The 144,179-nt window shown below is 40.2% G+C and overlaps 2 protein-coding genes across 14 annotated transcripts; one reads left to right on the plus strand and one right to left on the minus strand.

The window, feature by feature from the left end:
- Window positions 1–41,246: 41,246 nt before the first annotated feature.
- Window positions 41,247–88,019, minus strand: CYLD (CYLD lysine 63 deubiquitinase). 12 transcript variants are annotated; one of them, XM_043525971.1, is made up of 18 exons: window positions 87,663–87,831; window positions 81,695–81,925; window positions 78,748–79,407; window positions 77,986–78,288; window positions 76,570–76,675; window positions 73,335–73,433; window positions 72,105–72,221; window positions 67,992–68,371; window positions 65,806–65,971; window positions 64,383–64,524; window positions 63,741–63,863; window positions 62,074–62,165; window positions 61,300–61,366; window positions 57,219–57,351; window positions 56,413–56,521; window positions 49,146–49,264; window positions 47,679–47,895; window positions 41,247–46,516 (listed from the first exon to the last, which is right to left on the minus strand). In XM_043525971.1, the coding sequence occupies exons 3-18, from the start codon at window positions 79,252–79,254 to the stop codon at window positions 46,332–46,334; spliced, it is 2,865 nt and encodes a 954-aa protein (XP_043381906.1). In that variant the 5' UTR covers window positions 79,255–79,407; window positions 81,695–81,925; window positions 87,663–87,831; the 3' UTR covers window positions 41,247–46,331. The 12 variants fall into 12 exon arrangements, with proteins under 12 accessions (XP_043381906.1, XP_043381909.1, XP_037733240.1 ...); XM_043525974.1 differs by lacking the exon at window positions 81,695–81,925 and adding an exon at window positions 87,157–87,298 and having other exon boundaries at window positions 78,121–78,288; XM_037877312.2 differs by lacking the exon at window positions 81,695–81,925 and adding an exon at window positions 87,157–87,298.
- A 7,892-nt stretch (window positions 88,020–95,911) lies between these two features.
- Window positions 95,912–107,970, plus strand: SNX20 (sorting nexin 20). Of its 2 annotated transcripts, none has more exons than XM_043525977.1 (4): window positions 95,912–96,047; window positions 100,584–100,762; window positions 102,620–102,771; window positions 106,893–107,970. In XM_043525977.1, the coding sequence occupies exons 2-4, from the start codon at window positions 100,597–100,599 to the stop codon at window positions 107,559–107,561; spliced, it is 987 nt and encodes a 328-aa protein (XP_043381912.1). In that variant the 5' UTR covers window positions 95,912–96,047; window positions 100,584–100,596; the 3' UTR covers window positions 107,562–107,970. The 2 variants fall into 2 exon arrangements, with proteins under 2 accessions (XP_043381912.1, XP_007059721.1); XM_007059659.4 differs by having other exon boundaries at window positions 100,590–100,762.
- The last annotated feature ends 36,209 nt before the right edge of the window (window positions 107,971–144,179 follow it).

Genomic DNA, 144,179 nt, shown 5'->3' on the forward strand with positions numbered 1-144,179 from the left:
AATCAGATTACAGGACTAAGGTCTTTGGAACTATCAAAGATAAGGACAGATCCACACCATCAATCAGATACAATATATATTTACAGCAGAAGTGGAAACAAAAACAAGCACCATGGGAAATTTTAATAGAACCCTTTTCTCTGGTTTATAAGAATATTCTTTCACATTAATTTCTCCCCTCCCCCTTAATTTTTTGTAAAAGCTAATTTTCTCAGTTTGAAGCTTTTTTTTAGTTTTTGCTCGCTGGGAGGCACAGAATAATTGGCAAGACTTGGCAGAATTAGTGATATTATTGAACCTGTAATTGTCTAGTGTCTCATCTTACAAGATAGAAAGTCAATACAATATGATGTCCCCCAAGCCAAATTAATATAATGTAAAATGTGCTGGATTTTTTTCCAGAGCTATTTGAAATCCTGCATTGTCTATACTTAGTGATTCAGAAACTATTAGTTTAGCATAGTTAGCCAAGCAAAAATTGCTGCCTTTTCTCTCCTGGGATAAAGTTACCTCCTCCTGTCTAGTTTGACTTTACTCTGTTGGGTCTAAACGGCAAAAACATTTTCCCACCAGGTTCTGGTCTGATGGATTTCCTTACATTGGCCCAGATCATCCCCCGGGGCTCTGAAGGAGGCACACAACCATAACTTAACTCTGCACAAGCAACCTTTACTTTGCATTCCCTGACATTTAAGTGTTTCACTTTGCAACTGTAATATTCTTTTAATGTAGCATTTTGTACGGAATTCTTTATTGAACTGGACTCTTAGTGACTTATATTTTCACATTTTATTGTTGAATGTATCATTACTCCCTCCTTTCATAAATTCTCTAGGACAGTGACAATATCTACCTCTGTTTTTGTACAGCTCCCAGCACAACCAGACTCCAACCCTGCATTAAGATTTTTGGACACTATTGTAAGTCATTATGAATAAGTTATTAAGCATGCGGTATTTAAATAACAAAAGTGCATACAGTGGTTTCTTTTTTCAAGGCTTCCTTTAAAATATAGAGTGGGATTTTCAAAGCACTGGCCTATTTCTGCTCCCATTGAAATCAATGAAAATTTTACTATTGTTTCAATTGGAATCTGAGTTAGACCAGTGCGCTAAGCACTTCTGAAAGGCAGAGTATAGATTTTTCACGAAGAATAGAACGATTACCAATTTTCTACTTTTAACTATTTTTTTAATACCATCAGAGAGAACTGGCTTCTTGTAAACCCATCAGTTACATGAAAAATGGCATCAGGAGTTTACTGTTTTTTTCTTCATGTGGTAATTTCGTGGTAGCCACAATGCAATATGTTATTTTATATGATGTGTTGTCATCTTGCAATAATCAGGACAATTAATTTTGTAGCTAATTATGGTCACCCAAATAACTTTTGACATGGCCTAATGGTGTTATGTATGATCTGTGTCAACAGTTGCTCTGATAAGCCAATCATAAGCCATACTTTTTAAAAGGCATAATCAATCGTTCTGACATAAGGAAGTCCAGTCCGTCAATCTGACATTAAAATGTCATAATCCATTGATCTCACATTAGATTAATGGATTTTGATTACTTTTGAAAAGGCATTCAGATGAACCAGTTACATGAGCAGTCCTGAAATTATCGTTTCAATAAGGTCATTAAAACACTGACTCAGTGACTAAGTCCCTTCACTCTTCTCTTGAAATTTATTAATAACTTCCATCATTTCTAACATAATTGTTTTGAAACTTCAAACAATCTTAGATCCAGGTATTATCTAGTAAAATAAAAAAATAAACCAAGACACCTGTGGACAAGAATAAGCTGAATGGATTGAATTCCCTATTGGGGGTCATTCTACCTCTGCTCTCATAATTTGTGATGTCAACACAGCCTTTCAAAGAAGTTACTTCCTGCTGCCCATCTGTTGTTTTCTGTATCTCCCAATGACATATCACCATTGGTAGCGACAATTTCTTATCCAGGGCTGTCAGAAAAAGAATAGTTTAGGAGCTTAGAAACAAAGTTCAAGCTATAAGTTTCTTTGAAGTTTGATCTGCTATTCAGTAAAGCACAATGTAGAAGAAATGGTAAACATGTTGACAAAAGGGGGAAGAGAGGATGGAGAATTACTCATGACAGGCAGAGATTGGATTTACATACATATCCAATATGTCATTTAGGCCCTGATCCTGCAAAGTGTTACGTACAGACTTAACCGTAAGTGCGTGAGTAGTACCATTGAATTCAATGGAAATAGCCATATGATTTTAGTTAAGCAAGTTGCATCAGTATTTGCAGGACCTGAGCATTAGGGTTTAGTGGGATATACATTGTCCAGCTGGGTTAACTGTTTAAGACAGAATCAAACTCTTATTGCGTGATTTTTTGTAAAATGTGTTACTGTTGTAGTGTAAAAAACACCTGTCAGGAATGGTCTAGTTACTACATGGTCCTGCCTTGAGTGCAGGGAACTGGACTAGATGAGCTATTGAGGTCCCTTCCAAGCCTACACTTTTATGGTTCTATATGAGCTGAGAGCTGATTGATTGGAGTATTCTAAATATCCACATTAATATAAAAAAATACACATTAATAACATTTAATAAAATCTTTGGCTCAAGTCCAAAGGGATGGCCAAGCTGCACATGGGGTGGGGGGCAGAGGTGGCTCTTATATCACTTCTCCCCCCTCCAAGAGCATGAGGCTGGCAGGAGCTGATTTGGCTCTGGCATAATTTAGCTGATGAGGTGGTTCATTATCCCCAAATCACCAGAGCAGTGTGTATGCTGGCTACACCCCCTACTCCTCCTGGGCTGCCCTGATATACTCATGTTCCAGTGCAGGGGCTGCAAATGGGTGGTGTAGAACTGGCTATTCCAGCTTTATGCCACCAGGGCATTCCTTATACAAGGGATCCTCCCTTTGCCCACGCTGCTTTGCACTGTGCAGCTGGATGGGGAGCTGAGGCTCAGGCCCGCTGAAATCATGTGATGAGTCATTCATGATTAAATGTGTTACCGTCTAGTTAAAAAGCAGGTTATACACAGAGAGCTGTGCTTTATCGCAAATTATACATTCCATAACTGATATGTACAACACAGATATAACAACTCTGGTAAATTAGGGAAACAACTGTTGCATTACCTGACTGGAATTCAGGCTTTTGCATTTTGGCTGTTGTTTCAAAGCATGTTTTACCACTGTGATCTCAATATCATCACTTGAAACAGGGTTTGAGCGAGAGTCCACTGAATCCTCTGGAAGTCATTCCTTTGACTTCGGTGGGCTTTGGGTTGGGCCTAAAGAGAGCTACATATAGGCCAACCCACCAATGAGTTCCCAGTTTTTCTGGATGTAGATCACCAGAAATACCTGTCCCCCTCCTACAATCTGAGAATGCTGCCCGCCCACAGGGCTTGCAGCCCTCTCAACACAGGGCCACATTATTTGCTGGCTATTTCTAGAATTTTTAATTGCTCTGTACTATAAACTCTTCCGTGCTGGGAGTGTCTCTTTGTTATACTTGTGTACAGTGTCAGCACAATGGGCCCCAGTCTCAGTACAAATAATAGTTATATCACCCTGTACTGTACCATGAGTAGCTCGAGTTCTTGAACAAACAGAAAACAAAAGTCCTTTATAAATATTACTCTTTGTATTAAAATAGCACCTAGAGATCCAACTGAGACCAGAGCCCTAGAGTGTTAGTCACTGTACAAACACTTAGGAAGAGTGAGTCCCAAAGAGCTTTCAGTCTAAATAAGAGAAATGAAGACAGAGGGAAGAAGTGTTTTATCCCACGTCACATAGAAAGTCAGGGCACAGCTGGTAATGGAACCCAGCGTTCCTGACTCCTTATCCAGTGCCCAGCCACTGGCCTTTGCTGCCTCGCAAATACCAGAAGACAACATGCAGGGGAGACATCACAAATATAAAGATCCAAAGCCTTAAAAATGATAAAGTACCAGTTTGTTAGTTTTGTTTTTAAATGTACAATGCCATCCATTTAATTCAGCCACTAATTCAGTTGATCCTCCATAGAATCAGTGTGAGAACTGAAATTTCTGGTCTGTGAAAAATGTCCAAGATTTTAACATTTGTTTTCATTCCTAATAAGAACAAAAATCTTCAACATTTCTGTGAAACAGAATTTTCAAAAAATGTTTCAGATGGATTGTAATGTTCCATTTCGATAAAATCAAAGCATGTTGTTCCAATTAAGATTTTCAGAAACTAAAATTAATTTGAAAAATAACATAAAGTAAATTTGAAACGAAAATTCCCAAAAGTCAAAACATTTGATTCTGAATGTCGAAACAGACCATTTCAACAACAAAGTGCTTCATTCTGAGGGGGGTGTTAATGAAATTAGTCAAAACCAACACATTCAGCATTTTCTGATGGGAAACATGTTCTGTGGGAAAATTTCCAAACAGATTTAATAATCGGATCAAAACGTTGGGAGGCAAACAGCTATTTACATGCTATGAGCCTGATTCTGCGGCATGAAGAATTCTCGTTGACTCCAGGGGGCGTGCAGGATCGGGGCCTTCACTTTGATCAATGCTGATCCCTTCAGGCAGAGTTTATTGGCTAATTCAATCAGGCTGGCTATTTAATTAATAAAGAAAGTCAAAATTCCTCTTGAGATGGAAGGATAGAGAGTCCAGAATTGACCTGTAGTGGTGATGCAGATAAAAGATAACTGTAATGAAGAATTTCATTATTCCACTTTGCTATTGACATTAGAAGCACTGCCATATGCCATGCAAGCTGTGACATGCACCCTGGTGATCTCAGGCATCACGAGATACCCATTTCTTTCTGTATTTCAGTCAAAATGGACTTGATCAGACAAAGGAGTAGGCACTGTATATTATTTTATATTTTAAGATGTCACCCAACAATGGCAATAGTGAAAGAGTTTTATTCACGAATCTGCAGAATGACATTTCTGGATAGGACTGTTCAGTTAGAAAGCGTGGGAGATGCGCCTTTCCATGGATATTGCACAAAGGGCTCTGGAGAAACACTGCATGTGCAGAACTGTCCGAGCTTCTGGGGTCCCCGAAAAATGAGGAAAAGCGGGGTCCAAAGCTCAGCGTTGGGTAGTTTTAGCAAGGGATCATCAGTAGGAGAGATCTTTAAGGAAAGTCATAATGAAAACCTTTTAACGCTAATGATCAGTTTGTACTCACCAAGTTCTCTTCGCCAGGAGAAAAGCCTGAAATGAACCTTTATATGGTTCCAGTATCCAAGGGGAGAGGCTGGCCTTACAGAGCCCCAGCAGTAGCATAGGTCGGTATGTGAAAGGCAAGCTGCTGGGAAAGCAGGTTGAAAATTGTCTGTCAAAACATTTTTTCCTATGGACAAAATGGAAGTTTTTTGTGAAAATTTTAAATGTTTTTGTCCAGAACATGGAAACAAGAAATGTCTGGGTTTTAACTCCAAAAATTTCAAAAAACATTTATAGAAAAATGAAAAAAATCATTTTTCTTGATTTTTTTTTTCTTTAAACAGGAAGGAAAAGCTTCACTATCAGCTCTACATGCTGGGGCCAAATTAATTCATTAAGAAATGTTATTATTTCTTTACGCGTCTTGCAGTCGTGCTTAGGAACCCCAGTCACAGGCCTTATTGTGCTAGGTGAGAAGAGCTGAAGAGAAGTCATCATCACTGATGGAGTGCAAGTCACGCAAAGGCAGGGTGAGACATAGGGGGCAGATGGTTGATGCTGAAAGAGACCAGGAGATAGTTAGAGAGGGGTAACGCTGCAACAGAGAGATCAGGGAGAGCAGTGCTTGGTGAAGACCAAGTCATATGAGTGGCCTTGGAAGCCTGAATGGCATTTTTTTAATCTCCGCTTCTGTAGCACTAGAAATGATTTGATGAGTATTTCACATTCTGGGGTGCCATCCAGACCAGTGAGGGGGCTGTGTCACCACCTGCCCTGTAATTCTGGGTGTCTCACCATGCTTTGCTGTTGTCTCACAAACAGCCAAACAGCATGCCAGTCACACCCTGAGTGTCTGTGGGTAGCTACCGTAGAGTTGCCAATTTTGGTTGGATGTATTCCTGGAGGTTTCATCACATGACATAATCTTTAATTAAAGAGTAATCTTTAATTCCTGGGGACTCCCGGCCAATCCTGGAAGGTTGGCAATCCAAGTTACAGCCCTGATTCAGCAGCCTGTCAGCAGCACTCTAGTCACACACTGGCTTCCACCAGCCATGGTTACTACTTGCAGGTTAACCCCAACACAGTCCCAGTCCTGAATTTTCCCCCAAAAGTGTGTTCTGCACCATCCAGCGCTCTCCTGGGCAGTTCAGATACTACAGCTCTGTTGCCCATGGCAGGGGTCAAATCGTACTTTAACTGGAGTTACCCAAACAGTTCAGTCTAAACGCAATATTGGATTAGCACTGATTAAAACAAGAAACACGTTTATTTAACTACAAAGAGAGTCGTACTTTTAAGTGAGTACAAATATAAGGTTTTAAAGTCAGAATTTGTTACAAGAGAAATAAAGATAAAGCACTTTCTAGTAGCTAAAACTTAACACGCTAGACATGGTTCAAGGCAAAAGCCTTAAACATGTTCCCAACAACATTGCTGACCAGATTCTGAAGTTTGGAACTCCCGCAAAGTCAAGGGCTGGTTCATTTGTCATCTTAGGTGAAAGAGAGAGAGAAAGAGAAAGAACCTGGGATGGTTTTGCCCTTACTTTTACAGTTTAGTCATCCTATGAAATGCATTTTCCTGAGGGTTCCCCCTAGATAAAGTTTCTTCCAGCTGTGAGGACTGAGACATGGAGTCTCCTGGTAAAAGACGTTCCATGTTGTTGCTTGTTAAAATGCAGATTGATTTGTTCCTACTCCCTCCCCCTCGCCCCCCAGTCATTGCCAAAGAATGCCCACTTGACTGGTGATTGCAAATCAACTTTGACGACATCTGGCTGGAGGCATCAACTTGTCCTATGCCTTTGAGGAACCCGTTTACCCCCACTTGCTGTCCCAAAATCCCCGTTTACTACTTATATGTAAATTGAGGTAAACACACATTTCTTTGTTTCAGATAGAGCTGTTTAACACCTTGTGCCAAGGCTATCTGGGTTTGAATATTTGCGAACATCATCATATGGGGGAATTCATAACTTTACATATAATGTTGCTACATACATGGTGCCATGATAATATTGACCAGTGAATTGTTAGTTTTCAAATGATACCTCACAAGACATATGTTATACAAAGGGTGTGAATACAAGGGTGCATTGGGTCACAATGGGGTTGAAGGTTTTATGCTTTTCTCTCTATCCTGACAACTGACAAAAAAAAGTGAGCCACCAAACAACCACAAACCAACACTTTTGTGAAAATCTGGCAACTTTTTAAAAAGCAAAATTTATTTTCTTTTGCACCATCTCTACATGCAAATATCCAAGGGTCTTTCCAACATATCTCTATTGCCCTAACAGCTGAGTCATTTAGAGGGATTGCTTATTGAGAACTTCAGCAGAAACTTGTACCCTGTCTGAAGTTGAGTCAAAAGGTAAACTTTAGAAAAATGCATGTTGCTTTTAGATGTGCAAGGCTAAATTTACATTTCTTGTATCAAACATACCCCTCTTTAACTCTTTAAGTGCTGCTGGTCTGTGTGTGCATCGGTTGGTTGGTTGGTTGGTTTGATCTTCTGATATTTATTCACTCATTTTTTGTATTTTCTCGTGCAAATAATATGAACTGAGATGTGCAATCCATAAGAGACAGTAAATGCTAAAGCCTATGAGGGCAAGAGTTGATGTTGGCTTGAGCAATGTCCTTTCTCATGGCATTTATGCAGATTTTCTTGAAACATAGAAATTAAACTATAAGATTCCTAGTTCTCCACCTCCCAGCTCATATAAGCATGGGACAGAATCTCCATCTCTCTACAGTGCCAATTAGGTGCCTGACTCTCATTCTTTCATATGGATCCTCTTGTCCCCTGCCTAGACAATCTCCAAAGAACAGGAATAAAATGTTCCATAGTTTGGCCTAGGAAACTGACTATTGAGAAGCAAGCTTTTCTGTGTCACTCTGCTATGAATCCAGAAGATGCAAGGAAGGGAAATTGGGCAGGAAGGAATAGTAAGAATAGATTATCTAGGAAAGAGGCTTTTTGTATAAAATTTGGTGTTAATATTGGGGGGGGGGTTAATTAAGGCACTGTACTGGGAGTCAAGACATCTGGCTTAAATTCCTGTCTCTGCCGCAATCTCCTTGTGTGACCTTGGGCAAGTCACTTAATCTCTGTGCCTCCATTCCCTGCCTGTAAAATAGGGATAATCACACTTCCTTTTTGCTATCCTTTGTCTTGTTTATTTAGATTGAAAGTTCCTGCGAGCTGGGATTGTGTCTTGATGTGTGTCTCTCTACAGTGTCTAGCACATGTCCCTGATCTCATCTGTGTTCTCTAGATTTTCCAGTAATAAAATAATAATAATTAATTTTATAAAATCTTCCTTGATTTGCTAAAGAGTTTCCAGAGTTATATTGATCATTAAAAGCCTGCATCTGAGAAGCCAATGTATTTGATTTGTAATGAATGTAACCCTTCAGTAAGATCACAGCTGTAATGTTACAACATCACTCATGAAAAGAATGGTCCCTGTAGGAAAACCTGCTGCTCTTTTTTCTCTTTAACCTCAATAGAGCGGTTCTTTTGTTAATTACAGTTACTGCACACTGTGATATTGAAGTGCTCTGTTCTCAAACATATTCTTATTTATTTTAGTCCTTTTTTTCCCAGGTAATGAAATGTCAGAACCCTACTTTTTCTGGTTTTGTAGTATGTTGATCAAAGTGACCTTTGCTTTGCAGCAGACACAAATCAATATAGCGCTCTGCAACATTTGACAGATAAAGGTGCAACATATAATAAATGACAATCACTGACGAGGAGAGCAAGAAAATACCTGCCAACTTCAGTTCATACTAGCAATTTTCAGACAATGCAGCATGTTATGTTCAAAGCAAAATTCATTTGTCCATCTAATAACAGAGATGGAGGATATTAAAGGACTCAGTTTTGTTAAAGAAATGTTTCATCTCACAGTAATAATTCAGAGTCTAGTCAGGGCCTACAGTGGTTGGTTGTGAGTAAAGTTATTATATTTTGAAGAGAGGTTAGAAGAGCAATTTTCCTCACCGGCGGTAGGGGGTGGGATTTATTCATGAAATGAAACAGTAATTTTATATCTATAATATAAACATGGAACATGGCAAATTTCCAAAGTGTTTCTTAATGCTCCAATATATGTTTCACACCAACGTGTGTATGCAAAAGCCCAATTTGCACAAGCAAAATGGTAAACGTGTGCAGATGTACCTGTTTTCCACTTGTAACGCCACTTTACTGCAGGGGCTTTGTAGGGTCTCTCACATCTGCTCCAAATAGGGTCAGATGGCATTCTCATCCTGTTCTGAATAAAGGCTTCACGAACTGTTTAAAATCAGACTTACCTCCTTCCAGGGGTTTGGCTTTTTCAGTAACTCAAATAACAACCAAACTTTGAAAGCTCAGGCTAAGCTTTCTAGCCAAGCCAGACTGTTCCTAAAGTTTCCTGCAGGACCTTGCTGTCCCTAATTCCCTCTGATCAGAAAACCATACCCTCCTTTGACATCCTGCCGCACCTAACTCCAGGAGTCAGCAAAATGAACTCCAGGGAAAGGCTGGTTGGAAGTTTTCCATTGGAAAATGCTGATTCATCAAAATCAAAATATTCCATGAGTTCCACCTGGTTTCCTGCCAGCTCACCTAACCACCAGTTGGGCTGCCTCAGGGTCAGGGCTTCCAGGGTCCGAGGCTTCTTGACTCAGCAGGCTACTGCAGCTCCAGTTGCCTCAGGAAGCCTCAGAAACATTTTTTTAAAGGGGTTGAAATGTTGAAATGAAATTTTTGGAATTCCATCCTGCAAGAAATTTCAAAATCTCATTTTTCATTTAGCTTTGGAGCATTCTTCCCCCCCTGAATTTCCCACGGAATGGGAACACCAGTTTCTGGTTAGCTCTGCTCGGCAGCTTTGTGCATGATCCTAACACCTATCTGCAGGATGGATTAACGGAAGGGCCCTGTAAGATGCAACCTACCTCTCTGTTCTAGAAACCATTTGAAAACTTGGCCCCAAGACTACTATTGTGTGTTTCCTTGATTAACATACCCATGTGCATGCAGTTATTAGCCCTAATCTAGAATACTTGGTATGATCCCTTATATAACAATATATCACTGCATTATTTGAATTATTACAATGATGACAAACAGAGCCGTAACATTCAGATAGCGAATGAATGCAGCAACGGGACGAAGCATGACTGAGGTGGGTCTGTGAGTACTTGTAGGATTCCTGAAGGATCTGGGTGATTAGCACTTAAATTCTATGTATATACCTGTAAACTCCTCTCTTAGATTCATTACCCACAGGTAGCCCCAGGTTACCTGAAGCTCCATAGAATTAAGCAAAGAGATAAATAAAGGAGGATGAGCCTACTTTGGGGGATTTTATGTTACACAAGATTCTTCCTAATGGACAGTAACTAGAACCACAATGAACTTGTTGCTAGTTTATTTATTTTACGTTCGCAGTATTTGTACGACCGCAGCATACATGGCTTTCTCTGGTTCTATGCAGAAGGCTAGAAACCTGATTGTTTGCATTTTCCTAGCTGCTAGTCTGTGTGACAGCTATACCTTGCTGACTGGCACGGAGTGTGAGACCCTTCCCTTTTGTGTTGCAGCAATATGTGTGCACTACTCTCTGTGGGTTTTGGTACACATGTCCAACCTCCAAATTGCACCGTGAGTTTTGTATTTGAACAGAGCCAAAATCCCAAAGCAAAGCTCTATAACTCCATCTTGATTTCAATGAGAAAGCTTCGACAAAGCCCAAATTGCCCATGATTTTGACACAAACTGTAACCTGGCCCATGTTGGCTCACAGTTGGTCCTAGATGGACTGAGATGATTTTTAGCAAGCCTGGTTCCAGTTTCCAGTTTTTTATTCAGACAGTACACAAATCCCGTGGGTTAGTTTTATTGTGAACTTTTGCACAGTTCTCATGGGAGATTCTCCAGCAAATGACTCCATGGACAATATAATATGATATTGTCAACGTTGTATGGGAGTTTTGGACACTTAATCCCCTTTAAATTAACTGGAAATTAAATGTGTGCAATGCTGTGTACGTTCTTGTAACTGGCTTGATATTACCTGACACCACAACTTTCAGCTGGTTTTCCTCTCTACAGCTGGGGCTGTTAAGGAGCGGTTAGTCCACCTTGTATTGACCAGCAGGATAAACGTGCTTAGTTTTCAAATGTATTGTAGGTGTTCAAATGTCGTGTGGGTTATATGTGTTCATAGATTTCTTTCTCCAAATTTTTCCATTGTATCCATCACTGTAGCATCTAGGCGCCTCAGATCCCTAAATTCAGATATTGCAATAGTGATAAATAACTTCCATGGAGATGAACAAATTAAATTATTGTCATTACAACCCAATCTGTCATTTGTCACTGAATGCTCTTCTCCACCTTACATATGTTCAGCCAAAGCTGCATGGTCATCTTGGTCTGAAGCTTGTTAAACTTAAAACTCATGCTCCAGGCCCTCCATCAGTCTGTATTAGAAATCAGGATGAGACTCTATGGAGAGGTCAGATTATCCCACATCTGGCTACTATGAAGTTTCACCTTCCTCTGAAATGCTACACTGGCCAGTGTCACAGACAGGACACTGGCCCAGATGGACCTGTCCAAAGAAGCTAGTACTATAGGAGAGGACCCTTTCTCAGAATGTTCTACCATGATAGAGCACCTTGGATACTTTCCTGTAGTCTGCTCTTTCCATATTAGCATGTGCTATTTTTACATATTCTTCATAAAAGGCCTTTATTCACCTGCTGTTTTTATTATAAACTCATAACTTGGTATTTATGAATTACGACCTGTTTCATAGCTATGTTAATTTAGGAATGTATTTATATACTTAAGGAATGATTCCAGTGTGTGTTTTGATGCAAATACTCTCATATTTCAAATTCACAATAGAACTTACCCAGTAATCGACATCTAAAGTAGATGAGTCTAAATTTAAGGGCACCTCAAATAAAAGTATGAGTCTGTAAAGCCTATTCCAGAGTCTTTTGACTTCAGTGGGCTTTGGATCAGACCGTTAGTCCTTTTCCTTTAATTTGCCTTCATATGGAAGCATCTGATTGCCTCTAATCATGTTTGTTGGACCTCTTCCATTTCTGTTCTGACCTGTTTGAGATATGGTGACCCAAACCGCACATGGCCTGATATTCAAGGAGAGAATTTATCACTAATTTCTATAATGTCATTATGTTTTCTATATTATTTTCTAACCCTTTCTTAATGCAAACATACTTTGTATTTGCAAAAAGAAAAGGAGTACTAGTGGCACCTTAGAGACTAATCAATTTGTATTTGCTTTTTTGATCACAGCAGAACATAGAGCAGATGTTTCCATTGAAGTATCCACAGTGATTTTTTTCCTGACCTGTTGAAGCCACTTTAAGACTGATCTGAGTGTATGAGTAGTTTAAATTGCTCCTTCCAAAGCTTTTACACCTGACCGGTCTGCATTACATTTTATCTGCCATCAAATAAAGTGTCCTGTTTCTCAGTTAGTATTAACCAGTTGTCAAATCATTCCTGAATTTCCCACAATCCTGTTTAGTTTTAATCAAAACAATAATTTTGCATCATAACATTTTGCAATTTCACAATTCACCTCCTCTTCCAGCTTATTTTGATCAATATTGGTCCTAGTTTCAGCCCTCTTAGGGTCAGCTAAGAGATGTGAAAGACCGAGTAGCTGCTGACCTTGCTTGTACAGGGAAGTGCTGTTGTGTTAGATCAGCAGATGCTATTTCTTTCAAGATAGTGTCTGGTTCCTTCAGAACTACTAAGTGTAGAAATTACTGGTAATACAAGCCTAAAACATCACAATTAGTCATGTCCTTCTGGTGATTACCAGTTATGAAAATACAACGCAGCTCCCAGGATCTATATTCTAAAATTGTATTATTAACTTTGCTATTGTATACTTTTGGGAGGGAGGAGGGTCTACATGCATCATAAATTTGCTATGGGGATTGTCACCCCAAATCGCAAATGGTTAACTGTGAACAACAGATTTATTACCTGGCATAATTAATTGCCTAGATAGTGACATTTCCCATATTATAGACAATTGTGAATTATGAGCCCAGCTGTTAGCCTTCTCATTCACTGAAATCGGTTGATAAATATGTTTATTCGAGGTCAGCTCAGCCTCATCCATTAGAAATATTGTTTTTCTAAACATTACATTGATTTAATTTAACTCTAATCAATTTAAAATGGTTCTGACAATTAACAAAAGCTTCAAATATGACCTTAAAGTAATAGGATTCATTAGCTATGTTTAGGATTAAACTTTTCCTAATAGGGCTATTTTTCTTCTGAGGGCCTTTGGTAAGCCTACTGGTGGTCAGTCAAAACCAAATCAATTATTATAAATTATACAGTTTAAGTTGATTATGTAGTGCCTGCTAATTTGTATAAATTAGGACCTCAAACAATAGAAGCAATTTATTAATAACTATCTGAATCCTGAACCTGTATCACACTTTGTTACAGCTGCAGGGTCATCTGTTAACCAAGAAGTATTATATTCTCGCAGCCAGACATGTATGCTAATTAAACCCATAATTAATTGTAACAGTTATAGTTAAAGTCAAAATGCTGACAGCCTTTTTGCCCTATTATTCATGGCAATCAACTGATTCAAAAGGCAATCTAATCAGCAATTCATACGTTAGCCAGAGGATCATAATACAACGACAGTACCAGTGACAGCTGGCACCCACAACAAGTCTTTGGATACAATAAGAAATATAAACCTCCTGAATTGCAATGCTTCAACATGAAGTGTCCCTGTTGTCTCCCAATACAAAAACAAGCATAAGTAATATTTAAGAATTGAAGCCTGAATCCAATAGCTAATGGGAATTCAGCAAGAGCCATGTCTCCATAGAATCTGTCCTGAGTCTTTACTATAATTGTACCGTAGCAATTATAAGAATTCATTACAGCTATTTAATATGCTCTGGGATACAGCTATAGATCTCAAGGAAAACTCTTGGTTACTTGTAGCATTAAATCCTATTGGCAATAGCCAGAGAACTCTAGAGAGGGTTTTCACAAAGCAAAAGCCTGAGTTTAGGTTGGGGTACTGTCACGGGAAGGCTTTCTGCTCAGAGGAGAAGAGCACCAAAAATGCATTTGCTCTAGCTGAGTGCATTTCTCAACAGAATGAGCTGCGCATAAGAATGTAAGGTAGAAGTCAAGCCCCTGCTCTATGTGACACTTGCATGTCAGTATATAATTACTTGGTTATGCAAGAAATAAGGCCAAACAAATGTTTAACAGATAATGTCACTCAGAATATAAAGTGCCTGAAAACAGCCCCAAATATTTCTGAGGAATCTTCAAATACTTGAATACTTGCAAGAAGATGAAATGTGGTCCCAGTGGTCTGAGCCCAGCACTGGGGACTACTGAATTCTGACACTGACTGTGACTGGGGACAAGCCACTTAATCTTTCTGCCTCCATTTTTCATCTGAGAAATTGTGATACAAAACATTTAGATAGTACAGTGATGGGCCTATAAATAGACCACTCTAGGCGCCACCCTGCCCTGCTTATGAGGGTTGTTATGAGGATTGTTTACTTAACGTGTATAAAGTGCTCTGAATATGAACGTACTGTGTACCCGGCACCTGAATTAAGCAGCAAGAGCTCCTGCTTTCTGAAGCAAAGCTGTACTAAATGCTGTGGTATTCTACAGAATTTTAATGTAAGCAACTGGTCAGTGGATTACAGCTCCCCATGCAGGGGAGCTGAGTCTGTTCCAGCCCTCTCTCGACTTTAGCTCAAGCGGTAGAGACTCATGCATTCAGCTCTGGCAGCTTCCAGTTCACCCTCCAAGGTGTCAGTCAATATGACAGCTATGACGTGTCATATAAATTGATTGCAAAGTAAGTCTTCTGATAAGTTGCCTGGTACCAGAGCAGGTGTCATGCAGAGTCATGAGGGCATCAAACACTGTCTTGGAGCAGTAGGATCAACCTTCTGTTTGAGGGTTTCTAAGCCACGCAGCATCAAAGAACCACAGCTACATGACTTAGGAGCTCTTTAGCCATGCAAAAGTGGAGCTTCACTGCTGCATGAGTTCTGGGATGGCAGCCATCTCTCTCTCTCCAAACCTCCTCCTCCTCTCACCAAGACAGTGCTTATGCTTTCATGCTGCTGCATCCCCTCTATTCGCACACTCTCCACTCAGCTACAGTGCCCTCCAGTGGACCACTAAAGACGTCAAGGAGCTGGAGGGTAGCCAGAAAAGGCCTTTAATAAAGGTGCATGCAGCACAGAGATTTATGTGGCACTTTGACAAACAGGTATATTAAAGAGCTGTTGCCCTGATCGCATAACTGCATTACACAGAGGACCCTGTCTGCTATGCTTAAAACACATACATACAGCCTCAAAGATGCATTTCTGGGGCTTCTGCAGTACAGATCAGATCAGGAGCAATTGGGCGAAAAAATGAAGAGTAGAGATTCTGATGCTACTTTGAAAACAAATGATCAGTGATTAATCTGCTTTGCAAGCACAGAAATCTGTCGGCGTAATTTTTTTTGTCGCCACCATTACCTTCCACTCCCCATCCCATCCCATCCCATGTAGTTCTTTGCCCAACATCCTAATTATTTAACTCTATGGGCCAGTTCCTCAACCCCACTTAACTCTACTTTGCTCTGTTCCAGCAAACTTGTGAAGTTGTGGTAGCTAAGGTTCCCCTGTGTAAGCCACCCCCACCTTTCAGTGCCCTGGCAGAGGAGACACGTAGACTGCCAAGCTCCACAGATTCCTGTCTGACTTGGAAGGGGAGTCATTGCAGTTAGGAACACATTAGAGCAGCCTAGAATTGTGCTAGGGGCTCCCAGCTGTCTTCCTCTCCAGAAGCAGAGGAGAGTGTGAAGTGGCAGTCCTGCGCCCAGCACGACTCAGTCATGAATGTAGGTGATTTTCTGACACTATTGCATCTGGTGGGTGTATATCTTTGTGCCTGTCCCTTTGTGCTTCAGCTGCGCATCATTTCAGATACAATCTCATAGTCAGCCAACCGGAATGGCCCCAGTTCTCAAGTCCATTTCCAAGTGTCTCCTTCCTGTCGTTAAGCATGGAAAAGGCATATAGCACTATTCAGTCAGCAAATCTTTACGTACACAGTTGCGCTCACATGTGCAGCTTCTTAAACTTGGCTAGCCGTTGGTTCATTAAGCAGACTTACATTGTCAGTGTCAGGTCTTTGACACAAACATATGTGCATCACGAGGAAGTTGCTATGTTAAATCTCATGTACAATGTGTGCCTTTAGTGACATTTTTTGCCACAAAATATATTGCACTTGTGATTGTTAATGCTTAAAATAAAACAGAATAATAATCAACCTTTAGCTGCAGTTTCCTCCTGGTTATTGAGCAGCAGTTAATGACTGGCTGAAAAGTATTTGTCAACACAACAGCTGGAGAGCAACACTTCCTTGTAGCTTTATGTCACAGCATATGCCAGCCACTCAGAACATGTGATAATTCACCGGGAGCTGATACTACAATAGCAGATGGGTTGAAGCATTGTTATTCTCACTCTAGCTCCCAGCCCTTGAGGGATCACTAAATAAAATCAAAGCAGATGGACCACTACAAGCTCATTTGTGTTCACTACAAGCACCTCAACCTCCAGTTGTGATATACTGCACCTTGGTATAAAATGACATGTATGGGAACATGACCTAATGAAAATAGCATCAGACTTGGCAAGTGAGGAATGAAGCAGGAAAATATGCGCAAATCTATTTATCACTGAGCTCTTACCTTGCAAAGAGGGTTTGTTTTCCCCCCATGTTATCATTTTGTTTCTATGCCCTTAACGGCAAGTTCCAAGAGAGGTGGACACTGGGTCCCCTCCATGGAACCTGTGGATGCTCAGGAGAGAAGTTAGTGCTCCCACTTCTCATTTCTAGAAGCAAAGGTTATTATATTTCATGTACATTTCCCAGCGTCCTGTCATTGCTTTCCCCTTCTCAAGTAGAGCAGCTCTGGGCCAGCTTGAGACCACACTTACACCTGTGTTGGGACCCCAACTCATTAAACCCCATGAATATGTGCATTTCTGCATCAGGGTCTATGTTGGAGTCATTCTCTGAATTCACGGATCAATGATTCCGCCCAACCTAATCATATGACCACCAGGCCTTAGAAAGAAATTCATTTTCGCTGTTAATAATCAGTCATCCAGGAAAGGATCCTGAAGGGTCTGCAGGCAAGTTACAGGAGTCAGCCAGAGGAAGAGAAGTGATGTGTAACAGGGTGTGGTTTCTTGATTTCCTTTATTACCACTTGGCCTCCACCCACCAATGAATAAAAAGTTCCAATTTAGGTAATTACATTTGCCAAAGTAAATTTCCCTGTAATTTCAACTGGAAACAGTAGGATCCTTTAATACCCATCCTTAACCCCTGCTAGTTTTGCTGCATGCTGTTAAACAGCTGCTATGTTCCACCCAGAAATGGCTGCATTTCAGTGATTAACAATGTGAGTCAGAGCTGTATCCTATAGTAATACAGTCACAGTGATCTGCTGTAGAGGGGTGTTTTTTTTTTGTTTAAGAGGTTTTAGCTCTAGCTCAATGAAAGCTCCTCTAGAAATATATATAGGGCACAGGTCCAGGAATGCCTGCAACAGGCCCACAGTGATTCAGCTGCTGCTGCTGGATTTTGAAGGCCAGCATGTGTGCAGCAATAAGTAGCCAAGAAAACTGTTTTTCTTTCTTTCCTAGGTGTGGATTTTTTCATCAAACCTATTCATTCATCTCAGTGTTATAAATGCATCCAAACTGCTCTGAATGGAAGGCGCAAGCTGAAAAAACCCTTGCCTGAAACTGCTGCCTATTGCCTGTTTGAAGTGTATAAAAAGCACCCATGAATCCACTAGTATTGCTCACTTCAGCGGAAAAACGCCAACAAAGTAGGGCAGCCTCCGAGAGAGACATCCGCAGTAGCACCTTAGAGTCCAAGTCCATGTTTTTCCTTGAAGTAGAAATGTCACCTAAAGAGGTCGGGCCGGATCCTCAGCTGCTTTAAATTGACATAAATCCGACTTCACTAATGTGTGCACTTCAGGCCTCCACAGTGCATGTTATTTACCAAGATTTCCCACCTATCAAACTAATTTGTTAAGAGAATTCTGTTTCTCGGCATCCATTTCACTAACTGAACGAATAAATAAATCACTGTTGCTCTGGTTGACGTCTATACCAGCTAATGATCTCGCCTTATTTCTGTTACTGTATAAAACACCCCAAACCTTTATTCAGCAGCTCATGAAAGTAAGAGGGTTTCAAACAAACCATTTGATGTTCTAGGCTAGCACTGTACCTCTCATACTATTGTGCCGGCAGTGCTTGAGTATGCTGAAACGTGCAAAGAAGTAAGTATTTCGTTCATTCCATTATAAAAATGGTCTCTGAAGGATTGGTTCTCAGTAGTGCTACGGAAATAGGAGAAAATATACAGTGATGAATGCATTAAGCAATCATTAAAGATATCGACACTCGAGAGAGTTTTCCACAAAGGGTGGACCAAAGATATGTGACTCGTGCCTGGGGATCCTTTGTGACAGCCCTTTAAAACAGGAGTTCAGGAAGAATAAGGATGGTCTCATGAACAAGTTTGACTAACTATACTTTATTGTACTCAGTAATAAAACTGCACCATTTTTTTTTCTGGTGGAACAGTTTTCCATCGGCAAATGCAGTTCTGGCGACATAAAAATATGTTGTGGGCACATGCTAATTTTGCTAGGGAAAAGTCAAATTAATTGTTTTATTTTTCTCATTTGGTTTTCATAATGTTGAAATGTTTTGTTTAGACATTTATATTACATTAAAATGTTAATTTCAACATTATATTTGTATGTAATATTTAATATAGATTATGTTTTGCCATTTAAACATTTCATTTTTGACAGTTCTGAATCAAAATTTTTCAGAATTTCTGTCCTGCCAGAAATCTCAAAAATTCAGCATGAAAACAAAATTTTAAAATGTAAGAATTTATCATTGAATGGAATTTCTGTTCTCCAACTAGCGCAACTGGATAGAAAACAGAAGTCCAGGGACAGTAGGTTGTGTTACCAACGTGATAAGACCTACAGACCCAAGGCATGATCACTGAATCAATCATTGGGCAAATGCTTGTTTAAAGATAATTACACATTCCTCACCTTTAAATATTCAAGGGAAAAGTCACAGAAGAGTTGATGATAGTAATGAGGTTGAAGAGGAGTATTATGGAATGAATCCATATATCTCCTGGTTTCATTTACATATTTAACAGATGCTTGTTTCTCTATCATACAACGACCAACACCTGGTCTGAAAGAAGAGTGGGAAGTCTGCTCACCTTTGGGCAAATATCTATCTCTGCATTCATTAATAGCTGTTGCCCATCTCATTATACATTTAAATGCTACATTATAACCTATTTATTCATTGATTTATTGCAATAGCTGGCTGCAAATAGAATTATCTTTGCAAATTGCTTTGATAGGTGAGAAACCTGGAGAGTAAATAACATGCAGTGTGGAGAATCTAAGTGCAATCTGTATAGCTCACAAGTTATCATCTACTACATGGCATCTTGTTTTATAGCATCAGCTTCAACATGTAAACTGCCAACTTGTGGACCACTAATGTTTGTGATGATCTAACTGAGGGGTATTTTATACTCACATTCCTCAATTTCTCATTGTGAAAATAGGGAGGAGGGCAGGAATGTTGAAAAGTAGTGATAGAACAGTAGAAGGAGTTGTGCATCAGAACCACACACATAGAAAGTTTGCAACGCATTTGGGTAAGTTAGGACTATCCTTCTGTTAGTGCATTTCCAGCCAGCTTTCACACTTACAAGGTCTGCATTTATATTCAGAATTTACTGGCCTTAACTACCTTGCAGATGTAACATTGGACAGGGATACTGCCTCACTCTTCACTGTGCTGCAAAGCAGACCAAACGATTCTGTAAAGCTGGGACTGAGTAGGTATGTGTATGCTGTAGCAGCCTGAGCCAAAGCCCCTTGAAGTCCATGTAAAGGCACCATTAACTTCAGTGCAGTGTAGATAAGGCCCTACAAGAGCTAAACATATAGGCTGCAGTAAGGTAGAAGGGCTGCCAGCTAGAGGACGTTTCTGTTTTTCTGCTGTCTCCCTTTCTTTCATACTGTTTCAGGGACTGATCTGGTCTCTAACTTTGCATTTACATCCTGCCTCATTGAAGTTAATGGCTAAACTCCTTTTGATTGCAATGGCACCAGCATTTCACCCATCACCTTTTAAAGGGTCAGAGTGATGCCATCAGTCTTTTCTCATAGACTTTAAGGCCAGAAGGGACCATGATGATCATCTAGTCTGACCTCCTGCACATTGCAGGCCACAGAACCTCACCCACCCACTCCCGTAATAAACCCCTAACCTTAGGCTGAGGTTACTGAAGTCCTCACATCATGGTTTAAAGACTTCAAGTTACAGAGAATCCACCATTTACACTAGTTTACACCTGCAAGTGAACTGTGCCCCATGTTGCAGAGGAAGGCAAAAAAACCCAGGGTCTCTGCCAATCTGACCCAGGGTGAAATTTCTTCATGATTCCAAATATGGTGATCAGTTGGATCCTGAGATGGTCAAACTGAACAGTCATTAGTAATCTGAATGAGTGCTCCTGAAAACTATTTCTGCACTAGTTGACCAGCTCTGTTTAGTGGCTATTAGGGCTGCCAAGAGATTAAAAAATTAATTGCATTGTTAAACAATAATAGAATACCAGGTATTTAAATATTTTTGGATGTTTTCTACATTTTCAAATATATTGATTTCAATTATAACACAGAAAGCATTGTGTACAGTGCTCAATTTATATTTATTTTTATTATAAATATTTGCACTATAAAAACAAAAGAGAGAGTATATTTCAATTCATCTAATACAAGTACTGTAGTGCAAACTCTTTATCATGAAAGTTGAACTTACAAATGTATTATTATGTATAAAAAATAACTGCATTCAAAAAGAGAACAATGTAAAACTTTAGAGCCTGTAAGTCTGCCCAGTCCTATTTCTTGTTCAGCCAATTGCTCAGACAAACAAGTTTGTTTACATTTTCAGGAGATAATGCTGCCTGCTTCTTGTTCACAATGTCACCTGAAAGTGAGAACAGGTGTTCTCATGGCACTGTTGTAGCCAGCGTCGCAAGATATTTACATGCCAGATGTGCTAAAGATTCATATGTCCCTTCATGCTTCAACCATCATTCCAGAGGACATGCGTCCATGCTGATGGTGGATTCTGCTCAATAACAAAGCAGTGCAGACCAACACATATTCATTTTCATCATCTGAGTCAGATGCCACCTGCAGAATTTCTTTCAGTTGATTTTCTTTTTTGGTGATTCAGGTTCTGTAGTTCCCGCATCGGAGTGTTGCTCTTTTAAGACTTCTGAAAGCCTGCTCCACACCTCATCCCTCTCAGATTCTTAAACCTTGGGTCGAGTGCTGTAGCTATCTTTAGAAATGTCACATTGGTACCTTCTTTGCGTTTTGTCAAATCTGCAGTGAAAGTGTTCTTAAAACAAACAACATGCTGGGTCATCATCTGAGACTGCTATAACATGAAATATATGGCAAAATGCTGGTAAAATAGAGCTGGAGACATATAATTCTCCCCCCAAGGAGTTCAGTCACAAATTTAATTAACGCATTATTTTTTTAATGAGTGTCATCAGCATGGAAGCATGTCCTCTGGAATGTTTAACATAAATGGCATGTAAATACCTTGCAATGCTGGCTACAAAAGTCCCAGGCGAACGCCTGTTCTCACTTTTTGGTGATATTGTAAGTAAGAAGTGGGCAGCATTACCTCCTGTAAATGTAAACAAACTTGTTTGTCTAAGTGATTGGTTGAATAAGAAGTAGGACAGAGTGGACTTGTTTTGTTTTTGAGTGTAGTTATGAAAAAAAAAGCTACATTTGTAATTTACACTTTCACGATAAAGAGATTGCAGTACAGTACTTGTATGAGGTGAATTGAAAACAAATGTTCCTTTTGTTTATTATTTTTACAGTACAAATATTTGTAAAAAAAATATTAAGTGAGCAGTGTACGCTTTGTATTCTGGGTTGGAATTGAACTCAACATATTTGAAAATATTAAAAAACATCCAAAAATATTTAATAAATTTCCATTAATATTCTATTGTTTAACAATGTGATTAAAACTGCAGTTAATTTTTTTGAGTTAATCGCATGAGTTAACTGCAATTAAGTGACAGCCCTAGTGGCTACTAAAAAATGAATCTGCATTTCCCTTTCATTTTAATTTTTATTTCTATGCTACCACCACTATACTAATGTGTGTGATTTATTGACTGAATTGCATTTGTGTATATCTGTGGGCATGGCAATGGAGAGCAGTTGTTGCTATGGCAAAAAGTTTTAGGAATGTGGAACATAAATAGTGTAGATCACCCTCATGCAAAAAGATATTTCTGATGAGTATTAAAGGGTGCCTATCACTTCAGATATTTTTCAGAAGCGAAACCACAGCAGACCTGGCAGAATATAGTAGTTTGAATGTGATACAGAGATAAGATCTAGGTATATATTTGGATCTGAAGGTTCCTGTCTATGTACACCTAACTTCTGTCTTTTCATCAGCCTATGCCCTCCATCCATCTCTTCTGGAGCATTGACTAACATCAGTGCTGGTCCTTTGGTCCCACTGAGTATTTCATCATACTTTCTTTCCAGTGTTAAGTGTCTTGAAGTCAGTTTCCTTTCTGAAGTAAGCTTACTCCTTGCTTGTCCTGTTAAAGGACTCAAAGTGTGGTCTAGGGCAGTGCTACTCAAAGTGGTGGTCCGCGGACCGGTGCCGGCCTGCGAGCCATCGGCTGCCGGTCTGCGCGCACATTGGGAAAAAAATTGCCGGTCCTGCACATTAGATAGCTTGAGAAGCACTGGTCTGGGATATCCTTCCTGACTGTATGTATAGCAACAGAGGAACTGAACACAATAAATTCACTAAAAAGGAAACAATAGCTGGTCCATAGCCAAAGGCACTACGGCAGCAGCAGGTAGTTCAGTGGAAGTAGTTCAGCCCCTCTAAACAACAGAAACAGGTGTTGAAGAATTTGCTTTCAAAATTCACACCTCACTCCAATGTCATGGGTAAATTTCAAACACAAATCATTATTGTCTGCATAGCACAGGTGTCCATTGACAGCCGTTGTTTTATTTGTACATTTATTAAGTACATTTCTCCTGAAAAACAACAGCTTAAATGAAGAAGGGAAAATGTTTTGGGACACAAGCATTTGCCAAAATTTTACCTTTAATGTGCTATAGATTTTGTGAAGCTTAAATGCCTGCTGGCTTCTCCCATCATGGATGATAATAATAGGCTCTGGTTTCTTCCTTGATCCAAAGTATGTTTAAATGCATTTGAAACTGGGGGGGTGCATATCTAGTGGGGTCCCAGAAGGCTCAGTCCTGGGGCTGGTACCATTCAATACTTTCATTAATGATTTGGATAATGGAGTGAAGAGTAGGAGTACTTGTGGCACCTTAGAGACTAACCAATTTATTTGAGAATAAGCTTTCGTGAGCTACAGCTCACTTCATCGGATGCATACTGTGGAAAGTACAGAAGATGTTTTTATACACACAAACCATGAAAAAATGGGTGATTATCACTACAAAAGGTTTTCTCTCCCCCCACCCCACTCTCTTGCTGGTAATAGCTTATGTAAAGCGATCACTCTCCTTACAATGTGTATGATAATCAAGGTGGGCCTTTGCACATGACCGAAGCTGGAAGGCGTTACAAGCACCTTGGAAGACCAGATTAGAATTCAAAATGACCTCGACAAATTGGAGAATTGGTCTGAAATCAGCCAGATGAGGCAATAACGATAACTACAAAGTACTTCACTCAGGAGGGAAAAATCAAAAGGCACAGCTACAAAATGGGGAATAACTGGCTAGAGAACAGTGCTGCTGAAAAGAAGCTGCGGGTTACAGTAGATCACAACTATAATATGAGTAGACAATGTGATGCGTTTGCTAAAAAGGTATATTAACAAGGGTGCTGCATGGAAGCACAGGAGGTAATTGTCCCAGTCTACTTGGCACTGTTGGAGTACTGTGTCCAATTCTGGGAAGACAAATGGAAGAAAGTCCAGAGGAGAGCAATAAATTGATTGATGTCATAGAAAACCTGACCAATGAGGAAAGATTAAAAAACTGGGGCAGTTTAGTTTTGAAAGAAGACAGAGGGAGGAACCTGATACCAGTCTTCAAATATGTTAAGTTATAAAAAGGACGGTGATCAATTGCTCACTGAGTGCCCTGAAGGTTGGGCTTAATCTGGGGCAAAGGAAGTTTAGTTCAGATATTAGGGAAAACTTTCCAACTGTAAGGATAGTTAAGTTCTGGACTAAGTTTCCAAGGAAGGTTGTGGAATCCCCTTCATTGGACATCGTTTGTAAGAATAGGTGTCACCTATCTGGGATGGTATCGGTTTACTTGATCCTGCACAGGGGACTGGACTTGATGACTTCTCGAGATCCCTTTCAGCCTTTATTTCTATGATGCTATGAAACCGCAGAGAGTGAAAATGCTGCACGTCATATCATTCCTTTGGCCTTAACAAGTCAAAAATTTGTTTCCCGCTCAGTGCCGATTGGAGCAGTATACTGGACCTGTGGATGCTGTTTTTTCCTGTATACCAAGTGCCTAATGCACCTGTCCTGCCTCAGAGAAGCTCCAAGGGGAAAGGAATGGTAAATTATAAACATGTAAGCAGAAAGATGGAGAGTGCAATCCTAAAGAGTCTGCTAACTTGTGTTTAATGATGAATTATAATGTAATGTCAGAGTGATGTCTACATGAAGAGCCTACCAAATGATTTCCCTGTGATCAATGCTATTACAATAAGCACAAAGTAGACTCATAATAAATGGACACAGTGTCCCTAGTGGAGCTTTGCTATGAATTTTTGTTTGTTTGTTTCATAATCAATTATGCATATTCAGGTTTTTCACTAACATTTCAATAAAATGATTTTCTTTTTGCTGTGAACTAATGTCCTCTCAACTTTAGAATAATTGGTTATGAATTTACATTATTTTGTACATTAAATGAGGATTTAATTAATGTGACTAACTGTACACTCAACATGCATTACACGCAGTCGTTCAGATCTGCTTGGGAAGAAAGCTGTTTTTACTTTGCAAATGAAAAAAGCCACACAGCTATATTAGTGGGGTGTGTGTGTTTCTTAGCTATGACTTCACGTATCTGAATGCCTTCAGCGACACTAAATAAGTCTGGATCATCAGCTCAGCTCTTAAAGGCTTCAAAGTTCCCTCTGAAAGGAGCTGAACACACTCAGAAATGAACTGGCAACCAATGGAGCACAAGTATGGTATGATGTCACCTAGCTAGCTATCCACTCAAAGGCAAGCAGCCATGTGCCGCATCCGCAGACGCTTCCAAGGTTAACTCCACACGTAGCAACACTCTTGCCTTGAGGGAACAAAAGCATGGCTGACGTGACGTGGGCTGCAGGCAAGAGGAACGATCCTAATCCTTTGCCCAGCTGGGGATGAAATCGCGGTCTGGGGCCAGATTCACAAATGTAGTTAGGTGCCTAAAGATGCGGATAGGTGCCCAGTGTGATAAGTCAATGGGAGTTGTTGGGGGACCGAATAGAATTGTAAAAAGCATGCATGCAAGTTAGGCTCCTATCTGCAACTTTATGGGCCTAAATCCCTTTGTAAAATGGACCTGTGGTCCTGGCCTCTGTGGCTATCAGAAAAAAATGAGGCCTCCAGTAATACCACCCCAGGGTAGTTCTCTTTGATTGTTAATTGGGAGACACCCTCAGCTGTGGAAGCAGACCTAGTTTTTGCCAAAGTGCTTTCCTTTGCTAATTAGCATGATTTCTGTCTTATGTGGATGGACTAGTGTGCTTTTATCCTAGTCCTTATCTCTACTGGGAAAGCAGAGGGCTGGTTTAATGAGGATAGCACACATGTAGCCTCCACTGGTTTTAACCAGCTAAGAGGACAAGGATTCATCCCACAAGGTAGCTTTATGGCTTTTGGCCATTTTCTTAGTCCAGGATGACAAAGTCCCTTCTTAAGCCAATATGAACTCATCTTTAAGTAATATTTTGGGTGAGACCATTTCAATTGCTTGACTACAAGCCAAGCGTATCACAAACAGGCACTGTCCCCTTGGCACTACCAGAATACAAATGATAGTATTCAGTCTATTCTTGTTACCAATCACATTTTGTGATTTTTTTTCCCCCCCATCATAAGTAATTGTGTTTGTCTGGCAAGTTTTATTTCACACAAACCCACACTACTTATTACTCATTTTCCATCACTCAGTAGCTGCCCAGTGATTTTCCCCAAATCTCATTTTCTACTGTTTTACTAAAGATACAAATGACAGTACCAGAATTGTTCTCACAGGTGCTGGCATTTGCTTTTGAAGAGGTGTGTATGTGTGAATTACAGTATATTAAAATCACTGCAATCACCTACAAGCTGTCTTAACCAACATGCCAGTTTAAAAACATTATGTCTCATGTAGCTGTCTGGATGAAGCTCTCAGCAACACTGTGGCTCATGGTTGCTCAGTACTGGGCTTACAATGGTGCCGGGACACCAGGCCCTCATGCAGAAGGGGCCCCTGTGCCCAGACCATGGCCCCAACCCCCCCACTCCACCCATGCTCCGCACCAAGACCCCACCCACATGCCACCCTGAGGCCCTGCCCCCCCCACTTGCCCTCTTTCCCCCAAGGTCCTGCCCACTACTTGCTCCTCTCTGCCCCCCCACACCTTCTGCGCTCACCTCTCCTCCCCCTCCCCGCCATACGAGCAGCAGGCAGAGCCTGGGGGTGGCGGAGAGGTCTGTCCTTGAGCGGAGCACAGCTGGAGCAGGGGGATGGGCCATGGTCCGGGCACTGGGGCCCATAAAAGATTAATCCGGCCCTGCGGGGACTAAGCACCCCCTATTTTTTTCGGTGGGTGCTTGATCCCCAGAGAGTCAGCGACTGAAAATCAGTACTCCATATGCTTGTCGGTACCACCCCATTCATCCATGATTTTTAACAAGTAATGATCAGGGATGCACTAAACTCATTCCCTAGGCTATCATGCCCAGATTCCATGTGTACGTTCCATTTACCAAACATTCGCTCATCTATTCTATGACAAATCATTATTTTAGTGTATTCAGCCTTTATTAATTGTTCAAATGTATTTTCTATATTTTCATTGTGGAGCGTTCTTAGAAAGATTTCAAAATTGGGGATCGGCCCTGCTTTGAGCAGGGGGTTGGACTAGCTGACCTCCTGAGGTCCCTTCCAACCCTGATATTCTATGATTCTATGAAAATCATGATTATTTTTGACTTAGTGTCATTCCCCTTCTTCATTTTACAATAGACCTATTTCCTCCATTAGTTTTTAGTGATATATTTTTCTTCCTGCTCCCCCCATCCCTCTTTTCAACTAGTATTAATTGATTCTGCTTTTGGCTGCCTTTATCCATGTGCTTAAGAAGAAGATACTTAGGGGGTACCTCCTCTTTTTTCTGTTTCAAGTCATTCATTTTTAAAATCTCCGAGGCATTCTTCATGAAGCCATATTGGCCAATCCTTATTCACTGCATTTTTCTTTTCCACAGGAGCTTTAATCTGTGCCCTACTTATACTGGGCCCGAGCAAGATACCTGTGTTCACACTGAATAGTACTTTACTTGGCACATGGTGTTATTAATTCTGTTGAAGTCAAACAACTACTCATTGTGAATTGGACTGGTAGAATCCGACCTATTGTATTTTAGGATTTATCACCTTTCTTCCATAAACTTCTTATTTCCAAGGTTTGCTTTCTTGCAGTGCATATCCTTGTGCTGATGTACTCTAAGATGCCCTAAGAGTCCATTTCTTGCTATGGTGTATTCAAGTCACTCATGGTCACTGGTTGCAAGATTCCCTTCCAGTAATAAGCAGATAGAAAGCAAATAGAGGACTGATTTCCAGACTTTTCTTCTGGATAAGAAACTTGTGGGTGGTAGGTAACGTACATTCAGTCGTAAGTTAGTCAATCAATTTCTAACAACTCACCCACATGCACAGTATCCTGTGTTTCAAAGGGCCCTGAGATTTAGTCCAGGGATTTGTCATTCTTGTTTTCCCGGTTAGCTACAGGAGTTACTACTTTGTTTTTCATTTCTTGGCGACACTCTCAACTTGCAAGTAAAGCTAGTTAAATTTTTTTGTTTTAACCATTTTCACTGAAAGTTTTCTCTTTTTCATCATGTTCCCATCTGCCGACTAAAAAAAGAAAATCTCCAACCCCATTTGGGTTGAGTTCAGTTCTAAAAGGTTTGGGGGAAGGGGTGGTGATAGGAGCCATTGTTTTATCCAAATTACATTTTCATCTGTCTAATTATAGGTCCATTTTACTTAAGTTCAGCCTACATTTAATTTTATAAAAAATAAATTTAATATCAGACACAGGCATTAAATGAGGGTTATAAACCTCAGTGATTTCTAACAGTGAAAACTACTATACAGGCTTACTTAAAATCTTACATCTGTAGCCATTTAAAACTGAGACAGAGCATAAGTGGTGTGTTTGTGTGTTTTTGTTAAAGCACAAGATTATTATGAGCACCTTGGATAACTAAACAGTACTTTTAACAGACATCAAAGCAACAAGGCATGCATTCCCCCATTGCTTCAGGACATTGGGACTTCAATCACAGGGGTAGGGGGCCAAAATATGTTCTGGTTTTGACCTCTTCAAATATCATTGTCTGGCTCAACTCCTGATGTTTGGTTGTATTTTCCAAGTCAAACTGTGCCTTCTCTTTGTGGTTATTTTTCCCACCCCCGCTCCCTCTTTTTAAATTCCCCAGCTGGATGTAGTGACCATTTAGAAAAAGCAGTTCCCTTTGCTTTTGAACAGTCTGATTGTTTAAATAGGCTTGTTTTAAAAATGCGTTTGATGTCTTGTGAGTCAGCCTTGAACCCTGAGTCCAGGATCATTCTTCGTGAATATCTTTTTAAACGTTTTGTATTTTTCACTAAGATGTGAAGAATTATAATATAACATTACTTTCCTGCTTTCAGGAAACTCTAGCATAGGTTGTATTAAGCATTCAAAGTGAGAGGTCCTTAAAAATTAAACAATTTGTCTAGGGTTTGGTTTTCAATAACTAATTTTTGGGAGTACTTTACTTCACATGCAGCCCTTGAAAAGACATCTCTCTACTCATCTCCTGCTGCTCACTTCTTAGGTAATTTCTGTGGCAGGAAGCCATCAAATGAGGACTCCATAATAGAGCTGGTCAGAAAGAAAAACCAAACAAAAACAAAACCCCTTTTTGACTTGTGAAAAAAAAAATCTTTTAAAAGATGTTTGGTTTTTCAGAGGAAATTTTGAAATAAAATAAATCAATAAATTTCACAGAGAATTAAAAAAGTTTGTTTTGATTAGGTTTTTCAATGAAGCCCCATTTTTCTGAGAGAAAATGTTTTGGCTGAAAAAATGTTGACTAGTTCTACTTCTAGACTTTTTCTAAAGCGAAGAACAGAGCATTTAGAACGGAAACTATTTGTAATCACCTTCCCAGGTTTCTCAAACCAACTCCGTCTGCTTCCTCCTTCAAAAAACCACCAAAATTCCCTTTCAACCAGACATTTCTCATCATTAATCTTAGAAAAAAGGAGAATCTCCATTGGAAAGTGTGAAGTTTTGAATGATGGGACTTTAACACATTAGAGGAGCACCTTTACTTTATTAGATGTCTATAACAAGCACTTTGACTAAGTAACCCTTCTGGGGCTGGATTCAGTATCTGGAGTTCAACTTAACAATACAAAACAGAACCAGGTTGAGCCCCCACCCACTAAACTGAGGAAAGTAAACACCACCCCTGGTCACCTCTAAGAGGCAGTACTTCCCCACCTGCTAGCACTGAATCTGTGTATAACAGAAGAAGACTTAAGAAAAGAGACCACAGCATTAATTTGGGAAAACACCACAACTATGATTGAAAAGCATGTGACCGTAAACCCACACCACAGTACGTGGGCAGTGACTTTTGCCTCAGTTTCCTACTTTGAAGTGTGAAAGTTCAACAAACAAATGTCCCTTTAACTTGCCACACCCCTTTCCTTCAGCTGCACCTCACTCACAGTTAGTTGTCCTTGGTCAGCAAAGACCCAGAGTTCAGAAGCACATTTACATGGGTTCACCACCCACCCTTAATAGGAGTGGGGGGTGCTTGAGCAGTGCCGTCCCTGCTGCCACTTACCGCTGTGCTCTGTTGCTGGCCACTCATTGCCACTTCTGTGATGCCCCCTCCGAGGTGTCACCTTAACCCAGCTGTTGGTGCCTCTTCATTTTCTTTCACTGCAACCCTGTCCTCAGACCAGGTCTAAGGGTTAGTCCCTAGACCTGTCCATCGGTGATTTCAGCTCTAGTAATCAGGGAACAGAAACAAAGACTCTCAATAGAATCCAGCCGACTGGTCTTTAAACACTGGAGATGGGAAGGATGAAATGGTGTCAGGCAGAGCCTACACCATCAGACTGGTACCCCCGTTTCCACCCTCTCCCATTTTCAGTGGGTGTTGGCCTCCCTACCCTCCAAGTGCTGTCCAGTTGAGGACCGCCCCCCACTCCCCCATCAGAGCAGCTACGTATAGTTCTGCTGCCGGTTACTCATGCAATCAGGATAACAGTGCTTCATTACCACTGCATTCAATTCTAAAATGAATTGTAACCCCAAACCAGGCAAACCTGATCACTTTGACAACACAGCTCTGCCAGCTGAATACGTAGGCAGAGTAAGTGTGTCCATGCAAATATGGCTGCTCCTGAAGTCTTTTCCCACAGTTCATCACTAGATGTCAGACCCTGCTCACATTACAACTATATAAAAAATGCAGTGTCTAAGTGATAATCACTTCTCCTGTTCATAGCCACCAGGCGCTAATTGATATTGGCACCGTAAAATGCAAATATGACAGTCTACACCATTGCCAAGGAGGGGGTTTTATAAACTACCACTGTTTAATTTTTTCTTCCTTTTAAAGCAAGCACAACAGAGAGTCACTACCCTGACCCTCAGACAAAGCTAAATGATGCTTGGTTTGAATTCACAAGAAAGTGCTGCGGTGACTGCCCAGTTAGCTGCGCGCCTCTGTCGGCCACTTTTTAAAGAGGTACATGTATCTGAAGTAATCAAAAAGTTAGAAACCTATTATAAAGGCCTACAAAGCTGCGCTTTGTTATTTTACATTCTTGACCAACTTGGTTCATCTTAATGGTGGCTTTGTTTTTGTTTTTAAACCCGACCTGTTTTCCTTATTCACGCTTAGATAGCATTTAACTTCATTTAAGCACGCACACAGCAGCTACAGCTCTAGAACGCAAAAATAGTACGTAAATGTACAGGCCACATCCACAAAAGATAGGGAAGGAGAAAAGATGTTTTAAAAAAAACAATAAAAAAACAGGGAGAGAGAGATTTTTTGCTCTTCTGTAGAGGGTCAGTTATGAGACTCTAGTAAATACGGGTTTAAAAAAAGGGGGGGGGCGTGTTTATTTTACAATAGCCATCAAACTTTCAGCTCTAGCATCTATTTCCCTGCCCGCCACCCCCCACCCCCAGCTTCCTCCCCACTGTCTCAGCGTTGCAACAACAACAACAACAAAGTCATGCTTGCATGAGGATTTAGCTGTGTGATGTAAATCTTCTAAACTGCTGGCTGAAATCTTTAGTATAATTTTTTTTTAAAAAAACTTATGCATACACACAGTAATTCTCCCACCCCTTTGCTTGCTTCTGTCCTCTCAAACTATTACTATTCAAACGTGAAAACTGGGGCTGGCAATTAATTGCAGTTAACTCATGCGATTAACACACAAAAAATCGTGATAAAAAATTAATTGCGATTAATTGCAGTTTTAATCACACTGTTAAACAATAATAGAGTAACAACTGAAATGTATGACCTTTTTTGGGGATGTTTTTCTACATTTTCAAATATATTGATTTCGGTTACAACACAGAATACAAAATGCACACTGCTAACAAATATAAAGCGAGCACTGTGCATTTTGTATTCTGTGTTGTAATTGAAATCAATATATTTGAAAATGTGGGAAACATCCAAAAATATTTAAATGAATGGTATTCTATTAGTATTAATCACATGATTAAGCACAATTAATTTTTTTAATCTCATGATTAATCGCAATTAATTTTTTTTGATCGCTTGACAGTCCTAGTGAAAACTAAAGCAGCCGCAGAAACTAGCTTCCCCTGCTTAGAATTAACAACTATTTTTAAAATCTCAGAAAAAAAAATCATTTCCACATGTATTTCAAAATAAAACAATCCAATGACAAATTTATATGTCTGAGGTTAAGGCCCTGCTGCTGAGTGTAAAGTATATGAATAACTGCTTTCTACATCAATACCTTGTGCTGAGATTCTGATATTATCAAAATCTATTTGAAGAGGGGGAAAAGATTAGCCAGGCTCTGGTGAATGCAGCAGTGCCCTTTTGCCACAAGATGGCACTTTATGCATTCAGTCACAGGAATGCTGACTTCCTCAAACTAATGATGAGCGACAGTTTGTTTTAATACAGCAAGAAGTGTAATTAAAATACAAATGTGTTTGGCCTTTCAGTGAGACGTGTGGAAGAGAGCAGTTGGGGATTGCTGTCTGCATCACAGGGAAATATTTAATCAAATTTTGCAGAGGTTTCCTTTCAAATTCTGTGAGTAAGACAGGCAAAAAGACACAGGGCCAGAAACTTATACCTGACTTTTATTTATGTAACTCACACATCTCCTGGGTGTGGTGCTCTGTCCCATCTACTGGCACCAAGACCACTTAGGGAGAGATTAATGACCCTTCGCTACAGCCTTAGCTAACAGCCATAAAAGGCTAAGGCTAAAAGGCAGTAAAGGAACATTAGCAATCGTAGAGCAGCCAGCTGAGGAAGGGCTCCCTGAAGGAGTGCTGGTTCTCAATGGGGTCATAACCCTACCTGCTGAAGCCCAGGAAAAGGTGAGTATACTGATTGCTAATGAAACAAGCCGTGATGTGGTTATGAAAGAAGGACAGAAGATAGAAGACCTCTTTGAGCCTGAAACCATCGTGAGACCCCCCAGTGTGAAGCTGAAGTTCCGGCGATAGATCCTGCAAATTTGACTTTGGAGACTCACCGCTGTCTGAGGAGTGGAAGGATCACCTGAGGAAGAAGCTTTGCAAAAGATCCAAGGCATTCTCACTGCATGAGTGGGACATGGAATGTGCAAAAGGAGTGGAACACCACATCCAGCTACAAGACTCCCGACCTTTCAGGGAGAGATCTAGGAAGATGGCTCTCTCTGAGATGGAAGACGTGTGGCATTGTCTTCAAGAGCTGATCGCAAATGGTATCATTACAGGGTCCCACAGCCCATATGCCTCTCCCATTGTGGTGGTCTGTAAGAAGAGCTGGAAAATCCAGATGCACCCTAAACAGCTGCACTGTAGTTGACCAATACACCATGCCTCAGGTACAAGATGCCTTGGACTGTTTGTTGAGGAGCCAGTGGTTCTCAGTGTTGGATCTTCAAAGTGGATACTACCAGATCCCTCTGGGAGAAAAAGATAAGGAGAAGACGGCCTTGATTTGTCCGTTAGGGTTTTATCAATTTGAGCACATGCCGCAAGGGATTTCTGGAACACCTGCTACATTTCAGTGTCTTATGGAGAAAGTTGTGGGAGACATGAATTTACCGCAAGTGTTAGTTTATTTGGATGACCAGATTGTGTTTGGAAGAAGCTTGGAGGAGCATGAAGAAAGACTTAAAGTTCGAGATCAGTTGGAAGCCTATGGGTTGAAGTTTTCAGTTGACAAATGCGAGTTCTGCAGAACCTCGGTGAAGTATGTGGATCACATTGTGTCTCAAGAGGGTGTGAGTACTGATCCTGACAAAATAGGTGCCCTCACTACATGGCCACGGCCAAGTAATTACAGAGCACTCAAGACCTTTAGTGGCTACTACCGCAGATTTGTAAAGAGCTATGCTACCATTGTAAAACTCCTGAAAGATCTTACCCGCGGCTACCAGTCCAGCAAAAACAAATCTAAGACCAAGAATAAGGGGAAGTCCCCAAACATCCCAAGCAGAGAAAATATGGCCCCTTAGAACCATTTGGACCACGGTGGAATGAGAGATGTGAAAGGGCTTTTTTGGGAAATCATTAATTGCCTATCTCATGCTCCAGTCCTAGTCTTTGCTGACCCAAGCAAGCCGTTTATCCTGCATACTGATGCCAGTTTGGGAGCAGTCCTGTACCAGGAAGTAGAAGGCAACTGTAAACCTGTAGCCTTTGCCAACCACGGGCTGTCTGATAGTGAAACTCACTATCCCAAACACAAGCTGGAGTTCTTGGCCTTGAAATTGGCCATCACTGAGAAATTTAGAGACTACTTGTATAGTGCTCAGTTTCAAGTGTGGACAGACAACAATCCACTGACTTTTGTGTTAACAAGTGCTAGGCTGGATGCTACAGGGCAGAGATGAGTGGCTGCCTTGACAAGCTATGAGTTCAGCATTCAGTACTGATCAGGGAGAAGCAATGTAGATGCGGATACATTGTCCCGGCATCTGTTGCTGTGATACCTATGGACAAAGTGAGAGTTATTTGCAGTGTGAGTTGTCGAGAGTCAGAGGCCCATGAGAGCCTTCATGGGTGTGTTGCAGAAGCTCTGGGTCTGCCCCCTGAAAGCATGCCATTTGCCTCAGTGCATTATATTGTGTACGACTAATCTCTGTGCCCATGCTCAATGTGTCTGTCTGGCAAGAAGTCCAGCTGCAAGATATTGAAATTTGTGATACACTACTTGCCAAAAGGGACGGGAAAAGCCCCACTGCGATTATCCCACCTAACCCACCTAATAGTAAACTATTGAGAGAATGGAACAAACTAAAACTGATTCAGAGAGTGCTGCACCGAATTACCACTGACCCTTCACAAAAGCAACGAATGCAACTAGTGCTACCAAAGGAGTACAGAACCCTGGCCGTGAGGGCCCTGCGTAATGACTTTGGACATTTAGGAATGGAGAGGACACCAGCGAGAATCTTGACTATTACAAAGCAGCTGTTTAGAGACCTAGACATATATTCAGATGGTCGTGCAAATAAGCGGTGGCCTTATTCTGGCCTTTTCCAGAATCGGTGAAACAGGCACACTGAACAGCTCCTTGTGTAAACACTGGACAACATTACTGCAGTGGAATAGTACATTACAAAGCAAAGGTTGTACTGGATGAGCCACTTCAAACAGTGCAATCTAAGCAGGTTAGAGTTGTGTGTGTGAACAAGAGCCAAATTCGTTTGAAAATCGTTTTATTTATTTTCTTTTCAGAGGGGAAGGAGGATGACTCTGGATGGTGGTGTTCATGCTGGGATCCCTTGCACATATCAACTCAGGGAAAGAAGTTTACAAACGCAGCCATGGAAAGAGCAAAAGCCTGGGACTGAGGAATACTAATGAGTTATTCAGGGTGAATTAACAATTTTTAGCTACATTTGAAAGAATTCAAGCAGAAATCTGACCTCCACCTCTGCATCCAAATAGGAGGGGAGGGGAGGAGAGAAATGGGTAGAAGGGCAGAATCCAAATCTACTTCTGAATTTCACAGGTGGTCCATATCCCATTTAGATGCACACACCTCTGAAGACTGAGAGAATTCAAAACCCAGATACTAAGGTGGAGACTCAAATATTAGTCTAGTTTTGGCTTGTAGGTAAGAGGACGGGCAGGTGCAGTTAAGGGTCTGGACTAAGACTTGCATGCAATTCCTGGTAGGCCTATCGATTAATCGCAGTTAACTCATGCGATTAACTCAAAAAAATTAATCATGATTAATCACAGTTTTAATCGCATTGTTAAACAATAGAATACCAATTGAAATTTATTAAATAATTGGGATGTTTTTCTACATTTTCAAATATATTGATTTCAATTACAACACAGAATGCAAAGTGTACAGTACTCACTTTATATTACTTTTGATTACAAATATTTGCACTGTAAAAATTATAAAGAAAGAGTATTTTTCAATTCACCTTGTACAAGTACTGTAGTGCAGCCACTTTATCGTGACAGTGCAACTTACAAATGTAGTTTTTTTTTGTTATATAACTGCACTCAATAACAAAACAAACTTTAGAGCCTACAAGTCCACTCAGTCCTAATTCTTGTTCAGCCAATTGCTGAGACTAACAAGTTTGTTTACATGTACAGGAGATAATGTTTCCCGCTTCCTATTTGCAATATCACCAGAGAGTGAGAACAGACAGTTGCATGGCACTTTTGTAGCCGGCATTGCAAGGTATTTACATGCCAGATATGCTAAACATTCATATGCCTCTATATGCTTCGACCACCATTCCAGAGGGCATGCTTCCATGCTGATGATGCTTGTTTAAAAAAAAAAAAATGTGTTAATTAAATTTATGACTGAACTCCTTAGAGGAGAATTGTATGTTTCCTGCTCCACGCTTTTACCTGCATTCTGCCATATATTTTGTGTTATGGTAGTCTAGGATGACAACCCAGCATATAGTGTTTGATTTAGGAACATTTTCACTGCAGATTTGACAAAACACTAAGAAGATTCCAATATCAGATTTCTCAAGATAGCTACAGCATTCTCCCAAGGTTTAAGAATCTGAAGTGCCTTCCAAAATCTGAGAGGGACGAAGTGTGGAGCATGCTTTCAGAAGTCCTAAAAGAGCAACACACTGATGGAAACTACAGAACCAGAACCACCAAAAAAGAAAATCAACCTTTCTGCTGGTGGCATCTGACTCAGGTGATGAAAATGAACATGCGCCTGTCCACTCTGCTTTGGATCATTATCAAGCAGAAACCGTCATCAGCATGGACGCACGTCCTCTGGAATGGTGGCTGAAGCATGAAGGGACATACGAATCTTTAGCCCACTGGCACATAAATATCTTCCAATGCTGGCTACAACAGTGTCATGCAAATGCCTGTTCTCACTTTCAGGTGATATTGTAAACAAGAAGCGGGCAGCATTATCTCCTGCAAATGTGGACAATCTTGTTTGTCCGAGCAATTGGCTGAACAAGAAGTTGGACTGAGTGGACTTGTAGGCTCTAAAGTTTTACATTGTTTTATTTTTGAATGCAGTTTTTTTTTTTTTACATAATTGTACATTTGTAAGTTCAACTTTCATGATAAAAAGATTGCACAACAGTACTTGAATTGAAAAATACTATTTTTTTTGTTTTTTACAGTGTAAATATGTGTAATCAAAAATAAATATAAAGGAAGCTCTGTACACTTTGTATTCTGTGTTGTTAGTGAAATCAATATATTTGAAAATGTAGAAAACATCCAAAAACATTTAAATAAATTGTATTCTATTATTAACAGCACAATTAATCACGATTAATTTTTATAATTGCTTGACAGCCCTAGTTCCTAGTTATGCCAATAGACTTCCTGTATGACTTTGAGCAAATTACCCAATTGCTTTGTGCCTCTCCTCCCACCCCCACCAGTGTGGTGGGAGGTAAACACCTAGAGAATCAATCCACTTAAAGAGAGTGCTGATTTCTATAAAGGGATGGATTGGGGAGGGACACTTCATCTACACTAGCAAGTTTTACAGCATAACTGTCAGCGAGGAGTGTGGGAGGAGAAGGGATCACACCTCTTGGCTGACATATCTATGCCTGCAAAACTATACTACCACAAGCGTGTTTTTTGGCAACCTAGCTAATGTTGTTCAGGAAGCTGGTTTCGCTATGCCAGCACAATTCCTTCCGTCAGCTTATGCTCTGCCAGCAGCTCTGTTGTGTAGACAAGCCATTAGAAAACTGTTGTTCCAAACACAGTTAGCGCTAGATAGGTATAGAATAGGGAATCTACCTTCTTTTTCTTGTTTACAAGTAGTTTACTGTAATTTTTATGCAGTAAGTTCTACCACTCATTTTTAGACAGTAACTTGCAATTAGTTTGGTTATAACTCAAAGTATGTTTATTGGTTGTGATTGGACCAGATTCTTGTGACATTGCACTCCATAATGCTTTATAGAAATATGCTTATGAGTGTAAATATGACATAACTGGAATATGTTTTATGCTAGATATGCCATGTAACCTATCTTTGCAAAGGTTATGTTCTACTGAATGTATTCATCCTATTTATATGCATGTATCATTTTTATATCTGAAGTTATAAGTGTTGGCTCTATGCTTGTATTTAAAGCGTTTGCAGTAGAAAGCACCCAAAGCAGATTCAATCAACATACGGGTTAGTCAAGTAAATGGAGTACTTGGCTAACAATAGACCTTGATAGACGCCAATCCACATCTGAGCATTCCTGGGAAGATTCCTGTAGAGAATTGAGTCATGCATGGACATGTGACTCCAAAACTCCAGCTTGTAGCTGTGATTCTACACAGGGGGAGAGAGGGGTTTCCACCCACAAGACAGAAACTATATACGCCCCTGGGAAACCCCTTCATTTTGTCTTCTGCTGGCTCAAGAAACAGCCTCTCCACCCCAAACAGATGCCTGAAACAAACTAGAACAAAGGACAGTAAGTACAGGGGTGTGAGTGATTGCTGGACCCAGACTAAGAGGAAGTAGAGTCTGTAAAAGAAGCTTATTGGAACATCTCTGAGGGTGAGATTTCCCTGCATTTAGTTTCTTATTGTATTCGGCTTAGACTTGTGTGTTTTATTTTATTTTGCTTGGTAATTCACTTTGTTTTGTCTGTTATTATTTGAAACCCCTTAAATCCTAATTTTTATATTTAATAAAATCACTTTTTACTTATTAACCCAGAGCAAGTATTAATTCCTGGGGGAGCAAACAGCTGTGCATATCTATCATCATTATAGAAAGTGAACAATTTATGAGTTTACCCTGTGTAAGCTTTATACAGAGTAAAAGGGATTTATTTGGGGTTTGGATCGCATTGGGAACTGGATAGCTAGGTGTTGGAGACAGGAACACCTAGCAGTTTTCAGTTAAGCCTGCAGCTTTTGGGGGTTGTGGTTCAGTTAGGTCTGTGGTTGTAGCAGGCCTGGCACAACCAGGCAAGGCCCTGAAGTCCCAAGCTGCCAGGAAAAACAGGCTCAGAGGTAGACCCAACACATCAGATGGCAGTTCCCAAGGGGGGTTCTGTGACCTAACCCATTACAATTCTCATCAGCAAGCCAGCCCTTTGTGCTTCTGGCATGGATGACTAGGGCACAGATGATGGAGAGGACGACAGGTTTCACGGGTTACTATCGGACAATTGGGGTTTTCTGTGGCAAGTCTTGATATCAGGTCTACAGCTAGAGATTAAACCGATACTATGAACAAGAGGTTAAGTGCTTAAACCAGGACACTGCTGTGAAGGTGACAGCAGCCCTAGCTTGACTATTAAGAGTCATAGGGGGATTTAAATCTTTCCTCCTCTCTGACAAGTGTGAATTTACTACTGCAAATTAAGCAAATTCAGTGTTTTCCTGCAGCAAATACTTGCAGACAGAACACCCTAGAGAACAAATTTTCGAGACTAAGAAAAATAAAGAAAGGCTTCTTAAATACAAGCGTTTTGTAAATGAATTAAAACTAGTAACCCTGCTCTCCTGCTGGTAATAGTTCACCTTTCCTGATCACTCTTGTTACAGTCTGTATGGTAACACCCATTGTGTCATGTTCTCTGTGTATATAAAATCTCCCCCCTGTATTTTCCACTGAATGCATCCGATGAAGCAAGCTGTAGCTCACAAAAGCTTATGCTCAAATAAATTTGTTAGTCTCTAAGGTACCACAAGTACTCCTTTTCTCTTTAAGTTAAAACTAGTAATCTTTCAGTAAACTGAAAATTATAAATCCAAGTGCAGTTTTAAACACCCAAAAGCACTTCAGAGTTAATCTCCTTTTGCCAAACACCACAGAGGACAATACTTCCAAATCAGGTTTTTCAGCTGTTACAAGTCAGTGTCCTCCTGTGATGAGATATCGGAAACATGCAGCCCAGTTTCCAGTAGTCAGTCATTTTTTATGTCTCAACTTTTGGCAAACTACTTGGTTCAATGTAGGCAGAGGCTTCCTGGTACTAGGGGTGGGGGTTGTTTTGAATACATTTTCAGTGGTGATTGCGAAGTCCTAGACTATAAATTTATTTTAAAGAAAAGTTACATTACGCAAATGAGAGTGGCTCTCTCAGCTAACAGACATTAAACAAAATTGACATTATAGCAATATTACACTTATATGGAGAGGTTACTCACCTTGTATTAACTATTGTTTTTTTGAGATGTGTTATCCCTAATGTGTCCCAATGTCAAGTTTCACATACACTCACCCACCTACTGCCAGATAATTTCTGCCTAGCCACATCCTTGTGCTCTGCCACCCCCTGCCCCCCGCCAGACATAAGGGGTAGTTTTGGAAGGGATATTAAACCTTGTGCTTAAGGACAAGCCAGCCAATCTGTAACTAATAGAAGTTAAGAAGTTTTCCCGAGGGGAACCTAATTCCACAATTGTCTACTGTAGGATTTCTTGCACTTTCTATTGTCACATCAGGTACTAGGCACTTCCCAAGATAGAACATAGTCCTAGATGGGACCCCGATGTGATCAGATATAGCAATTCCTCTGTTTCCTGTACAGAGAGATTGTAGAAAGTTCATAAAAAACACAAACTAGTTCACAGGGTGAAGTCAATATTTCTATTTCCAATACATGCAGATGACCTCTAAGCCCCTGAAGAAATGAGAGCCAGAAGAATGTTAAGTTTAATAACAAATATCAATACAGAAATAGTACAGGCCTTTCCAGTAGCAATTCATTCTTCTCTGAAGTTACCAAAAACTATAAAGGCTAAATCAGGGCAACCTCATTTTTAACTCTCTAACCACCCTAGGAAAGGGTCTTTTTAAATTTAAAGAACTATGTATGCACAAAAACTTGGTATGTTTATTTAACAAAATACCAAAAATAGAGCAGACAAATGCAAAACATGCTTCATTACAATGGCAGAACAATTAACTCAGACCTTAAAACAGGCAGCCTTAATAAAGGTAAAGCTTAATTTAACCTTCATGCCAACTCAATCTTTGAACTGTAGGAGTCAAACAGAAAACATTTTGTGGTTTAATACTACAAAGCAGACTATCAAGGACTGAGGTGACAAGCTCATCCATTCCAAAGGAGTGTAAAGTGCACAATAAAAAAATTTTTTTTTAAAAAAATGTATTGAACTGAAGTAACTGACTGCTTATGACCATGAGTAATAATTGTTACAGCTACAGTTCCTTAAAAGGAAAATTCTCACCCCATATAATAAAAACACAATTACATTTCTAAGAGCCGAATATCAGAACAAACATCAAATACATTAGAAATTCATTGCACAGAAAACGACAAGACAGTCACTGAAAAGACCTCAACTGAACATAGGTCTTCATACGTTTTTCTTCCATCACCTCCAAACCGAAAAACCAGAAGCAGCTGTGTGTAATGCACGAATCTATGCTGCTTGTGCATTGATGTATGTGCAAGGAATTGCTTTAGTAACCTTTCTCTGACCTCATAACCCCAGCCTAAGTATATGACCATTGGTGTGACCTGTTCATGTTTCCATTGATTCCAAGTTTGTTCATTGAACTAAAACTTAATACACGGGTGTGTTATGTGCTGTTCCTGGGGCCATCTATCCAATTTAAAAGGTATTTAGAAGTTAAAATTCATGATGGTGAACCATGTTATTTTCACATCAATTTTAGTGGTTTAAAGTTTTCCTTAAGCACACTTGCAGAAGGGAAATCTTAGTTTAAATAATAAAATCCTATCCTCTGAACATCATTACTTCAGGAGAAGACAGGCACTTCATTACGATAGTGTAAGAACTGAAAAGGGAGATTTTCAAAATAATAAAAAGGATGCTAAACATCCAATTCCCACTGAACATCAGGGACTTGGGCAACCAATTGCCCTTTGGTGATTTGGAAAAAAAAGTCTCCCCCAAATGCATGTTGGCATTGTATAAAACAGTGGTAACTGCTTAAAAAATGCTGACTTTCTGTAAGCTCCCTTTCCAGGAAATAATGGAGTGTAAAGAAAGCATCTTTTCTTCCCTACAGAATCTCAAATTCCTTTTCATTTTTTTGTTGCCTCATAAATAAGATGGGGTAACTGCCTTGGATTTACATCACTCTGGTAAATTTGTACATTATTCACAAGTTATTCTTCATAGTTTAAACTTCTCTTATTGAAGTCAGTTTTATATATTTGCATAATGCTTTCAGTAAAGAGAACCAGAATGGTCAACTTCCATACTCTTTAAAACACACTATACTGTGTCAGAGTATGTATCTGTTTCTCTAATCTGATGCAAAACTATGCCATAGAGTAATACGAAGATTGAGATTAGAAAAATAGTTCCTTTCTTCCTCAAAAGTGTTTCCAAACTACTACAAGCATCTCTCCCACCTATTTTAACTCCTCAAGACTAGATTACGAGCTATATAGCAAACCACCGTATTAACATACAATCCCCAAAGTGGTGAGTGGTTCATAATTAAACAAATGCATACTGCACAACCCGATTATTAAAACGATATTAGACAATCACCAAAAATGTACAAAGCAACACAGACATTCCCTCAATTCTTTATACAAATTTTCCAAGTATAACAGTGAAAAAAGTATTTATGTAAGAAATCACTCTCTTTGGAAAGAAGTCCAATGATTTGAGAGGGAGAAGCCAAGAGGCCATTTATATTGGCCCTTACTCACATTGGTCAGTAGTCATTTCTATTCTCTCTGAAACATTTGGGTCAGTGGAACTACTCAGCTCTGATTGATTTTTCTAAGCTCTCTCTCAGTTTATTTGAATACTTTCAGCTAAAATGACTGCACAAGCCTGCCACTGGTTTTTTGTTTGCTCCCCCCAACCCCAACAAAAATATTTCCTTTGAGTTAAATTTTGTTTTGAAAAAAAGTACTTTTCTTAAAAAGTCAATTTGAATAGAAAAAAAAAATCAAGTTTTGTTTTGAAAATCTTGAAACTGATTTTTTTCTGACTGACAATTCCACACATTCAACACATTTGCAAAATATTTTGGTCAATGCCAATCTGCATTTTTCCATTAAAAATTTTCCCCCAGCTCTTCCCACCACTGATGGTCATTTGAAGAGCTAGAGATAGCCTTTTCAGTGTCTTGCCTGTGGACATGGTAGGAACAGAAGTTTTTCCTACAATTTTTCATGGCAGCACATCGGTATATTTAAAAAAAAAAAAAACCCACAAATAGATATTTGGACCGGAAGAGTGAGAGGTGTCCAGTGAAAAGGAGATGCTGAAGGTTTCATTCTTCTCACCAAAACTGTGTGTGGAAACTATAGAAAATAACTCTGGCTGGATATGTACCACACACCCAACTGCCTCTTCCTTACAGAAGTAAAGTAACCTCAAAGCAGGATCATCATCCACCTCTTCACCCAAGTTCTCCCCCAAAAGAGAAACCTTCTTTTCATAGAAACTGATAAAGCCACCTAAAATCCCTAAGGGCTGTTTCTTGTTGGAAAGGAAAATCAAATGTGTGCATCACCATAATCTTAAAATTTGTGAGATGCACTCGGATACGAGGCTGATGAGGACCATAGAAATCAAGGACAATATTTAAAAAAACAAAAAAACCCCACACAACACCTTTACAGTTAGTGGACTTGGCTATTTCTAAGCAGAAGCTTCTTCCCTTTTTGTTCTTCAAATGTTCCTGCCTTTCCCCTATATGCACTTCAAATAAGTCTGAGATTCTCAGGTGTTAGGAGGCAGCTTGCTGCTCATGTTTTCCCTGGAGCTGGCTAAATATCAGACTTATTAACAGAACAAATGAAAGAAATGCATAGGAGTCGAGCACATGGCTCGAAAAATCCACTTATCACTGCTGAGCCAAAAGCCATTGCTAGCCTGAGGGCCTAAACAATTTCTGTTAAATTTAATTTGTTTAAAGTAAATTGTCACTAGCCTTTGTGCTTAAGATAACCTAGTAACAGAACTGAATGTGTTGACTTTTAGTCTGTAGAAAGACAACTTGTGTGCACGCTTTCTCCAGTAGTTGTGCGGCCCCCACAAATGAACAGTTTCATAGTTGTTACTCAGTTTCACTGCCACCCAGAGTTCTGGACCAGGAGGCAGGCCCTGGAGTTGCACAAAGAACCAACCACCTACCTGAGGAAGCAAAGGCTATGAAACACAGACGTGTTTCTTCCTCCTCACATCTCACAGAAGCCAGGAGGCTCTTTGAGTGTCAGTCTCTTCCCCTCCTCAACAATCAGGCAGCTCTAGAGAATGAGGAGATTAAGTTCTCTCCCTATGTTCCCATTAGCTATGATCTGGACTTAATACCAATTTTTCCCTGCATCTCACTAACTCCAACCATTTCCTTACCCATCCCCTAACTTTGGTACCAACCTTCAGCTGGCAGCTTTTAGTCCGCCAGCTACTCCAATGCAATTCTCAAGTCTTGCCCTAACATGTATCTAACAATCAGCAAACAGCCAGAGAGAAATATTCTACATTTTCTGGCACAAAAGTGCAAAACTAACCAAGTTTTTACAATATTCTGAAGGCAAAATCTTTTGGTATTTGGTTTATTTGTTTTGTTTTAAATGATAGTGTGTTTATCTGTTCTTCATTCTTTCTACAGAGTAGATCCCAGAGAGGCTCCTGTAAAACATGTAAAATAGCTCTTACAAATCTGAAAATATGTGCTACAACCCACAATAATGCAGTTTATGACCTATAATTATTTCTACAACATCCAAATTTTTCTGTATACACATGACATTTCCAAACATTTTTTAAAATAGTTTAGACAGAAGTAGCTGAAAGGCAATTAATATAATAGAATTCCATCGCAAATAAGAATCAACTTCCAAGTCACAAAATATCAATAATACTTTATACAGTGATTTTTTTTAAACTAGTGTAATTCATTTTTTGTTCATACGCATCAAGTACCAAGTAGAATGTTTAAAATGCTATTTTTTAAATTTGTAATTTTATCTTTCCTGATGTTCATATTTTTAACATTGATGATCCCAAACAATGAAAAATTTAGACCTATTACACATAGCAGCTCAGTACGTTGTAGGACAAAGTGTCAACTTCATTTTACTAAGGACTACAGATTCTACTTTATTAACACTCCCTGAGGCAATAAGCCACATTGTTTAGCTTGCCATCCAACATTTGTATATATTTAATTTTATGTTTCGCAAAAAAAAAAAAAAAAAAATATGAAAGACACTTCCATTTGTTAGTTCACGTATCTACGGTTACGCTTGGACAATATTGCCCCAGTCCCTGAAGAAAAAAGTATCACATACGAAAGGACAGTTTGTTTGACTCGCCCAAATAAAACAGGAATAAAACCCTCAGGAATAGAGCAGTTTTGAGATCATGGGTGTTGTGAAGACCTAGAATTCTATAGAAGTAGACATGCATGATATCAGTAGACAGCTAAGGGCTAACAAGACCACAGAAGTAAATTGTAATGATCTTAATAAAACCAAAATTATTCCTTCCTGACGGCAACTGTTTGCTACAGACCAAAAAAATAAAAAATCATCCTTGGTCCACAGAAATACACTGAGCAAGTACACAGCGTGTGTTTACATTTTCAATGGACTAAGGAGGATTTTCCTGTTACGTTTCAGCTTCTCATTTCAAAAACCAACATATTATCAATGCACTTAACTTAAAGCTTTAGTTTTTAGCAACTTCATTTAGACTTTGTTTATAAAACAAACACACGCGCACACTTCCTAGAGTGCAAAATGCTTATTAGATATTTCAACAACAGAACTCTACATGTAGTTTTTAAAACATTCATCTTTTTGTTCTAGCAGTCAGCTTTCCCCCTATAATAGCATCCATTGCCGGCAACGGTTGCATCAAAACTGACTATGGTGTATAGTGAATGCAACAGTAGAAATCTGCGTACAGTTTTTTCTCCTTTCCAGAGTATAATGTTCATTTGTACAAGCTCATGGTTGGGCTTTGATACATGCACATGTAAGCATCACAAAGCAGTCTTCGTGCACATCCTTGAATTTTTCTGGAGTCCAGTGAATGTAGTTCTTCTAGAGACATTTTTAGGTACTCTCCAACTTCTGGGCATGGTGTAACTTGTGGAATGTTAAAACCATTCTGGCCTCCTTTTGTGGGGGAAGCAAGGAGAGAAACAAGATTAGGCTAGCATCTTAAACATCCATAGTTCCTCTTTAATGCGTACATCTTGGAGATGTCTCAAATCCAAAGCTGTCACTGTGGGCTACTACATGGTGAACTTCTGTATTAAGTATTAACACTTCCAATGATCGCAACTGCCACAGTACGCTTTTCTAACCCCATGGGAACCATTTGTAAGCTTATGGAAACTTTGTGAACAAATATAAATTATTTTGGTCTTATCTGTTTATATGAAACAAGATTAGTGAATTAATTCCCATAGCTAGCATGAGGACTTGACAATGTTTCTGTCAAACAGCATTGCTGTACCACACAAAACCATCATCACCCCAATCTTCGCTACTTGCCTAACTAATGGGGTGCTATCAGGTGTGCTGACACATTCAATAGGAAAGTGCAGTTATAGTCAGAAAAATTACAACTTAATCATCAGATCTGCTGTGTGCATCCAGTCAGATTTGTGTATTTTACTGGACTTTTACTTTTGTAACTTTTTATTCCTGTTAGCAATACAGCTATAGGAGAGAGAGCTGGTGTCTACTGTGGCTTGCCTATCATCATTGGAGCTACTTATAAACATTCTGCAGTTGGCATTGTATTAAACTATTAATGTGCGAACCACAAAAATATACAACTGTTCTTAGTCGAACTCCTGTTGTATCTATTACTATCTGCTTTTTTAAGGCACTAGCCACAAGTACTGAATGTACTGTCCTCCTCAATTCACCAGTGTTAATTCAGAGAACGTCAATTAAAGAAAATGTTATCATAGGATAATGGTCTCCCACTGCTACCAAACCAGAGGACACTGATTTTGCAATAGAGAGAGATTTTATTTCTATTATGCCAAAGACAGCTACTGTTTGAATTGTTTAAGCCTGAGATTTTGTAGAAGTGAGAATGACAGTTACACACTGTAGAGTTATTAAATAGCTACATTCCAGTGGATTTAAACTAAACAAAAACAGATTTCTGTGTCTTGGCATTTAAAAAAAAATTACTTTTCAAGCCTCATGACATATAAAAAGGTATGTGTTCTGGTACTGGAAAACTTTTAAAGTCACAGTATTTAAGAGCTAACATTTTTTAATGTGACAGTCTAACAGAAAAAATTAAGTAAAGATATACCATCCCGATCTGCCATGCTGTCAAAGAAGAGCCAGGCGGAGTCATCCCTCCCATATTTAACAAAAGCTACATAATGGCTTGTTTCTATGCAGAGAACAGCAAATAACTCCATCTTCTGGCAAGGGATACATCCATGTCTCCAATCCCAGTCTGGTAGATCTTTAGGAAGTGACACTGGATTGAATTTATGACTCTGTCTCTTGGGATGTAGGTGAACCTAGAATTAGGTCAATATTTCAGAAAGAGAAAAAAAACAAACAAACCAAACAAAACCAAACCATCCCACCCAAAAAAATCCCAACCAAACCCACTTGAGGGCCAGACTCATGAAGACAATGTAGAAAATCGGTCTTGTTTTTGGCTTAAGAGTTGCTTGTTAGCTAGTTTTTGGCTTGTAGCTTTTTTTTTTTTTTTTTTTTTTTAAATCAGCTCCGGGCAAGCACGGGCTGATCAAAGTCAGGGGTGCACAGAGGGCCCACCACAGTCCCAGACTGCCTGCTGGGGGGGTTCTGGTCACAGTGTTGGGGTTCTTAGAGATTGGCTTGTTTGGCCTTGTTTTGAAATGGGATTAGCTTGATTTTTGGCTTATTGTGAGTGTTGGAGTGCTTATTTACCACGTGAAAGTTGGTAACTGTGTTGGGGGGGCGGCACTCTTTTTAAAGGCTGTGTGAATTTTAGTATTTATGAAAGGGCAGACTGACAGCACTAGACAATGAAGTCTGTCTTAACCAAAGAACAGGTCTGACATGGACAACAGCAGTGCAAGTTCCCCTATGCTGTCTCACCAAATGTAGCTCCAACCTGCCATGGAGAAGTCCACTCTAGAGATGAGAGGAGTTCAGTCTCCAAACCTATTCAAGTCTTTGCGCCGCTCCTCCCGCAGACTTACAAAAATAATCATCACTATTGACACCTTTAGTGGAAACAGACATCTATCTGTCCACTGGGAACCATATCAAGACCAGAATAATTTAACACGTCAAACAGTATGCCAAACCAGACAGCCAAACAGTAACAGTAACCAGACATGCCAAAACAGTAACCAGACAGTACTTGATCACTACTACCCGGAGCTGAATTTGAACGAGCAACACAGGAAATGAGTAAAATGCTTTTACTATTAGGTGCACTCCTGTTGACCAAAGTTAAAGGATACCAAGCTCCTGTAACCTGGAATTACTGCATTCTCCTCACTGGTTCACAAGGTTGGACTGTATAGTTACCAAAGGCTACAGTAAATGCTCAACTGATGTAGTCATCAAGGGTGTGTTAATGAATTAAATCAAGAGACTGATCTTGTTAATGAGGACTGCACCCTTCATGTTGTGCCCAATTGCCAATATCCCTGCTTCCACGTGTCAGTCTGTGCCTTCTGATACTACTATACTACACCAAGTTGCGAGTACACATTAGTTTAAAAGGACCATAGAATTTAAAAAAAAAAAAAAAAAAAAAAAGTACACTTACTTGTGTGTTGCAGGTTTTACAAAACTGCTTGATTTTTCCAGCAGAAATGTCAGTATCTTCATAACATTCTCTGCATTCATACATTGCAAGTCCTCCACATATACGGCACTGCCTAGGAGCTACATTGTGGTTTAAAAAAAAAAAAAAAAAAAAAATGCTGTGTCTCACATTTTTGTACAAAAGATCTATTTTGACGTAAAAATAGAACCTACATTAAGCCAGTTAACATCATTGCTGGCAATTAAAGAAAGAAAGACAAAAAATAAAAAAAAGTCCATCATTATTTTCTGTGGGCTTACTTTTGCTCTTCTACTAGTCTACAGCAGAGGGGCTGGGGGGAAAGAGGGAGACACACACACACACACACTTAAGTATTAGTCTTAAGCTCAAATACTGATGTAGAAAGTGTTTCCATACGAGTTTACTCGATGTAACCGCACACGTGCTTTTTTTTTTTTTTTTAAGCCTACTCCACAAGTTATTCCTGCTCTGTTAAAAACGTATTTTCTTAATCTAGTGAGTGTTACACTAGTTAAAATAGCTTTGCATTTAAGCAGAACTTAAGTAAAGAACCACAAACAAACCCTTAACTCAACTAATTGAAAATCCATGGTGGGTCATCTAAAAGCTACATTCCAGAAGATTAGGACTTAATAAAAAGTTGCTATTGTTAGATATTTGAAGTAATTTCAACCAATTTTAAACTAGAGATTTACCTACAGGTACAGTACTGAAACACAGATAAGTAGGTATTATATGTGTTTTTGTTCAAAAGTTGACTAGCAGTCCCAGAAATTAAGGTCATCCCAGCCTTTCCAATATAAACACTACATCACAAATTACAGCTAAAAATACTAAAATTCCCAGTTTTTTCCCTTTCCTCTTTTTTTTTTTTTTTTTTTTTTTAAATTGAAAAGGTAAAACTGAACTGATTTTTGGCCCAGTTTGGTGAACCGACAACGACAAGGCAAGCTACAGAAAGACAAGACAGAGGGCTAGTCTACGCTAGAAGCACTACATCAGTGCAGTTGCACGGATGCTGCTGTAGCACGTCTTGTGAAGACACTCCATGCTGATGGGAGAGAGCTCTCTGACTGGTAGAACGACTCCACCTCCACGAGAGGCGGAAGTGTGCCTGTTGCCGACAAAGCAACGGTGTGGACAGCACTTAGATCACTGTTACCTTGCATTGCTTAGGGGTGTGTGTCTTTTTCATATCCCTGAGTGATGTAAGTTAAATAGACTTAAGCGATAGCATAGAACTGCCCTAAGTGTGAAATGAACTTTAGGTGTTTTAGGTATTAATCTGGTGGAGCTGGAGCACCGGCAGGTGAAACTTGACTGTCACTGGCTGTTCAAAGTCTTAACTTAACTGATCTCAGAGCTACTGCTTGCCTCTAGATGACCACTATTCACCCACAATTCTGATACATATCATACTTGTGCTGTAACACCTCTTAAAGCTGCTAACATCTAATTATTCCTTAGAACTAGAAAAACAAAAGAATTCTAAAGAAACACTATTCACACAAGACCTGAAAATGACTTGAATTAAGATTTAATTCTATCCCCGAAGTATAAAAAGAGAGAGGAAAGGAGTATATCCAGACACAAATCTACATTCTACAACATCTTAAAGATGGAGCTTTGAATTATTGTGAAGAGGAGGAGCAATTACTCACCTTGTGCAGTAACTGGAGTTCTTTGAGATGTGTCCCCCGTCGGTGGTCCACTTCAGGTACGCCCGCATCCTGCACCCTTGAGCTGACATTTTTGGTAGTAGTGCCCCTTTTCCCGTGCTCGTGACCCACACATCCTTGTGCCCCACACTAAGGCTATATGGAGCTGTGCAGGCAAACTGCCCTCAGTTCCTTCTCCACTGGTAAGTCCCACCGAGGGCCACATCTGGGTATGTAAATTGTATGGCGGGCCATGAACGTTCATGAAATTGGGGGTTGGGGTGCGGGAGGGGGCGAGAGCTCTGGCTGGGGGTGCGAGCTCTGGGGTGGGGCCAGAGATGAGGGGTTTGGGGTGCAGGAGGGTGACTCCAGGCTGGGACCAAGAGGTTTGGAGGATGGGAGAGGGACTCAGGGCTGGGGAAGGGGGCTGGGGTATGGAAGGAGGTCAGGGGTGCAGGCTCCAGGTAGCACTAACCTCAAGCAGCTCCTGGAAGCAGCGGTATGCACCCCCTCCAGCTCCATACGTGCAGGTGCAGCAGAGGGCCAGGCAGCAATGTGTGCTGCCGCGTCTGCAGGCGCTGCTCCCTGTGGTTCCCGGCCAATGGGAGCTGCAGAGCCGGCGCTTGGGGCGGGGACAGCATGCAGAGCCCTCTGGCTGCCCCTACGAATAGGAGCATGCTGCTGCTTCTGGGAGCCCCGCTCAACAGAGGAAGCTTGAGGGCCGGATTAAAAGGTCTGATGGGCTGGAGGCAGCCCGTAGTTTGCCCACCCCTGCACGATACTAAATCTCCTCTTCTTCTTAACACGAGCATAAATTTCTCAAGGACTCAAGAGCCATTCTACAATCCTTGAACTGTGGAAAAATGCATCTGCCGAGTCTGCAAAGAGTGTGCGATCATCAAAGGGAAAGTCTTCAATGGTCATCTAGACCTCTCTTTTGGGAAGCCCAACAGCTGTAGCCAAGATGCTGTTCCATAACCACTGCAGTGGATAGAAACCATGCTAATGTATCAGCACTATCAAAAGGAGGCCTGGAGTGATGTCTTTGCCAGCAGTTGACCCTCTTGTACAATGGTCTTAAACTGCTCACGATGTTCCTCTGGCAAGCGCTCAATAAACTAATTAAATCTGTTATAATTCAAATAGTCGTATTTGGCCGGGAGTGCCTGATGGTTTGCTATTCTGAAATTTCGCTGAAGAATAAAAATTCGTGACAAAAGCTCTGGTTTCTTGTAGTTCTTATTGAACAGGGTGGACTCTGAGCTATGCTGTCTGCCCTGTTCATTAACAGCCTCCACTAGTAGGGAATTAGGAGCTGAGTGAGAAAACAGAAATGCTGATTTCTTTGCAGGAACCTAATATTTTTTATCTGGCCTTTTACAGGTGCAGAAGCTAGGATTTGCCAACAGTCTTAGTTGGCTCCATAACAGTTTAATTGACCAGAATGGTGATCCTTATAGATGTCAAAGTACTCAAAATATCTAGGAGTTTATGATGGAGCTCCTGCACCTCTAAGTGAATCTGAAGCGTGTCTGTGATTCATTTCAGCAATTCTTGGAACTGCCTGAAGTCATATGCCATAGAAGGTGGTGGAAACATCACGGCTGCATCCGGTGATGAGGCAGAAATTTTAGTGAGAGGAGTCAGCGCCTTATTCACCCTAGCTTCCTGCTCCTTAAAGGTCTCTTCCTGATATAGGTGGTTTTGGAAAATGGGCCCTTTTCTGCCCCTTCCTGTGGTGTGACAATTCATTGTAAATTTTGACAATAGAATGCACACAAGTCCCAGAAAGGCGACTGGGGGGGGGCCAAATGGCATAGGTGGAGGCATACATCTGTGTTCCAGTCACGTGGGTGTCACTTGAGGTCTATCCTTCTGTATTATGTCAGTGTAGGAGGGAGAGCAATATGTCCCACAATAGACAGGGGAACCCTGCATGGATATTTGAGAATCTGAAGAATCCTCTTTCATACACTTCAATGGTGAAGAGGGGGGAAGGGAAGAGAGATCGTTGTTCAGCTTGTTCAAGTATAGGAAGGTGAGTATGAAACTGTAAACAGAGGGGTCAGTGACCAAGTCTTGATGCTGACACCCCTCCAACCACCAACTTGTTAACAGAGGAGACTCTGGCTCCATAGATATTAGCAAGTCCTTAGGGTACCTAAATTCTTGCAATATCAATGTTATTAAAGAAGGGATCAAGCAAGAACTTGTAGAAGATGGCTTCAGTACCAATGCAGCTGGTACCAAACATTTGGCATAGGAGTGAGCTGACTTCAATTCCATTAGTACCATAGGTAGACAACAGTATTTGGTACTGTTGACTTTCATGCTACCAGTAGTCAGGGACAGGCTTAGAACTTTTACCAGTGTCTCTGCCATTCTGGGTATGAGTACCCGAACCCAGTATTGAGTCTGCCTTAGAAGGCTGACTCCTCTTCAGCTTTTCAGTACCAGCATCACTCAGCCTGCATGGAGCTCCCCTTGGGACTTGAGGTCTCTGTCAACTTCTGTGTCAGTGACTAAGGGCAGGTCTACACTACGACAGGGATCGACGCTCTGAGATCAATCCACCAGTGGTCAATTTAGCGGGTCTACTAAAGACCAACTAAATCAACTGCAGTTCGCTCTCCAGTCAATCCCTGTACTCTACCCCTGACGAGAAGAGTAAGTCAAGTCGATGGGAGATTCTCCCATCGCCCCGCCGCAGCGTAGACCCCGTGGTAATTTGACCTAAGGTACGTCGACTCTGAATTCTGTAGCTGGAGTTGCGTAGCGTAGGTCGACTTACCACGATAGTGCAGACATAGCCTGAGGTTTTCTTGGAGATTTACTCCCACCTCCTTTTGCTTACAGGCAGATGTTGAGGCTACCTCTATAGAGGACGTTGGTACCCTAGTTGTACTTGGTACCAAGGTACCGTTGACCTCTCTACTGGTCTCCTGTCTCCAATATCTTGATGTGGACAGGGCACTAGCAGTACTGGAAGATCTATGTACAGGGGACTCCTCAGCCCCTTGATCTGAAGCTGGGCATAAAGCTTTATCCATCATCAGAAGTTTGAACTGGATTTCCCTATTTTTTCCAGAATCTGCCCTTGAAGGATCTGTATCTCCCAAACAGCAGAGGCTCTGAGAATGTCAACCACAGAAGGGAAATTGCCTCACAGAGGAGGCACCTTTTGAATCCTGGAGAGTCTGGCACTCTTAATTGCCATCTGACTATATACAGTAATACATTTTTAAAACATTATTTTTACGAAGAGAAAAATGGGAACTGTTCCAACAACTATGCACATTATACGAGCCAGAAGAGTACCCAGAAGTTAGCTACTATGGGACAGGCCCAACAAAGAACACAGATCACCTTCAGCCCCCAACTAAAACCTCTCCAATGCATCATCAAGGATCTACAACCTATCCTGAAGGACGACCCATCACTCTCACAGATCTTGGGAGACAGGCCAGTCCTTGCTTACAGACAGTCCCCCAACCTGAAGCAAATACTCACCAGCAACCTGTGACACACACCTCACATAAGAACCACTAACCCAGGAACCTATCCTTGCAACAAAGCCCGTTGCCAACTGTGTCCACATATCTATTCAGGGGACACCATCATAGGGCCTAATCACATCAGCCACACTATCAGAGGCTCATTCACCTGCACATCTACCAATGTGATACATGCCATCATGTGCCAGCAATGCCCCTCTGCCATGTACATTGGCCAAACTGGACAGTCTCTACGTAAAAGAATAAATGGACACAAATCAGATGTCAAAAATTATAAATATTCAAAAACCAGTCAGAGAACGCTTCAATCTCTTTGGTCACTCGATTACAGACCTAAAAGTGGTAATTCTTCAATAAAAAGACTTCAAAAACAGACTTCAATGAGAGACTGCTGAATTGGAATTAATTTGCAAACTGGATACAATTAACTTAGGCTTGAATAGAGACTGGGAGTGGATGGGTCATTACACAAAGTAAAACTATTTCCCCATGTTTATTCCCCTTCCCCCCCCCCCCCCCCGCTGTTCCTCAGAAATTCTTGTCAACTGCTGGAAATGGCCCACCTTGATCATCACTACAAAAGGTCCCCCTTCCACCCCAACGCTCTCCTGCTGGTAATAGCTCACCTTAAGTGATCACTCTCGTTACAGTGTGTATGGTAACACCCATTGTTTCATGTTCTCTGTGTATATAAATCTCCCCACTGTATTTTCCACAGTATGCATCCGATGAAGTGAGCTGTAGCTCAGGAAAGCTTATGCTCAAATAAATTTGTTAGTCTCTAAGATGCCACAAGTCCTCCTTTTCTTTTTGCGGATACAGATTAACACAGCTGCTACTCTGAAACCGCACATTATAAGGTAACTAACTATATGCTAACTAAAGAATACTACAGCAAACAGGCACACAGTAGACTCCATCTCTGGCCAAAGATGGTGGAGAAGAAACTGAGGACATTTTCACCCACTCAGCTCTCTACAACTCCAGTGCAGGGCACGATAATTCATAGGGCACGAGTGTGTCAAATGGGCACTGCTACCAAAAATCTCCACTCAAAAAGGCACAGACACACCCCAAGTGGAGCACCCACAGGGATTGTCCAGCTATACCAAAAGGAGGACAGGAAAAACCGGATATGGTTTTAATCAGGCCGCAACTTTCTTATCAGATGTCTGGGAGTACCCGGCAGATAAAAGCATACAGTGCAGGTAACTATGTTCATTCAATAACTACCCCGGGGGCTTCAGCCAGCCCTCCCCATTCTTTTCCTAGCCAGGTCCCCCAGCCAACCCACTGTGGGGTCCTTACCATCCAACCCCCCTTCGTAAGGTGGGCTATAAGAAAGGAGGGGTTGGCTCCCAGCTGAGCCATTCATAGGAGCCCCAAACCCATCCCCCTAACCTGTTCCATTAATTAACACTTCCTTTTTAAATCCTTTACCAGGCCATTTATTCAGTCACTGTACACCTTCCCTATGGACTACCTGCACTGGACATCTGAGCCACACTTACATAAGTTGCAACATATAGCTTAACTCCTTTCAGTCCACACCATAACAAAGCCCTCCTTGAAACTGCTGTGGGGAAAGCGAACACCTTCCCCCCCAGCCCAGCCAATTTGGTGGTGAGGGAAAAATCCCTCGCCCCAAAATTCCCTAAAGGAGTGGCTAGCGTGTCACCCACAGCAGGTCCTGACCAAACCTGGTATTTTGCCACCTCAAGGGGAGAGAGTGTGGGTGCGGTCTCACCTCCTCTGCGGAAAAAGGGCTTACTTTCTTTCACCCCTCTCCACCTTTCTGGTCCCAGGGGTGGAGTCATCGCCACAACATTGATCCACACCTCCTTTTGCAGCGGCTTCTGACCTCTCCTCCCACACCCTACCCATAAATCACTGTTCCCTTTCCCTTGGCAAGCCAGACAACAGTTCCCCCACTTAAAGGTGGGGTGTGGTCACACTGATCAAAGGAAAAAGAAATTATTGGTTATGATCAAAAGTTCATTCCAAGCGCAGTCTAATATGCATATGGCTACCAGGCTACTTACTTTTACAATACCTAGCAATATTTATACTTACTGTCTTCAAGTAAGTCTGTTATATTTAATTCCAGAGATGGAAATATTTTGTTGAACATTTTGAAGTCTTTTCCAAATCGAGGCATCTGAATAATCAGACATGAGGGTGCCTACCAAAAATCCCAAAATAGAATGCAATTTAGATCTTCCAAATATACATTTTATAATTTTCACCTAGTATTATATTGGTTTATAGTTGCTAAATCATGTTTTTAAAGCTACATGTCTATATATTAACCAAAACAACAAATGAAACAAAAATAATTTAATGTTTACAACTATATCACTGTAATCTCATAAAAATCCTAAAAAAAATTAAGAAGAAAGGACTTCAACCTAATTCTTCATGTGCAGTAGGTACCGGCCATGTTTAAATGGTATATTAAAACATATACTAATTCCCCTCCCCTGAACAGACAGTATCTGCACAATTTTAACATAGGAAGAGATCACAAGTCTTACTCCTCTGTAAAATTAAATGATTAAAAAAGAAAATTAACCTATTTAAATGTCAAAAACTTTGTTTTTAAATATACCAGAACATTAATCTTATTTCCAATCAGTTTGGTCAAAAGACAGAGACACACTAAACCATCTCAATGAGATTTTATAAAAGGTAATGTCTAGCATCATGTCACACACTTTTTCCGACCAGTACTAGTAGACCACTCTTCTCATAAATATTGAATGTTCACCCAGTGATTAAGATACCACAAAATATACATTTCTCCTTTTTTAGGAAACAGAAGATTTTCCACTGTGTATAAAGGTCACATCTGTATAAACAAACTAACAACTGTGACCAACCTCTGCAAACTTCAAGCTGCTGTTGATAAAAGACCATTCTAGTAACTGCTGAATTGTCGGGACTCCAACTTTCTCATTTTTCTCCATAAAAATTTGATAGAAGTAACAGTCTTGTACCTTTTGACCTGCTGACCTAAGAATACAGATAAAAAATATCTTGAAAATAAATGGAATTTTTTAACAATGGTTAACATATACTTACATACAGCCAGTAGGCTAAAGGAAACACAAATAACTATTAAAAAAAGCTACAGTGAACACAAAGTAAGATTTAAGATTAAGCAAGGAATATGGAGGTTGTTCTGACTGCCCCTTGGCAGAGAGAAGGAACCGCGTGGCGGTTGGGGTTGCATGGGCTTTTATGCCCTTGGGAGAGGTAGTGCATGATGCATGCAAGACTCACAAATGACTCCTAATAGATACTGCTAGAAAAAACAACATTCTGAACTCCTACACATACAGTGCACGTGGACCATGAGTGGGATCCACATGTACAAATACTTGAATAAGAAAACCATTTCACACCATTCCCTTTACTTAAGGGAATTTTCATTTTTTATAACAACTTCATAATGCTAGGCACTTTTCAGGTTGCCACAAATAAAAGCTTAAAGGGACATGGTCAAGTAGTGGATAAGCACAGGTAGAGTTAAGGAAAAGGGTGTTTTATAAAAAAAAACATTTAAAGGAATAGAAATATTTTGATTAATGTTTTAAAAATGCAGGACTATGCACTGCTGGAAACACCAACAGAAACACTTTCAAATGCATGAGTATCAGAAAACGAGACACACCAAGGCAATTTTCACCCTGAAAGCTGAGTGAAGGTGCAAATAGTAAGATAGCAGAAAGACTGAAAATTACAATCATAAGTCATATCATACTCTCCTGCAGTAAGTCTGCAAAAGGACCGTAGTAAATTAAATGTTCATGTTGGAGAGATTGACTAACGCTCCCATCAGGGAAAAGGGGTATGAGAGAGTCCATCATTGGTCTCTAACCCCACAGATCACAGGGAAAGGACATTATAGAAGAGCTACCTCATCACACTGCTGGACTTTCTGCCTAGCCAGCATGGATTCCTGAGGACACACAGTCATTAAACTTCTTTGTCTGTGCAATAACTGCCACCTTAGAGCACAGATCAATGCTGTAATAAGCAGCATTAACTTCTTCCTGGATATAAGAAGGATTCTCAGAGCACAAAACTCAAAGTTGCTGCTATCTTGCCTTGCTCTACCCCTTACACAAACTGCCTCAGTGTTCCATCTTTATGAAACAGGGACAAAAGGCATCTGTCAGGTGCTGCAGAAAAGACAGGTAAGAGGCAGGCATACAGCAGAGGCACTCTTCCTCACTTTCTTTTAATTCTCCAGCCTATCCATCTGCTTGTGTGTGGAATACGGTGCTCCAGATTAGCATGTATTGCATTTTAATAAAGTCTGTCACTAGGAACTCTGATAAAGAGTACCTCTGTCATAAATATAAAGGGGAGGCTAACCACCTTTAAATCCCTCCTGGCCAGAGGAAAAAACCCTTTCACCTGTAAAGGGTTAAGAAGCTAAAGATAACCTCGCTGGCACCTGACCAAAATGACCAATGAGGAGACAAGATACTTTCAAAGCGGGGGGGGGGTGGAACCCAAAGGGTTCTGTCTCTGTTTTTTCTTTGCCCGGACCAGAGCAGGAATGCAGGTCAGAACTCCTCTAAAGGGCTAATAAGCAATCTAATTAGATAGGCGTTAGATTCTGTTTTGTTTAAATGGCTGAGAAAATAAGTTGTGCTGAATGGAATGTATATTCCTGTTTTTGTGTCTTTTTGTAACTTAAGGTTTTGCCTAGAGGCATTCTTTATGTTTTGAATCTGATTATCCTGTAAGGTATTTACCATCCTGATTTTACAGAGGTGATTCTTTTACTTCAATTAAAATTCTTCTTCTAAGAACCTGATTGCTTTTTCACTGTTCTTAAGATCCAAGCGTTTGGGTCTGTGTTCACCTATGCAAATTGGTGAGGATTTTTATCAAGCCTTCCCCAGGAAAGGAGGTGTAGGGTTTGGGAGGATTTTGGGGGGGGAAAGACATTTCCAAGCAGGCTCTTTCCCTGTTATATATTTGTTAGACGCTTGGTGGTGGCAGCAATAAAGTCCAGGGGCAAAAGGTAAAAAATAGTTTGTACCTTGGGGAAGTTTTAACCTAAGCTGGTAAAAATAAGCTTAGGGGGTTTTTCATGCAGGTCCCCACATCTGTACCCTAGAGTTCAGAGTGGGGAAGGAACCTTGACAACTTCCTTTGAAAATATGATTTTTGTCTCTTCAGTGTTCCTTTAAGAAAGCACAGCACGGGGTATCCTTGGGCTTAAAGCATTCTTAAAATTTTGTTCAACTATACTACATCTATTTTAATGTGAATATCCAAAATTCCCAAACTGTTAAATCTGGAACATCCACAATTTCTACAGATTGATTAGGCAAATCATCATAGTTTAACAGTGCTGAAATACTGCAGTATAGTGGGCCAGGATCTTGCATGTTATATTCTGAAAATATTCTCTATATGGACTCAGTTTTTCCTTATTTTTTGAGAGAGGAGGGGAGACAAAAGCCCATGAATCTGGGCTAGGGTAGAAATAGGAAGAAAGTAGAGTGTGCCAGCTCCACAACATGCTTCCTCTATCTTTTCCCACAACTTACAGAAGCTTCTCTGAAGAAGCTCCAAAGGAGAGGGCTAGGAGCTGACCACAATAGGTTTAATAATCTCAACTCAAATCTGCAGGGCAACTCAGGAAAGTTTATTGCAGAGCTTATGGGGAGCAAGGGATTCCCAGTGAAAGAAGCCCTTGAGAAATTCCGGGCAAGAATGCTGCTGCAAGAGATGTATTGTTAAGGGGCCACAGAAAGGCAACGGCTAGGCAACAGCATGGAAGCAATAGGCCCTCCATTGCATGCCCAAAGACATGCAGATTTAGGGGGCTAAATCTCTGCCAATTCTATGTGGGGGTGGGGGTGAATAAACCCCAACATCCTATTCCCAAAGAATGAATACAAAACGCCGTGAGTTAGATTAGTTCTCTCCTCCTGCCTCAGAAGTAATAACTTCCATAGGGGAGAATGAGGCCCTACAATTTTATAAAGAATTATTTTTAATAAGGACTGCATGTGTTTAACTTTGAAAGAAATAAGAAATCAAAATCTTTATGCCTCCTCCACAGCAAACTATTACATTTTTCCTGAAAAGCCACAATATTTTATGTCAGATTCTACTGCTTAAGATTGCTTCAAAAAGTTGTTCCAAAAGTAACTGGCTACACAGTAAGGGCTAGATTCAGAATTGCTCTATGGGCCCTGTGGGTTAGCTATGCTGGTACAAAGGGGCCATAAAAAGGTCAGGCACATAAGGCCAACATGTACAACAAACAGGTGCAGGAGACCTTTACACCATCCCCAGGGAACCAAAAACCTTGACACAAAGAGCTTTTAGGAGCAAGCCAGAGGCAGCAGTAGGCACAGCCAAAGCAGCAATATACTTTGCTGATACCCCCCGTCATGAGACGTAAGCTGGGCCCCTCTGGTTTCTGCCCCTGCTTCCCTCGCAAACCAGTCAGGAATGCCTCAGGTTGATGCAAACACCAGTGCTCTTTATTTACAGCTGTTTCCCACCACCACCTTACTACCTATGTACAGGTTTTTTACAGCCAAACTTTGCCAGCAGCAGACCAGAGGCCCGGGCCCGGGCCCCGCCCCACCCTTCCCCTCCCCTCGCTTTTATAGCCCCTAACTAATAAGGCTGGCAGCTGTTTCTCGTTGCCAGGCAGGCACAGGGCTCTTCAACCAGCCCCAATCCAACCCCCTTGATTGAGGCTGGAGTGGCAGGGGGATGATTAAGCCCTCCTTACTCAGCACCCTGTCACATCCCCAAATGAGGCTGAAGGCAGTGTTAGCAAGGAGCATAATTTAGACCAGCTTTAAGGGTGGAAGCCCTTTCTTCAGCTCCTGCACTGGCACTAGCATCACAGCCAGATTTATTCTGCCAGTAAGAGTTCAACATGTACATTTTTATTGTTTAGTCAAAAGAGCATTTTACCTTATTTTTAACAGTGGCTCTACTCTTAAAATATGATGAAATAAAATATTCAAGAATTCTTCTGGATCTGGACAAAAATAAAAGTAATAGTAGCATGTTAAAGCACATACAATCTCCAAGACTGTTTTCTGTAATAAAATTAAGCAGCTTTATTCTAATTGGAACAAAAAAAACAAACATTCAATTTTAGTAGCATCGTAGTTATGTCAACTTATCAACTGCCACATTTGGGAGCACACAATCCTCAACTTCATCATCTACTAAGCACCAATCAGAACCATAAACAGATGAAGGCTAAATTCTGGATAACAAGACTTACAGATTAACAAAAGATATCCTACTCCAAAGGGAATTATTTGACCCTGTGAAATTTTATCCTGAGAAGACGGAAAAAAGCTACCACCAGCAGAGGAAATAGAAAAGTAATTACAGTATCTGCTAATCGATGCAAGAAATATCTACAGTGGTAATCATTTTTACTTTGTTGGTGTGTCACAGCCTCCAAGGAAGGGCGGGGGGGAAATCAAAAGCTTCGATTCTGCAGAAATTGCTAGTTTAGGCCTCCTCATTCAGTAGTAGCTAGCAGGAGAGTAAATTCTTCAATCTCCATCCCTAAATCAAAGTTTTGATACTATAGTGATGGGTGCTACAGAAAAAAAAAATCTCTGTATATCTTAACATAGACTATGTAATTAATATTTTTTCAGTCAGCTTATAGCAACTACTAGATATCTAGAAGCAAAAAAAAAAAAAAAAAAACACCTCTACAATTACCTTTTTCCTCAGAAGTGAATCCTGATGCAGCTTCAACTTTTTCAAGTATTTTCCTCAATTTCATTATTTTCGTGGCACACACATATCCGTAACTACATTAAGAAATTGGTTTAATAAACTATTAGCTAAACCTTTTCATCAAGTCAGTAGAGAAGAGAGACTTAATAACCAGAAGCTAGAATACAGACTATTTGCTCAAAAAACTTTATTTCCTTTACTGACTTTTATAGTATCTGGCATTCCCCTCATAAATCTAAATGCCAGACCTCTTGTATTCTGCAGCACAATGGACCAAGTTCTTTATCATGGCCACAATTTTCTGTGACAGAGTGCTGCTGAATTCTGAGGTGCATGGACATTTCTGTGATAGCTTCATGTAAATTCAGAGTTTTATAAAACATGAAACAAATTAGTTTGTGTTATTTATCTGAATACTAAATGTTACACACATTTCAGTTTTGGAATAGTCGTCAAATTGACTTGCACTACCCCACCATATTCAGTATTCACCAAATTTTATAATGACAGTACACAACAGGATTGCAGAAATTGTTCCAGTTAAGAGTATTTCACTTTTTCCTGAATGCTAAAAACTGTGTTTGACACATGGAGGTGGTTGAAGTTTTGTGAATTAGAGAGGAGATGTGTCTCCTCTTTCTATATTGTGGGAAGGTGTAACGAAAAGCCTTGAAACACTGGGGGTAAGGGGAGACAAAAAACAAAAACAAAAAGCTTTTAATTTTCTGTCCTAGCAATCATCTGAGATTTCTTTGGCTGGAGATAGACTGTGCAATCCATTCTCTGGCCATGGAATCACAAAATACACCAGTGGTGTGCACATCTTCACTTCTAAGAATTCAAAATCCAGCATTTTTCTTCAAAGGAAGAAAGCTAAAACTTTTACAAAGAAGTTATTAATGGTAAAACCAAAGTATAGCTTCAGAACTATAACCATTACTAATTAATTATGTTTTCATAGACCCCAGTGATCTTTTTTTGAACTAAAGATGAATTTATAATCCCCACTGCATATTGCTATGTATGTCCTAATGTAACATTTCCTTTGTTCTATGAGCCTCAAACTTCTCACCTCTACTCATTACCTTTGAATTTCTCTTTTAATATAATTTGCTAAAATGATTTCAGTGTATGATATACCCACAAAGCAGAATTTTCTGAAACTTTTTAAAAGCAGTTGTGATTGTTACTAATGAGGAAGAGAAGAGTCCGTCTGAATCACACAATCCTAAACAGAAGAGAAACTGAGGCACAACAACTGTTTTTCATGCCATAGTTATCAAGATGTTGGGTAGTTAGAACAATCTGTCTGTCCAAGTCACCACTGGTGACTACTACCACTTATTTTGTGCCAACACATATGGTTTATCTAAAGCTAGAGACAAGTTTGTTTCCAGTTCCAGAAAATGGAAATGCCGATATAACTATGCCGTCTTACATTTTTTGTAAGATCATCTGCAGTTACACCAATTAGATTAAAAATCACCAGAGCAGTTTATCCTCACTGCCTTACAATAGCAGTCCTCAGGAAGGAACTTTTCATTCCCTTGACATAGTATTGCACAGTTGGCTAGGTATTTATGAAATTTATATTAGACTGGAGACTCATTGGCCACTTCTGGTACAATGTTTTCTATGCAACTACTTACATCCGCAGAGGGTTTACAATCTCTGTCCTTAGCAGCTCTTGAGTTTCACTGTAATATTCTACATCATTCTTTTCTTTTGGTCTAAGTAAAACAGTGTCCAAAACAGAGCTAAAAGAAAAAAGGCTGAAAGAGAAAAAAAACTATTTTCAGTCTGTAAAATGCTGAGGAACATAACTAAGTCTCAAGACAAACCAATGAAGGCCAGAGGAGAAAGTAAAGAACAAATCAAGCAAAAATAAATTACCCCACACCAAAGAAAATAAAGGAAGAAGATAAGAATAATGACTGGAAACCAGTCAAGAATTCAAATTAAACATTTCATGTTAGGAAGTTACTTAACCCGCTCAGTGAATATCACAATGTATAGTCAGGAGCCAATCCGGCCCTGGTGGGTTCCATTCAATTGAAAATAATGTTATGCCACTGTAGGGATTACATGTACAATAGTTATTCCACTATATTCATCTCCAGTATGTAATCATATATATGTACTGTTCGTTGCACAGCAATAATGCAAAACATTCAATACAAATTAGTACTCTGCTACTCTATTATGTTTGTAACATTTCTCCTCACCCACATCTTTGAATTCAGTTGCACAAATTAAAAGAAATTAAAAAAAAAAATTAAAAAAAACCTTACCAGAATAAGGTGGAGTCTAAGTAACAGGAATTGTAATGACCCTGGATACCTTTCTTCTTTCCAATCATGGTCTCTAAACCTTCTTTTTCTGTTTTTGGAGGAGTGTTTTCTTCTACTACTTCACTTAAGTATCCTCCAAAGGCTGAAAATATTTTTTTTAAGTTACTTAAAAGCTTCAAAATTTCACCTCCATCAAGATTTTTCTATAAGTGTTTTGTAGACAATATATTGCTTACTTTGAAACCATTCTTTCCCTATACTAGAAAGGGAGACAAGGTTGGTGATGTAACATTCTATTGGACCAATTTGTCTTGAAGGAATGTACAAACTTTCAAGCAACAGAGAGCTGCTCTTCAGGTCCTGGAAGGAAGCAGTGTGGCATTTATTGTACTATTTATTCTCAGTGAGTGAAACACATTCTGCAGCGATGGTGCACAAGTCCTTAAAGCCCCACTGATGTCCCACATTATCACACTTGGGTTGAGCCCACTACACTGGAATAGAGTTTCATCTAGTGTGCATAAATGAATTTCTTCCTAATTTTTACATGTTTTATTTAAACCATCTTAAAAGGTACGAATGTTTAGAAACTATTTCTCTTTGCCAAAACACATCTAGCATAAGATCATCAAGACAGTCTGAATATTTTGCATCCAAAGAATATGCCTCCACCATGTACACAAGCACTCTTTTCCATTTCATTAAGTTGTTAGTATTAACATGCTGATTTTTTCCCCTCTCAAAATGAGCTGTATTGAAGGAGAATGGAAGCGGACTTACAGGATCTGAACCAGATCATATATTGCTGGAGTTGCAAATGTAATTGGCTTAACCTGCATCAAGGGAGATTTAGGAAAAACGTTCTAGCTATAGAGATAGTTAAGCATCGAAACAGGCTTCCAATGAAAGTTATGGAATCCCCATAATTGAAGGTTTTTAAGAACAGGTTAGACAAACACTTGTCAGGGTGTCCTGCCTCAGCACAGAGGACTGGACTAGATAACCTCTCGACGTCCCTTCCAACTCTACATTTCTATAAAACTCTCAGCAAGATTGCTGCTGCCATCAGTAAAGTGAGAAATGCCAAGTGTAATTAAAAACTTCAATTTCCAATACATTTCACAATTTACACACTGATCTTTGTCACATGATATATAAGACTGCAATAAGAAAAAGCTTCAACTTTCTTAAAAGTAGTGGTAGAACATTTTTTTGCTTTAAAGTCATTGACAGAATAATTCACAGAAAAATGTTAAATTGTGTTCTGTGCATAGTACTCTCACCAACTACTAATCAGATTAAGTAGTGTTTGTACAGCCTTTTAAATGCTATGTATTTCTAGCTGACTACTGCATGAAGAACCAAAATCAGGAACAATGTTACATCCACATTAGTAAATAATTGAGAAGGACATGTTCAATACCTAGAGAGTTGCAGCGTTCAATCTGGTTGGGAACAGGCTGCAGTGACGCAAACCTAGAATCTGGCCTGCAGCTCTTGAGTTTAACAAAGAGAGCCTTTTTGGGGGCACAGGTGAAGTATCTAGTTCCTTTAAATGTTCCATCTGTACAGCTGGCGCATTCATCTTCCTGAAAATGAAACAGAGGGGGTTTACCACTTTTTTTTTTAAAAAATGGAAAAAACTGCATGCAGAACTACTGTCCTAGAACTCCAATTCCTAGGATTCTGGTGATTTAGGTGTTTGACAAGATATTTATGATAAAGACACCTCTATTCAAGTTTTCTACTCTGCGATGCAAGATTGATTTAGGGCTACAAGTTGTTATATATGGCTTCAGTTCAGGAGTGATTTATTTTTAGTTTAATGATAAGACCAGCAAAGCCACGTTTCTCTGCCCTTCAACCCCTCTGCAATCAGGTAAGTTTACGGTATTCTCTATGCAGTATTTTTCACCACCATAAATAATTATCGTTTGAATTTTTTTCATTGCGGGCTGGGGGGAAATATACCAGTGCAACCTCTGTAACTGTGAGCATGAAGGAAGTCTGAATGTCTGAAGTATAATTATAACAGGAAACAGAATAATTAAGACTGGAAGATAGCTATTTCAAGGATGCTGTCAAAGGTATTAATGACTATTAAACAGATGTTAGACCTATTGCAGAAGTGTACTATGTGCAAGTCCAAAGGCCAAGTTTAGCCCATGGAGTCACAAAACACAGCCTGCAGATCATTTGTGACTGCAAATATAGGATGAAGGACAAAGTTAATCAGCTACAGTGGTTTTTTTGGTGACAAATCAAAATGCACCCATGTCCTCATCTGCCTCCTCTTTAAGAGAGAAAACATGTTTACCATACGTATACTGCTACGATTTTAATACATACTTGTGTAAAATTCAATAGAAAATTATTCTTAAGAGGCATCATATTACGTGCACAGAAAATAATTTAGTTGCTGCACAGTCACAACCAGGTCTACGACTACCATAAAACTATCAAAATCATAAGACAAATCTGCATAATTCTGCTGCAGCTGTGGCTTTATTTGAAATTTGTGTAATTGGCCTTTTAAGTAGAACTGGTTGGGAATTTTCGGCAAAATGGTTTGTCAATGACAATGCTAATTCATCAAAACTGAAAACACTTTTCCCAGTAACTTTTGTCAGGAAAGATTTCTTGGGACACTCAAATGGGACATGAAAGACTCATGGACTGGAACCTGGGCTCACACATCCCAATGAATACTCTAATCACTTGGCTATAGAGTCTCTCTCTAGCCCAACAAATATTACTCATATGAAGTGAAGACACTCCAACAGGAGAGACCGAGAGAAACCCACCCCAAAATAACCAGTTGCCTTGTGGTTAGAGCACTCTTCATCTGGCAGTGCAAGGATTTGATCCTAGGTCTCCCATATCCCAGGTGAATGCTAGTATCTAGTGGTTAGGGCTATTCTGGGGTGGGTGTGTCTCTCTTTTCTCTCCCTTCCTCCCCCCAAAGAAAAATATGTGAAAAGTCCCAGTTTTGTTCCAAAGCAGAGCAGGACTTGGAAAACCATTTTCTGCTCTGCTCTACCTATTAAGTATGACTTAAATCCACTACTAAATTCAAGTCTCTGAATATAACTATTAGTTACCGTGGAACTATGGTGGCAATCATTATGCTAATATTCTACCGTCTGGTAACAGCCTTCACATTCTGAAGACTATTACAGACAATATTTTATGTAGGTTGTATTCCCTGTCTTTTTAAAGAGAAAATGATGGATGTCCAGTAATTCACAAATTCTGATGGAGCAGCCTATATAAACTAAGAAACAAATAAAAGGAATTTAAGGCTCTTCTACACTACAAAAATGTCTAACTACAACAGTTTTATCTGTCGTACAGAAAGACCCCAACCATCTCATAACTTGATGATGAAACAAGGCTTTAATGGAGTTATAAAATGATTAAGTCCTATTCAAAAATTTAAACTATGCTGCACTCAGATCATGTGACAACTATATTTCAGCCAAGCCAAATTACTGGTATTTTGTAGAGTACATGGGCTCTGGTCCTCAGTTACAAAACTATTACTTAAATTGCAAGACAGACAGAAAATAGAACTGTAAACAATACGACTGTGCAGTTTGTATTATTTACCAGTTCCAATCCAGCCAATACTTCATTTACTCCTGGGGGCTGACCGATCCAGCGGATTACTCCATAGAAAGGAGGATTCTCTTTAACTTCAGCCAGTGAACCTGCCTCAAGACCATGCAAGTTATTGACAGGCACTACTGTTGATGGACTTTCCTGGGTGGCAGCAGTGTTCAAATCCCCAATAACTGATTGAACAGACAGAGAGAGGGGGCTATGTCCAATAGTACCATTAGTATGAGACGTTTTTGTCAGGCTAAAAGGTAGAGAGTGAAATCTATTTTCGTTAGATAAACAGTTTGTTGGAGGCGGCTGTAGTGGCGGTGAAGAATGACCGAATCCAGAAGATGGGTCGGCAAGTGATTTTGCAGGGTCTTCAGCAACTGTTAACAAAGAAACAAGGGACATATTAAGTAGCTCACTCGCTTCCCAAAGAAAGGCTCTGTAGGTCAAAAACAACATCTTACTGTAGCTGTGGATAGAAAATGCTGAGCCCAGTTATGATTGGTCCCCGTGCAGGTGCACCAAAAGATTTTCCCTACCACTGCAAGCGGAAACTAGTCACAAATTGTAGAGATACCAGGAATCGCTGTGTAGTGAGGCGGTGTGGTTCCCTGCCATCCCGGAGAGGGACGAGCCCCTCCAGACACCACAGTGAGTGGAACCAGGGAGCTCTGAGCCCGCCCCCGAGAGTCAGGAGTTGCCCTGGAAGTATAAAGGCCCAACCTCAGGGCTCACTGGGGAAGCAGGCAGACACTGGGAAGGCCAGACGCCTCCAGCCTAGCTCACAATTGGGAAAGCCCAGCGGCCTGCGGAAAACCCGAGGACTGGCCCGACCTGCCCCGCGCCAGCTACCCAGAGGAGTTGCCGAGCCTGCCCCGTGCCAGCTATCCCAAGGAATCCATGGTGCTGGACCCCCATGAAGACACCACCCTAACCCAGGTACCTCAAGAGGGGGAGTCTGGGAATAACCTGGGGGGCAGCCAACTCTAGTCTGGCTGCAGCACTGCGAGAACCCATGTCAGTGTGTTGCGGCCAGGATCCCCACTGACTCAGTAGCGGGTCTTCTGCTGCTGCTAGGGCCCCGGGCTGGGATGCAGTGGAGTGGGAGGGTCTGCATCCCCCTGCCACCCAACTTGTGGGTGGCAGTCTCCCCCTCTCCCAGGCCCACTGGAACCTAGGGCTTGGGCCTGTTACTATATACTGTTACTGCTCAGCCCCTGCCTGAGGGCCTGACTCACCATTGCCCCACCCTGACCTAGGCTCACTGTGTTTATCTGTACCTTCACTAAGGCCACAGAGGAAGACTCCCACAGCCAGCCTAATTCCCCACAAGAGCCCAAAGGTAGTGAGGCAGTGTGGTTCCTGGGGGGGGGGGGGAAGAGAGAAAGAGAGAAAGAGAGAAAGAGAGAAAGAGAGAAAGAGAGAAAGAGAGAAAGAGAGAAAGAGAGAAAGAGAGAAAGAGAGAAAGAGAGAAAGAGAGAAAGAGAGAAAGAGAGAAAGAGAGAAAGAGAGAAAGAGAGAAAGAGAGAAAGAGAGAAAGAGAGAAAGAGAGAAAGAGAGAAAGAGAGAAAGAGAGAAAGAGAGAAAGAGAGAAAGAGAGAGAGAGAGAGAGAAAGAGAGAAAGAGAGAAAGAGAGAAAGAGAGAAAGAGAGAAAGAGAGAAAGAGAGAAAGAGAGAAAGACACACACACACACACACGCCCCAGCTAGCCTCTCTACACGCTGCCTCCAAACACTACTGGAAGTATGAGACACCCGGGTGAGTAGGTAGGGCTAGACCTGTGCTCACTTCCACAGCAGCCAACAGAACTGCTAGGCACAGAGAAGGGAATATGCAATGTTGTACTACTGTATATGGTGCTGTAAGCACATTTCCCCAGTATGCCAAAAAGCTCCAAGAATTGTGTGTCCCAGATGCATGTCTTCTGCTGGGGAAGAGTGTCTATCCCCCTTCCTCCTGCACAAGCTAGTATTCAAAATTACGTACCTTTGCTGAAGGCCTAAATCATTTCATTTCATTTAAAATGAAAAGGGCAGCTAATATGCTATTATGCTTGTGGAGCAACATTTCCTGACATCACAAAAACACTGTTCCTTTTGCCTCTGGATTTTTCCTGTATTTATAGTCAAGTTTGCCAAACTAAGTAAATAGTTTATAACCTCATATCTCTTCCTAATGGACAATAATCCCTTTCACAAAGTCATCACCCTAAATTAGGCATAATATTTGCAGTGTTTGGTGAGGAGACTCCACAGCATAATGCAGCAAAGAGCACAGATTTTCTAAGTCAGGGTAGGGTACATTAGTGGGCAACTATAGGAAGGCTTAGTCTGAAGATAAATATAGAACAGAATTTTCTTACACTGCCAATCTTTATAGTTGCGTCCAGGTGTCACAAATTTTAAGAAATATGCTATGTGGAATGGCCAAAGCCAAAAAAAAAAAAAAAACCAGTTGTTTTAATATACATGTCAACAGGAATCATGGAATGACTTGACAGCTGGCAGTTAGTAACTAGTGTAGTATGTTTCACATTTGCTTGTTATTAACTATAGGTTATAAATATCTGATTTAGGACATCATTTATCCCCTGGGCATATCGTAAGAGTACATTTTGGTTCACGCAGAGATAGGATCTGTCATCTAGTGCTCATGCAGGATAAAGTAACTGACTTGCTACCTGAAGAAACGTAAATAAATCATGAGTAATTCAGTGCTAGATAAATGAGGTCACAAGCAGATGTACTAGTTTGATACTATTTATAAGCGTCTTACGTCTTGTCTCAACTCCCTAGCTGGTCTATGATGCACAACTGGCATTTACAGAGCAAGTAGCAACTTATCCTTTTCTTGTCAGCCTTGTCATGTGACAGTATTTAAAAATTCCAAAAACACAAAATTAACTCCTTCACGCTTGTTAGTTTCCAGGAAATAAGTTCTTACTCACTTTAAATCAGAGAAATTCTCTCTCAAACCGATTTTACACTGAAATAATGCATTTATTATTTGCTAGGCAGCCAGGAATGATCTTAACTCAGTTTCATTTTTAAGTTTATTGGACTTCAGTGCCTGTTACTGCTGTATGTGCTTTCGTTGTAAACCCATGTTTTTAGCATTCCCCCTCCCCAGTTTCAGCCATAAGAACTCCTTGCCAGATGACACACACACCTGTTATGACCCTAGAAGCAATTTCTGGGGATAGTATAAACCTCTCTGTCTTTTGTTAGCTAAGAGCAGAAACTATCAAGATTTACTGATTCTACATGCTTTAGGTATTTTCTTAAAATCAAGTGTGCAGTTTCAAGAAACTTTAGAGACACTTGCATTTTTGTATCATTTTGTTTTATCAAACATAACTAGCTGATTTTGTTATAACTCTGAACAACTGGTGTACTGAATATGACAATATTATGATCCACTTAAAACTGGAGAGTTAAATAAACTTCAGAAGGATGAGTCAGATAAAACTCCTTTATGTACCAGGAGGAGGTTTGAAGGTATCATCCACATTCAGTGATGTGCCTCAACAATGTCATGTGTAACACGTGTAACTCGCCCCCATTTACATACAATGAGTTTGTTACAGACCTACTTACAACAGAGTTGAAAAGCTACAATTTTCCAGTTAAGATTAAGTGTATATAATACCTCGAAGGCAGTGGTGGGCAACCTGCAGCCTGTCAGTGTAATCTGCTGGAGGGCCGCCAGATAGTTTGTCTACATTTGCATGGCTGCCTGCAGCTCCCAGCGGCCCCGGTTCGCCATTCCCGGCAAATGGGAACTGCAGGAAGGGACGCGGACTGCAGGGATGTGCTGGCCGCCGCTTCCCAAGGTCCCATTTGCCGGGACAGTCAATGTTAAACTGTTTCGCAGCCCACCAGTGGATTACCCTGACGGGCCGCATGTGGCCTGCGGGCCGCAGGTTGTCCACCACTGGTTAAAGGGGTATTCATCAATGTTTGGCATGATCAAACACAGAACACCTATTTCAAACAGTTTGATTCCCCCGTCCCCCAAGTAACACTCACTTTCCACGGTGCTAATGAACATTTCAGTATAGCCTTATGTGAAACAGCATGCATTTGTATAAAAGGGTAACTTATCCCTCATTACCTTCGTCAATATACCATGTGTTTTTTGATTTAGTTTGTGGTTGAGAATCAACTGGAGAGCCATTTAATGTGTAAAAAAATTCAGATCTGTTTCTATTTCCAGGCTCGGAGGTAGATCCTAGAAGAAACAGCATTAATAAAAATCCTGCTTTGTGCTCATTTCATTACATATCTTGTACACAAGCAATCCTGCCTCCCACTTTCCAGGGGCAGCGAGTACTCCTGCAGCAAAGACAACCAAGTTCAAAGCCTGCACTGAGGTAACATGGCTCCTAAAACTATTTTAATTGTCCAAGCCGAAGTTTGTTTATATATATAAACTGGTTACCCTTTAAATAAAAATTATTCAATTAACTAGTTCAGAGTAGAAGAGCAAACTAAGGTCCAATTCCACACTGAATTCCATGCAGGTAGATCCCTGTGCCCACAGAGTTACACAGACCTCAATGGACATCCACTTAATGTAGGACTGGGGCCGGGGAGTAGGGTGGGGATATTTTTTGCAAAATATTCACTTTGCAGATGGTAGTTTTACAACTAGGCTTGGCAAAAAACTGATTTTGTTTAAAAAATTACTGCAATTTTGACAGATAATGTTTATTTTTAATCATTTTAATTGTTTTTTACAGTTGCGCAAAATTATGGAGGGGGTTCAGAATTATTTAATGAAGGTAGACACTGAGATTCAAAATGTTAGAGCTTTAACATTGTTAAGAGACAAACTATAATATAATGTGTCAAAATATACACAGTAAACATTCTTAACCAAAATAACAAATTCTCGAGTAGCATTTTTCTTACTTTTGCTTATCTGCAAACTCCAATCAACAGGTTTGTTCTTTTTTTGGGGGGGGGGGGTGGAGAAGCCAGTGAGAAATTGACATTTACCGAAAAGTCTAATCTTTCCAAACCTATTTACAACCAACTAATTGAACCTCCAGGAAAACTGAAAAAACCACACACACATTCAGCTTTGTATTCTGCTTCTATGCAATACATTTTTTTGCATTTCCCTGCCAGTGTTTTTTCCTACGGCCATTTTCATGGAAACAGAGTTGCTGCTATTCCTCACCTGAAGTCTTTATTATGATTTCACAAAGGACTGACTTCAAATGCCAAGGAAGAGCAGATGAACGAATAAATAAATTAAAAATGCTCCCTTTTCCTACAAACATCCCTAAAAATAAAATAAGGAGGACTGTTTTTAAGAAGTAAAATCACTCTCAAGTACCTGTGACCTTTTGCTTACTATGATTGAATAAGCTTTTGTCACCACCGCCTCTTGACGCAAAGGCAAGTTTGGGAAGTCTCCTGTCCTGTGATACAGTCTCTAGAATAGGCACAGAGGTAGAATTTTAGTTTTTTCACATAGGTGCAAGCATAACAGAGGTTATAAAACTATGCTTATAAGGCAAAAAGTAAGTATAAAACCTTTAAAACCATAGTACAATAAAGCACAGTAAATGTCCCTCTACTACCACTACCAAGAATCAGTAAAATAAAACAATCATCAACATTTCTCTTATTAAAAACTTAAGGCCAAAGATTTCAAGCCTGGGTATACAAGGTCAGAGTCTTAACACGTGGCCTGATTTTTGAGACTACTGGGCACATGCAGCTCCTGTTGATTTAAATGGTATCTGTGGGCGACCATTACCTTATAGAAAGTGGAGGTTGGATGAGAGGAAAATCAGACTGATTTCATGATGAGGTACCTAAGTATGGCTTTTGTAGCCTAAGTTTAGGCACCTAGATTTGAAAATTTTGGCCTATCAGTTCTCACAATAATTGAATGGGATTTTGAGGTAGGTACCTGAAAGTATTCCCCACTTAGTTTTTTAAGTGGACCAGATTTCAAGTCAATGGTACCTTTTTAAAAAGCGTATTTACAAATGTTCCACATAAATATATTCTTGAGGAAGCAGACCTACAAAATATTTTTTTAATATCAGGCCTTTTATAATGACTACATTTGAATAGGTCTGATGTCATGATGAAGGTGTAAGAAACACTTCAATTTCACTGTAAGGTTCTCTTCCCCCCCCCCCCCCCCCCCCCCCCAATTTTATTAACTATATTTTATGTACTGTTCTACGAGACATCCTTTAACAATTCAGACAAGCAAAAAGATAAAAACTTGCATTTTGTAACATGTCAATTTTATGTTTACTGTAAGAAGTTGAAGCATGAAGAACCAAAATGTATTTCAGAACTGTCCATGGGATTTTTCATGAGATTATGAATGAAATTTTAAGAAACAGTTCCCTGCTACTGGAAAAATCTACAATGTACACTGCAAAATGAAACTAAATAATAGAACCTTGCAAGATGACAATATAGAAGACAAGACCCGCAAAACAAGCATAACTTTAAATGAACTTATGCCACAATCTAGCTGCCTCAGTTTTCCAAAATTATATCAATTACACGTTTTTTAGGCTGTGGTTTGTCTTTGTATGTTGTAATGTCTCATATTCTGCATGTGGTCAAAAACACACTTATTAATTGCAAGCCAATGAAGAACTCTTCCTCTCCTCACCCCCCAAATATAAGATGTTCTCCCCCCGACACTTTACAGAAAGAATTGGCAAAAAATGAAGAGAATTTAAAAAAAAAAAAAAAACACAGGTCATGCAACAATTTAAATATAATGTTGGTTGCATTTCTTCCTATTTTATGCACAATGCGCTAAATGTAGTTCATTGAAAACAGCAAGTTATCATGCAAGCAGAAAATCATTTCTTCTGCATAACATCAGAAGATTTAGAACATGCAACATATCTTTTAGAGTTCAAATGAAAAAAAATCCTCATGTTTCTGAATAGCAGTTCATTTACATTTTAGCAGCATAACCCCTTAGGAGTAGTACATTTAAACACACTTCAGTGACTTCTGCTGGAGTACATTAGCTTATCTCTGCCCAGCCATCCAAAACAACATCCCCTGAAGATACTTGGGATTTTTTTGGAAGGATTTACCATTTTACCATGATAAAGTGTATAGTTCCTCTTAAGTTCCAACAACTTACCATGACACAGTCGACAATAAAACTGTATTTAAAATATAAAAAGACTATAGTCATTCCTTTTGAACTGTTAGGCCCCAAGTCAGCAAGGCATTTAAACATATGCTTAACTTTAAGCATGCAAGTAACTCCATTAAAATAAACTAGACTATACACCTGCTTAAAGATAGGCAGGGATATGCTTAAATAAGTTGCTGTGTAATGCCCAAATATAGCAAGGTAACAAAACTGAGCGGAACAAAACCTAATTTTTGGATGACTAAAAGATATACTCAATTGTATTTATTAAGTAAAAGACCACAAATTATTTCTGTACTTTGAAGTCTACATTTTAAAAGCAGAAAAACTAGGATTCACTGAGTTCAGGTTTTGTGATATTAAAATTCCTATTCAAAAGCATAAATATGTATATCGCTAGTAGAAACAACTAAGACAGACCCACAATTTTGAATACTTATGACTTATCAACACTGCTGCAACAAACAAACCTTCTTTACGGATAATATGTGGGAGTCCCTAAGAAACCTATTTTCTGGAGGAAAAACAAAACAGAATCCAGTGCACCCCAAGTACTGCAAACTAAACAAATGACTAGGAGATGTACATAATGCTTCCATGAGTGGCATTATATGCCTGTGCCATTTCACACCACTCCTCAGCATGAATGTACTCTTGAAGAACGGTTAGAGTGGGGAGAAGGTTGTAGTTACAGACCCCAGCTGTGTAATACCGCAACTATGCTAGGCCCCACCCCCAAAAATATTTTTTTTATAAATATATATATATATATATATAAATAATACTAAAAGTAACAAATTTTAGTTAGGTGGTTACATATTCTAGATCAGAATTTTGATTACCACAGAGCACAGCATTTTGACCAGAGCTAGAAAAACCACAATTTGAAAACTGAATTTTAGTACACCATTTGTGAAGTATCCACACAAAAAAGGGTTGTAGTTATTGCAGGTTAGTTTGGTGAACCGATGTGAACAAACAGTTTTAACTTGGATGTTTCAGAAATTATTACTATGGGTATTTGCTATTTGCATTGTGTGATACTGGTAAAACACATAGTATTATTTGCATTGTACTGGATGACCTAAGCTTCATACTACACAAGAAATTACTTTCTTGTTCCAGATATTCACAATTGCTCAACACAATCTGATGGATGATTAATAAGAATCTTTTCAAGAACGGGTGCATTGCCACCACCAGTACTCAAATATTTATTCACAAGTATTCATGAGACAATCTGCTTCCCATCAAAAATCCTCTCCACTTGAATGGTTACTGCATAAACAGAAGGGATTGCAGATACCAGGAATGCTAATCAGTGGGGTATATTTAAAAATGTTAATGCACTTATTTTGCAATTATATACTTTGCACTGATTAACATTAACTAGCCAGGTGTTTTTCAAATCCACAAAGCATACCTGGGATAACATCATTGATATGCAAGAGAAGTGTACTTTCTACACTTGCAAAACTGCAAAGTTGTCTTCCATTGTATCTTCCATCCCAGTTTCCAATAGGATTATCCTAAAAATAAAAAATTAAGATCTCAAAGTATTATCCAAAAGAAGTATTTACAGAATTTTAATAAAATCCACACACATTTGAGAGTTTAGATGCAGGTTTGGCCATATGTGGCACAAAGTGGAAAAATGCAAGGTTTGAAAAATAAATTCTTGCTTAGCAATAAAATTTCAAGTATAGAATTTAGAAAAACAAAACAAAACAAAAAAAACACCATAGTACACCATTCTCAGAATCCATAAATGTTGGCAATAGATAATGTTCTGCTACAATATTTTAACATGCAATAGACATGTGATCATTAACAGAAGTGCCTTAAAGATAATAAAAATGTGAAAATTATTGTTCTTGATTTAATACTGGTCATTAATATAGAAATGCCACAACTGATGCAATTCTTCATGCAATGGCACAATAGGTTTTTGCACCATGGAAGACTCTTATTCTTCTTTTATTAAGAGTTAAAATATTCCACTTACTTATAACATGTATGGGCTTAAAAAAATAAAAAAATCTTACAAGCAATATAAAAAAAAAGAAAAAAAAAAGATTACCTCTTCCAGTCCACCTCACAAATATTTCCTGTTTGCATGAATGTGCCATCTACTAAGCTCTCTTTCTGTACTAATAATTAGGTTAGCTAACAAGCACTGGAGCTGTTCAAACTGCTGCTGCTGCTGCAATCAGGAAAGGAAGCACAGGCCAAAACATTTTGCAGGTTCTATCAAAAGCATGGGTATTGTTTATTTTAAGTAAATTTTTCAGAAATTGCTAAGAATAAGTTAAACAAAATGAACATGACAACTAAATTTAGAGAAAAGATTTAGTATTTTATAGGTAGGTAAAGTATCGTTCTTCAAAACCTCAGTGTTCTTGCAAATACAGACCAAAATATATATATATATGCAGTTATGCAAACAAACTGGTTATAACAAAATAAAATCCAAAACAAAGAGGAAAAAGTAATTCAGTGTATTTCCCCTAAAGGCAAAATAAATGTAAAAATCATACTCACAAGCCAAACCATTAGTTCAATAATACCAAGCCTCATGTGATACCTAGCAAAGCAAGTAACGCAGTGGAGGCAACTTAATCAGACTATTCTGCCTAAAAACTTTTGAGTCAAATACTATATTATTACCTCATGCCAAAAATAGCTGCTGAATGCCATCTATATATGTCGGTGTTGATTTTCCACTTTCCTGTCATTAGCCTCCACCGAAGTAACTTGTAGATAGATACCTGTTTATCTTCTAATTGCATGTATTTTCACTAACACACACGCAAAAGTTATTAAAATCAGATTTTCTTACCATGTCCACTCCAACAACGTATCCTAAACTTTCGTTTCCTGGTAAGACATCACAGAATATAACTGTCCCATACTCTATACCTTCTCCTATCTTCAGAGAAACCCTGGAGTTGATCTCCAAAGGTGGAAGTTCTACCTGCATCGTGTCAACTGGAGCTGCATAATCACTCTCCAGTTCACTGTCATCATCTTCCACCAACTCTAGTTTGTCCAAGGCAACAAAAACTCCACAATCCTCATCGCATCTGAAAAACTGTTTTCCTTGGTACAGTCCATCAGTAAAGCCTTGACCACGACCTTCTTCCTGGATTTTGGAAAGAGAAACCAAAAACATTAAAAATACTAATATTTTTGTAGGGATTATAATTCATCATTTTGGAGACATTCCAGTAAACAATTAGGACCTGATTCAGCAAGGTATTTTAGCAGGTGAGTAACTAAAAGCACCTGAGCAGTCACATTGGCTTAAGTTCCAGGGCTATTCATATGCTTAAAAAAGGTTAGCTATGTGCTTAAATACTTTGCTGAATTGGAGCCTCATTTAATAAAAATAATAAAAACCACCCATAAGTTGTCCTTGTTGCTAGCTGACTTTAATGTGCTGGAAGTAACAAGGCTGAAAATAGATGCTTTGTATAATTCTGTATTCAATTTTAAGTAATTGCAGGGCATCCAGACCTTCTGGATGGATGCCATTTTTTACAAATTGAACTATGTGACAAATTTTGTTTGAGCTAATGTATCAAGCATGCAAAAAACTTACCAGTAGTTCTACTCCAAAAAATATCCCTGGTAATAATCTGTCTTGTGACAAGGGTCCCCGGAAGCGAACAACTCCAGGAAATTTATCATCTCCCGACCTCAGCTGTACTCTCACAGGTGAGCCAACATCTATGTGCAGGCCTTTACTTAATCGGCTTTTGCTTTTAAATAGGCTGTATCTTTCCTCACAGCTGGTAATAGCCAAAAGCAACTCAGCTAGTTTCTCATTTATTTCAACAACATCTTTCTCATCCACAAACAGAACTGGATACGGTTGTTCCAGAACCTTTAAACCAATCTGCATTTTCTTGCCTTTAGATGGAATATTTCTGCCGTGTCCCACAGAAGAACGATCTTGAATAAACTGGCTTATACTACCCCTGGGTACTTTCAAAAGCTTTTGATTTTGTTTGTCTAAAACACTGCATTCCTGGAGAAGCAAATAAAAGATACGCTCTTCCCAATAGGATGAACTGGCTTTTTCTTGACTCCATAAGCCTGAATTCATTGTGATTATAGCTTTATAACCAAGCAGTTATATTCAAGAAAGATGATCTGGTGACATAGTTGTACAGGAGTTACAAAGGAAAATTCCTAGAGGATCCAACATTTGTTTAACGATTCTGTGTCGTTGTTAAGGGCTAAATCCAGAACAGAAAGCCTAGGATAAACAAAAAAACCAAACATAATAACATTAAGTTTGAGAATCACAGTTAAAATTAAGCACAGTAAGAATTCATTTTAAAATGCAATCATCATTTTTCACATACAGTAAAACAAAGGTAGCTGGGTAACATTGAAGATAGCTTAAAACAGACATATTTTTGCAGAATATGCTTGTGACTACATTCTAGTTACCCTTCTCTAGTGTTTTGAATAAAGGAACTATAAAATTTAAATTCAATGAAATGCAACAACCACATATAAGTTAAAAGGAAAAGAGTCTTTAAATTTTAAGTGACCAGAAAAAGACCAAACCAAACATATATAGTGACCTTTTGAGAAGACTATCTCCACAACAAACGATCCTTTATGCATTTTAGTGACTGTCCATTTCTGATACAGCAAACGTATTTCTGTGTTATATTAGGTACACTACTGAACATGTATGAAACTTTTTCTGAACCTAACACCTTTAGAAATTGTAAAGTGTATTTATTGCTATGAAATGCTATGTCAAAGACATAAAGCTAAGTAGTATTTTCACGAAATGAACAAAACTAGAACTTGAAAAGTACAATTTGTGAAGGATACTATGACTAATACACGATTTTTTTAAATCAAAGCTAATGTTTATAAACTAGATCAATTTAGTATTCAACAGTGTATCACTTTTCTTAAAAAAATTATATTTAAAATATATCAGCCTCAACAACCTGTGGGATGGAATGAAACTGACTACAGAGAAAGGTTACAGAAACACACCTTACTTTTTATTGTACAGCCATGTTTTTGGGTTCTCAAGATCAACACCTGAGCAACAACTCTGAGGATCATGACGACTAATCAACAAGAGGATCATACTTTTCAGTAACAAATATCTAGAAAAGGCCATCCTGGTGCACTGTACTGCTGTTTAGTAATCCAGAAGGAAATATTGACCTTGGTAGGATCTCATTTCCAATGCCAGCAGAACAGAGGCAACTCTCTCAGCTACAGGGGTTGGAAGGGCAATAAGGGAGTAATTCATCCATTTATAGTGGCTGATTTAGACGGAAAGCAACCCTCTGAAAGAGGCCTATTTCTTGCTTATAGTTAGGGAAGCCTACTACAGTACAGCCTCCATATAGGAAGGGGTGCACTTGCTAGAAGAACTGTTTCTTTGCCACCTTATGCACACACAAAAATTTGCTGGGAAGAAGGAAATAAATTTAACCGGTCTTGAAGACACAAGGTTTAAGACTCAACTTCCTGTGATGTGCAAAAGTAGTAAGAGTAATGAAGAGAAGACTTACAGTGGAACAATGAAGACTTACAGCGGAAGGAAGGTCAGGTCTTCTCCAAGAAGCAAGAGAAAGCTGAAAGTTCAGTTAAGTTATTTGAGCTAGCTCGCTAATGAATAGTTAGTGAAATGTGAGAAACATTGAGAGATGTTTTATAATGGGATCTGCCATAAGACACCACATCAGACAGAACTCATTGCAATACTTATTTTTAAACAGACAATATCGGATTCCATCCATTCCATTTAAAAGCTATCCTTAAAATGTAGTAAATGTAACAAAACATTTAACTTTGTTGCTTATATTTTAACAAGTGCCAGAGAGAACAAGATTGAAAGAAGAGGTCATCTCTTTAAATGCTCTGGTAAACTGGAAGCCATAGGATGTATAAATTAAACTTTAATAAGTAATGTTCCAAAACACTTAACTGCAAATTATCTATCAGGAGATAAAGGAAAAATCATCAAGTGGTATAGTACAATTTGTAGAAAGCTCTTTTACTCTAAAATAATCATTGGAAATAGATCACAATTTATTTATATTCAGAAAGTAAAAGTTACCATAGACTAAATATATATTCTCCAGCTGAAATTTTTGATGTCTATAACTTTGCTGAATTTTGGTTAGTGGGTGACTATTTCACTGATGATTTACTAATCTACCCTCTAATTCTGGTGATTTTTTTTGGTTCACATCTTTTCTCCTATTGCATTCAGCCAGCCCCACTCCCCAATCTATTAATATTCCTGTCACTCAGTTTGTTCCCACATTTGGAATCTATCCAGAAGCCGCTGAAGTGGCTATAGCTTTTCATTTGTAATGAACACTCATGCTGATTTCGCCCTCCCCCCCCCCCCCAAAACAAAGGTACATTTTTCTCATGCTTCAGAACAAACCAAAAGTTATGCTATGACACAGCAGCAGAGGGTTAATGGAAACATCTAAAGTAACCAAACATTTTCTAATCACTAGGCTTTCACAGATTTCTGCACTGAAAAACAATACCTTCTTCTGATGCTCTTTTACAATAACACAGCCATTCAGCTCCTGAATACACTACTTGTTTCATCTTTATTAATGGGGCACATGAATATCAACGTCATTAACATTCTGTATCACTGCAGCAACTGGTAGCACCAATGCATTTAAAAGTCTGTTTGCATTTCCAGAATAAGTCACATAGTTGAGGTATAGTTTCACATCTCATTGAGCTGAAGTCTGGTAGAGGCTGTCAATCTGTTTTCAAATTAAACTAGAAATACACTATTCAATTTTTGTTTTGGAAATTAGCCAATGAGAAAATAGAATCAATAGTCTGTTTGCCGTTTTCCTTGCCAAACACCAGTAAACTTTATTGAAGCTGATCAAGAACTGACAGGATACACTAATAGCGTTTGCACACGTGGCACATTAGATCAAATACAAATCATTACCAGTAACCCCAGATATTAAAATCTGAAATTTGATGCATTCATAGTTACTTTCATAAACTTATTTCTATGCACTGATGCCACACAAACTTATTTGCAACGCAGAGAGTCAGAAGCCCCGTTCTTCATCATTCAGTCTTATGTCCTGATCCTGAAAAGACTAATGCACATGCTTAACTTTCCATACTGAGTGGTTGCACTGAAATCAATGAGCTACCCACATTGTGTAAAGTTAACCACAAACATCAATTGCTGCAGAATTGGGGATTTAACCATTTCAAATATCATCGGTCTAAAACTTAGACTTCACTTAAATATGAAAACACATGAAAACGAAGATGTGTAAACAGAAATGTTTAAAGCAGTCTGCACAAAAGTTTAGAAGGAAAGATGAAACTCTATTTAATTAGGGCTCCTTTGTAACTATTACATGAACTATAGCTTACTAACTGGGCCAGTTCTGCGATGTTGTAATCTGATTTGATCAAGAGCATTTAATTCATCTGGAAACGTGTAACAGTTTTAATTAGATTATATAATGGCATCCTTAATACAGTCTATGGTCAGTCACTCAGCATTTACATAAGCCTTACGAAGTTCTATTCACTATAGCAAGCAAATTTTTTTAAAATTATTAAATGGCAAAAAAATTAAATTAGCTCAAATACGTTTACCCACTGATTGCTTGTGACTATCCAGAACAGAGTTCAGCGAATCTCAAACTTCTGAAAACCAGGAAATACATAGTTAAGGTAAACACCCACTCAATCTTAATTCAGTCCCACTGTGGCTCTTGCCAGCTCCTGGGATTTGTCTGCATGCACTCCAGTTGCATTCAGCATTTTAGGTATATCAGTACTGAATGGTGGAGGCAGTACATGGGACAGGTTGGTAGATGTGTTTGTGATATGAGAAACATCACAGCTTTGGCTGTGATATGAGGAGACGTCAGTCTGAGTCTCTCAATGCCTGTGATCAAAGGAAAGGGGTGAATGGGTACTCTGAGGTTCCACTCTGCATCATTTCAATACAGCATTGTGTAGGTTATGTCAATAACAGGGCACTGGTGGTTTCTTGCTATGAGTAAGGCTAAGATTTTCTCATGGTTATTTTTAGTAAAAAGTCACAGACAGGTCACAGGCAGTAAACAAAAATTCACAGAAGCCCCTGATCTGTCCCTGACTTTTACTAAAAATAACTGACAAAATGGGGAGGGAGGAGCATTTAGCACCCACTGCTGCTGGGGCACCAGGGTCCCCCCACACTGCCCGCGGCAACTGAGAGCTGTGGGGGGAACCACAGCAGCTGGGGCTGAAGTGGAAAATGTCACCGAGATCTCTGGAAATCACAGATTCTGTGACTTCTGTGACCTCCATGACAAAAATCTTAGCCTTAGCTATGAGTAGGGCCCTACAAAATTCATGATCCATTTTGGTCAATTTCACAGTCCAGGGATTTTAAAAATTGCAAATTTCATGACTTCAGCTATTTAAATCTGAAATTTCATGGTGTAGTAATGGTAGGGGTTCTGACCCAAAAGAGTTGCCGGAGGGGAGGGGGTCGTTAGTTTCTTTGAGGGGGAGGGAGGATGTCGCAGTATTGCCACCCTTACTTCTGCGCTGCCTTTAGAGCTCGGTGGCCAGAGAGCAGCAGCTGTTGGCTGGGTGCCAAGCTCTGAAGACAGCCCCCCACTAGCGCCGAAGTAAGGATGGCATGGTATGGTATTGCCAGCCTTACTTCTGTGCTGCTGCTGGTGGGGGGCTGTCTTCAGAGTTGGGCACCTGGCCAACAACCGCCGCTCTCTGGCCACCCAGCTCTAAAGGCAGCGCGGAAGTAAGCGTGGCAATACCGTGATCCCCCCTTAAAATAACCTTGCGACCCCCTGCAACTCTCTTTTGGGTCAGAACCCCCAATTTGAGAAACATTGGTCTCCCCCATGAAATCTGTATTGTATAGGGTAAAAGCACACAAAAGGGCAGATTTCACCGGGGGCGGGATGACCACCATTATTTCACAGTCCATGATGCATTTTTCATGGCCACGAATTTGGTAGGGCCCTATCTATGAGTATTGTCAGTAGTGAGAGCAGTCTGCAGATTTAATGATAGGTAGGAGAAAACATAAGGTTTAGTTCATCTCCTGTGTGCAACGATGAAGGGTTTATAGATCTGTGAGAAGCGGTTGTTAAATTTTACAAGGGTGGTAATCTATCAGGGGAGTACGCTCACTGTTGTAAGTGTAGGACAGGTGCTGGTAGTGCCTCTGCATTGGAACGAAAAGGCAGATTTCAAGCATGTGTGTTTTGGGGCATCACTTGAGGAGGGCAGAGTTAAGCTTCAGCAGACATTTACCTTAACTTTCTATTTCCTGTATTTCTGTTTCCAAGAGCTTGAATTTTGCTGAACCTGACATTCTGAAAGGTCATGAGCTATCGCTGGGCAACTTTAACTCTGAGTTAAAGTTTTTGCCATTTAATTTCCTTCTGTTTTTTTCTCTGTTTGTTTTGTTTGTTTTTTTTTAAAGAAAGACAGACATGTTTGCTGGTAGGAGACTGTGGTCATTTAGACAGTTGTCGTTCTCACCCAGCTTTACAGCGGATGTACTACTGAAGTACCTAGCTTTTATATAGTGCTTTTCATCAGTAGAGCTGAAAGAACTTTACATTATTATCCCCATTTTGCAGCTCACATGGAAGAGCAAGGAGAGGGGCTCAGCAGACCAAGAGAAGCAAGGTTTCCCTGATCCCAGACCACACAGCACAGGTAGGACTCGCCTGGATCCCAGCACATACCTGGCAGGGTAGAATTTTGGGCTAATAGGCCCACCCAACCCTATACCTCCATCTCTCACTCCACCAATCCCTATTTCCTCCCTCTATTTGAGCCCCAACCCTCTCTTCCTTTCCTTACCACCCATTGCCATTTATCCCTCTCTCCATAACACCCCATCCTCCAATGTAGATTCAAACCTCTCCACCCCACTCCCCATCTACTCTTCCGCCCCATTCACCATCCCCTCAAAGCAAGCATTCACATGTATAATTTATTTTCTTTTCAAACAGTTGAAGTGTTCTCTGAATTACCTTCCATACTCAGATTCTCTCTCTCTCTCAAACCCGATGTACACCTTGAAGAGGAGGATTCACCCCTATGTTTACACAGCTCATTCTCAGATTTCTGACAAGGATCAGTGGGTTTCAAACTTACAAGCTGCTAGAATCTGTGAACTTTATGAAATACTGGATTTTTTCCAGGGGGTTGGGGCTGGATCTCAGGAATCCCTTACTCAAATTAACCCATATTAGCATCACAAACCCTATCCTACACTCACAGGGATTGTCTTGAAATTTGCATTGTCTCATGGAAGCATGCTGACACTCCACTAAAATTATGTGATGTTCTCAGCTGAAAGACCATACCTCCTGCATATGAATACAGCCTGAAACAATAACTCCACTGTGAACTGCTCCATTGATGTCAGTGGGTGTCTCATCCCCTTCCCCAGTGCTAGAGAGCCTATGATATTTGCATGTGTAATTTACTACATTACATAGCAATACGGTGATGAATATTAAGCCCTGCGTATAACAGAGTACTTAACAATACTGTCACAGTCCCGTATGACAAACCGAAGAACTTTTTCTATCCAGCTAGGTTCTTATCACAAAGATGGCCATGGTATATCTGAGCCTATCTTAGTACCAAAATGGGTTGAGGGGTAAGAGAGACAACATCTTTGGAACAGGAGTAAAGACCTGGATCAAGTGACTGAAACTTTGTAAGTGTGGCTAAGGGGGTGAACCTTTGCACATGTTTAAGCCTCTGTAGTTTAGCCCAGTCAGAAGTTCCCTAAATTCCTCCCCCACACCCCGTCACCCTTTGAGTCACTAGCATATACTGTTACATCTCACTGTGTAAAAGTTTTGTTCTGAAATTTGAGAACTTTGTTTCTGCCTTGTGATAGCATTACTTGGAGTAAGCAATGTGGTTTGTATCTCCTATCACGTTTCAGCATGAGTATACACAAATCTATTGCCTTGATTCAGATTATAGAACAAGTGGGGAAAACTGGATCAACTTGTTTCAAATTGTCTCTTGTAGATTCCTCAGTTTAAATATCATGTTTTGAATAACCCCATGTACAGAGCAAACAATCAAAATTGTCAAACAGTCTGAAAAATGTTTTTAAGTGGAAGAAGCTATAGTAGTTGAGTGGGCAAATGTAATAGCATCCAAGGGAGGCCAAAGCTGCATGTTTGCTATACTAAATGAAATAAAAATAAAAATCTGCATGTTAAAGAATGCATAGTTGCTAAGTGAAATCATGCATCTTAACACAGATCAATGAATTATTGGAATTTTTAAATGTATTTTTACTATTTGGATTTTACTATTTAACTTTTTTTTAAGCAATACTGTAAAATATGAAAAATATTTTTCAGTTTTAAAAAGCATGTTTTGGTAATATAATTTGTTTAAAAGAAAAAAGCACTACACTGTAGCTGTTTGGTATACTATGTACGTAGACTTGATTTGGGGATGACACTTCTGTGTCAGTATGTGCCAGTTGTCTCCAATTCAGAGGGGTTGTGCATGGTGTTCATATTTTGAGATGAAAGATGAAAACACTATTTTCAGTCAGATTTAATGTTCTTGCCTTACAAGTTAATATATACTTCCTTATACTTGTTAAAAAATTTTATTTTCTGAACAGCATAAAATATGCTTAAACATTTCCTTGCTTTCAAATGCTTATTTTAAAAAAAAACAACAAATTTTTATTTTTCATTAACCTAGACTTTCTCTTAAACTTTTGGGCACGTGTGTAAGTGAAGATACGGTTTAAACTTTTAAATAAATGGGATGACTGGTGATCAGATCATTACATTAAAGCTGTGAGCTGAACTGGCCAAAAAAATCAGTGCCCCCTGCACAGCCCTTATCTATTTCAGTGTGCCCCTGACAAAAGCCAGAGATCACTATGTTACTAAATCCTTAATCCTACCTACAGTCACGTCTGACAGTGCGAACCTCTCACCCAAGTGACTTCAGTGTTCTGCGTGAGTTCCCGGAGCCAGCTGCAGGATCGGGGCCTAACGCAGGTAGGCAGCACAGCCTACCTACCTGCCAGCTGCACGTTGGTGGAAAAGGCGAAACCAAACCCCTCGCTGTGCGAAGTCCTAGGAGAGGAAAGGTCACACACGCGCAGAACTGGAACCCACGTCTCGCTATGCGGCGCTCCAGCCAACGTCTAACCCCGCAGGCCCGCCGAGGCGACCCAACCTCCCCGTCCGGTACGCGCCCGGGACAAGGGGGGGGCGACGGCGCTCAGCACTTACCCTGTGCCGGCCCGCCGCTAGCCCGCCGAGCGCGGCCCCGGGGTGAGGCCCGTATTGTCGCCTCACGTACAGAGCGTTACGGTCCGCGGCCAGCAGCCCCCGCCGACTTCGAGGGACCGGGTCCGGGACCGGGACCAGCCCCACGCCCAGGGCAGCGGGAGGCAGCCCCGGCGCGCAGCGCGACCGCCCCGGACCCCTCACTCACCTCTTCATCCTCGGACCAGCGAGCCGCCTCGTTGCTGCTGCCCAGGCAGCCCCTCCTGACAGGGCCCGGAGCCGCCGGCGCGGGGACTTTCCCCGCCCGCTCACACCCCCGTGGGGCTCATCAGAGCGACGCAGCCCGTAACCCACCCACTCGGCGGCCCGGCCTGTAAAACTACCCTGCTATACAAACAGCACCGCCCCCTGCCATCTGCCGGAGCCAACTACAAGGCCCGGAGCCGGCCACTCTCCCTCCTATTGGGCCGACACTCACAGCCTGCCCCTACGCGGGGATTTCCACTCCATCATGCTTGGCAGAGCCGCAGATGAAGGCGGGAACAGACGTGTGGGAGGAGTCAAACCGATGGGATTGATTGGCTAAATCCTTTAATCCCGACCGGCCCGTAGATTGGCTACAGAGAGGGGGAGGAGGGAACATAAGAGGAGCAGAGGTTTGATTGGTTGAGCCATCAGACTCGCTGTCTAGCGATTGGTAGAGTTTAACCAGGTGGGCTGCAGGACAAGTTGATTGGCTGAATCTTTCAGCAACTGGCTTGCTATTGGCTGCAGTGGGGGAGCGAAGGCAGGGCTCAGGAGCGGGCAGTAGCCCTGTCCTAAGGGGGTAGTAGAGTGAGCAGTGGCAGTGGGGAGGGGCCCAGACCCATCAGTACTCCTCATGCAGTGAGCCCAGGCCGGGGGTCTGCCCTGACACCCACCCAGCAGCACTACCCTGCCCTGGGCCCTTGAGCTGCCCCTGTCCCTGGTGCATTCAGTTAGGCAAAATATATGGGCCCAAAGACTCCAAGGATTTAATGTGACCCTGTAACTGGCCCAGTTTTGAACATGGTTTGGCATACAGAGGACTCAGGCAGCTTAGTGCCATGGCAAACCTTTACATTTTGTATGAAAGATGGTGGGGTAGGGGAAGGGCAGTTAAAACATTTGAAATATAAAGTATCAAATAAGGCTTTCATTTTAACAGCCCTTGTTCCCTTTCCTTTTAGCTAGAGAGGTTTCTTTTTGTTTGTTTGAAGAAAGAACCTCCCATTCCCTTGTTGGACAGTTTCTTAGATGGTATTAAAGATGGTAAAACCATGGGCAGCATGTGAATGACTGGCTGGGGGAGGCTAGGCTCCAGCTCTGCCTCTTCCACCCAAGGCCCTGCCCCTTCTGCACCACCACCCCCTGGAGCCCAGAGCCACGGCTACTGGCCCCCCACCCTAGCCCTGGAAGGACGAGTGGCAAGGCTCCTGAAACAGGGCCACTGCACAGGGGGACTGGAGCTGCACGCAGAGGGGGAAGCAGGGGCCTGGGAGCGGAGCATGGTTGTGGCCACACTTGGCTGTTTGGGGAGGCATAGCTTCCCGCAGTCTATGGTACCTGCCGCCCATAGGTAAAACCCATCCTTTCAGGGGAAAGATTAGAAGTTAGTTGAGATGGGCTGAAGCTGCAGTTGTTGCTGTTGTTAAAGGCCAATTCCGTTTCCTAGAAGACAAAAACACATGAAACAGGAATGAAAAGTAAAGCAAGGATAGAAAATGCTGGATTCCCTTCCACAGTCTCTTCTTTTATGGACCCCAAAAGGGAGTGATGGGAAGCATAACCAATCCTCTTATTTCAGAGTAGGAGCCGTGTTAGTCTGTATCCACAAAAAGAACTGGAGTACTTGTGGCACCTTAGAGACTAACAAATTTATTAGAGCATAAGCTTTCGTGGGCTACAGCCCACTTCATCAGGTGCATAGAATGGAACATATAGTAAGAAGACATATATCTACACATACAGAGAAGGTAGAAGTTGCCATACAAACTGTAAGAGGCTAATTAATTAAGATGAGCTATTATCAGCAGGAGAAAAAAACTTCTGTAGTGATATCCACCACTTAGACCTAATTTCCAATACACCAATTTTGGTCCCACATTTTTCCTGTTTATCAGGCACAATCTCTGAATTTTATCAGTAGGGCTTTTTGTTTGTACTAATCAATCTATCACCCTTTTGCATCTTTTACCATCATTATTTATTGTTATAGGTTATTGTGGCACTTTGTGAACTGTCATTCATTTTTCACAGTTGAGCTTACAGTTTAGATAAATTTGTAGGCCCAATTATCACAACACCCCCTAGATGTGCACTGAGCCCATGTGTCCTTGGCAACAGCAACCTCTGCACTGGGCCCCTAAGACATGCAGTAACCCCATGTAAACCCACAAACCAGTACACAGAGCCGCTTAGCTCTACAAGGACCCCACATGCATCTGTACAAACTGCTAATAACCTGGGATGCCCCCATCAGATATCCAACAACCTGATGTACCATTGCATTCATGCCTAAACGAACATGACGCTCGCAAACTCACTCTCCTCTTAGACATGCATGACATAATGTGCCCCCAAGCACACCAGCCCCAGGCTTCTTAACATGATACCACCAGCACTGGCAACACTATGTGTTAAAAAATCATGAGATTGACTTAACAATAATGAGCTGTTTTGTTCTGGATTTTTTTTAAACACAACATAGTTTGGAGATATTTTATATTTCTGATTTCAGCACTTTTTTTAATGAAAACAAAGATTCTCACTAAATTATAGGAACCTGAGGATTGAAGAAAAACACCAAATATTGCAAGATCTGTGATAAAATTGCTACATCTTCACCTTAGACATGCAGTGAGCTATAGCTGTGCAGGTAACCTGCAGTGACCTGTCTTGTACAAGTACATACTCACCCTTTCGAGGTATAATGACCTGACATGTCTGTCCAAAACATGGTCCATTAGATATGGAATAGCCCATCATGCCTATATATTCACCCTCCCTCAGATGTGCATTTACTCAACATGCCCAGGTCCTCACAACCCACACTTTAGATGTGTAATGAACTTATGTGCAGTGCACATATGGCCCAATCAGTGATGCAGATACAATCACTAACTGTTAGATGTGCAAATACCCAGTTTGATTACCACGCTTCTTTAAATGTGAAAGCGTCCAATTCCACATAAAAAAAACAGTAAGTGCAAATTTAACATATTTTGGTATGGTTACCTGATATCCATGCATGATGCTGTATCAGACATTCACTTACCTCATTTGCACATTCACAGACAAGTTAGACTGCATTTATCCAAACTGGAGGCGGGGCACAATGTTCATTTACACTTTGATAGAAGAAGAAGGACGTTTATTTTTTTAGTTAACTAGACAATATGCTGCAATGCACAAAATGTCAGTTGCTACATCAGTTTTATGTAGTAGGAAAAAGCGAAGGGTGTATTGTTAAATCATTCATTATCCTTGTGAAGAATCCAATTAATATTGTATGCTAGATTACCTACAGTCAGCATAACTGGGGATTTAAGAGCCTGAATCGAAGATCATTTGAAAGACTCCTGTTGAATGAGTGAGCTTTGAATTGGGCCCTGACAAAATATTTTGGCAGGATAACACTTTAATAATACAGCATATGTGTGGTCAATACATTATTTGGCACCTGTACATTAGTTAAATAAATCCACTTGATATCTTGTAATTTTTTCTTCTGGTAAGTAAATTCACAGCCACTCTTGCATCAGTTAGCACATTTGCTACTTCAAAGACATACAGCACTTTTAAAAAGAAGTCTTGAGCAGAATTTTCAATGCTTTATAGCAAAAAGGTTTTCCAGTCAAAATTTTTCCATGTTAACAGTTAACTGCATGCTTTCAATGAACCACTAATGTTCCCTTTAGAAGTCAATGCCAGTCAGTTATTATAATAATACTATTATAAACCTATTTAAATTAATACAAATATGAAATTAAACTTTTCCGCAATCTATAGCATTGTCAGTCAGAACTCACAGGATAATTATTGTAAATAGTGCTTCATGGGATACTCAGTAGTGAAGACTTTATGGCACAGTTACTTACACACATCTTTGTGTGAACATTAAACTTCCTCTAATCTTAATATCCAGTTTAAAAATGCTTCAGACTCTTAGGAAAGTGAAAAGTAGTAGTACAAAATAAGATTACCATATACATGAATGTATTAAAATCCAAACTTAGCAGCTGTTTAACTGACCCTCTTTTTATTTATGTGTGTGTGTGTATATCTATATATAAGCAAATATTTTCTCTCATTCATTATTTATTTTGGGTTTCTGGACCATGGCATTTATTTTTAGGCAGATTTATGGTTCATCCTTTTAGGCATATAAGACTGTTTTTAACCGGTGACTTAAATAATTGTTTTCCTTTAAATCATATAAAACATTTGCTCTCTCTGAAGCTTGTGCTTCCAGCAGTGAGCTCCCAATAAGCAAAGAAAGCTGTAATTAAAGACTGTATCATAATGCACATGCAGAAGGAGTTCAAATTAAGATTTCACAGGCAACCTTAAATCTGGTATTTCCTAATTTTTCAGAGCTTGACTTTGCATCCTTAATGTTCTTTTAATGTGTTTTTTTAATGTAATTTAGCAATTGTTGCAACACAGCATTAATTTAAAAAATCCTTGGGGCTGTCCTAGTTTATGCTGAGTACTTACTGTTCTGGTCCTCACAGGTCTCCAGAACCCAGTAGATGCAAAATTAACACACAAGCAACAAAAAGCTCAGCTGCAGCCAGAATCACGGCTTGAGAACATAACTGTGGTAAAAGTTATGGACTGAAAAATGCCCACCTTTAGGTAAAATGGAGAGAGGGCACAAGTAAGGACCCTCGGTTATTGTGATGATGTGTGAGATGGACTAGATTCAGTCTGAATGTCAGAATCCAAGGTGAGTTAGGTTGACTGCTTGTAAGGAAAAATATGTTTTCCTTACAAATGGATAAAATCTGGTATGTAATTAGTGAGACACAATGAATATACAACCTCACCACAGTATCATTTTACACAGTCACTTTTTAGAGTAAAATTGCACTTTAAAGTCATATTTACTTTATCAAAAATAGACAGTGCTGAAAAAATAATAAGATTTGTGCAGTATGTTTCCTTCATTTTGCAAGCTAAAAGCACATAATAACACCAAGTTATACTCTGTTAATGCTCAAGATGGCTATCTATACAAAGCAACAGCATTTTCCTTCATTATTAGGGCTCCCTTTGTGTTGCTATAGAATGCATCAGTATGTCCATTATAAATCCTATTATCCCAAATTTCATGGGGTTTATAACTTGCCGATAAATACATTATACTGGGAATTTGGCATATAAATCTTAATCCGAGTATATCTTAATCACATTTGAAAATAAAATTGGATTGTTTGTTAAAGTTATAAGAATGAACCATCTAAAATATTAGGAGTAATTGCCTTTCCCATCTGTACTTCAGTAATTCAAAAACAAATTGAATATTTTGAAAATAAATTTGTAGTCCACCTACATTATGGACTGATCCTTTCAGGTATTTTGGGAAGGAAATGACTACATTATTTCATTTAGCAAATCTACTTTCTGTATATAGAATAGCCTCACTACTCAAGCTAAATTTAATGACTTCTATCACACAGATTTAAAGATCATGAATTTTAGCTGTACTTTTATGAAAAAATCACAGAAGGAACAAGGCGCCTGATTGTTATTTTACAGAACATTAAGGCCCCTTTATATCACTCTGGCAGTGTAAGTGGGCCTTAAAGTGAGTACATTATTAAATTAATCCCACTTTAAAGGCCCCACCTTTGTTTTAACATTGACACAAGAACACACTTTCCATCAAGGTGTGTAAATAAATTTCATGAATCACATTCTTGATAAAACGAAGCAGACTACACTGTTTCTTTTACAATATTAACTGAGGCAAAACAAATCTCAGTTTCAAATTAAACAATATTATACATTTAAACATTATACAAGTTAATATGAAGTCATTTTTTGTGCTGTACTGGCATTGTAGTTTGACACACACTTGTCACAATTTCATCAATGTACAGCAGCTGAACTTTTCTGTTTCGTCAGATACCCTGCTGCATTAAAAAAAAACAAAAAGGCAGATTTCTGGGGGAAACATGTAAAGTGACAGTACCACACTATTTAGATATCAGTAATGTAATTTAAAAAGGGCTTCAGATAAATGTGTTGGGCATTTCTGCCTCATCTTGATTTTTCTGTCACTCAGTGTCTAATGAATCATGATGTTGATAAACAAGGATTAGTTACACAGTTTGAGCCATAAAAGAAAAAACACAATGGACACTCAAGTCATGTTTGCTAAGAAAGGGAACGGAGTACTGTTTGGTAATACAAATATCACAGCCATGAATTGACTGAGACATGGACATGGCTCCAGTAAACAGGATAATTAGCATGTCAGGATCCTCAAAATATTAGCACAATGTTAACTTGCTATGCTCATTACAGGAAGATAACATTTTCAGAAAACTAGTGTCTTCACAAAATGTACAAGCTGCTTGTCTGAGACTTGTCTGAGACAAGCTGGCACCCACTACACTGTGTATTCTATATTTAAATATTTTTATCAATTTGAATCTGAATGGACAAATGTAGTCAGATGGCCAAATAAGATTTTTGTTCTTACTATCCCCAGTGAACAATAGCAGAATATGGAACAGATTTTTTTTTTAACAGTGAGGGCAATTTTCCATTGAAACAACTTACTAAGGGTTGGGATGGATTCTCCATCACTGGAAAGTTTAAATCAAGACTAGATTTTTTCTCAAAGATATGCCTTAATTCAAACAGGATTAGTTCAGGGAAGCCCTGTGGCCTGTGTTACACTAGAGGTCAGACTACATGACCACAGTGGGGCTTTGGGCCTTATAATCTATGAATAACATGATCTCTGATGTGCACATGCTTGAATACAGCAGTCAACATAGCAGCTGATACCCCCAAGCCTCCCTCACTGGAACTGTCAGGTTTTTCTCCCTAAAATGAATAGCACATTCCTTCCAGCAAGCTGAACTGCGCGATACAGTCTTGACATCTCCTAGGGACGCTATTTTTATGTGCTGAAGTCATATGGACATAGGACTAGAAACATACCATTTGTCCAATAATACAATATAACATCACAATTATTTCTATAGCCCTAAGTACACCTGTATCATCTTTTAGTAGTGTGCACTAATCTGTATATGCCAGACAAATGAAGTGAATGGAAGTATTTTATACAAAATGCATGATGAATGAGCCACTGCATGTGGATCCAGGCATCAATCACTACTAACTTTCCATAATTTTTAAGTAGTCAGCTAAATTAACCTTTTAGAAAATCTTTTCTTCCGTCAGAATGTGTGCTACCACTATTAAAATTGCACTATTGTTCTGCATGTGAAAAATCAAAACCAATGTTTCACCAGAACACTCAATGTACCACTCAATACAGGTTGCAAGAATTATATTTTCTTTACAATAAGAAAAGGGTTCCCCCTGCCCCCACACGCTCCTGGTACTCCCAAACAGCTAAAGTTGCTTAAACTTTAAAAAAAATTCACATTTATACAGAGAACCTGTATAATCTATTTTTGTGCTCTTAAATCCATTTTTCATGCTTCATTTGATTATTTAAATGAAATTGGGGATATAAAGAGACATATTATTACATATTTATTCTGTTGATATTCAGAGTTTCATTGATATGCCAATTTTATTGTTGTTAATTTTATGAGATTGCTAATTATCATTTTGACAGGTTTTAGTAATCAAGTCAAAGTTTGAAAAATTATTTTTAGAGTCAATGAACAATGCTGGTAATAACAATGTGCTTATATTTCTGCAGGGTATTATATTTGGAGTTCCTTCTCTTGAAATAACTGAGCACATAGGTCTTAAAATGCTGAGATTCTTTGCCACTTTCCTTTAGCAAGACCAAAGAGTATTCAGACCCTTGAGAACCATAAAATAATATGGCTACACATAAACTGGCAGATTTAAAATTTTAAATTCTCATATAGCTGTATATTATCATCATGAGTGAAAAAATCCTGTCTCCATTGAAGTCAAGGATTTCACCCATGGTTGTCTGTTCACAATGTAAGCAAATACATACCCATCTAACTTTAAAAGAGTTAGACTTGTGACAGAAACCAAGACAATCCAAGTTAAAGTTGGCATTATCTGTAACTTGCAGTGTTGTTAAAAAAAATGTAAAAAAAAGAGTATAACAATGGGAACGGGATTAGGTTTATCCTGCTTGTAAACTATATGAAAAACGACTTAAGGCAGATAGCCATTTTCATTTTGAGGTAACCACCCACTAAAGCAACAAACCAGCTGAATGAGGAAGTCAGATTTAAGCAAGACTTCCTCCTTCCTTTTTGTAAAAATAAAGAACTTGTCTGCTGCAAGACAACAGACATGTTTTTCTGTGTTCTGAAAATAAAAAGCAAGGCTCCCATTGCAATCTCATCACCCTTGAAAACTCTTCAGAAGCTCAAAGGTCTGTATTTTGTGTGTTATATTTTATAATATTAATAAGCATTCAATTAAATAACTTTGAATGGTATTTTTCAGTATAAATATTACCATGAAACAACCTGTTCAAAGCAACAGACTCTCTTTGTGCATGGTAGTGCAGATTTCACTTCATTGTGCTTTTAGATGTTAAGGTAAATAGTAGTTTAATAATTAGTTAAAATAATTTAGATTAATTTTTGTATGTTACAATGATAGACTATTCCTTCATATATATATATGTAGTACTATACTTTTGAATACAATGAACAATGAAGTTTGGGCCTATTTAATCACCAGGGTGGCACCTTTAGAACCATTATATTTATGAGCATGTAAGCATTTCCATTATACAATTATGTTTTCAGAGGTTTATATCTTGAACACAAATATCACTCTGCTGTAGCTCATCAAAACTTGCAGCTCAGGAGGAATATCTAGTTTAAATTTGATCAGCCATTTTTTAGTTTACAGGTGTTTAAGGTAAGTTTTATAATTTAATCTACTTTTTTGTGATTCTTATTGTCACATTCCCATTTTTAAAAAGTAAGGTTTTTCAAGTATATAGTCTATAAAATGAACTTGTTTCTCTGGGATTTCAATGTAATAAATCAAACTGGTTGACTAACTGAACATTAAATAACTGGCTATTCTGAATGTGCAAAGGGCAGTGGTTGACAAAGACTGAAAGAGCAGTGAAAACATTCATAGAACATAAGAATGGCCATACTGATCAGACCTTTGATCCACCTAGCCCAATATCCTGTCTTCCAACAGTGGCCAACGCCAGGTGCTTTAGAGGGAATGAACAGAACAGACAGTCATTGAGTGATTCATCCCCTGTCATTCAGTCCCAGCTTTTGGCAATCAGAGGCTAGGTACATTCGTAGCATGAGGTTGCATCCCTGCCCATCTTGGCTAATAGCCATTGATGGACCTATCCTCCATGAATTTATTTAGTTATTTTTTGAACCCTGTTATAGTTTTGGCCTTCACAACATCTGCTGGCAAGGAGTTCCACAGGTCGACTGTGCATTGTACAAAAAAATACTTCCTTTGGTTTGTTTTAAACCTGCTGTCTATTAATTGGGTGAGTCCTGGTTCTTGTGTTATGTGAAGGGGTAAATAACTTTTCTATATTCACTTTCTCCACACCATTCATGACTTTATAGTCATCTATCATATGCCCTCTTAGTTGTCTCTTTTCCAAGCTGAAAAGTCCCAGTCTTTTTAATCTCTCCTCATATGGAAGCTGTTCTACCCCCTTAATCATTTTTGTTGCCCTTCTCTGAACCTTTTGCAATTCTAATATATCTTTTTTGAGATGGGGTGACCCGAACTGCATGCAGTGTTCAAGGTGTGGCCATACCATGGATTTATATAGTGGCATTATGATATTTCTGTCTTTCCTTTCCTACAGGTTCCTAACATTCTGTTAGCTTTTTTGATTGCCGCTGCACATTGAGCAGATGTTTTCAGTGTACTATTCACAGTGACTCCAATATCTCTTTCTTGGGTGATAACAGCTAATTTAGACCCCATCATTTTGTATGTATAGTTGAGATTATGTTTTCCAATGTGCATTACTTTGCATTTATCAACATTGAATTTCGTCTGCCATTTTGTCACCCAGTCACCCAGTGTTGTAAGACATCTTTGTAACTCTTCTCAGTTTGCTTTGGACTTAACTATATTGAGTAATTTTGTATTATCTGCAGATTTTGTCACCTCACTGTTTATCCCTTTTTTCAGATCATTTATGAATATGTTGAACAGCACTGGTCCCCACCACTATTTACCGCTCTCCATTCTGAAAACTGGCCATTTAGTCCTACCCTTTGTTTTCTGTGTTTTAACCAGTTACTGGTCCATGAAAGGACCTTCCCTCTTATCAGCTTACTTTGCTTAATAGCCTTTGGTGAGGGACCTTGTCAAAGGTTTTCTGAAATCCAAGTATACTATATCCACCTGATCATCCTTGTCTATGTTTGTTGAACCCCCTCAAAGAATTCTAATAGATTGGTGAGGCATGATTTCCCTTTACAAAAGCCGTGTTGACTGTTCCCCAACAAATCATGTTCATCTATGTATCTGATAATTCTGTTCTTTACTATGCTTTCAACCAGTTTGCCCAGTACTGAAGTCAGGCTTACCAACCTGTAATTGCCAGGATCCTCTCTAGAGCCTTTTTAAAAAATTGGCATCACATTAGCTATCCTCCAGTCATCTGGTACAGAAGCTGACTTAAATGATAGGTTACATACTACAGTTAGTAGTTCTGCAATTTCATATTTGAACTTCAGAACTCTTGGGTGAATACCATCTGGTCCTGGTGACTTATTACTGTTTAATTTATACATTTGTTCCAAAATCTCCTCTGGGACAGTTCCTCAGATTTATCACTTAAAAATAATGGCTTCGTTGTGGGAATCTCCCTTATGCTCTCTGCAGTGAAGACCAATGCAAAGAATTCATTTAGCTTCTCCACAATGGCCTTATCTTCTTTGGGTGCTCCTTTAGCATTTCAATCATCCAGTGGCCCCACTGGTTGTTTGGCAGGCTTCCTGCTTCTGATGTACTTAAAAAAAATTGCTGTTAGTTTTTGAGTCTTTGGCTAGTTGTTCTTCAGATTCTGTTTGACCTTCCTAATTATACCTTTACACTTGACTTGCCAGAGTTTGTGCTCCTTTCCTTTTTTCTCAGTAGGATTTTACTTACAGTTTTTAAAAGATGCCTTTTTGCCTCTAACCCCTTCTTTTATACTTTGTTATTTAGCGCTGCTGGCACTTTTTTTTGTCCTCTTACTGTGGTTTTTAACTTGGGATTTACATTTAGTTTGAGCCTCTATTATGGTGTTTTTTAAAAATTTCCATGAAGTTTGCAGGTATTTCACTTTTGTGACTGCACCTCTCACTGCATCAGGGGCTTGATCCAAACCTTTTTTAAGCCAATGGACTTGGAATCAGGTCCCTGCCAAGGAGAAGGGAGAGTTTTGTGGAATGCTGCTTGCCCAAGCCAGGGAGCAGAGGCAGCTCTCCCTCCACACTTTCAGTAGAGCTGGGGAAGCTGCATTCTCTTCAATTCTGCTCCGCCTTACTGTCAGGGAGGGGTTAAAGTAAGTGCTTTTGCAACCTTGTAAATGTCTACTGACACAATAGACTGCAAGAGAGGCCATGAAGGAATTCCCCCACCTCTAAGTACAACATTGCATGATTGTACACAAAGATCCTTAAATGATGCAGAAGTGAGAACCAAGCAGTCTTGAGTAGCTCCCACTTCCTAAACATACTGCACCAGTTCACTCTTAATAACATCTTTCACTAATATTTTGTTTTACTGTAGGAATGGGAGCTGTGACTTTTTAAAGTAACCTATATTATTTGTCTTTCCGTCTTTTTTAGCCAAACTGTGAGCAAAAAAGTTCATCTCACATAACTGATCAAACACAAATCATTGACAAAGTTGTTACAAGTTTTTAAAACCCTTTCTTCACAATGATATTATAAATAGTTATTTATATTATAGTGGTGCCTATAGGTCCCAATTAGGGAGCTGTATTGCAGTACTGCCATATGGGAGCTAAGGTCCTATTATAATAAGCTCTATACAAACGTATAGCTTAAAACACACACACACAGAAAACCCAAGCCCCACCCCAGAGAGTTTACAAATCTAGAATGTGACAAGACTCAGCAAGTAGCTGAAACAGACAAGCAATGGGGACAGGAGGAACATGCTATTACATAATAAATAGAAAACTTAGTAACTCACCTGCCTAGCCATTGTCAGATTCAGGGGTTCATCTCCAATGCAGCAGGAGGTGTAACTTCCAGTTTGGGTCGACATTCACATGGACTGACTGAGCTAAAAACCAGCAGTGTTGTTGTGGTGGCAAGGCAGCAGCTTGCCCAGATACCTAAGCTTTCAGATGTGATTCAATGTATTTGGGCAGCTAGCCTGAGCTACTGCCTATGCAGCTAGACTGTTAAATCTTGGGGGGTAAACTCTCCAGCAGTTTGGCTCTTTCACTTAAGGGCTTCCAGAATTTGTTCCCCTGAACAACTAATCTGTGGCCAAGTCCAGAAAACTTTTGAGGCAAAATACAAGAGGTGAAATCCTGGCTCCAACGGCAAACATCCCATTGACATCCGATTCAGGATTTCACCTTAAATACACATATTATTTGGCATAAATTCTTGCTTTTGTCTGTCTGATCTTAATTCCTGACAAAATGACCATGTAGGCACCAACAATCTTACTGGCAGCTGCAGCATTCCTTTATTGCTATCCCTTATGGATATTTGTATACGTCTGTTTCTTTAACTTTGTGTCGAAGCACATAGGTGTTGAGGAATTCGCAGCTCTGTAAGCTTCGGCCCACTGACTTTTTATTTATCTCAGTGGAAGTCAGATCAAGCCCTAACTCAGTGAAATAAACAATTATCTAGAATGGACTTTGGGAGACTTTTAAAGCTCTTAATATGTCTGATGATGAGAAGTGCATGATTTTGTATTCCTCCTGCGACAGCTTTGCAATGGACAGAGACCAGCACCACACCGCAGAAGGAGGTCAGTGGGAGCCGGTAACAGACATAACTACGTGTTCTGCAGCCGCTCAGTCAGATGAAGAACAAAATGAAACCGAAGCGGAAATTTCATTTCAAGTGAACAATGACAACCCAGAAACTGCTGATCTCTCAGGTTAGGCCCCGCCATTCATTCTACTTATTTTTCATGGAGCTATCAGTGCTACGTGTCTCATGAGTTACAAACAGTGTACTTAATTCACTCCTGCATTACTCCAGTTTTACATTGGCATCATTCTACTGAACTTGGAGCTACACAGGAGTAATGCAACGGCAAATCAGGCGCTCTCTCTCTCTCTCTCTCTCATAGAGAGAGAGAGAGAGAGAGAAGCACAAACTTTTCCTTTCAAAAGCCTTCTTCAAAAACTTACTCCGTTCTAAGCTACACAAGAATGATCAAAGTTAGTTACCATCTGGTGGCTCTTAGGTGGCCGAAATGAAATAAATTAGTGCTCTCAGTTTAGTTCTCACATACACCACAAAAATCTGCCATCACATTGCACAGAGACCAAGGAGAGAACAGGAATGAAAAGTGAATGACCACTTCCATTCCAGTGGTAGTCTCTTCAGGCCAGGGTGAAGGCTCGCTGTGGTATGGTGTGTGGGAAGTTTTGCACTGAACTTGTACAATGGGTAAGAACTCCAATGCTGTCAATTGTGCAAATACATTTACTGGTAATTTTTTAAAGGTATGGGTTTTATTTAAAGGAAAACTGACTATTCATGTTTCTTTCTGTAATGCTGTTATGAACCATACATTAAAACCATACATTTAGGAAAGACTGGGCCAAACCCTGAGGAAGTGAAATTCGTTTTAATGGTATTTTAACCTAAATAGCAGGTTAAAACAAATTCAGCTATGTAAGGGCCTTTCTGGGCACCTACAATTTTAATGTGAAAAATATAAATGTTTAGTGATTTCCTTCTTATCCATTTGTGGCAATGCATTTCCATTGTTTGCAATGCTGAATAATTTGCTCATAATGATCTAGGTTGTCTAGACAAATAATTTCAGTGATGGAAAGTCAAGATATGCCCATACGAAATAGCAGTTGTAGTGGTGTCCCACATTATCCACACTGCTGTGCCATAGTTCACCTGAGCAAAATTATCAGGACTGGATTCCAAAGACAGAGAAGTATCTTTCATTGCTAAAATCTAGTCCCAATTTCCCTGCAAGTTAACTTCCCAGCCTATTATACCCCATTTTTACATTTACAACAAATGATATTCTGGCTTTGGTTATGACCTAACTACTGTGGTCTAGATTGTAGCTTGGACCATGTGTACACAAAAAGGAGTTGGGGCAGTAAGAACTCCCTTTTTGCTCCTGTACTGGCTACCTGCAGCTGAAAAAAGGGCAGAGTATGGAAGGAGTCTTGGCTTCACCCCATCCCCCTAGTCATCAACCCAGAGCACATGAGCAGGTGCAGGGGGTTTCAGAATTTGCTGCAGATATGAGCCAGCCATATAGTACCCCTTCCCTTTCTCCCCAGCCTCCCCCCACCCCCCCCGCACTGGCCCAGCAAGAAGTAAACAAGACAACAGTGTGACTCAGAGGCACGTGTGAGTCGTGACCTCCCTGTGGCTATTCCTGAGAGAGTGCAGCCTGTTCACCTATAGCGAATTCACAACCTAGCTCTGCAATATGCTTGTAGGATATTTTTTTCACCACGTTTTCTTCAGGAAAAGTTGTTGTCATCAGGATTTTACTAACAAGCCTTCATATTTTACAGTGGACTGGATGAGTTTAATTTTGTGTAATCAGTTTATTTTCTTTCAAATTTCGGATCAACAGTGTTCACAATTAGATGTTCCTATTAGCCTTTATCAGTCTTAAAGGTAGTGATATACACATTATTCATGCAATATAGTATCAGAAATTCAGTTCTCCACTTTCCTGGTGAATGTACACGGATTTTCTTCCCAGATGCACTGGCTACAACATGAGATATTAAACATATTGTTTTAGATACCAGTAAATCCCCAAGTCCCAGCTCGTCAATGACAACTAAGCAACTTCAGGACTACTGGAGGAATGAGAAACGTCGCTGTAGACAAGTCAAACTCCTTTTTGAAATCCCATCAACCAGAATTGTAGAACAGTATTTATCTAAATATGTGGTAAGCTAATAAATGAATTTGTAACATAATTTCATTCACTTTGCAGATGTCTGGACAGCATGGGTCTTTACCTGAAAGCCTCACTCAGGGCCAAATTTTGCAACTAGGGTGACCAGGTGTCCAGTTTTCGACTGGAACACCCGGTCAAAAAGGGACCCTGGCAGCTCCGGTCAGCATGGCCAACTAGGCCGTTAAGGCAGGCTTAGTCCCTACATGTCCTGGCACTGCACTGTACCCCAGAAGTGGCCAGCAGGTCTGGCTCCTTGGTGGGGGGCCTCGGGGGGACCACAGGGCTCCATGTGCTGCCCCCACCACTGGGAGCTGGGAGGAGGCAGTGCCTGGGGGTGAGCGCAGCATTTGGAGGCTCCTGGCCTCCTGATAGGCAGGCAGCCTGCCTTAGCCCTCACACTGCGCTGCTAACCAGGAGCCGCCCATGGTAAGCCCACGCCCCAATTCTGAGCCCCAACCCCTGCCCCAGCCCTGAGCCCCCCCCCAACCCAGAGCACCCTCCTGCACCCCAAACCCCCCATCCCTGGTCCTACCCCGGAGCCTGCACCCCTCCTGCACACCAACCCCCTGCCCCAGCCCAGAGTCCCCTCCCACACCTGGAACCCCTCAACCCCAGCCCCACCCCAGAGCCCTCAACCCCCCCCCCCCCCGCATCCCAATCCCCTGCCTCAACCTGCAGCCCCCTCCCACACTCCCAATCCCTTGGTCCCACTCCCTCAGCCTGGAGCCCCCTCCTGCACCCCAACCCCTCATCCCCAGCCCCACCCCAGAGCCTGCACCCTGAGCCAGAGCCCTCACCCCCTCCCATGCCCCAACTCCCTGCCCCAGCCTGAAGCCCCCTCCCCACTCTGAGCCCCTCATTTCTGGCCCCATCCCAGAGCCCTCACCCCCAGTGAGAGCCCTCACCCCAACCCCCTGCCCCAGCCCAGTGAAAGTGAGTGAGGGTGGGGGAGAGCAAGCCACCGAGGGAGGCGGAATGTAGTGAGTTGGGGGTGGGGCCTCAGGGAAGCGGCAGGGAAGGGGAGGGGCCTCAGGGAAGGGAAGGGGCTACACTGTTGGGTTTTATGTGACTAGAAAGTTGGCAACCCTATTTGCAACCCTTGTTCACATTGGCTAGTACCTACTCTTAGAGTAAGATAGTACTTAAAGCAAGCATGGTTGGCAGAATATTGTCCTAAAAAAGCCCTTCAACAAGCAGTTCATAATAAAGACTGCATCAGTGGGAGGAAAAACATTAACAGGGCTAGCAATTTGTAGGCCTTGTCTTCATTATTGTTATTTGTATTAGTAGCACGAAGCACCCCCAGTCATGTGCCAGGCACTGTACAAACAAAACAAAGAGACAGTTCCTGCCCACAAAGAGTTTAAAATCTAAGACTAAGACAAGACCCAGGGTAGGAAATTCATACTGGTGCAAGCACATCAAAGCTACACTGGTGTAAGCCCCACATTGTGGCAGTATAACATACCTATAATTTGAGGTTTGCACTGGTGTAAGTACACATTTCCATATGCAGACAAAGCCTAAGGCTCCAATCCTACAACTAGACCAGCTTTGGACTGGATCGTCTTGCACACACAGTTCTGCAGTAGAGTATTTATTTTTTAAAGCATGAGTGAGAGGGGCAGGGACAATAGCAAGTGAATGAGCATGCATTTCCACTGTTGTGACATTTCAGATCTATTTATCAACAGTAAGGGAAAAAATCCCCTATTGATCATATCCAAAAACCCCCATGTTTTTATTAATCCCATTTTCCAATTAGCGTAAACAATTTGCTCTTTCATCTAACATTTGAATGTCAAGAGGGGAAAACCAACCCAATGGGCCAGATTCTGATATTCTTACTCCCTGTGCTGAGCTCTCAGGAGACCTGGGTTCTATTCCCAGCTCTGCCGCTGACTAGCTGGATGACTGTGGGCGAGTTACTCTGTGACTCAGTTTACTATTTACCTCCTCTGTAAAGTGAGGTAAACAGATGAAAAGTGCTGAGAACTATGTATTATTATTACTCACACTGGTGTACTGACCCCAGCGGGACTCCTCTTGGAATAAGGTGCTATTTAGCATGTGAGTAAAGGTTTCAGAGTCTGGCCTAGTATGACCTTATATTTTCAAAGGAAGTTTACATGTTCTAGTTAGATTCTGTTACCCTTGCACAGGTTGAACAATATCTGATTTCCTGAGCAGTCCCACTGATTTCAATAAAAGTGCTCAAGGAATAAAGGTACCACATAGCATGTGTGAGGCTTGTAGAACTTAGCTCCAAGAGCTCAATAACTACTTAAAGATTTTTCACCTTAAAAAAATTGCTGCACAAATTTGAATAATGTCTTTATTAGAGGAAACCACCTCTTTTGCTCATGGACATTCCCTAAACCAGGGAAGAGGGGATAAGGGATGAAGTCATCTAACAGATTGTTTGTTGTGAATTATTCACTCAGCTGCCCTTGGTAGTCAGATTTCTTAAATCATCATTTTACATTCTGTGCAATTTTCTTGCTCTCTTGCAATGTTGTTACGAATCTGCATAACCAGTAGGTACTTTATTATCAGCAGGGAGCAAGGCAGAGTATAGGAAAACGTCACAGTGTTAATGAATGACAAGAGATCAGAGCAGTGGCACCTCAGCTTTAGGAAGCTACAGAAAGCTTGCTAAAACTGATGATTTATCAGGCTTAAAATCAAAGGACAGAGAATGTATTTTATAACAGAATGAGGGAGATTCTTATGCTAGTATTGGTTTGTAACATCTAATGCCCATTTCCACAAAGGAGCAGTTTAACTTAAGCAAACTGTGGGCCTAAATCCATTTAATTCACTGGGAACAGGATGAGATTGTATGTGAGTAACGTCTAGAGCCAATCCAAAACCCATTCAGCTGGTGTAAATTGGCATAGCCCAACTGGCTTCAATGGAAGTACATTGGCGGAGGATCTAGCCTAATGGGAGACTTCTTCAACTTCAATGGGTTTTGGATTAGGCCCTGGGTGGAAATCTATTTGAAGAATATGTAGCATCAAAATTTTGTTTTGCAACTCTGAGAGGTGTGTGTGTGTGTGTGTGTGATGTTTACTAAATTCATTTTGCTATCAAGGTCAGTGCAAAATTCAGGGAAATTTATTCTTGAATACTATTAAATTGTGAATTATTGTATAAAAATTGTTTCTGCTAGAGGCTGCTGAAGGATCTTGGATAGCAAACAGATTGTTTTAGAAAGGTGGCAGTCACTCTTGCAGTATTTACATAAAGTGGTAGGCTTTGCATAATAGGACAATGATTTAGAAAAAAATCTCTCTGCAGTTGCTCCATCTCATTTTTGCATATACCAAATGTCCCCTTCAGCTCTCTCCTCTTCCTTCAGAGCATTAATAATGCCCAGAAATATCTGATGCAAATATTTCTAACAGTTATAACCAATGAAAAATATATTAAATTCAATATTAGGCCTGGGAAATCCATTCAGTTTGCTATGGATGATTGTTTGTAGTAACCCTATGTGTTATTAAGGAGTACAGTTACATGAATGAACCATAAATTATTTAAAGCGCTCCTTCTAAACCTTTACAAGCAATTTGCTAATTTACCAGATTAAGGACCCCAAGGTGCTGAGTGCCTTCTTACTGAAATCAGGCCCCTATGGTGCCCTATATGCAAGAGCTACATGCAAACACTAAGTATTAGTCACAACAATCTGAAACAGTAGTGGTTAGGAATTACTGACTTAATGGACACCTATCTCAAAGACCTTGTTTATTTGGGAATGTGCTCTAATTCTAGCAATTGATGGTTAGTCACTGATGTAGCAGAACCAGTGCTGCACACAGTCATCTAGAATGCAGATCAGCGCAATTAGGTGTAAATTGGTGCAATTTGCAATGGGGGCTGGGGGAGGCTTTTTCAAGCAGGGACAAACTCCATTGGTGCAAATTGTGGCTTTCCTTGTCTACATTTGCACCTGCCTCAGTGTCAGTCCTATCAGGGCAAAATCCCAATACAGACAAAACCAAAGTAAAGTTTAAAATATGTTTGTCAACATTCAGCAAGACTACAGTTTTATGTAACAAGACTGAATATTTCTTGCTATTTGCTTTTTTTTTTTTCCTGACAGTTGTATAAAATCATCATCATCCAGACAGGCAGTTTTGATGGCAACAAATGTGTAATTGAGCGTCGATATTCAGATTTTGAAAAACTGCACAAAAATCTTTTGAAGGACTTTAATGAAGAAATAGAAGATGTGACCTTTCCCAAAAAGTGCCTGACTGGAAACTTCACAGAGGAAATGATCACTGAGAGAAAATTAGCCTTCAGGGACTATCTGGGATTTCTGTATTCTATGAAATGTGTCCGGAGATCCAAAAAATTTATCGACTTCTTAATAAGACCAGAGATGGAGGAAGCTTATGGCTGTCTGAGGGGAGGCCAATATACCAAAGCTTTGGAAATACTTGTGCAAGTCATCGCTCTGCAGGAAAAATTAACCAAACACAGACCTGTTTTAATAGTCCCTACACTCTGTGCTTTAGTTGTGTGTCACAAAGACCTAGAGAACCCAGCAAGTGCCTATGAATATGGAGAGAAGGCTTTACTTTGCCTACAGATGCATGGTGGGCACAGGTATTATGTTCCATTGCTAGAGACAATGATCACTTTGGCATATGAACTTGGCAAAGACTTTCTATCCTTGCAAGAGAAACTGGAAGAGAGCAAGGCAAAAAGAGACCAAATAAAAGTGTTTACCCTAAAAGAACTTGCAGTTCGAGAGTATATACAATGAGTGCAAGAAAAGATCACTGATCGTATTTCACTGAATAGCAAAACATGTGATCATGCTCCCATTGAAGAACATGGACTTCAAAATGTGTTTTTAAAGCAGTTTTGAATGGAGAATGCAGCTTACAAATACAGACAGCTAAAGTTAAGATTCTGATATATTTTATCATACTTTTTTAAATTGAAAGCTAAAAAGGACACTATCCCATTTCTGTAAGACAATGCTTACTACATAGTTACAAGTAACACCGATGCTTACTAAAATGGGAAGTAATTTGTGGCAGGAAAAACCTCTTTTTTCAGTTTGTTTATTTTTGACAGTATTTTGTGTATAGCCAGTTTCACGGTTTCATCTGTATAGTCAGTTAAAATGGAACCACTCATATAAATAAAGTTATGCAAGTGTTTATATATTTACAGGATCATGGACTTTGTTACTAAAAAAACCCTTATGAACAAAGAAGGAAGGAGAAAATGTTTTTAAAATAAATTTTCAGGACCTATTATTTAAAGACCATACTGTCAGAAATTAGCTCTTATTTTTTTCTGCAACTATGATCAAAGCATTGTCAAAGACTACTCAGAAATTCACAATCATTTTCTGACTTTTAATACCATGGGGTACACTCCCATTGAAGTCAGTGGATAGTTTACAATTTACTTCAATGGGAGCAGCAGCTACCAGTGGTCATCATTTCACTGGGGATGGGGGTTACTTTTAATTTCCTTTTTAAAGCTGATATGATTTCATGACTTGCATTGAAACCACATTCCTGTTATTGGCAATTTTTAACAGAGCTCTTACTTGAGAGGAAAATTCATACCCCATGCAAAATACACCTAATGAAAAGGAACCACGAAAGAATGCTGTAGAGGGAACATCTGGCTAATACAATGGTGGCCTTTAATTCTGATCAAGCTGCAATACACATGGTTAGGATTTTGTTTAAAGTTATAATGCATTCATTTTAGAGCCTGTTATGACCTAGGGAAATGTCACAACTTAGCACTGACATGACAATTCTTTCAGGAGCCCCACCCACAGGTGAAGATGTTGAGCTCGCCGTGGTCCTGGCATTTCTGTGAAAGCTTCTCAAGTGGAAGTTTGAACACACTCAGAACTGTTCAGCTGTGTCGCATAGTGCCTATGCTGCTGACAGATTCTCTTGGGAGGGACAAGGGCTGTTTTACCTACAGGCAAACTAGGCTGCTGCCTAGGGAGGCAGATTCTGTCTAGGGTGGCAAGGGCACAATGCACTCACACAAATTTGGCCTGGTCACCCCTCTGTCATGACCACCAAACTATCAGCAGGCTCCCTATGAACTCCCTATGACCCCACCCGAGTTGAGAACCTCTGTTCGAGCGGATAGGAGCGGGTGGCACACTGTAGTTTTGCCTAGGGTAGCAGATTGTCTTGAGCCTGCGCTTTTGGAACAGAAGGAACTGAACTCTATCCTTGCTGTCACCCTTAACCACATGGTGACCATTCTGTGAATCATCATGGCATACATGAAGTTCATATGTGTTCATGGATGTTTACAGCATGTAGATCAATATTGGGTGGCAGTGGTGTGGTCTGTTGCATTGAACACAGAATGGGGAATCAAGCAATAAAGAGTTAAAATCCCAGCAGTTCTGAATATTGAGTTCTAGACATTGAGGCTCAGATCCACAAAAGCACTTGGTGCCTAAATTAAAAAATAAAAAATTTAGGCACACTGAGATCCTCAAAACCCAATGCTCAGCTGCCACCTAACTTTGGAGGTGCCTACATTTTCACAATAAAAGTCCTCCAGGTGCCTACATTTCTGCCACTGGGCATGCACACAATGCCTCAGTGCCATCTCATGCTCAAGCCCCAGCACCAGCCTTAAGCCAGGTGAAGATAGCCATTCCCTCGCTGGGTCTGCTCTGGTAGGTGTTATCAGAGCACACCTAACTCCACACAAAAGGGAGGTGGATTCTCCCCTTACAACCTGTATCGCAGTGATTAGGGAACTCACCCAGCAAGCTGGAAACACCCACTCAATTCTCTGCTCTGCCTGATGGGGAGAAAGGATTTGAAGATGGGTTTCTTCACTCTCAGATGAGTGCCCTAACCTCTAGACTACAGAATCACTCTCACTGGCTCTCTGGCCCAGTACATAATTATGTATACAGAATGGAACAGCTTCAACAGGAGAGACCGAGGGAGACTCATATTAGAATATTCCAGAGTCTGGTGGAATTCTCCCCCCCCGCCCCCAGAGATAACTTGGGGATATGCCTACATAGCCAAATGGAGCCTTCAGGCCCTAATCCTGCTATTGACTATATGTGGGTGTACATGTTGTATGCTAATGAACATTACAAAAAAAGTCCTGCTGGAGAAAGGAAATAACAGATCTCAATTAATGCCTATTCTGTCTACACCCCTGTTGTGATGCCATAGCTTCTGTCTTCTGAAAGGGTAGAGCTGATCATGCAGATAGAAGCCACATCTACATTGCAAACTTTTACCAGCATAACAATGTCAGTCAGGGGTGTGATCCCTGGCCAATATAGCTATGCTGGCAGAAGCCCCTGCACTTCGGGGTTGTGGGGAAAAGGAGGGAATAAGCTATGCTGGCAAATGGCATTCACACTAGGAATGCTTTGCTGAAACTTGTAGTCGGAGCAAAGTGTTCCTGGTCTAGACCTGGCCCTAGCCTCAGGCCATCCATCATCAAGTGTCTTACAAAAGAGACACCAGTTCCCCTGCCTTATGGAAAAACTGTGCTCTAATTAGTAACTGAATTCAGGACATAGGCAGAAGAAAGAGCAATCTGTTCATTGTGTAGTTCTCCCATTGCGAACTGCTTTACATGAAAGGCATTTTAATGTTGCCTATGTGCTAACTGATTGGCCAGGACTTTTATCATTCCCTAGAGCAGAAGTCATTCATCTCGAGTGCTATTCAGAGAGAATGTATCAACTGTCTAATTTAAAGCGCTGATTTTATTTTCTGCTGCTTTGACATTTCCAGTCAAGGAGCTTCTCATATGAATCGGCAAAACCAACTGTGCACAAATGGCACAGGGTCAGTTATGAGCCCATAAAAGGCTTCAGCTCAGTTTATGACCTCACCTCCAGTAGCCACAAACAAACCAACCAAATGCTCCCCACAAATTAAAGAAATATAAATATATTCCCTCTCCGGAAATGCTGAGACTATAGACCTCTGGTGACAGCACAAGCTGCTTATTAACAAATTCAAGGTGGACATTAAAAAATAAATACTTGAAAGAGAAAGGACAGTATTGTGGCTTGGGCACTGGATGAAGCAAATCAAGGGACCTGGATTCTACTTCCAGCTCTACTGCACACTTCACGTGCAATTTTTCACAAGTCACTCAACCTCTCTGTGCCACCAGCTAAAAAAAAAATGGAAAAATAATATTTCATTTCATAGGTTTTTTTTAAATGAGGCTAAGTTCATTAATGGGTTGAGAGATATTACGGCAATGAATGCTACACAAAAGTCTATAAAATATACAATAAAATAACTCCAAACTTTAATCTAGAAATGAGCAGTAAGGAGAAGATAGTTGAAACCTATACAAGCCTTTTTCATTTCTTTTAGTATTTTCTTAAACAGGAAAAAAAGAAATTCGCAGGCAGTAAGTCACCAGTCTAGGAGCCTATTGTTGATTCTATGATTAATAATTTATTACTAGTACAGTCTCATTTTAGAACTGGACATTGCTCTGGTTTCTACACTTATAAAAGTTACAAACTATTTATTTATGGCATTGGACTGGGGTTATTCCCTGATGCTGAATCAGGCTTATACAAAATAAACTCCTCCTAATTTCAATGCTATGTACTCCCAGGTTCACAGATACCAAGGCTTGATGAGACTATTATGATCATCTGTTCTGACCCTTTGTATAACACAGATTAGAGAACTTCCCTGAAAAAAATCCAAGAGAATTTTTTTTTTAAATCACATTTTCATTTAAAAATTGCCAGTGATGGAGAATCCACAATGATATTGGTAAATTGTTGCAATGGTTAATTACCGTCACTGTTAAAAATGACAGGTTTCAGAGTAGCAGCCGTGTTAGTCTGTATCTGCAAAAAGAACAGGAGTACTTGTGGCACCTTAGAGACTAACAAATTTATTTAAGCATAAGCTTTCATGAGCTGCAGCCCACTTCGTCAGATGCACAGAATGGAACATACAGTAAGAAGATATATATACATACAGAGAACATGAAAAAGTGGAAGTTGCCATACCAACTCTAAGAGGCTAATTAATTAAGATGAGCTATTATCAGCAGGAGAAAACAACTTTTGTAGTGATAATCAAGATGGCCCATTTAGACAGTTGACAAGAAGGTGTGAGGATACTTAACATGGGGAAATAGATTCTATTTGTGTAATGACCCAGCCACTCCCAGTCTCTATTCAAGCCAAAGTTAATGGTATCTAGTTTGCAAATTAATTCCACTTCAGCAGTTTCTCACTGGAATCTGTTTTTGAACCTTTTCTGTTGCAAAATTGTCACCTTTAAGTCTGTTACTGAGTGACCAGAGTGGTTGAAGTGTTCTCCTACTGGTTTTTGAATGTTATGATTCCTGATGTCAGATTTCTGTCCATTTATTATTTTGCATAGAGACTGTCCAGTTTGGCCAATGTACATGGCAGAGGGGCATTGCTGGCACATGATGGCATATATCACATTAGTAGATGTGCAGGTGAACGAGCCCCTGATGGTGTGGCTGATGTGTTTAGGTCCTATGATGGTGTCACTTGAATAGATATGTGGACAGCGTTGTCATCGGGCTTTGTCACAGGGATAGGTTCCTGGGTTAGTGTTTTTGTTGTGTGGTGTGTGGTTGCTGGTGAATATGTGCTTCAGGTTGGGGGACTGTCTGTAAGCAAGGACTGGTCTGTCTCCCAAGAGCTGAGAGAGTGAAGGATCATCTTTCAGGATAGATTGTAGATATTTGATGATGCGCTGGAGAGGTTTTAGTTGGGGGCTGATGGTGACGGCTAGTGGCGTTCTGTTATTTTCTTTGTTGGACTTGTCCTGTAGTAGGTGACTTCTGGGTACTCTTCTGGCTCTGTCAATCTATTTTTCACTTCAGCAGGTGGGTATTGTAGTTTTAAGAATGCTTGATAAAGATCTTGTAGGTGTTTGTCTCTGTCTGAGGGATTGGAGCAAATGCAGTTGTATCTTAGAGCTTGGCTGTAGAAAATGGATCGTGTGGTGTGTCCTGGATGGAAGCTGGAGGCATGTAGGTTAGTATAGTGGTCAGTAGGTTTTCGGTATAGGGTGGAGTTTATGTGACCATCACTTATTAGCACAGTAGTGTCCAGGAAATGACCAGTCCGCTTGTGTGGACTGGTCCAGGCTGAGGTTGATGGTGGGATGGAAATTGTTGAAATCATGGTGGAATTCCTCAAGGGCTTCTTTTCCATGGATCCAGATGATGAAGATGTCATCAATGTAGCACAAGTAGAGTAGGGGCATTAGGAGATGAGAGCTGAAGAAGCATTGTTCTAAGGCAGCCATAAAAATGTTGGCATACTGTTCTCACCCACAACTATTTCACATGTGGGGACAATGTATACCTTCAAGTCAGGGGCATGGCCCCACACTATGCCAACATTTTTATGGCTGACTTAGAACAACAGGATCTATTTTCCAAAAATCCATGTTGATTGACATTAATTATGGTCCCCTCCTTTAATTCTTGATTAGTTAAATCCTGCATCAGCTGCTCTGTTATCTTTCTCAGGATCGACATCAGACTCACAGGCCTCTAATTACCTAGGTAATCTTGTTTACCCTTGTGTGCCAATATTTTAAAAATTAACTATTTCCAGTCTTGTGGAACTTCCCCAGTGTTCCAAGTCTTATTGAAAAATCAACATTAATGGTCCAACAAGTTCCTCACCAGGTCTTTTAAAACTCTTGGATGAAAGTTATCCGGAATTGCTGATTTAAAAAGGTCTAACTAACAGCAGCTCTTTAACGTCCTCCTAAGATGCTAGTGGAATGGAAAGAGTGTTATTATATGATAACTACATCATGTTTTTTGGAAAATACAGAACAGAAATATTTATTGAACACTTCTGCTTGTTCTGCATTAGTATTGACAATTCTATCATTTCCATCTGGTAATGGACCAGTAACATTGTCAGGAAGCTTTTTGTTCCTAATATACTTTTAAAAACCTTCTTTTCCTCTGTTCTACTGGCGACAGATTTCCTTGTGTCCATTTGCTTCCCTTGTCAATTTTCTGCAATTCCTAGCTTCTGATTCATATTCATTATTACAAACTTCCCCTTTGTTCCATTTGTTATATATTATTTTTTAATTTTTTATAGCTGACTTTACTTCTCTTCTAAGTCAATCATGGCTTTTGGGGCTATTGATAAAGTATTCTTAAACAATTCCCAATTTTCATTCCCCTTTTTTTGATTAAATTCTTCCTCCCATTTGATTTGGTTCATAATTGTTTTCAGCTTTGTGAAAATATGTGGTTTGGACTTTATTCTGTTTACACATTTATAAGCATTTACAAGTGCGACCAAGTTATGATCACTTGTACCTAAGCTACCATTTAATTTTTAACTGTAATAAGTTTTTCTTTGTCTGTGTTACACCTCTTCTTGACACAATTCCCACATGTAGGATGCAACACTTTTTAAATTAGGAAATTATCTATAATATTTAGAAATTCCAAGGATGTTTTAGTACTGGAAGTATGAGATCTCCAGCAGAGGTCACGCAAATTAAAGTCCCCCATGATTATGGAGCTTTTGTCCCTACCCATCATAAATTGGTGCATAAGGAGCGGGTCATCCTGTTCCCTAGTATGATTTGGAGGTCTGTAGCAGACACTAACTAATACCCATCTTGTGTTTCACCATAACCATTAAAGAGCATTTTCTTCTGGGTTATCAGTGACTCTGAAACAGGTAATGCCATTTTTGACAGAGTGCTACTCACTCTTCCTTTAGAGAATTGTCCACTCAATATTTCATGGATAGGTTATAACCATTGATTATAAAATTCCAATCATGAGAATGATCCAACCGGGTTTCAGTAAAACCAACTAGATTGAGTTTATTTAGCAATTAGCAATCCTAGCTCTGTTTGTTTGTTACCTAGGCTCCCAGCATCGGTGTATAGGCAATTAAGCAATTTCTTCCTTTCATGTCCTTTGGTTCCTAAATTAATTTTGTTCTCAACGTCTTGATTTCAGGTCAAATGAGTGCTCACATCTTCCCTCTTTTTACCTTCCCTTCTTGTTATTAGCTTAACATCCTTCTAACTACTCTAGCCAGCCTGTCAAGGGGAAATTGGTTCTAACTATACAGCCTCCAGAAGTTCTAACTATTCTCTCCCCTAGAAGGTGGACCAATGTTCCAAAACCCCCAAACCCTACATAACTTACCTAGCCAGCAGTTCACTTCCAGAATCTTCTCCCTTCTGTCTTCCTTCACTCACAGAACAGGAAGGATCTCGGAGAAGATCACTTAGACATTCTTATTTTTGAGTACACTTCTGAGCTCCCTGAAGTCATCTATTATCTGCAGGCTATCCCAGGATGCAATGTCATTAACGTTGATATGAATCATTACCAATGAATCCTTGTCCATCAACTTCTGAAGCCTATCTGAGATCTATTTAGCACTTTTCATCCATAGATCTCAAAAGCACTTAACAAAGGCAATCAGTGTCATTATCCCCATTTTGCAGATGGGGAAACTGATGAACAGGGAGGTGAAGCGATGTGCCCAATATCAGCCAGTAGGCCAAAGGAAGGCTCAGGAATAGAATGTAGGTTTCTTGAGTCACAATCAAGTGCTGTAACCACTGCACAACACTGCCTCCCACACAAGCTATGTATTACTGGTATCACCACTCAACAAAAACATCCTAATGTTTAGGTATTTTTCAGGGTGCCCTAAATCAGTGTTTCCCAAATGGTGGGTGGCCTAAATTATTCCAGCTTGTAAATACACCTCTTTTGTGATCAATCACACTAACCAACACAGCTCAAATATTTCTCGTATCAAATACTTGCAGCCAACTGCTTGTGATAAATCTATAAAAAGGGGGAAAGTTGAGTACATTTAAATTGATAAACGTGAAGAAATAGCAAACTGTTTGTTCAGGGAGGATTGTTATGACTATCATCCAATTACAAATAGACTAGAGAGAAAGTTAAGTGCCAGAAACACATTTAGAAATACAGCTGGTCAAAATTTTTCAGAAAATCTAACATTTTCCACATGCACAAAAAAAATAGACAAAATCTCTTTGCAAAAAACTCTAAACAACTCACCTTAGAGTGGTGGCATTCCTTGTGTCACTCCTGTAGGCATCAGTTCAACACTGGAGAGTAATGTGACTATTTGCAATAACATTTTCTTAACATGTAACGCAGGTATGTGCTGCATGATGGATTTGACCCTTCCGGCATGATTTTACTCTTTTCACTGTTTGATGTTATTGGTGGCTCCTCTCTTTTCTTTAACATACCTATAAAAACTGTCAAGCCAAGTACAGAGCAAGAACATGCTAAAAATGGTATATTAAAAAAAAAAAGATCATCCAACCAACATCTGTCTGGTGCGTCTAGCAAACCGCAGACTGCACAAATACACACAAACTAGGGAAAATTTTAAATAAAATCTGGGCAGACCATCCTTAAAAGTCCATTGAGAATTGCATACAATCTATTGAGCTTTGGCCCATTTCCATATCAATTATTAGATCATTTGGGGGCATTAAGTAGATAATACCATTTACACAATTTACTAAAATAACTAAAAAAGCCCATGAGGATGCCTAGTTACTTATGAAACATATGCAGACAGGATGCTCCCTGTGCTACGCAGCATCTTGTTTACAGGAAATCCTGTGATCTTCCTTATCACATACTTATTATTAACTCTTGTTATCTGCTGCATCACTAAAGGATAATATCTGCTTCCTTGTAGCTTAATAAGTATTAAATACTGTCACTGAATTTCAACAGCTTTGCACAGGCAGCACAAAATTCAATCTCAGGACATCAGCTGGACTTTAGAAAGACCGTGGGCCCAGAAGCAGCTGAGCAAATCAAGTCAAGAATGTTTATTTTCTGATAAGATCAAAGACAGGGACAAGATGTGTTGAAAAATGATACATCAGTTGTAATGGTGTAAAATACTGAATCTCAGCTCCTGTTTGGATGAGGAAAGCATCCTAAAAGACCGACCTGTTTACATTAAGATCATATTACATAAACTACACACAAACCACGTACTGATTCAGATCTTATGCCAGTGTAAATTAGGAGTAACTCAACTGAAATTAATTAAATTACAGTGTGAGAGCAGAATCAGGCCTACTTTGTCTATAAATACATGCACAAGACACTTATTTTTAAAATATATAGAGTGGATAGATATGAGATGTAGGTATAACTTAATAAATAGGTGAAACTTAATAAATATTTGCTAAGCACCTTAAGATCCTCAGATGAAAAGAACTATAAGAGGTGTCAAATTTTATAGACATAGATTTTTTTTTTATTTTATATATATTTATACACACACACACATACATTTTTAAATGTAATAGTTTCTTACATTACAAATAGACAAGTGCCTACAAATCTATTGTTTGACAATGAAAATACTAAAGCACCCACTTTGGGTTGTGTTTCATACACTAGTATCTCTAAAAAAAATCAAACGCTGCTATATCCTAAAACTGTGTGTGACTTTTGACTGATAATAGCTCACACTGCACTGATTATCTGAAGTAAATTCTGAAGGATTTCACTGAAAATGCAGAAAGTTAAATCTTTATCCTTTTCTTAATAATTACTGTTTCAAAGAGGTTTGTCTTTGCTCTGACAACTAGCAATGATACCACTAGATGGAGCTGCAGCATTTGCAAGAACACATACCTGGAAACTTGCACCATATAAAATGAATGAAAAAAACTTTTTTAAACAACAAAAGGATTAAAATGTCTGGAAAAAAAAATTTCTACTTAGAAAAGTCTAACATTTAAATTTTTAATGCTCTTAAAATTAAAAAAAAAAAATTGCATGAGTTTTAGAGAGTAGTTCCTACCTTTCTAGTTGTCCTTAAGGACAATTTAGCATCTCTTTATCAGGCAGCTATATGAGCAGAGTAGAAAGCTGAAAGAGAAAATATTCTTGTCGGCTTTTAGACCTGGTGAGTTCAAAGACAGAGTCACTGCAGTGTCTCAGTTCCTACAGTACCTTTTCCTTCTGATCAAAAGGAACCGAGTAAAACTCGCAACTGTTAAAAGAACTATCAAATAATGGGGGGAGGGGAGTAAAACAAAATGAACCCATAATGCATTCTGAACAGTGCTAGGGGGAGTGAAAAGACTGTTCATTTATTGGTTCCATTTTAGCTTGTCAACATTCTCAGTTTTGACCCTGGGTTCTGATCAGGTTCTGGTTTTAGTTACTATAGAATATTTTTTAAATTCTATTCAATTATATATACACACACAATACACTCTCATTTATCCAAATGGCCTGGGGGATATCTGAAACTTTTAGATAAATGGAAGTGCCATTAACTATCATAGGCCTACGTGGGGAACACACGGGGATTCGGATAACAAGGATTTTCAGGTAAAGGGAATTTGGATTGTACTGTCTATAATTTCATCTTTTTCCCATTGTTACTTATGCTGAAAAGGAAGAGACCTCAAGTCTGGGCAAGACTGATTAGATTCACCACCCACCCGTTTCTCCCTTGCTTTAAGTAACCAGACACCATAGATGTTCTTGGCACAGCCACTGAAAAATGTCAAATTGTGTAGGTTTAGGAGCAGTGGGCCTTGCTTTTCATGCATTGTGCTTGTGATTTCAGTGAGTTGCTGAAATGGCCTAGTTTTTGATGCTGCTTCCTTTCCCCCCCTGCGTGCTGGCTGCAGACAAAGTTTGAAAGCATCCCCCTGCATCAAGATTCTTTTCTTTTTTTCTTTTTTTTTTCTTTTCCCCTTTCAAAGACAGTTGAGGCTGCCAGCTTTCAGAAGTGCTTAGGAGTCAGCGCGAGGAGACGGGGCAGTCCAGTAGCAGGGGAAAAAAATCATGAAGACAATGCAAGAGTCTTTGAAAGAAGTCCCTTGGGAGGTGAAATCTTTGAAGGGGGTCTCCTCCTCCTTCCTATGCAATTTCTTCCTGCAAACCTGAAAAGACAGATGTAATCTCAGAAATCGGGAGGCAGGTTTGACTGTGACTGTCACCGTACCTCACCTCCAGGAACAGCAGCTCAGGAGGGACTTCTGTGAATTCATTAATAATATACAGCACTTTTTATAGAGTCTTACATGTTCAAAGCTCTTTACAAATCTCAGGCTAGATTAATCCAGGATTTATGTCTGCATGAACCGTGGCAAAGGGCTCTGGTGCCCAGGAGATTAGAAGGCCTGCCATGAAACTCAGTTCTGATGACATAAAGAGGACACACAGAAGGTGGACAGCCAAAGAAGAAACCCTGGGGAAGGGAAGTGGATAGTCAGAGAAGAAACTCAAGCGAGGGGAAGTTCACAGTTCTAGAGAGCAAAGAATTCTGGGAAGAAGTGAACAAGCCACTTTGGGCAAGGAAACAGAAGGCCACTGTTCCCTCTAAGTTGTGCACATGTGCACGCGCACACAGATCCTAAACACCGCACACATGGTGAAACACCGCACGCACAAAAATTTGCACAGAAGCACAACAATTTGCACAGAAGAAATTTTTTGTACACACGGCCTGTCAAAAATTAGAGGGAACATTGCAGAAGGCTCAAGCGCCAAGCCAGCTACTTACTTCCTTTTCCAGGACCCAAGGTAGGAGCTTCTGGGAGAGGGGGGACACAAGTTCCTTTTCATTTCTTTACATTCAGGTGCAAAGATATGCAAAAATCCTCCGATAAGAGCCTATAACCCAGAGAAACATGGGGAAGAAGAGAGTCTGATAAACCTTGTTTATTTAGACTTTCGTTATGCCAAGAGAGGAAGGGTGGAAGTAGCTAAACATAAAATAATGGTGTAATTTATATATTCCTGCACAACTGTGAACCTAGCCCAATAACTTCAGCTCCAAGTTAACCACGGATTCATTTGATCCTGTGTTTCCATTTGACTGTTCCTCTCAGGAACCAAAACCGGCATATTGATTTGTATTGTTTCTTCACAGCTTATTTTAAATCACGATTGGTCCTTACTGCAAGGAAATTTAAATCAGAACTGATTGAATTGGCCATTTAAAATCTATCATATTGTACAAGAAGCAGGATATCAACTCATGTTTGGAGGACAGCGCACTCTCAAATTCACTCTGTCATCCGCTCAGCACCTTAAACACTCATCACCTGCAGTCAGAGGCTGAGCAGGATCTGAGCTCCATCCTAAGAGGATAAAGATACAATAGAGCAGAGATTAGACAAGGGAGAAATAAATACCACATACAAGAAGAAGATTGGGAACTGAGATATTAAGTGACTAGATCAAGGTTACCTAAAGTCTGTGCCAGAGGTAGGAATTGATCCACAAGCCCATCCACCTTTTACACAAACCTACAGCCACTATTTTGCTACCCCTTTTGTAAATGCCTCCCCCTTCTCTTTCCACCTTAGCAATTGAATTGAAGCTTCGGACAGTTCACACACTGGATCTTAGGCTTTGTAGCTGGACACATCTGTGGATACATAGAGTGGCCCAAATTTGTGTGAACTGGTCCTGAAAATAGCTATGAAATCAACACATTTTCTGTAACCTAAATCTATTGTGTACCTGTGCAGAAGTTCAGAAGACCCCATTTAAATGGTAACTCAAAAAACATTTAAAATAAATCTAGATTTCCAGTGCACCAAAAGTAGGGTGACCATATTTCCCAAAGGGAAAACAGGACACCGAGCAGGCTGTCCCAAAGGTCTCCCCCCGCTCCCCCAGGTCTAGCCCCAGTTGCTCGCCCCAGGACCCCCTACTGTAGGGCTGGCCCCAGCTGCTCGCCCGAGATGCCTCCCGCAGACTATCACTGGTCACTCAAACCCTGCCAGCCCCCTGCTTGAGGTTGTCACTGGTCACTCGAACCCTGTTGGCCCCCCATTCGAGGCTATCGCTAGTCGCTGTAACCCTGCCGTCGTCGTCTCCCCCCCCCTCCCCCCCACACACTGGAACCCTTCTTCCTGTCCCACCCAGTCCAGCCTCCCGCCTGCACTGGGCTGGCATCTCCGCTTGCCCCCACACTTTTTTGACAAAACTGGGCATTTGTCCCGTTTGCTCTTGCCTTACTGGCAAGAGCAAACGGGTAAATGCTCACTTTTGTCAAAGAAGTCGGGACAGCTGGGACAGGGCTTACAAAAGTGACCATCCCCACCAAACGGGACGTATGGTGACCCTAACCAAAAGGTATAACACAATAGAACAGAGCCTTTCTCTTCAGTGTTACATCTTCCTCTGAAAGGACACACCATTTCTGCTGCCAGTGCCGGGGTATCTTTATGTAACCCACGCCCACTCAGTGTGGGGCTCCATTCCCTTTTAGTGGTGCCTGGGCCAGGCGTATGAACCTGACAGAACATTAACTAACAGAGCTGAGTCTTTTAGCTCAGTCATTAGAGGCTCATGCTTTAGGATGCAGGGCCCTGTTTCGATCACCAATGCTCACAATTCACCCAGGGCTGCAGATTACCTTAATTCCCAAAGATGTACCAGAAAGCTTTGCACTGGCTGCAGGAGATGCAGAGGATTTGGGACAGCACCTAAAACCAAAGGCACCCACTGAACACCAGTGAACAGAGACAAGATCACAAGAGGTTGTGTGGGGCTGGAATGCTGCAGACCCAGAAGTGGATCAGGATGGTGCTGGTGGTGAACAATCAGGGCAGTTCCAATACCATTCCTGTGAGAGATGGTGCCGTTAGGCAGTTGTCTATTTAGATTATGCCTAATGCTGCCCTGTCTGGCGATGCTCAATAACATGGTGATAAAAACAGCTGCAGCACCACAATGGAAAATAAATTTACTCTGAAAAAAAAGTTTCCATCTGGCTCCAGCCTTGGCCACAGCAGAGAGTGTATTTGTGAGCACCAGCAATGGTCACCTGAGTTAGGTTGGTTCGCATCTAATGCATTGTTCCCCCAACTGCAGCATCTTGACTTACATCTTACTGGGTTTCCAGCTCTGTTCACTGCTGATTTTCAGGATGTGTTGACCAGACTGTGGCCCAGGTAATTCTCCATTTTTTCAGGTTTCTAGTTTGGGCCCAGTTGCTTCAATAATAGTCACATTTCAAATGCTCAGCATCCACATTTAGGTGTTACAGGGAGAATTATCACCATCATGCCAGCAAAACCACACTATCTACTGTACAACTCGGAATAACTGCTGTACATTGATTCTTCTCTGCATTCACTCATTTGATAAATCAGCAAGAATGAATGCCCTGTAATTATGTCTAGCAGCATGGAACACTGCTTGTCAGAGGCCAAATCCAAAGTCCACTGAAGTCAATAAGAGTCTTTCCACTGAACTCAAAAGGCTTTGGATCAGACCATAGTAGAGTCTATCCAGAAGCTGGTAGGTAATGTAACACATATATATGGCCAGCATTTTTTTTTTTTTGCACTATAATAAACAATTCTGCCAGAGTTTACTTTTCCCATTGCTACAGCCCAGGTAATCTCTATTTTGTTCTTGTTCCACTCACATTTTTCTTCATACTAAAGAACTTTAACAAGAATTCTGCTAAAACATATTGCCCAGATTTACATCTCCTGGACTTCGAGCCTGTCCTGTCTAATGTCACTATGTTTTTGGGAAAGCTGCTGCATTCGTATCTTTAATATTTGACAAAAACCTACTGCCTTAGAAAGGGCTTTTTATGTTACAATAAATAAACGTGTGGTTCAGGCTATACATAGTTGTCACGCTGTCTGGAGTGTTTCACAAATGTGGATGCTAACCTGAGGGCAGACCGTTACAAACAAGGGCACAAACCCCAAACTGGTTGTGTGTTCTATAATTAGATTTTGCCAACCCAAGTATCCAGTGTGAACTCCTCAAGCATTATAACAGCCTTAACATGGAGTCACAGACAGCCTCCTTGGGCACTCCAGCTATCTTGCCACCCAGGCAAGCCTGGCTTTGTGATAGATGGTCCCTTACACCAAAAATCACAATATTCACGTTACTCCCACTCCCAAAGGACCAGTCACTTACTCCAGTCAATTGTACCTTAGCTCTCTCACCAAAGGTAACATTTGTAGCCAATACTGTAATAAGCTAACTGAAAATTTATTAACTAGGAAAAAGAAATAGGTTATTTACAAGGTTAATGCAGGTAAACACACAAACACACACATATCAGTTTAGTCTTAGGTTCCAAAAAGCAACAGAAGCTGCTGTAATGTGTGAAGCTCTATGTCCTTAAGAGCTAACCCAAGCTAAACAGCTTGGGTATCCCTTGCTTATGTTTAGAAATATTGCCCTCTCCAAATTCCCAACAGCAAAGTGATACAGTTCCTTCTGGTCAGGGATTTTTTTTCCCCTTCCCCCAAAGTTCAAACTGTGATGGGACAAGAGTTTGTGTACATCCTCTCTTATAGGGGCAGCAATCAACAAAGTCTTGTTCACTGATGTTCCACAATGGTTCGTTTGGTGTCTATAGGCCTTCTTTTGTTGAGCAGGAGATGACACCTCTTGTGGTAAACTAGCATTTCACACTCCCTGACTATTTCCAGTTTCATAGCAAACACTTAGCTATTACCTTATAACCTGGGATGCAGATATTATAAGTGAGATTGATGCATGCAGCAACTCAGAAGCAGTTCAAAAAATCCAAACACTAAGCACATTCTTATAAACTTAACATCTGTTTTAACAATGAGAACACACAGGTGAGCCAGACTGGTTTTCAGTTATGCATTGGTCAGTGTTTATTGAAGCTTAGCGGCCTTGGCATGGGCTGGCATCTGGCCTGTCAGAGTCACAATGGTAACATATGAATCTGCCCTTCCCAATATGCTGTGACTGTAGCTCATCCTGGCACTGTGGAAGCCAGTTGAATACATGATCTACACATGTCAAGTGGGTCACCGAGCACATGCATACAAGACATTCCAATAACCCACCATAACTGTACTGAAACTTGACCTCACCTTGCTTATTACATATCAGTAGTCTTAGATTAATACATAACAGCTCCTTGCCATCACAATAGGTTCAATCTCAAAGTCTGTTCGCGTAAGGGCCAACTGGTTCAGTCTCTCCTGTCAGTTGCTCCGATGTAACAGAGCTGTAGTTGGCCCTCTGCCTGTTGTAACTTCTAACTAGACATATGCATTAATAGCCCATATTTAGCTTTTTTTTTAAATGACTCTTAGGAATTTGTTTGTAGTTCAGTGCTAATTTTAGCTTGATCAGAAAGTGCTCTGGGGATACTTGCATAAAAGGTGCTACAGAAATGCACAGCAGCTGAATCAAATTCAACACCATTTAAAATTAGCTACAGTAGTAAAGAATACTGCAGGGATTAAGCTGGCACGGTGTCTGCGTTGTAAGAAAATACCTGCATAATTGTGGCCTTTGTAGCTATGCAAACTGAGATAAAGGGAATGAAACCTCATGCTTCAGGGTGCAAGGTGATCCTTTGGTCAGGAAGGGATTTTGTAAGCATTACACAAAGACGCTACCACTCAAAAGCACAGGGGGGGTGCAAGACTAAAAATGGACAAGTGTGCAGCTATACTAAAGGTGCCAGGGTGTTCAGAAAGCTGTGGAGGAGGAGGTATGTCCCTTTTATTCTCCTTCCTTTTGCAGGGGTCACGCCTGTATTGCACATTTTGGCAAGGTATATGACGAGAAGCCAGCTCTGCAGGCAGCATGTCAGCTGAACCTGTGGTCTGATCCTGTGGGACAACTCTTATCTTCCTAAACACGGAAGAAGAAATGGCACTTTGAAGTCAGAATGGGCAGTTAATGGGGCAGGGAGTCATACATGGAAAACTACAAGCTTTCAAATGTCTATCAACAATTTTCACTAACATCCAATAACTATTACCAACACCGCATGCCTCCCTAACAGATTCTTGAACATTCTCCCATGAGAGCCACTTTTTTGCCCCAATCCATTGTGCGACTGCTACAACCTTATTTTTATTTTCAACAATTTTCACTGCTCACAGAATTCCTCTCCGACACAGCTCACCTTTTAAAGATATTTTCCAATTGATCTAATCCATCCTTTCTACCTAAGAGCTTCTTTGCCTGTTTAAAAAAAAATATCTAAGGATGCATGTAGAATGTAGCATCATTAACAATTCTTTAATACATACAAGCAAATCTGGCAACTTTAAATCATGTTACTTCTTTGAAACATGCCCACAGACTGCCTTTTCCACTTTCTACTTAGCAAATCTTCATAGGGTTTTTAATACTCTTTCTACTTTTGCCATGATCAAAGGAATTGCTCTCCGTTTGCTTGTTCCTCTGATAAGTGATAAAAGATGTCAGTGAGACTAATGAGAGCTGCCTCCAGCTTCCTTCATAAAGCCCCGTAGAAAAGAAATCACAATGCATCGTCAAACCTGCTAGTCTTTTAGGAAATAAAGTGTGGGAAATACTAGGCACAAAGGCAATGGCCATGGGGGGGGAGGGAGAGGGAAGGAGGGACTTTTATAAAAGAAACAAAAAAACAGGACAATAGTCAGTAGAAAATACTTCTATCAAGAAACTGCATCTAGGTAAACTCCCAAATAGCAGTCTAGCGAGACTGTCTATGGAAGATGTTAAGAGTCTCATTGCTTTGTGTAATAGTATTCACTTCCTGTTTCTCCGCCCCCACCCCATACTACAGATGCTGAAATGTATTTAGCCAAGTATTTATGAAACAACAATGCTAAAACTTGAACCTAGATCCTGCAGTAGACCTTTGCACTTCTCTGTTGCATAGCTGGACACCATACGTTACCTTTTCAGGATCTGCAAAAGGTAAACTGTCATTGACTTTAGTGCGTATTTTGCATGAGTAAAGGCCACAGGACCAAGCCATTAATATAAATGTTTCTTAGTTTAAGAAGTAAGGCCCTTAATCTGCAAGAACTGAAAGCAATCAACACATCCCTGGATTGGGCCCTAAATCACTGATGTGTCCCTGGTCACACACCTTGGGATGAGGTGGGTGTGCCAGGAATAAATCCAATCAAGCGTAAATGGTCAAAGTCGTGAGTGTACTGAGATAAGCTTCTAAATAGATGGCTAGGTTTTAATCTCAGGGCAGAGGGGGGCAACTGGCTTTCTGAAAGAATGACTTGTTTAGTTTGCTGTTTCTAGGTTGCTTTGCAAACATCTTCTCTGTGTTTTTGCTTGCCAGGTTGCTCCCTGCATTAAATCAGAGGTCTCAACCCAGCTTAGAAGCATAGGGGAAGGCAAAGAAGAAAGGTTGCCAACCCTGGTTGCTCATCTGAAAAGTTATCAACATTTTACCCCAAAGTCCTACTCGAAGGGAGTAGTTATGCACAAAGGAGAGGATTGATAAGGGAGATTCTGCAGAATTCTACCATCATCAGGTGGAAATATCTAGTTCTCGGTTGCTCTCTCTCTCTCTCTAACTAAAGCAATGGCTGAATGAAAATAAGGGAATGGTTTAGGGACATAATATGCTGAGCTGGGGGAGGCTGAATGGCAGATGCTAGTTAGAGACTACTCCCAGGGCTAGAGGTTACCCTGGTTCATCTTGAAGTCTCACCCAATAAATGTCCCCTACTTACATGATGTGTTTTCCCTTTTAAAAATGATGAAACTGGTGTCCCATAAAGAGGTACTTTTAGTTGAACAAGACTAGCTCCAAACATTTTCTCCATAAGGGCTGTGATAAATGAAGGGGGCGGGGCCTCTCTTTTATAGACACCCAGCCAGCCAGTTAGTTATAAAATCCCTTTTCGTAGCTGTTCTCTACTGGCTTTACCTATAAAGGGTTAAAAAGTCTCACTGCTATGCATAGGTAAAAGGAAATGAGTGGGCACCTGACCAAAAGAGCCAATGGGAAGGCCAGAACTTTTTTAAATTGAGAAAAAGCTTCCCCTTTGTCTGTCTGTTTGTTCTCCCGGGGAGGAGGGGGGACAGAGCAGTGATGCTGTAAGAAGCTTGGGGTCAGATATGAAAAATCATCAGTTATCATACCCAGAAACCACTCATTTGAAACCCCAGAGATGTAAGTAGATCAGGAAATGTCTAGGAAGACGCAATTAGGTTTATCCCTTTTATTTCTTTATGGCTTGTGGATTCCTCTTTGCTAACCCCAGTGCTTTTGTTTTGCTTGTAATTTTTAAGCTGTACCTCAAGAAAACTATTCTTGGTGCTTAGTCCTTGTAATTGCTCTTTTAAAATAGCTGAGTTCCCAAATGAATTTTCTTTCCTTTCTTTTTTTTAAATAAAATTTACCTTTTTTAAGAACAGAATTGGATTTTTGTGTCTTAACAGGTTTGTGTACATGTTGTTTAATTAGCTGCGGCAACAGCTGATTTCCTTTTGTTTGTTTGTTTGTTTGTTTTCTCAGCTCTTCCCCAGAGGGAGGGTTAAAGGGCTTGAGGGTACCCCACAGGAAGAAATTCCCAAGTGCGCCTTCCTGGTCTCTCAAAGGGGTTCTGTACTTGGGTGGTGGCAGCATCTACCCATCCAAGGCCAGAGAAAAGCTGTAACCTTGGGAGTTTAATACAAGCCTGGAGTGGCCAGTATTAAGTTTTAGAGTCCTTGAGGGCGCCCACCTTCTGCACTCGAAGTGCCAGAGTGGGGAATCCGCCTTGACAAGGACAATCTGAAAAAAATCTAACAATGGGTTCAGCTCCTCCGAGACAGAACTTTTTGTTACCTCGCCTCATCCCCACCTTCCTGCTCCTCCCATCACTAATGGCCTTGACAGCAGTATGCCCTTCGTTTTCCAGTTGAATTGATGTATCAAAAGGTCGTAGCAACATCATGCTTTCTGTGGACAACCTGCGCTTCAGCCCCTGGCTCTTCCAAATGCTTTGCTGATCTCACAATCCTCCACATTGACTTAGACCTACACTTTTCAGCAACAGCTCTCTTAAGTCTGCAGGCAGAACAGCCTGGCTGAGGGGTGGCCACTGTAGGAGGAGATATGACTCTGTGGTAATGTGGGACTCATCTTGAAGAAATGCCTTTTCTGCTGCTGCTGTTGCTGACTCTCTTCATTAAGGGGAGAGTAACGCTGATGCCTGAACAGAAGAGAACGCTGATCTTTCTCCTGGGGCTATTTCTCCTTTATACTAATTATAAATAGAAAGCTTCTACAGAATCTCAGATACTGGAAACGCATTTTTTTTTCCAGGCAGGTTGAGGGAAGGTATTAAACTGGGCAAGTAGGCTAGGGGAGTGTAGATCTCCATAAACAGACAGACAGCGGAGGCAGTTTCTATGGCCATTAGCTTCACTGGGCAGAAACACCAATTAACACCATGGGTGAACTTAGCCCATGCCTCTGAGGCCACCACAGAACAAATTCTCAAGGGTGTGTTCTCCTTGTAAAATGGTGACACTGATAATAACTGTGCGACTTCATGAAAAGCATAAATAACAGATACACACAGGTTTTTCTTGCGGGATCAGACAGCAACTCTTCCCCACTGAAGAACAGAAGGATGGCTTCTGCCAACCTTCCTCACCACATTCAGTAAGTTTAGCCAATCAGTAAACCAGAAGAAATACCATGCAATACATCCCAGCTAACCCACTGTAATTCAAAGATGCACCATGAGAGTTGTATTGACATCCTGAGATGGGGCAAGAAAATCCCATGCACAATTTCAATAAAACTTGCACGGGTGCAAAAAAAACTTGCAAAAGAACACTCCATTACAAGCTCAAACCTGGGCAGATTTTTAGTGTTTTGAATTCTGGATTGACTATTTCATGCAATTCTAGTAACCAGTGGGGATGGACCCGGGAAACAAGACAACAATGTGACAGAACCTTTGGGTCCAAGTCTACAAATCTCAGTGAAGTCAACGAGGATTGAGGGCATTAGTAGTTAGCTGACAAGAGGTGCTCAGAACTCAGGATTGGACTCTATCAGGGAAAGGCAAACCAGTTTGAATGAAATAAGAACCAACTCAAGTCTCTGCCCAAAACTGGAACCAAACCTTTGGGGTTAAAAAAAAACCCAAAACCACACAGCTAACTTTTTAAGAACTATTCATCACTTTGAGATTTGTGATCCTATGTATTTTTGGGTCCTATCCAGGATTTCAAAAACGCTAAACTACTATACAACTGACAGTTCTTGTATCTTTTCCATTCTACTTTTGCAGACAAAATAAGGGTCTTGTTTTGCACCTGTCTCTAATAGACAGAATTTTAAACACCTAACTTAGTTTGAAATACAACTTAGCTTGATTCAACAAAATATTGCAGGGCATGTCAGGAGGACACTGACTCTGTTTCATGAAAACCATGTGCTTAATTTCCATACCTACACAGCAAAACTGACCACAGTGGATCCAGAGAGAACAGAAGCTGAAAATGAACCAGGGGCACAGCAATAGCAATAATCTCATTCTCAGAAGAATGAGAGGAGGCTGACTACTGGATTGGCTTGCTAAGCATGTTAAGCCTGTCAAGCAATCAGATAGACAGCTAAGTGTTTTTGGATGTTGACAGGCTGACCTCATATTATGCTCCTGAATTCTTGCCTCTACACAATTCAGTGATTCTATTGTTTACAGATTGCAACGCTAAACAAAACTTGAAACTAGCTCACTTTCCAAAAAGAAAACAAAACCAACAATTAATGCCTGTTAATAGTGATGCTGAGATAGCTGCTTTGGAATTAGAATCTCAGAACTCTTGTGGATTAGTGGATTCAGATTTAAAAGAATACCCTGGGTTTTTGATATTCCCAATTCAATCCATCAGCATTTTCTGTCCTCAGCAGTTTTATCATGAAAATATCAAGGGCACAGCTGTTCTCCCAGTACAGCAGCATCCAGCAGAAAAGAAAAAGAATATGGGAAGGTGTGGGGAGGAGACAAAGAAGGAAACTCAGGCAAAAAATAGATTAAAGGAAAAGTGAAAGCAAGTGAGTTAGGATATAGAGAAGAAACTAAGACATAAAGAAGGCATTAAAAAGTGACCCTAAGACAGTTATAAAAGGTAAGAAATAACAGATTTGGAATGGCGTAGGAGGAAGCAAAGTACAAAAATTAAAAGAAAGGAGAGAATAATGAAACAGGGTCAAAGAATTAGAAGGTAACGAAATTGAGTGTAAAAGGAAAAAGTGCATTGGAAAAAATAGGGAATAAAGTCTAGAAAGAACCAAAACAAACAAGTAAAATTAGAAAAAGGCAGGAAGTAGCTAGAAAAATAAATAATACAAGGTCTCAATTAATGTGAATTTCCATGTGGGACCCTGGAACGGTCCTCTTGATGCTTCTATGTATTGTGTATGTTTCTACTCAGTAGTCAGCTTATGTCTTGTCCACAATTGAAATGCTAGAGCGGCACAGCTGCACTACTGCAACACTTTGGCATAGGAAGCGTCTACACTGACGGGAGGGATTCTCCTACTGGTGTCGGTAATCCACTTCTCCAAGAGGTAGTAGCTAGGCTGACAGAAGAACTCTTCGGTCAACCTAGCGTTGTCTACTCTGGGGGTTAAGCTGACTTAACCTTGGATTTTTCTGACCTCTGAGTGACGTAGTTAAGCCAACTTAATTTTCTAGTATAGACCAGGCCTTAGCGATGTAACTCCCTTTTTCATTTTCATAAGGTAATTAGCAACTCTTTGTATTTACATAGCCCTTTTCACTGAACTATCTCGAATACTTTACAAAGGCAAATAAGTATTCTTTTTAGAGATGCCTGAATTTTTCAAAATTTGGAGTTTTAAATTATTTTTTTGTTAAAAACGTAACTTTGAAATAGGAAAAAAAAGTTTGGATTTTTTCCCTAGTTGCTTCTAATTATTATTCCCTTTTCATAGGTAGCGGATCTGAAACACAAAGCAGTTGAATGACCTTGGGCAAGGTCACACAGTAAGTCTGTGACAGAGTTGATAATAGATCCCAGGTCTCCTGACTCCTAATCCAGTGCATTTGCATTTTTCTTCATTCAGGTAAAATACAGAACAGTACCTTCAGTAACATCTATGAGAAAAATTCTAAGACTATTGACTTAAAATTGTGAACAAAGGAATTGTTGAACAAAGGAATTGATGCCGTGGAAATGAAAAGCGAAAGGTGCTAGTGTTTTTCTAGGGGGTTGGGGCTGGTTTTGTTATTGTTGTATTTTAAATCATTTCAAAGGCACCCAGAGTAGCTGGGACACACCTTTTTTTGTTGTATAAATTTAAAGAAATAAAATAATAAATTAGTATTTTCATGTAAAAGGATAAGAATGCTTGTAAATCAGTACCAGAGATTCCAAATACAATATCACAAAGACTGATATTTCAAGTCAAATATTAGCCAGAAGAGTTTATAATAGCAGTGTCATTGAAATGGTTATTCTTGTGAAAAGTTACATTTGATGGCTATTAGTTGAATATCTTGAGATAACTTAGGGCTTTTCTACATGGGGACACTCAGGAAAATTAATCTGAATTAACTAAAAGAATGAATTTAAAGTGGATTAGTCAAACCACATTAAACTCTTGTGTGGAATGAGTGTCCATACAGGGGTTTAATGCAGTTTAACTAATCCACTTTAAATTCAGTTTTAGTTAATTCAGATTAACTTTCCTGAGTGTCCCAGAGTAGACAGCCTGTAGGATTTACCATGTCACATCACATTATGGCTTGGGTGGTGCTGTGGCCCCTTCAATGCATCAGTCTTAGGTACTTAACAATGTGTGACTGTAGCTTAACATTTAGCACACATAGAGCACTTTGCCTCTTCAATGTTTCATTTAGTTTAACTTTTATTCTGTTTTAAACATTTCTAGCCAGACCTATATGTTACAGAAGCCCAATGTAATGAAGCTTTGTTTAATGTTGTATAGAAATAAAGGATGAAATTCACTCCCCCAACATAAAGCCCAAGAAGTTCAGGGAGAATGGGGAGATGTTTCAGAGTAACAGCCGTGTTAGTCTGTATTCGCAAAAAGAAAAGGAGTACTTGTGGCACCTTAGAGACTAACCAATTTATTTGAGCATAAGCTTTCGTGAGCTACAGCTCCAGCATCCGATGAAGTGAGCTGTAGCTCACGAAAGCTTATCCTCAAATAAATTGGTTAGTCTCTAAGGTGCCACAATGGGGAAATGGAGATGGGGAGATGGAATCCCCACACACATACACTCGGCCAAACTTCCCCTCACCACCTCCACCCAATGTCCATGACCTTCTGCATCAGATGTACAGAGTACTAGGACCACTGAATCCACATAAATGCAGACTCATAACCCCTCCCAGTCCTGTCCCTGCACTGCCACCAAAGTGGCATTCCATGCCAACCTATTGCAAACACAGCAGGGGATTCATAGAGATAAGACCAGAAAGCACAATTAGATCATCTAGTCTGACCTCCTTTACATCACAGGGCATTACATTTCATCCAGTTTCCCCAGTACTGAGTCCAATAACTTGTGGCTGACTGAAACATAACTTGTCTGGGCTTACGCATAAGCTTCCAAAAAGACATCAGGTCTTGATTTAAAGACATCAGGAGATGGAGTTTGTTTCAAAGATTAATCACCCTCACTATTAAAACATTGAGCCTTATTTCCAATTTGAGTATGTCTAGTTGCAGCTTTCAACAATTGGTTCTTGTGCGTTCATCAGTCAGATTAACGAGCCCATTAATACCCCGTATTTTCTTCTTGTGAAGGTACACACTGTAATCACGTCACTTTTCAATATGCTTTTTGACACACTAACCAGGTTGAGCTCTTTTAAATCTCTCATTGTAAGGCATTTTCTGCCCTCAAATAATTTTTGTGGCTCTTTTCTGCACCCTCCCCAATTTTTCAACTTCTTAAAAATGGGGACCCCAGAGCTATATGCAGTATTTCAGTATCAGCCTTGCTAATGCCATATAGAAAGGTATAATCATCTCTCTACTCCTACTCACTACTCCCTTTTATACATCCAGAGATCACATTAGCCCTTTTTGCCACAGAATCACACTCGTGGCTCATATTGAGGTGCTTGTCCACGATGATGCTTAAATCTTTGTCAGAGTCATTGCTTTCCAGGATATAGTCCCCCATTATGCGGGGATGGCCCGCATTCCTTGTTCCTAGATAGACAACTTTCCATTTGGCATTTTGTTTGAATGGGCCCAGCTTACCAAGCAATCCAGATCGCTCTGTGTGACTGCCCTCATTATTTACCATTCTGCCAATCTGTATGTCATCTGCAAATTTTATGGTCAATAATTGTATATTTACTTTTAGATTGACAAAAATGTTGAATAATGTTGAGCCTACTCCTGATCACTGCCGAACTCCACTGGAAACACCCCCATTCAGTGAGCATTCCCCACTGACAACTTCTTCTTGAGATCTGTCAGTTCTTATTCTACGTAATGTGCTTTATTTTTATGGTATTGTGCTAAATTTTTAATCAAAATGCTGCGCAGTACGAAGTCAAATGCCTTACAAAAGTCTAAGTATATTACAGCTATGAGGTAACGTTTATCAACTAAACTTGTGCTTTCTTTAAAGAATGAAATCAATTTTGTTTGACAGGAGCTATTTTCCATAAAACCATGTTGACTGACATTAATTATATTCCTAACAAGAAAACCTTTCATGTCTTTGCCGCTTGAACTCTCACAGGGCCAGAGACACACTACTACATCTCTGTCGTCTTTAGGAACTTTGGTAACTCATTTGTGTGTATATGCTTCCTTGCTTTAACTTGTAATAACTCTTGTTTCTTTTACCTAGTTAATAAACCTTTAGTTAGTTTATTACAGGATTGGCTACAAGCATTGTCTTTGGTGTGAGATCTGAGTTACAAACTGAGCTGAGGTATGTGAATGATCCCTTGGGGCTGGAAGTAACCTGAATATTTTGTGATATTTGGTATAGGTCAGCAGTTCTCAAACTGCATTTTAATGGGGTCACCAGGGTCAGCATTAGACTTGCTGGGACCCAGGGCTGAAGCTGAAGCCCAAGCTCCACCCCACCCAGAGTGGCAGGGCTCGGGCTCCAGCCCTCCGTCCCCCCACCTGGGGTGGCAGGGCTCAGACTCCAGCCTCCTCTCCCTCCACCTGGGATCATGTAGTAATTTTATTGTCAGAAGGGGGTTGCAGTGCAATGAAGGTTGAGAGCCGCTGGTATAGGTGACCAATTATCACTAAGTGCAGCTTGCCTGGGTGGCAATATAGACTGAAGAGCCTAAGGGGACTCTGTGACTCCATAGTAAGACTGTTATAGCAATCCAGGAGATCATATTTGTTAGTGGGTTGGTGAAAGCTAATTATAGAACATATCACCAGTTTGGGGGATCAACCCAGTTTTTGACAATCTTCCCTGAGGTAGGCACCAATGGTTGTGAGTTGTTCCAGACAGCATGACAATAGCCACCTAGAAACATTAAAAAATGTTTACAGTAAAATGAGATTTTATAACCATTATGAATTTTAGGTGGTCAGTGTACAAAGTCATCATGATGGGTATTAGGCAAATGAGGATTAAAAACCAATAGGAACCTAATTACCACATCCTCCTCCCACTCATCTACCCAGCCCCTCACATCTGCCTTCAATTGTCTAGGAGCCAAAAATATGAAAAATCAAACAATATCAATACATTTTAATGAAGTTATTACAAAAATCATCTCCAAATTAAACCAAAAAAATCTTACCTTTCCTGAATGATATGTGTCTTTAAAGGGAAAACAACTGGCAATGGGCCAGTTTTAGCCCTTGCCTAAACAGGCATAATTCCATTAATTTCAATGAAGCTGCATCCACTTACAAATGGGTATGATGTAGTCCTATTGTGTATTCTTTATTTCAAATTGTAAACATTAAATCTAAACAGTCTTAAAAGTTACAGTCATTTAAAAAAGAAAATCAGGTTGTTTTAAGATTACATTGCAATAAAACAGAGCTGTGAGGCACAGAAAGATCAGAGCATCCTCAGGGTAACATTTCCCTCTGTTCTACACAGGGTAGATCTCCACTGTGCATCGTCTGCATATGGAACTGCTACAGACATCAGTTGAGGTTGTATGCATTGCACGAGTGCACAATTTGGTTAAGATCATTTTCTGTCAATGCAATATTTGGGTATACTTATTTTGAGAATGGACAATATATTTTCCCCGCTATTCACTTCTGTAGTCCTATATCCAAACAGATACACTCTGCAATATTTGAAAAAAGACAACTAAGGGTGCAATTCTGACCTCACTGAAATCAGTGGCAAAATTCCCAATGACTTCCATGAGGCCAGGATGTCAGCCAGTGTTTCTCACAGGTGAACATAGCTGTGTCTAGAGGGCATGGATTGTCCAGTGCATTAGCCTTTGTTGTGGGAGAGCAAGGTTTATTCCCTGCACTACCACAAACATCTTGTGTGAGCATGGGCAAGTCACTTAGTCTCTCTGTTCCTAAATTCCCCTATCAGGAAAATGGGAGGAAGAACTTCCTATCCTCTCAGGAATGTTGTGATGATAAAAAGATTGTGAGGTACTTAGATTCTAGGGTGATGGGGCCTGTAAGTACCTAAGATACCTAGTGAGATTTGAGATAAATCTTTTGAGGGGATTTGCTTATGCAGCAGGTAAGACTATTCTTTACCACTTGTAAAACATATTGAATACCCATGCACTTACATTTCCTGAAGCTTTTTCTCTCTTGTGCTTAGTCAAAAATTCACACATAGGGTGTGTGCAGAGGCATGTTTCATACATATTTTTGGCTGATCTCTGTGCAGTCAGAAGAGATAATCTACTGTACAGAAGTTTTGCACAAGAATACAAGCACACAGAACTATAAGTCAAATATTGCTTTTAAAATGTGTAATTTAGGCATAAATTCCTAAGGAAAAATTAGTACCCTGCACATGGTAGAACAGGGTGCCCAGAGCAATTTGGAGCAAAGAGGTTATTATGATTGTAAGGTCATTACATAAAATAAAACATATTTTTTAGATTTATAAATACATTTAACATGCTCAGAGAAGACAGCAAATTATTAAATATTGGGAACAGATGGGGAAAGCTTCAGACCATGGCTACTTGTATTTCCTGCATTTTACAGCTGTTTGGAAGTTTGGAGCACGCAATGTTTTAAACCACTCAAGTCAAAAGCTCACAGCGGACCAAATCCTGTGGCCTTTACTCAGTCTAAACTCCCACTAACTTTATTAATTCAGCTGAGTGTTTGGTTGAGTAAAGGCCATAAGATTTGACTTGGTGTCTTTACCTTTGCTAAATGAAAGAACTTATTTAAATCTGTTCAAGGACCCACAGCAAATCAGGGACAGAGCTGGGAATAGAACCCAATCTCCTGAGTCCCACTCTAGTGCCTTAACCACTGGACAACACTACCTTCTGTCTGATACATGGGGGACAAGCTCTGTCCAAAGTATTCCTGTCCTCAGCCCCACCCATGTCTTAGATGAAGAGGAGCTGGTATTTACAGCTCATAACCCTCTTTTCCCTTTGGCTTTAGGAGTATCATCTAACACCTGCAACCTTCTGAACTGCAGATGGGGTGAAGTGGCTCTTTCTTTGGAGAAGAAAAGTGGCAGCTAATGCTAACTGCTAGAAGCATTTTCTTCTCTCTGAGGCTGTTGTGTAGATGGTCTCTTTATGGCTCTGTGTAAAAATAACAAAAACAGAGCAAACTGCTGTTGTCATTCTATTTCAAACAAAACAAAACAAAAATGAGTGGATGGATGCAGCCAGACACTATGAGCTTCCTTTTCAACCTGAAACACTGCCTGTGGGCCACATCATCCTAAGGACCCTTTGATATAAGATAGGAACTAATCCTAGGGGCGGATCCAGAATTGCTCACAGGTACCTGCTGATTTGCCAACTCGTTGGTTTTAAAAGTCTCCCAACCTGCTGCTGGCACCTCTCGTCAGTCACTGACAGGAAGAGCTTCTCTGTGAAGGGCGATTTGCACAGCAGGAGCCCTGTAAAGCAGCTGCTGCAGGTTAAAAAAAAAAAAAGAGGCAAATCATATAAAAATGAGCTGGGAAAAGAGAACAGGATTGGGAGGGGTGAGGAGGCTTTCACTCTTCACAAAATGATTCAGGGAGAACACGGGGCAGAAGAAAATAAGAAAATGTCAAAAATCCTGCAGCAGAATGAACAAGGGTTAGAAAGAGATTTAAAAATGCCACACACTGAAGAGGTCATGGCAGAAGGAGGAAATGGGAGTGCCCAGAGATGGCCAAGATATTCCTACATGTATTTTTGCTAAGCAGGGGCTAGCTACCTGTGCGTATCCTACACTATGCCCAATCTACAGATGGCATGAGCTTCTCATACTTCTCACCCTGAGAGTCTAGCTCAAACGGCAGAGACTCGGTCCTCTCACAAAAAATCTATCCTAGTGAAGTCAATACACTTCCCTTTAGAAGGGATTTAAAAGCTAGGAAGAGGCACCTTTGTCACGCCAGTATGAATGAGAGGAGCAGGAGTTGAAAGGAACAACTCCTGTAATAGGAAAGATACAGATGGGTACAGGGTATACAGTAATCACGAGAAGTAAAAGACAACGTGTGAATGAAGGACTTTATATCAGTTCCATGTAGGGGATTGTAATGGGCTTCTCTTCCCCATAGTAGCTGGGCTGCAGATTGGTGGGGGTTTGAGGATGGGGCTGGGGAATTGAAACAAAGTGGTCTCTTGCAGGTTGGAACTGCCTGTCACCAGTTCTAGGGGAAGCAGGTGCTTCTGTGCCAGGGCTCTGGCTGTAGTAAGGTTTGTTGGGTTTTTAAACAACATGGTCTCCCTGTTTTACACTGTATAAGAAGTGGGATGAGGCACCACCCCTCATTTAACGTACATTGGGAGGACTCACAGAAGAGTCCTCCGCAAATAAAGTCAGTTTCCAAAAAGTGTTATAGTTTATTACAGTTAAGAAGTTGGCAGGAGGAATGTTTCAGTAGGGAACTCCTCAAGAAGGGCTGGAGAATATATAGTCTCACCTATTTCCCAGCTCACAGCTACCTCCCCCTAACTAATTACACACCCCAAAACTGTTTTACCATAATCTGCCTGGTAAAAAGTTACCATTTGGCTTCCCCTAGAGGATCATCATAATAGGATATGAATCACTTCATACACCATGCTTTACATCATAAAACACATCACTGGAGACCCCTCCTACTTTGTTTTTAACGAAGTATGGGCTAAACTAAAACCCTAAATACAAAGATGCTTGAATTTTTGATATGTTAGAGATCCAGACCCAGCTATGAAACTGATAGCCCAAAAGCTCAAATTCTGCAATAGGTCAGACTCCCAATTCCAGATCCCATCACTTTGGGAAGATTCAAATGAGAATTTTGCAGCTTTCACCTCACTGTAATTTGAAGTAGATATAGAAATACTAAATATTAGAGGACAAATCTAGGTGCATTAATTTTATATTTTGGGGAATTTAAACTGCTGAGTTTAGGAATAATGTTCTTTTACTCTGGCTATCCAAGCTGTCTCCAGCACAGTCCACAAACTGGAAGAAACAGTTTCAATTTGCAAATGTGTAATTTCATACACATGTAGCTGTGTGCTGGCTCTTTAAACAATCCACCTAAACAATTACAGTTAAATGCCTCTGATTTTCTAAATCAGCTGGGGAAGATATTACACAGGGATATGGAATTAGTATCAGCTAACTTGTTAAAATTAGTCACGACCATAATTAAGAGTATGCACAGGAGTGACCATAAGAAAACCAGACATTTTAAAAGTATTTTTGGAGGTAAAGTTATACATTGATCCCCAGTGATAATGGGATAATGCTTCAAGTTTGCTGGCAGTACTACAAGGCTTTTGAACCATGAAAAACCAACCGACCAGAAGCTAAGCGAGAAAGCTAATCAGTTCCAGGGAAAGCAGGAATTTTTCTAGGTGTACATGCGGGGAATCTTTACTGATATGAAATTAAATGAAAACACTAATTAAAAATTTTATTAAGCTATTTTGTTGTCATGATGCTGAGCAGAATTGTATTTTAGGAGGTTATGTCCCAGTGTCACACCCTGTCTTTAAGGTCACAACCTTAATTTCTGTTGTCACACAAGAAAATGTTTCCTCTTACTGTGAAAAATAAATGTAGCTTGAATGACAGCTGTGACCACAAGTGCAATGACACGGTATGTCCAAGCTGTCAAAAACTCATATCAGTATGAATCAGAAATACATGCATCTCCCGCCTATTAGAATATGTTTTGCAGAAATGAAGTGGCTGTATTTGAAGCAAAGTTTTTGGTGATAAAGAGCAATGCTGAATGATTATATCCGCTGCTGCTAGTGATGGGAGTGCTGGAATTAGGAAGCTTCTTTAAAATTAGGCTGATTCTCTGAAGTCAGTGAAATGTCTCAACTTCTAGCATTCAGAGAAGAGTGATTTTTTAAAATAAAATGTAGAAATAAAACAGAAGCATAGTCACTGGTTGCAGACTGAGACCGGAGAAAATATGCAGGGCTGAACAAGGGAAAAAAGTCGCTACACAATGGTGTGAAGTCAACAAGCACAGGGAAAAAAGTGACTTTTCTAACGGAGGAATTTCAGTGCTGCCAGACATGGGTGTTCATTAGGGCCAGAAGGGTGTGGCTGCATACATTTCAAACCCACTCAGATGGCGTGGGCTTACAGTGCGCTCTTGCAAATGAACCCCTTGCATTTCACAAAGAGGCAGAACTCTTTCACATAATCAGCAATGCCAGAGGCTCAAGCTGACATGGTAAATCCATTCATTGTCATGGCTGCATGCCAGAAGGTATGCGCAATACTTCTCGCGGCAGACATCCCTGGTACATCATGGCAGCATGGATGACCATTTCAGGAACAAAACATAGTGTCAGGATGTCAGGGGGAGGAAGAGAAAGAATGGCAAAGCCAGGACTGGCTGTGGAGTACCAACCAGCACAACCAGTCTTAGAAAAAAGGAAGAGGGGTGGGGTTTGAAACGTGTGTTATTGTTGCCTTTGTTTTGTTATTTTAAACCACCTAACCTGTTGACTGATACAATATTTAGAAGGTGCAACAAGATGCGAGAGAGTCTTTGCACCATACAAGCAAAAACAGTCTTTGCAACAGAAGTCATTGTGGTCTTCCTCCATGCCAATAAAATCCTCATTCAAAACTAAAAGAAACTCCTAGGGGTAAATGTACAAAGATGGGGGGAGGAAAAATAACCCATGGACAGAATTACCATGTTTCAGGCCAGATTCTCAGTTGGTGTATATCTGCACAGCTTCACTGATTACACAGTCCGAGGATCCACCCTTCTGTAACCAAAGAATAAGAGAAAAATATTAACTTGAGAAGTTTAAGTAGAGTCCTTTGTGCAACAAATCAATTATCATTAGGAAGCGTTTATAGGAACGCCCTCATTCCACAAGGAGAGGAAAAATGTACATACAAAAAACAAATGATTATTTTGGAAGGCAATAGACTAATTGGGTATTAAAACCTGAAAGAATACAACTCTTAGTTAACTCCTCATTAGAACCAGGCTCATCTCACTCGCCGCCCCCAAAGCATAATTATGACATATTAGAAAACATCTGTGCTCATTTAAATCATACAAAATAGATTTCTGCTCTTTCTATATCACACAAAGTTCGTCTGGGAACAGAAATGCCATGTCAGCGTCCAGCTCTGAAAAGTCTGCCTTCAGAGATATCAGTTTTCACCAACAAGTCTGTGTGACTGGGGCAACATTGTGGGAAAATATGAACCTATTCTTCCTCTTTTTGTGCTGTTTGCAGTGATTACCCTATCCTTTACATAGATTAGAAGGTCACAGTTAACCTACAGCATGGTTTACAGCCTCAATAAAAATAATAATAATTTAGCCAAGAGATCTTTTTCAACAGTTTATGTGCCAGTGAATTTATTGGAATGTGTAAGACCCTCTGCAAAGCCCCTTATTCTCAAATTACAGCTCCTAGACATATTTTCAAGCATTTCAATTTTACACTGTAATGTTATGTTGGCTTTAACCAGCATTATAGTGAGAGCAAAGGCAAGGCACACTTTAACTTTTCCTTCCCTCCCAGTGACACCAGAACACATTCTCTTACTCATGGATGAAAGCAACTTTTACATTACAAATTGTATTAGCATTCTATTACTGGTAGCCATTTTGCTGGAAGGTGACATTATGGAAGTGAGCATTTAATCTGGCCACAATGCCACAGCTAAAACCAGGGCTGCCTCTCCTCTTCCTTCAGACCTTTGTATTTTGTCACTTTAGATTATGCATGAAATCCTGGCTCCATTGACGTCAATGGTAAAACTCACATGGACTTCAGTGGGGCCAAGATTTCACCCTATAAATGTCTGAGGGAGGGCCCTTGTCTTCATACCCGTCTACAACGTGCCTGGTACACACCGGTAAATTAATAATAAAAATGTAATATGTATAACAATGGTGAATCCATCTGGAATGATGTTCCTATAGTTTTCTGCCTCATTAATTTTACTTAAAATCTCATCAGAAAACAATTTTTTCTTTCTTGTATATGGCTCTGTGGCAGTCTGTACCGCTATGTTCACTCCTTTTACAAGACTATGATAAATTTTGTACGCCTTGTGAGGTATCTTTTGAAACTCATAATTTGCTGATCATAATTGTCCTGGTAAAATATGTGTGGCAAGTATGTATGTAAAGTTATAAGATCCTGCTGTATGATGTTACTAAGACATATTCCAAATCTGGGCAAACCAGTTCCTCAGAGACAAAAGGCAAACTGACAGCTCAGCCAGTCAATGAAGTCAAATGGACTATCACCTGTTTGAGGGTCCATTCATTGGCAGAAAAAAAAGGGTATGAACAAGAAATTTACATCTTGGCAAAGAAACAGCTGGATGTTCCCATTCCCACAGACTGTCTCCTGAACCCCAACTGAAGAGGATTCTCAAAGAAGAGGGAAAAGTATAAAAATGGGGGACAGATGCCCCAACTTATTCCTCCCTTTTTCTCTACCCACAGCAGCCACAACATCTGAGGAACACGTAACAGTTTAGGACTGAGGAAGGGATCCTGTCTGAAAGAAGTTCAGCCAGTAAGACTCCTAAAGCATGTGCTGAGAAAGACTTTTGCTTTGAATTCACTTAACTTGTTAAGTTACAGTAAACACAACTAATACCTTATTTTCTTGTAACCAATTCAGGCTTCTATGCCTCATTACTTATAATCACTTAAAATCTATCTTTCTGTAGTTAATAAACTTGTTTTATTGTTTATCGATGTGCTTGGATTGAAGTGTTTGGGACCCTCCATTTGAGATAACAGGATTCATGCTTATCATTTTCTATGACATATGAGCTTGTATTGTCCTGGAGAAGGTTGGGCAGTACAAGATGTATATTTCTGGGGAAAAGTCTGGGATTGGGAACTTGCTGCAGTGTAACTCAAGAGTGGCAGGCCATAGCACTCACTCAGTGTAGCTGGGAGTTATATGCTGGAGGCTGTGTGTGGTTGCTCTCACATCAAAGAAGTGTAAGAGGTACCCCAGGTTGGAGTATTGAGGGGACACAGCTGTTCAACAATGCAGATTGTACCTTGAGTATGTCACAGGCTCTAAAAAACTAATTCTGTCTTTATATTGGATAACTTTGTAAGGTATTTAGGGTATAGGCTCCAATCCTGCAAACATACATGTACTTCACTTAAATCACATGAGGAGTTCCATTTCATAGACAATGCAAGTACTTGCAGGCTTACAGTTAAGCATGTGCATAAATGTTTGCAGGATCAGGGCCTTAGTTTGTATGAAAAATGCTAAATTAAACTGTATTTGATTTCAATGTGTTGAATCAATGTGGATATTAGTTACCATGAATAAAACATCTCCAATTTTACAATCAAGCCAAATTAATACAAGCCAATGAGAAAATGAAAAGTGACCCCAAGTGCAGCTGTGAACAGGCTAGTATCATTCTGGGGTGTATTAACAGGAGTGTTGTATGTAAGACATACGTCATTGTCCTGCTCTACTCGGTACTGGTGAGGCCTCAGCTGGCGTACTGTGTCCATTTCTGGGCACCACACTTTAGGAATGATGTGGACAAACTGTAGAGTGTCCAGAGGAAAGCAACAAACATGATCAAAGGTTTAGAAAACCTGATCTAGGAGGAAAGGTTAAAAAAAAAACCTAGGCATGTTTAGTCTTGAGAAAAGAAGACAGAGAGTGGACCAATAACAGTCTTCCAACACGTTAAGGGCTTTTATAAAAATGACAGTGATCAATTGTTCTCTGTGTCCACTAAAGGCAGGACAAGAAGTAATGGGCTTAATCTGCAGCAAGGGAGATTTAGGTTAGATAGCACGAAAAACTTTAACTGTAAGGTAGTTAAACATTGGAATAGGCTTCCCCAGAAGACTGTGGACTCCCCATCACTGGAGGTTTTTAAAAAAAAGTTGGCCAAATACCTGCCAGAGATGGTGTAGGTTTATTTAGTCCTGTGCAGGAAGCTGGACTTGATGATTTCAAGTTCCCTTCCAGCCCTACATTTCTATGATTCTATATATCACAGTGATTTTATGCAACAATATTGTGATCTAAGTGATTCACAAAATATTTAGAGCATATCTAGCTTCACACAGCTCATTTTTGCAGAAAGGCAATTTCCTCTGGGAATCCCTCTCCCCACATATGTACCATTGGGTTGTGAAACCCATTGCTAGAACCTACTTCTGCATGCAGCAATATCAAGAAACAACAGATAGAACTACTAAATAAACGCATGTGTGTGACTGGGTTTCCACTTATTGCAGGGGGTGATGCTTAAAAACTGTCTCCAAATTGTTTTGTGACTAATTTTTTTTTACATTAGAAATAACCGGTCCTCACTTCTCTCGTTTTGCTGGAGGACCTTGGCAAGATCTTTGGAGGATGTGAGTAGTGGCGTCACAGGAGGCTATGGAAAAATCATGCAGCAGGTCCTCCCAGAGAGGGGCAGCGAGCAAGTACTTGAGCAGCAAAGTGAGTAAGGTGCCTCTTTATTCCCCTCTCCACCCAGGGTGGGACGTGAACTCTGCAGATGCACCTCTGAACTCTGGGTCTACACTGACCAAGGACAGCAACTGAGTGGGGTGCAGAGAAGGATCGGGCACATGAAAGAGACTTTTGGGTTGCTGGACTTAAGAACCTGAGGGGAAAAGCACACTGCCCAACCTGTCAAAAACTCATATCAGTTTTTTTTCAAACACCAATCATTGAATTCAATAGGAGTTATGTCCTCTTAAGAATGTTGTATGTGAAATTTCTCAAGTCTATCTGAAAGATTTTCCATAATAAGAAAATGTCATGTCAAATATTTATTACAATAGGTCATAAAATGTTGTCACATTAAAATGAAGAGCGCTATCCATCTCAAGAGGAGTTATCATACACCACATCTTACATGGCAAATATCTTAAGAAGGCATCTTATATTGCTAAGGGCCAGATTTCTGAAGCAG

Source organism: Chelonia mydas, chromosome 12 (genome assembly GCF_015237465.2).
Source record: "Chelonia mydas isolate rCheMyd1 chromosome 12, rCheMyd1.pri.v2, whole genome shotgun sequence".
In the NCBI taxonomy this organism is placed as follows: domain Eukaryota; kingdom Metazoa; phylum Chordata; order Testudines; family Cheloniidae; genus Chelonia; species Chelonia mydas.

Bases quoted from the DNA above. Each gene is read 5' to 3' on its own strand.
- CYLD (XM_043525972.1), bottom strand. From the start codon at position 79,254: ATGAATTCAGGCTTATGGAGTCAAGAAAAAGCCAGTTCATCCTATTGG. The intron at 73,434-76,569 runs GTATGCTTTGTG...TGCCTATTCTAG, and splicing joins TATCAATGATGTTATCCCAG to AGACTGTATCACAGGACAGG. The intron at 47,896-49,145 runs GTAAGTGTACTT...ACCTAATTCTAG, and splicing joins GTAAAACCTGCAACACACAA to GTTCACCTACATCCCAAGAG.
- SNX20 (XM_043525977.1), top strand. From the start codon at position 100,597: ATGGACAGAGACCAGCACCACACCGCAGAAGGAGGTCAGTGGGAGCCG. The intron at 100,763-102,619 runs GTTAGGCCCCGC...ATATTGTTTTAG, and splicing joins AGAAACTGCTGATCTCTCAG to ATACCAGTAAATCCCCAAGT. The intron at 102,772-106,892 runs GTAAGCTAATAA...TTTTCCTGACAG, and splicing joins AGTATTTATCTAAATATGTG to TTGTATAAAATCATCATCAT.